This window comes from Tyto alba, unplaced genomic scaffold (genome assembly GCF_018691265.1).
Source record: "Tyto alba isolate M040663 unplaced genomic scaffold, T.alba_DEE_v4.0 Super-Scaffold_2, whole genome shotgun sequence".
Taxonomy (NCBI): domain Eukaryota; kingdom Metazoa; phylum Chordata; class Aves; order Strigiformes; family Tytonidae; genus Tyto; species Tyto alba.
In genome coordinates this window covers 20890876-21009989 of record NW_024881282.1, presented here as the reverse complement: position 1 = coordinate 21009989, position 119114 = coordinate 20890876, and the positions used below count along the sequence as shown (strand labels likewise).

Here is a 119114-nt window from a genome sequence, read left to right as displayed (position 1 = left end):
AGCTTTTTTTTTTCCCCCCTTTCTTGAGAAGCACATTTTTGAAAAGGTTTTGAAGCACTGTGGTCATAAGGATTGATATTAATTTATATTTCTTCAAGGTCCTCCAGCCTGAAGAATGATGCTACTGTTAAACAGCTAGCATCTCAAGACAAAGATGCACTAAATTATACTGTAATTTTAATACAATATGGAATTCTAAAAAAAATAAAAGAATTAATCCCTAACTTTGTATAGAATGCTATTAATTTGAGACAAACAAACCAAGACTGGTTCATGTAACATTTTATTCACAAGTAGAAAAGTATTACAAAATGATTTATACAAGATTTTAATTTACATTCCTTAAAGGAGTATTTAAAACGGCACTATGAGTCCCTGGACATGATATGTGGGCAGTCTGAATGCGGTGGTAGTGTATGTTTTCTGTTGGCATGTACAACATTGCTTGCCACAGGCAATATAAAAAAGACCAATTTGGTTAAATTAAGAAAAAAAGTATATACACAATATACACATATATTTAAAAAGTACTCTCCATTTTTTCCTCCCAGTTTGCTCCCAAGCTATCTGTCACTCATTTAGAGAAATGAGTATTTTTCTCTAGAGTTGCCGGACAAAAAGAATTATACAGAGTGTAAATTCCAATGGGAAAACATACTTACTGTGGCAGATGCAGGCAAAACTTTTGAACATAGCATTTTAAAGACCTGTTATTAGTGAAAAGTTAAATCTCCGTATGTTCTAAAAATACCTTGCCATATACTGAAATGCACATTGGATTTTTTCTATTTACAAAGTATATACAAAGAAGCACAAATCTCTTAATGCACATGTAGTGAAAAATAACATTTTGTCACTTCTTCAATGTATGAAAGTATCCCACGAAATTATTAAAAACTACTCTTGTTTGAATACATACTTTAAAGAATTTAGCTGAGTACTCCCTGTATACCTGCATATTATTCTGTCAGTGACCAAATGGTGGTATTTACTACTTTTAAAAAACCAAATCACTTATGTAATTTCTTCACTTGCTTTGGTTTGAATTTGGTAACTGTTCATGACTTTTGCACACATGAATAATCTCACTGGTTTTAGCTAAAGCATCTTATCGCCTTGGCTGTACCTACAGGCCTTAGCTATTCTTGTGCAGGTTCAACCTTCTACTGGGAGCTTCAAAGCAAAAGGCTTTTCCCATTATGGAATAGGAATACTGTCTCAACATTTCCATTGCCACACAAACCACGTGTGGAAAGATGAGTAATATTTATTGCAAATTTGCATCTGTTTTGCTGATTGCTTTGCTTTTGTCAAGGCACACTGGGTACTTTAAAGAATAATTGCTAGAGTTAATCACTGACGAGTTTGAGCCTGTTGCACGTAATGAATCTGTAGAGGTTACTGGGATTTCTCACAGAAGTGAAAACTATTTTAGGGATAAAAATGGCTGCAGAACAAATGGTATTATGGGATGTGGTGCAACAAACTGATGCTAAATAATTTTAAAGAACAGCAGTGAGAGCAGAGAGTTGGTAATTTGCTAGGCATGCACACAACTTTCAGGGTTCAATTCAGAGGTATTTTTTTTAAGAATGGTATGAAATAATGTTTATATTTTGTGTGGAGAAACTGAATTTACACAATACTACAGTGAGAAGGACAGTGACATGAATGAAAAGGCTTGCTAAATGAAAGAATTAGGTCACCATGAAGTTGGACCCTTGAAAATAATGCACTAAAAAATATTAGTAACAGTCTCATTGTATGAATACTTTCATGGCATGCCTGCTATAATGTGACATTTTGATGTGACAGTTGATTACATTTATTTCAACATTCAAAAATTACATGTTAGAACAACAAGTGCTGTATTCCAATACTGAGACTACCAATTAAACACAACATCCCTATCTATATGGCTGACTTTCATTAAACTAAATCTAATTTAAAGCTAATCTCCTGCTATATTTAAAACAATGCCCCCTCCCACAAATGTAATAACTGGATGGAGGGAACTTCAACCATACATATTGTAACATGCAAATTCTTTAACCCCCCCGTACTAGCTTATTGACTATAATGTAATATATAACAAAAGCTTCAGTTATCAATAGATGATCCTTGCATAAATAGAAATGTTTCTTTTTTAAGTCCTTCAACAGCAGGAAACTGATTTAAAATTAGAACCAGCCAAAAATATTCTAATACATGCATAAATCTGCAAGCAGAATAACTGGCAACGTCTCGTCCCACGCCTTCTGACATCTGTAGCCATATTTAAAATACCCACCTAAACACACTGAAGTATTTATATTTCTTGCTGTATTTACACATACTTTTAGCTCGCTCCATTAGACTTTTTGAGAATCTGAGAGAATAGGTTTTTTTTTAAAAAAGAGATGCAAAAGGTCATAAATCCACTTTCAGGGCTCTCCTAGGATGCTCCTTGAAGTTTCACTTTACAGTTGTTAGGGCTCAGATGCAACTGCTCAGAAAGTGTGAAATGATGCCATCTTCTTCCAGTTGATTTTGAACCCACGCAACATTGAGGTCCAGACTAAGTTTGATGAGAATCAGCAGAGGAGCATAAGGAAAGCATTCAGCTTTAGTGCTGAGAGAAATAGCTTGGTGTCCTAAAAGAAATTGATAAAACAGTGGTTACATAAACTCATAAAAAACCTGTATGTACTTCTATACTTAACACTAAAAATATACAGCTATACTTACTGCTTGCTGTAAAAATTCACCTGAACCTGTGTTAAAACACCCATTAAAAAACTTGTGTTTATGTGGACATAAAAATATGTTATCTTCTGATTTTATCACATTATTATTTATTTTGCAATATAATAATAAAGTATGGCCCTATGCAAGACTGTAATGCACCAACGTGTACTAAAAAGACCACCCTTCCCTTGAAATATTTCAAAAAGACAAGAAAGATGAAGAACAAATGGAAAAAAAGGGGTAGACTGAGATGAAATAATTTTATTGAGAGCTGTACAGCTAGTCAGAGTTCAGCCTGAAAATACATCTTAGGTAAGCCTAGTCCTGGTGCTGTCCCTCAAATATGACTTAAATTTCTCCACCAAAGATGCATATATAATGATGCACTGTAGAGTCTGAATATGGATAAATTGTAGAAAATTATTTAGTAAAGTCTATTAAAAAAAAATTAAGAAAAACTGAACCCTCCCAAACCATCTTGTTTATTCAGAATTATACACAAATCTCGGTAGTAATATATAATAGTACAAAACCATCAAAGAATACAGGATTCTGAAATGTCAGAAAAGATGTCTACATACACATAGGAATCAGTAAGAAAACATACAATTTATATACCATAACAAGCACTGGTGAAATGTAAGTTATTTTTTATAGTGATATTTTGAAATTCTGTGGTTCCTTTCATCTAGAAAAACTATACATAATAATCACATACTTCTGAAGCTGATACATGGTTTAGTGAGAAAAAACCCACAAACTTTTGATTTTTAAAATCTTCTTAGTATAGAAATATATTTCCTTAAAACATCAAGAGACCATTCAAGTTCCATTGAAAAACTGGGAACCAGCAGTGTCAAGATTTCTAGTCATAGCCATGCCATTGTCCCTTCTTATATATACTTAAGAGAATACCAAAAACTATCAACTAATGATATTTGGCATGTACCAAAATGAAACTATGACAATTGCTCTCTGACACATGGGCAGTCAGTGGCAGACAAAACTACATATTCTCATTAATATATTGAGAAAAATATGTGTGACCTAAATAAGGTTAATATTTTCAGTGACAGCAGTAGATTTTCAGGGTGTTACACAAGTACCATTGAAGTCAATGGCAAAAAAAATCTTGACTTAGTAGTCTGTTTACCTCCCTTTCCTCCTCTTGAAAATGTCACCTAAATAATTAAGGCTTGATTTACAAAGAATTAACTATCGTACTTACATGTTTTCAGAACATGTGTTTTTTTTGTTAAATACTAATTACTTTCTACTTCTTATTTAAGAACAATACGAAAGTGGCATGCAAATCAAATGGAAGAGGATCAAAGGAAGGCAGTTTTATTTCTGCAGATGATCCAAATTTTTCATAATTACAGATAGTGTAATTTTCTTAATTAAGTTTGGTAGATTATTAATATTAGTGGCAACTGCTTTTGTTCCTGACTCTGTGTACATGCACAGGAGACTATTTCAGCTTTCCAGCCACAGCCTATATAACCCTTGAGTAACAATACCAGTACACATGCCATAATTTGGGATCCTTCCACAGATTAGTTGCTTGTTGCTCCAAATTACTTCCAATAGTAGAAAATTCAATTTTAAAAATACAGAGCACAACTAATATTCAAAAAGATAATGATGAAGCAGTAGCAGAGTGACTTTTTGTCATGGTTACATTGTATATATGGTAGAGACAATCGTTTATCACCTCTTCTCATTTTGAGCTCGATTGCATTTCTCTGAGCTTTTACAGATTAAATTACAGTTTATGGACAAATTTATGGAACGTTTTACCAGATGACATGGGAATGTGAGTGACATTAAAAAGCATCTGAGATTCTCTCTTCTGTTTCTGCTACTGCTATAGTAACTTCACAGAGAAGGCTTTGTAAATATTTTTGGATGAACACCTGCATGCCTTTTATATTTTGTTTACAATGAGCAAAGACAAGTCCTCAGTTCTTCCCTCATAAACAAGGTCTAGCCTCATAGAATAGTTTGGTCATAAGCCTATTAAACTTATTTTTTTTCTCCTGAAAATTAATGAAAAAAAGCCCTGATAAAAGCTGACTGGTGCACAGACTTACCCCTGTATTTTGGTTCATATTATCTCAACATTACAGTTTGAGTAATTGCACCTTTAAGATTCTGCCAGTGATTTAAAAAGGTGAAACTGTTGGATCTCTTGTAGAGTTTTAATTTATTTCAGCAATAGTTAGGCGTAACCTATGGAGAAACATAACCCCACCACTTTTAACAGTTCTATTTATATCTAGCTCTATGTGCCTTGAGTACTCATTCTCACTTCTTTGTAGTTACGTTTTTTACCTCTTTATCAGTCTGTAGAGTCATTTGCTGTTCCATTATGCTTTGTCTTTGGCTGGGTTTCAGCAGCTGCTGAGTTCTGAAGTGATGAAACTTCTATGCATGTTCTATGTTTGGACATTTCAAAGGACTTTGCAATGTTTCCATCAAGAGACTTAGCTGAAATAAGTACTTCACTTAGATCCTGGTTATTATCCAACTCAACAGTGGCTGCATTTTCAGTCTCAGAACTGCAGGATTTTGCAGATCCTCCAGCCAGTTCTGAGTATGATTCACACAAAGAAATGCTGTCACAACAAGCTGAGTTTTGCATAAGAGGCCAAGCATCTGAAATGTCTTCACAGGTAGAGTGTGAAAGAGAACCAAGGAAGGTAGGAATCATTTCCCCAACAGAATCAGAAGCCCTGCAAAAGGATAAAAACCACTTTGTTTCAAAAGCATTTGAGAAAATATTATCGGTATTGTAATTATTGTCATTAATAACTGTAGATATTGCAAGCAGGTTTCACAGGGTTTTATTAAGTTAATACTCTAGAGACACCCTGTACAAACAAATTCTTTTGAAAAGGAATACAGTTTGTTCCTTATCTGGTAATGAAGAAAGCTCTGGAGAACACTACTGAAGGTAAAGAGGATGCCTGGAGCCCTTCACACTGTGAATTCAGGGTTTTAGAAAACTTGAACTATAGGTGGGGTTGTTTACAGTCTAAAGAACAGAAATATGAATAAAAATACTGTAATACTGTTCAGACACAAAGACTGTTTCAAAGAGGAAGGAATTTGTTCTCAATGCATGGCTGGGGCGGTGCTTAAAAAAGATTAAACAAGCTTAAATTGCAGCAAGAAAGATGTTTGGGAAGACTGTGGAATCTCCAACACTAGGGTTTTTTTTTCAAAAAAACCTCCAGGCTAGACAAATATCTAATGGAAGGAAAAGAAGTGGGTTCAGACTGGGAAAAAGAAATAGGCAATAAGACTGCTTGAAACCCTCTCTCTGTGTGATTTCCTACAGAACATACATTCACTTTATATTTTTCAGTTTGTTCTGTCTAGCCTTCAAAATATGAAAAGTGAAGTTTTTCTCGTTATTCTCTTTCATGAAAGTGCAGAATATTAATGAAGGGCAAGGATTTTTAATTCTCACAAGGATTATTTTTATTTTACAGAAAATGAAAAAAAATGGAAGTAGGAATTCAGTATTATCTATCTCAAATGTATTTAAGGCGCATGATGATACTGACACGTCTGAGTGCACTATACATGCCTCTGTTGAAAGCCCAGTAATGTTTTTTACTTTACTATACCAAAATAAGTATTAAAAAACCCAAAAAGGTAGACTAATACGTTTTACTTCCAGAAACTGTCTGCAGATTTGTAAGACTGTAAATGCTATATTAAGTCTGATATACAGTAATAATTTGTGTGACAAAACTCATCCCACATTAACATTGCCCATAACAGATTTTAAGTAGCCTTACTCATTTCCAAAACATGATGCTTTAATAGCTTTGATATATACACAAAGAAGTTTTATAGATGAGGCCAAAAGTCAGGACATTGCACCACAATTGAAGGAAATAGATTATTTTGGCAAAGGAAATTGAAGCAAACTCCATTTCTACTGGAAGGAACCACAGGATCTTTGATGTCCACATAGCATGGATATAACATTTATTTTTAAATCCTTAACCAAAAGATCCCTCACAAAGTACCCAACTCTCAATTTGTCAGCCTTGGTGGTATACAAGGATGACTCAAGATTGCTGGTATTTAAACAAGTTATTAGAGAAAATCTAGGTATTTTGTATCTTGTACTTAGGTCACTAAGTCACCTTGAATAAACAATACTTATTAAGAAGCTGCCTCTACATTTTTAGTTACATTTGGCCATAAGAACAAAACAGCTGGAGACCAATTTAAACCTTATATGGAAAACAATTCTAGCTAAAAGAAATAAATACATCCTGTGTTAAAATCTGTAACCATTAAACTCCGAATGACACCATAAATTTTATATATTTAGCTCATGACACTGCTGTAGAAATAACTACTCTACCACTATTTATATTCAGCTGATCAGGAGAAACTAATGGTTACAATCTGGTAGAAATTAATAAACACTAGATGTTTCAAATCTCATAGTCATTAAGAGCTTCTAAAAAAGAGAAAAGTCTTCATGACACTTCTAAACTGTACCTTAATCTGTCCAGATTCATAGGTTTATGCAGCACATTCCTAACCCATGGCAGAAAAGGGGGTCACCAAAGCCTCTAAGGCAACATAGAGTAAGAGAAAGACTATTTGCTTCTGAGAGAAGTAAGACACTTCTTCATCAGAGAAACTGTTGGATCGTGTCAGCACTTATTCCATAATACTTAAAATTGATTTTTCACCATAAACCTGAACAATACATGAGTATATGGCCACAGTTCATCAAAATCTCTCATTCCAATCCAAAACCCTATTGTATCTGTATAAACACTAATTTGACTACATAAGAATTATTTAATGTTTAATAGACAATTATAAAACTAAGTTACCTTTCATTAAGCGTAGTCTGTGAGTGGAAAGCACAACTGTGACTGCTGTGCTCCATGCTACAGGTTTCATCACAGCACAGCGATGGAATCAAGTGAACTGGTCCTAAGGAATAAAAATTAATTCAAATTATTTAAAGTGTTAAATAAAAGTGTTAAAGTTCTGTATAAACTTAGTCTCTGTATTCTTTCAAACTTGAGTATTAGTTTGCCAGTTACATTACAATCTATGGATTGAAGAAAGAGATACTTTATTGAAAAAAACGGGTTCTTTATTATTTTCAAATGGAATTACTTATAAAAGCCAAGACATTCCTCCTGGAGTAATACAGATGCCAGTCATTAATATCTACTTTAAAAATGAATTTACTTATCAATTAGATACATGTAAGAGAAAGTATCACATTCTGAGCTAACATATTAGGACAGTCTTTAAGCCTGTGCTTGTGTTAAATTATGCATATGTTAAAGTCATAAATGCATCTGTTCTGCTACTACTTCACAAAATCTCAATGATTCGAATTGTTCAGGTTTTTAATGTCCTTTAGAGTTCATATCATGTCTGGTAATCCTTCACACCAATTTAAATCTCAAAGCCAGATGCAGTCCTATTTTTATTGGAAAGAAATGTGATAGACATTTAAAGCTATTTTCTAAGTGAAGGGTCATTGGAATGAAAACAGAAAAAAAAATCATAACCAAACAGCTACTTAGAAATTCTGTGTGCTCACTGAGAAATTATCCTAGGAGACAGGGTAATTTGACAATGTTAGCTCTGTAGTTAAAGCTAAATGTCATGACTCCAGTGTTGGACTAATGTTCACCACGCCATAAAGTCATTTTTATGCAGACCCAACATACCGCATGTCTGTGACGTGCTTCTCTGGCACTGGCAACAAGTTCGGTGGTCATAATCACTCAGCCGTGGTCTATCAAAACATGACAGTTCAGAGCCATTGTAGTGAATGTCTTGTGATCTCAGAGACCCTTGGGACAAAATCAATAAAAATATATATTAGTAAATGATACTCTTTTTCCTGTTCAGAGCCTCCTATCTTCATCGAATACTTAAATGTCATACTATACAGTATTTCTATATGTTTTCCAACTGAAAGATCCACAGTGGTCATCTGGTTGCATATAACACAAACCACAGATTTTGCAGCAAACCCTAGATTAGCTGGTTCAACTACAGCCTCTTCTAGGAAGATATCTACTCTAATTTTCATAATGATTTGAGAGTGTATCATATTCACTGTTATATTTTCATTGTGTTTAATCATTCGCAGTGATTCCCATCTGAAATTTTCCACATCCAGCTTTCTGCCACTGGGATTTTGTTTATGTTATCTTTAAGAGCTTTATATCAACAGCAGACTTCCTTTAATCTGTATAATTGTGGGCCAAGGCAAACGAGTTACTAAATTTGACGAACTGAAGTTTGAATTCACTATACCCAAATTTCTTAAAACTTACATTATAAAGCATCTTCTAGGTTAGGAACAATTCTTACAATGCCTCTCTGAATCTTTTTATTTCTGCTTGTGCTGTAAACAGTGCTCAAACAGCAATTTCTCCTAGTTATTATTCTTGTTTGACATCCAGTGTTCAGTAGATGCTATAAACATATTTTAATAAAAGTTTTTAAAATGATAAATGGAACTAGAATGCTTTTGACTTTTCCTTAATTTAAATCAAGGGGCAGAAAATATTTATTATAAACAATCCGTGAATTACACTGCTGAACTCATATAGATTTTTCCTTAAAACTATGCCCATAAAACCAAAATTGTTAATGACAAACGTGCTTTCTACACTGGCCACATTCATTATCTCGACAAGCTAAGTTGTTTCACAATAGTGTGTGATGCACAGATCCTCCAAGGTGGTATTTACACATTGGCACTGCAACTCTATGATGACATCTGAGATTGGATCCCCCAGTGGTCCACATATATCTGCGCAGCATCTAACAGAGTATGGCACAGAATTAATGCAATTGGATTCTTTCTGGACATCTGCACAGCATTTTCTCAGTAGAAGCTGGAACATCCACACTGAGCTGGCAAACATGTATGGATACGTAGTGTTGGGCTTCTGCTAGCTTGTTCATCTCAATGCTAAACCTGCTTGAATGCTGTAGAAATGTCATTTAATTCCCTACAGAGAGATTTGCCAAATACCGGTATATGAATATTACAAAGAAACAGTAATAACTGGAAACTTACAGCTTGGTTTCTTCTCCATAAACTGCCTCTTACAATAGATAACACAAAGAATAAGAAGAGCTAAGAGCACTGTTGCAAGTGCACTGCAAATAACAGCTGCTAGAGCAGTGTCTCTAGGACTGGAAGCAGTTGAAGGGATCTTCACAAGGTTTACTTTGGTGGTACCTGAAATAAAATGTAGTAAGAATTAAGGCAAACTGTAAACATTTCAGGAGAAATATACAGTCATGTAAGTGAAAGTCTGGGAAATAGAAGAGGTTCATAGCACAGAAACAAAAGGATGTTCCATCTGCTAATGTATAAACATTAGTAGCACATATAAATAGCTACAATTATCAGCAAACCTATTACAAAAAAAAAAAAAAAAAACTTAAAAAAATATATATTGCAAAATGAGTGGTAATGAATGGAGATGCACACAAACACATTCTGATTGTCCATGAGAATGGACATCATGATGATGTCTCATGACCATGAGATATTATTCATCGTGAAAACAAGGACATCTCAATTTTTAATGGTCAGATAATTTTAATATGGAGAACATTTCCTAGTGTAGAGTTGAGAAAGCTATCCACTAGAGGGAGTCACAAATACATGAAGTTCCCTTAATAGGAAACTTTCTGAGAACTGAGACACCCACAGAAGTTCAAATGCTGTCAAAGGTACCATTTTGCTTGGTTGCATATGTCATGACACCATGGTCATTTCTAGGATCAAACCTAGAATTTCAACTGTGTTAACTTCCTTTTATTCAGTGATAGTTTTTTAATACAGACGATAGCTCTTGTAAAAATTCAGCAGACTGACCTAATATCCACATTAGCAAAGACTTAAGCAATGTTTCTAGTTTTGACAAAAATTGTTACATTTACATGGAAAGTGAAAAAATTTACAAAGTTTAACTACAACGACTGAAACCATCTTAAATCATGAAAGGTCTTTTAAAATTAAATTAATAAAATCATTTAGGTTTGAAAAGACCCTTAAGATCATCAAGTCCAACTGTTAACCTAACACCAAGTCCACCATTAAACCATGTCCCTAAGCACCACATCCACACATCTTTTAAACACCTCCAGGACAGTTGACTCAACCACTTCCTTCGGCAGCCTGCTCCAATGCTTGACAACCCTTTCAGTGAAGTAATTTTTTCTAAGATCCAATCTAAACCTCCCCTGGTGCAACTTGAGGCCATTTCCTCTCTTCCTATTGCTTGTCACTTGGGAAAAAAAACCGACACCCACCTCACTGCAATTTCCTTTCAAGTAGTTGTAGAGAGCAATAAGGTCTCCCCTGAGTCTCCTTTTCTCCAGGCTAAACAACCCCAGTTCCCTCAGCTGCTCCTCATAACCTCGTTAGACCTATTCTCTAGATCCTTCACCAGCTTTGTTGGTCTTCTTTGGATGGTCTTTTTGTTTTGTTTTGTTTTTTTTTTTTGAATTATTTTTTAACAACTTAAGAATTCTGATAGCTCTTCTGTTTCAATCTACTTTGAAGTTCACATCAATTCAACAATATTTTATGAGAAAATTAACAAAACATTGAGTATTACTCTGAAAGCAAATTTTTAAAAACCCACAAACCGTATTTTATTAACTTATAAAAATAAGTTAAATGTGCCTATTTCCCCCTGAAAATATTTGGTTAAAACCTAAAGACTGTAATTCCTAAGAAATGGTCCATGCAGTCATAAATTTAAATTGGAAGATAAATGTTTGCCAGAATATATTTAAATCACTAATCAAATTGTACATATATACAATTGTTTCACATCCTAACTGCAATATAATAATAGCAGAAGAGAACTGACTAGCTTAGTTAGCGCAACCGGTGGAACTGTATTACTTAGGAATACTTTTCTCAGTAATTATGGCATTTCCTCAACACACATCAAACGTGGGCTACCTAGCATTTATACCACCGTATTGCTTTGTTATAATGGGCAGCTTATCAAAAAGCTAGGTATTTTGAAAATCAATTTTATTACATCCAGTTCTAAGTCTTCAAACCACTCACACCAAAGAAAATATTAACTTATAGGAAATAAAGAATCCAAAATTAAAAAAAAAAATACAAAACTTATTAAATAGAGACAGTTTCTGTGAATTATAGTATCATGTAGTTGCTCATAAGTGGAGGAGTATAAAGAAGTGGAGATGTCAGATCACAGATATTATTCCAAAGAAAGAATGTTTAGTTGCTAATTTCCTGATTCAATGTGAAGAAAACCAAGTGTTATTGCATTTACATCTGCTTGAATATTTCTATTTACCTTTGATTTGTACTATTATGTTACACTGTCACATCAAAAGTGTGGAGAGCAAATCTGTAGCAGATCTTTTCTCTATCCTTTAACTTGCCAAACTGGACAGAGTAGAGCTACTGGAGAGAGTCCAGTGAAGGGCCACAAAAACAACCGAGGAACTGGAGCCTCTCTCCTGTGATGACAGGCTGAGGGGGCCGGGACTGCTCAGCCTGGAGAAGGCTCAAGGGGGTATCTCATCCATGCGTATAAACCCTTGAAGGGAGGGTGCAGAGAGGAAAAAGCCAGGCTCACTTCAGCGGACAGGAGGCAGTGGGCACAAACTGAAACACAGGAGGTTCCCTCTGAACATCAGCAAACATTTTTTTTAATTGTAAAGGTGACCGAGCACTGGCACGGATTGACCAGAGGTTGTGGAGTCTCCCTCCTTAGAGGTGCTTAAAAGCTGCCTGGACGTGGTCCTGGGCAACCAGCTCTAGGTGACTTTGCTTGACTGGGGGGGTTGAACCAGATGATTTCCATAGGTCCCTTCCTACCTCAACCGTTCTGATTCTGAGATATTGAAATATAGATCTCAAACCTCAAGGAAATAGAGAGGCTGACATCTCCTACATGAACTAGAAATAAAATTTGAAACTCTGTCCTTGGACTGAAATGTTACAATTTTCATTATCATAGCAGATAGTCTATCTATTATTTGTGTTCCAGGCAACAGAATAAAATTCCAATTCAGGGTCTCAGGCACTCTTCCTCTTAAATAATTATTACCTGTCCTTCTCTTTATGTTCTTCTATAATTCCTGTTACTCACAGAGCTAAATTCTATGAACTCTCTTATAGATCTTCATTGTTATTAAAAAGAAAAAGCAATCAGCATTGTAATCTTTTTGTTATAGATTCAATGCTCTTAGCAGAAGCTTTGCAATCTTCCACAGAGAAAACTTTTCATTCAGTTTCTAGGATTCTTGCAGCTGTAGTTTTAAGTTTACAGTTTTAACAGACTGCATAAGTTTCTGCATCGTATGCAAAGTTCCAGGATACAATTCTGTGAGAAGCAGTAAAATTACATATATAAAACAAGCTATCGATACAGCAACGTATGCTGGCTTTGGTGTGAAAACCAAGGACTGTGCTTTGATACCGGATTTTCAGTTTTAGTCAACTGCTTAATTTAGTTTTTAGAAGGTTAAATATAGACTGGACAAGTATTTAAAAACAAGACAATAAAAACCTTATCAGAATATCTTAAAATATTTTTCATATCAATACATTTTTATCAATACCTGTATCAATGTACCTACCTAAAACTACTAAAGAGTTCTTAGAAATTAGGCCTTCATAATTAGTAGAAAAAAGAATTATTAATTTTGAAAGTAAAAACAGATTAAGAGCACTTGAGATGGAGCTGCTATATTTTTGTCTTCATTTGCTCACAAAATGTATCTATTTGCAAGTATAATTACATATTACATAGTCTAAGAAATTATAAATTACATGTATTTCTTTAGTGCCCATCAGCAACATCCAAACTGGAAATTCAGCGATTTTATTTTACACTGGGATGGCAAAAAAAATAAATTTATTTTTGCCACCTAGTTATTTAAGATTTATTTTATTTGGATGACTTTTTTTTTTTTTTTTTAAACTTGAGAAAGCAATTTTCTATTCCTGAGAATGCCTACCACTCATCTTCACCTTCAAAGAACTTTTTGGAATAGGTACTCTGAGCAGTCCATTGTAGTGTAACTCTAATTATAATGATAGGGATCTTCCCTGCAGAGGCCAACATTTCAGGAGTGGATTGCTATTGTAGAAGCGGCCTGTTGGGCATTGCTGAACTCTACTTTCAGTGTTACTCAGATACGTATGCATTTTCATAAACTCTCTTTCTTTTCAGGCTCACAGACTTAATTGTCTCATTGCAGTAAAGCAAGGAGGTGCATTTTAAACTTTAAACATGCACTTACATCTATTAAATGATTACATGTTTAAATTTAAATATGTAATTAAACACTTTGTGAACTGGATGTAAATACATTAAGAGAGGGAGGAGGTGCACACTGTTTTACAATTTTGGAAAGCTTGTACATATTATGCATCACAAAAATAAAACAAAAATACATTTTATTTAAGAAATAGATTTCCCTTTATAAGTCTTAGTTCCAACATATTTTGGAAATGTGCTAGTGCTAAATATGAATTACCCAGAATACCAAGCTGTCTCCTGCATAATTTTGAGCAGTAAGCCTAAATACACATTCTTCCCTTAATTAGCCAATAGTACATCATAATGTTGGTACATGCAAAGGTGTGGTTCTTAAAAGCAACTAAAGTTTCTGTTAACCCAAGATGGTTAAATAGCAGTAACTCAGATAATACGGAACATATGAATCTCAGCTGCATCACTCTGACTTCTGCCAATAAACAGAATAGTTGAATTTTCAACCTATTATACCAAACAACCAGAGGCAGGACAAAATGGAAAAGACTTCCTTTATCACTTATTTCATGTTTATTTTCTCAGATTTTTCTTTTCAGAACCATGATTAGATAGTTACTACTGGAATCAAAATGCCTAAAAGAAAGCTTTCTGTGGCAGATTAACTATGCAGAAACAGAACTTGCAACATTTTACATTTCTTCCATGGATATAATAAGTAATAATATTATAATAATACAATAATTACCAAAGTTGAGGAGGATAAAATGTGGATTATGTTTGGGTTTTCTTTCTTACCGTGTCAGGTCAATGCTAACCCTAAGAGGGCTTACTCAATAAAACAAAGCTAATCAAAACTCCACTTAAATAGTGATAACATGGTAACATTGAGACAGAGTGCCATCTTTTACAATCAGAATTGAAAATAAGATACAAAAGTAAACGGAAAAGTTGTTAATTCCTGGACTACGGGTACCTCTGGTCAAGAGAGGGGAAAGGAGCATTTGCCTATTATAAAAAGTGTTTGCCCAATACCTTTATGCTGATTGGCCCAAGTCAGTGGTATCAACCTTAATTTGACAAGAATTAAGGGCTCAGACCTATCTTCAAGTTATGATAATTTAACAAGCTAGTGCCTGTCAGCTGGATTGCAGTGGCTATCTGTATGTGTGCTCTTGATTCATGGAAAATGCAAGGCAGTGTATCTTACCTTGAAACTCCTTCATTTTGAAAAAAAAGTTTAAAAGACATTTATGTTCATTTAAAAGTAAAAAGGCAATACCTCTAATTAGTATCTGTACCTCTAAAAAGGCATTACCACTACCAACAAGCAAAAGCACGTATCATGTATAAATGTGATGTGTGTATATATAATTCAGAAACTACATGTATTATATATGTAATCTGTGTATATGTATAAAATATATGTGTAATATATACTACTGAGTGTTAACGTCAATGAATAAGTTGTCCTGAGTATACTTCTGAGTCTTTACAAAGCAGCAGATTGCCTCCCTTCTCCTGATCTTTATTAAACATTACTGTTGGAGACTGTGGTAAACATGGAGAGAGAGAGTCTCCCAACATCTGTAAAAGGACAGCCATTTGCGTGCGTGGCCTGCACCCAAAAGTTCATCATGTCAAACCACATTGTTCAAATGTACTCCAAGTGCTGACTTTAAAGCCTTTAGTTTCCAAGTTAGTGCCCTACAACTTTTTTGTTTTATTTTGCTGGTTTTGTTATTTTTTTTAACAAATGTACCAAAAAGCCCTAGGGGAGAAAATGACTATTCAAGTATTTATCCATTGTTTGGAAATCCTGAGAAATGTGCTTATAAATTAAAATCTTCGGAATTTGATTTATTTGTTTCCAAGACCATTTCTCTTGCACTGTGTATTTTCACAAACTCCAACTGCTGACAGCCTTTTATGTTTAAAATGGTAGAACAATGACACTGTGTATGTGAATTTAAAATACATATGAACTCCACAGTACTGGATACACACCACTGTGTCTGTAAGGCATAGTCAACCTCTGCAACATGTTTTTCTTTTGGTAAGAGATGTTAATTCTTGGTACTACTATGGTCATCTAAATTGAACTGATTGATATAGTTACATATAGGCACAAAAGTAACATACACAAAATTCACCTTTGAGAACTCTCTAGTCATTTAAAAATATTACTACATGAGAATAAAGCCACAAATCACTGGTACCCTCACTAACCTGAAAAAAAACTGAGACTAAGCAAAACATCAGAGGAAGTGGAATAAAATCCATGTCACCGTTGAACTACATATTCTCCCCCCCGCAACAAAACATAACTGGTTATCAATGTGAAAAGACAGTATGTCTCTCCTCCCTAAATTCAAAATACTTAGCATGATCTGGTGGCACAGAGTATATATTGCTGTTAATATGACTGTGGTGATGTCAGCAACTACCTTTCTGACTTTTGCTGCTAGAAGTTCACTTTGCATCTTTAACAGCTGAGTGTGTCTAATATCTATTTTGCAGAAAATGCAATTTTTTTCTGAGGTGATTTCATGTGTTAAATCAGTATCACATCAAGCTTGTGTTAGAACATATGAGATTTCAAGGTACAGCAGAAAACCTATTTCCTTATTCCACTTCTAACTTGTACTTTTAACAAAATTATTTTCCAAACATGTTTTGTGAAAAAGAACACAATATTTTAGGATATTCTTTCGTTCAAATCCAACTATAGAATTCATCCATCCCACCCAGGCTATGAAAGTTGCTTTGTCTTTTCATCAGAAGATGAAAGTATAAAATATCTGTTTTGTATTCTGCATGTGCAGTCCCATTTCATCTTTAGGACTACCCAGGAACAGAATGAAAACAACCTGGCGCAGTATTTGAGTCAGCTAAGTCTGTTTATGACAGTTAGTATGATAGAGTATGCACACTCTGTCACTCAGATCCAAAACACTTATACAAGGCATTACCTACATAATCATAGAACGGTTTAGATTGGAAGGGACCTTAAAGATCATCTGGTTCCAACCCCCCCTGCCCCGGGCAGGGCCCCCTTCCCCCAGCCCAGGGTGCTCCCAGCCCCGTCCAGCCTGGCCTTGAACCCTTCCAGGGAGGGGGCAGCCAAAATTTCTCTGGGCACCCTGGGCCAGCGCCTCACCACCCTCATAATAAAGTATTTCTCCTTTATCTCTAATCTAAATCTACCCTCTTTCAGTTTAAAAGCATTACCTTTCTTCCTACCACTACACTCCTTGGCAAAGAGTCTCTCCTCACCTTTCCTGTAGGCATCCTTTAAGTCCCGCCACTATGAGGTCTGCTCAGAGCCTCCCCTTCTCCAGGCTGCACAACCCCAACTCTCTCAGCCTGGCCTCACAGGGGAAGGGCTCCAGTGCCCTGCTCATCTTCATGGCCCCCCTCTGGACCCGCTCAAGCAGGTCCAAAAGAACCTCGACGCAGCAGAAGAGTTTGTATTGCCTAAATGCACACCATTTTCAAGTGGGTAACTACTGCCATTACCTGTTTTCTAAAAGAGGAGAGGAAGCCCATATACCCTTTAGAATTTAATTCTATATTCACTAGTTAGATGACATTGGTATGTATGTAAATATTATAAGCATGTCTGAAGGTTGTTTCTTTAGCCAACAGAGAATAACCCACTTTCATTAATAAAAAGTGTAACTGAACGTTGTGAACCCCATGCATACTGGTTACAGATCTGTTCTAAAAGGTCCAAACAGGATCTTACAGTTGCAGCGTGATGAGCTTGTTGATTGGTGCATGGATTGGTTTTCGGTGTGGGTTGAAACATGACAGCATGGAAAGCTCCATCCCGTAACCACGGCCAGAGAGGCAGGGCTGAGGGCTGGCAGGGTAGCTTCGGCACTTCATGCCCTCACCTGGGCAGGGCACGTACGTGCTCCCTCAGCCACCACGGCTGGCACACTGTACGTATTTCAAGTGCAGCTGTCACATACGCCCACGATCACTGGAATTAATACAGTACTACCTTTGTATAAATCCCAGTAAGGCAAAAAGTGAATTGTAAATCAGTCATAAAAGAACTTTTGTCTCCCTCTGATTCAATAAGAAGTAAGTTCTAACACTTCACTTTCTACCCCAATTATTTCCCTCTTTGTCCTGGTTCAGCTGTGGTAAAATGCAGGGAGTAGAGCAAAAAGCTTGCATGATGGTTGCAAGCCTGTATCCTAAATTTGTTAATACAAACATTGATAAACATCACCAATAGTCTGTGCAGTACATTTTCAAGAGATTTTTTTTTTTTTCCTTGCTTTAAAAATGTTTTCTAAAGATATCAGCAAGTACTCAGCTACCTCACTTCTGCCTGCAGACTGGATACCTGTTTTGTCATCAGAATCACAGCGTATATTGTGATAATTTTCAGTCACAAAGTTTTTCTAGTTTTAGACAATAGGGATTGTGTATTCAAATAAAACTTATATAAATGATATATTACAAAAACGTACTATATTTGAATATCAAATTATGTGCAGCATCATTTGCTTATTTTGCTTAAAAAGGAAGTTTCTGAGTTGGCCAAACAACCTACCTAGTCCAGAGAGTTAGCTGTTCCAGAAGCGATAAAAAATTTCAGTAAAATTTTAGCACCCTTCCCTTCTTGCTTCCTGGCCTACAATTAAAATATGAAATAACTGGGTAAGGAAAAGGAAATTCTGATGGTTAGACCCAACTCCAATGTTCAAAATCTCTGTAATGTACTAACATTTTTTGTTACTGGATGTGAAAAAACTTAAATGCTAAGGAAATTCTTTCAGCTATTAGAAAATCCATGCAGAAAGAGCCTACTTCTAAGATGTGACTAATAAAAAATCAGTACTGAAAGAGATCTGGAAGTACATGTGTCTGTGCACATGCAATTGACACTGGAAGAATTTATTACATTAAATTTTAAAAAAGTTTTTTTCTGATATGAGAGAATATATGAGAAATATATTTGTGTGGGACAAGAGTCCCACAACTTTCAGATAAGCTTTTGAAGAAACTAAAAATCAAAGCACATATAAAATCGATGCCACTGTATTTTGATATCCATTTTGAAGAGTGACAAAGGACTTGATTTTTTGGCACAGGTCTTAAGTATGTATAAGTCAAGCACTAAAATCTGTTGTTTTTAAACCCAAGGTTTAAAATCCAGGAAACTAGAGGCCTGTATTAGATCACATAATTCCTATACAGTGCAAAGAAAAAGATAAACGTAGAATAGAATCTGAAATATCTGTCCCATTGAGTAACGGTGCCTAAAGTCACCATGCTCAGCCTACAGATGTAGAAACCCGGAGAAGGACACTGAACTTTGTTCTTCCCATAAATTACTAAGAGTAGCAGAGAGGGGTTTCCATCCTCTCTTAAAATCCTCCCAAGAACAAAAATCTATGATCTTACTTTAAAATTAAATTGAGGGGGGAGAAATCACGAGTATGGCCTATAACGCCTTTCAGATGCAACTCTTGAAAAAGGAGGTAATGACAGGGTTTCTGCCTGCTGTAAAAGCTTAAGAGCCCTTTGCCAAGAAGCACAAAGACAGCAGATTAATTGCCTCCTCTGCCACATCCATGGAGGTTGTTTTAGCCACTAGGTTGTAAGCTGAGCTTGGTAAAAGTTTATTTTTCTCTACAGTTGAATTTGCCCAGTTGTAAAGCTTCAGCAGAAATAGTAAGGACCCCTCTTTGCATAGCCAACAGTCACTTGAAAGGTAGAATGCAACAAAAATAAATAAACCATACCTGGGCTTGCCCCCCACTTACTTTTTTCCTGTTTACAATTATGTTAAAATATCACTAATTTAGGTTAAATTGTCTAGATAAGGCAATTACATCTGAATGTGGGATGGTTGTTGGGTTTTTTGGTTTTGGTTTTGTTTTGTTTTGTTTTTTGGGAAGGGGTTTGTTTGCTTGTTGTTTTTTTTTTTTTAAACATAACTGTTAGCCATTTCCACATACTCAGGGGGAAACTCTGTACTGTGGAAAACAGAGAAAGTTTATGTAATTAAGAGTGTTCCATAATACTTACACACAAGTGGGCTGAATTATGATTCTGAATTAAGGTGGAAGTTGAGTTGTATAACCAATCCTACTAGTATTTTCTAACTTTTTAATGTTCAACTTTGCAACCTCAGCATCTTTTAAAAAACCTTTTTGGGGTAAGTAATCTGAAATACATGAGATTAAATATAGATTTTAATAATTTTATAACATATAGCCTTAACACCTTTAGAAGCTGGATATTTATAACCAGTTTATTGTAATACTGCAAATATCAAAATTAAATGTCATGATTTACTGCAAAGGAAGTTACCTACTCTGGAACAGTAAGGATGTACATGCAAACTGTAGTATGAATGAAAAAGCTGTAGCTTTGAAGTCTGAAATAATAATAGCTTATAAAAAGCAGTTTTTAATTCACCAATTAAAGCTTAGGGGATAAAGTCAAGCCATACAGAACAAAAGGCAGCTGAATACAAGAACCTAGTTTGTTATATTACTTAATCTGAAACATAGCATCTTCCCTCTTAACAGAAGTCAACAGGAATTAGTCACAGAATACAGAAGACACTCTGAAAGGCTATATTTGGAAAGTCAAGCTCTATTGGTGAGATTCATCTGACCACAGCAAACATCTGCTTCTGAGGGAGTCACTTGGACTTTCTCTACACAGGGATGTGGGGGCAGAGAGGGGAATGCTCTTTTAGGGTGCAATTAATCTGATTTGTTTTAAACACCTCCCTTGTCCATTCCTCTCCACTGAATATAGAGTGAGCCTAAGGTCACCAGCTTATAGATGTAGCCATTATAGACATCCACAGTCAAGAAGGAGGCATCCTTCCCTAGGTTTGTCAAGTAAGGATGCAGGGGTTTGGATGTTTTTGATTATTTTGACTTTCATTTCTCTGTTTCAGTTCATTAACTGTATAACAGACACTATAGATTTTACATTATTTCTGTTGTAAAGATAAAAGTCAATAACAACTGCAAAATTTGTAACAAATGCTTTACAGTGGCAGAACCACAGAAAAGCTCAGTGGTAATTAGCAACTCATATTCTGTATGAAATATAAAATAGTGTGTAGCAAATAACACCAGACATAAAATTATAAGTTTTGCCTACCCTGTGCTTTAAATGAACAAAGGCCCAGTAGGAAATAACATATGCAACAATAAAATAAAACCTGTATCAGAGTAACTGTATATGAAGGAATCTAATTATGGTTGCAGGCCTCAATTCTGGTGCATTATAACTTTGGTAAGTTTTCTTAGAACGGTGGCTTCAGTTTCTAAGAAACATTTAATCAAAACGTAAGAAAAGCTTTTTTTTTTTTTTGATGTTTTTACTTGTTTAGCAGGAATGAAAAAAATAAAAATAAGCTACACTCTAAAAACTTAATTTTCCTCCTTAAAATTAATTAAGGTAGGAGGAAGATTAGGTTTTAGCAAAACAGATACAATCATTCAATGTTGAATTTGCAGTTTCCATCTAACCTGATACTGGCATCTATATGAAACTAACTTCAGAAATCTAAAGGTTTAAAGATGAAGTCAGAGCTACTCACCTTAGGCTCTCTTTCTAAAACAGAGCCAGAAATAGAAATCTCCAGAGAAGCAATTAATCTGAAATAGTTTGAGAGACTGCTTAGTGTTAGTCACTAAAGCTTACCTTATCTGGCTTGCCTGAACTCTTGAGGTACCTAATTCTCTCCACTGATAATCAGTGGGAGTTTGGGCTGATAGCTTCAGTGCTAAGCATTAACTTTTATATGCCTAAATTAGGGTGCATTAATTCCATCCTAAATTTCTATACATAGATATGGTAACTATAAATTACATTCATAGTATGCATATACAATTATGTGACTGGACTTAAATGAAACTGTATTAAAACTGGTGGATACAATCCTTTATTTAAGAAAGCTGTAACAGAGCTAATCTTCTTAAGAAAGTCACAGCCTATACCTCCAAGGCACATGTCACTGCCCAAAATAACACGTGAGATCACTCTACATTGGCAGCATGCTGCTTTAACATAAGTGAACCAGTAAAAGTGAGAACGTGTGAGGCTTATCACTCAAAAAATTTACAGCAAGCAAAGTAGAGGAGAACTGGAAGGATACAAGTGATCAGTAGGAACATTAGGTCTTTCTTCTATTAGGCTGTTTCCAGCTCATGAGGTGCTAGTTTATAATGAATCATTACTGCTAAGACCCTCAGTACACAACTCCTGTTTTAAGGCTGTTGCATCAATACATTCCAGCCCTCCAGGCGATTCCAGTCCCCTGGAGTGATATATCAGTATTCTTTTGCTTGACAATAATTTTCTTAAGAGAAAGCTGGCAAAATGGAAAGTTTCAGATTAGATGGATTCCCTGTTTTCTACTGGGTTTTTTTTTTTTTTTTTTAAACAAGAAAACCAAGAGAAACACAGCCTAAGTATTTTGTAGCCAAGCAACACAGCCAATAGTATCTACCAGAACAAAGCAGAATAAAAAAACCCAACACACTATTGTGCATGTGTTTAGCAGTATTTTATACTCGCATGTCAGTCACAACTTGGACTCTCTGTACCCAAAAGCCATAGCAGTTAACATGTATTTATACCAGAGGCAACAAAACTCAGTGCTGTTGAAGTGGTGCGAGTGCAGCCATTCCCAAAATTAGCTGGGTCATTGTATGAGATAAACTTACACTAGTATTTTCAGCCTGAACACAGAGTAAAAGCATGTTAATAAATTAATGTATTTTAAATAGTCATACATGTCTGTAATCAGAAAATGTCTAAAAAGATCAGAAAAAAAAATACTGCAAAGCTGTAACTACTACTTATTTTTTCAGATTATCCCCAAACACAATAGAGTGAAAGTTAATTGAAAAAATGTTTTGCAGCTTTACTGCAATGTATGCAATACTGGAATAATTTTGATTAACCTAATGGCTTCGTTAAATATGAACTTTGCAAACCCGCTCCATACAATGAACAGATAATTACTTATAGCCACTGCAAGACTGGGCTAAAGGGCTAGCCACATTAGTAAGTACACATAAGAAAAAAACCATAGGAAATAGTACTTCTTCAGTACAGGTCAATGATTAGCCCCTTCGCTGTAACTCAGGAATTTCAAGTTCACTTTAATCTAGTGTAATCGAGCTAACCAGCTCTTACATTAAAAAGTAATGATTAAGTTAAATTTCTTGCAGACATTCTGTACCTAAAACAAACATGCAGTATGCCTCTGGCAAAGAAGGATACTAATTATAGGATTGACTCATAAGATGAAAGGTTGCACAAGTTACTACTAGAAACAAAAGTATGGTAAACTGGTTTGAAAAAACATACTGAAATTCTCATACTCTGCAGCTGAGAATTTCATTTTCTAACTGTACTTAACAGTGTCAAGAAACAAAACTAAATATGCTTGCAAACTGCTTGTTCATGTTTTACATGAAGAAACTAGAAATTAATACAGCAGTTAAAAACTTCATCATGTGATACACTAAGGAATTTTTTAAACTAATAAAGAAGTGAGGTCTCTACCGTGAATTTTTACTGCACAAACCCATGCAAAACTAAGTATTTTGGTCACTCTTAGCTTTCTTTTGTTATATAAAGCATGCTCTTAAAATGGATATTTAAGGATTCATTGCGTTGTCAGGTAATGAATCCCTAACTTTACTCTTAATGCAACAATTCATTCAGTGATTTAAAAGGAATCATAAAAGAAACACATCACCAAGGCTCCAGACATCTGTGGGGAAGGATATACAAGTTCAAAAGTAGTTTTGTATTTCAACTGAAGCTTTCACTGGGATTAGCAGATAGTTGCCAGCTGTGAGTTAGAACAAAGATACGAAATCTGCCCTACACGTTACTGTATAACCTTCTGAATGTCGATTCTGTATAACCTTCTGAATGTTCGATATAACCTTCTGAATGTCACCACTTATGTAAACTCCTACTAACAGTTGCATGAGCTTGTGATGTGAATTCATGAAACAAATGAAATTTGATTAAATTTATTTTAAAATCACAAGTTGACATTTCCATTTTAATTTCAAGCTATACATTTTTCATCATATTGTTGTAAGCTACAAGAAATGTATTTTCAAAGAGATTTACACTGGACTATTGTGTTCTCTCTGAAATACATTAATACATACTTTAGCAGATAAAAAAGGATTACACATAATTAGTGCAATTCTCATGGTGAAACTAGAAAGCCAATGCCTTCCAGTGCAATTCAGCTTGGTCAAATATCACCTCAACTTCATACCATCTACTTAAAGTTGTACTGGATTATGATCATACATATTTTATATATTAAATTTTCAGAGATTATAAACAAATAGTGTCAAAACCCAGTATCTCCATTCCTAATCTATTATACGATTTCCCTTTGTATGATGGAAGACATTTACATTACCTCTACTCACTCAGAAAGCTGCTAGCAATATAAATATTAAATTATTTTCAAAGTAGGGACTGCTATTAGTAACCCTCTGGATTTTATATTAGGGAAGATGATTTTTTAAAGCTTTAAACTTCTAGTATTCAATTTTCCTGTTCCCCCTCCCACTCCCCAAACACAATAAATGAACACTTTTAAGATGTCCAGAAATTACCGTTTGTTTTACATTATCTTCCTTTCTCTAGATTTTCAGTTGTTGAAGAATGTGGTAGGTGCTTATGCTACAAGCTTCTCAGAAGGGCACTAACACAGCTCCCTGTTTACTGTGCGATCTCTTGTTTTTGTAAAATCCAGAAATTCCTTGTCCAAGGCCTCTGCTACTGTCAGCATGGACAGAAATCAGTCATCAGGGTCAAAAGGATTTAAAAGAGATAATAAATGGCAACATTATTCAATCTACTGTGTTCACTTCAGAAACCAAACTGAAGAAGACACAATTTTAATCTTATCATGTATCTTAGTAAGTTGATCTTTAAAACATTATGAGGTTTGCAATAACACTTTGATTTATAATTCTGAAATTACTTTTAGCATCCAGAACACATATGGGCCACATTCAGTATGTTACAAGTATGTAATAGATAAAGAGAAATTTTCTGTTCTCAGAAACCTGGCCTTCAGTGGCCAGGAAGGAGTGCTGGGGTTTTTGGTAGCAGGGGAAGGGGCTACAGCAGTGGCCCCTGTGAGAAGCTTCTTCAGGGCTCCCCTGGCTCCAAGTCGGACCCAGCTCTGCACCAGGGCCAAGCCAGTTAGTGACGGTGGCTGCGCCTCTGCGAGAACATATCTAAGAAGGGGAACCTGAGAGCGGGTTGGGAGTTGTGGGGAGGACACCGATGCAAACACCCAGGTCAGCGGAAGGAAGGAGGAGGAAGCGGGGAAGGTGTGCCGGAGGTTGAGCTTTTAAACATTCGCACTGTTAGGTAGCTGTCAAGCAGGACAGTTGGCGTTGCAATTTTGGAGTCAGGATCCTGGGCCTATTTGGTTATTTAATTTTTAAGTACTTCCAAATATTGGCAAGGCTAATGCTGTTTATACTGAAAGCCTTCACCACTAGCCCTGTTCTTTTAGTTTTTACCTTGAACTGGGTTACTTGAAACTCGCTCAGTGAAATAAAATTTCACTGTGCAAAGAAGAAATCTAAGTTAGATTTGAGGTAGCAGGCACAAAATAAGTGACCCTGCTTACTATCGTTATAAGAGCATCAACAAACATCAGGAAATTTCAAGCACTTATTAGAATTGCCAAAGTTTTTCAAGTTACTATTCTTTAACTATAGACTCAAATGATAAACCTCTCCTAACAGAGCAGACATGCTAATACTGGATAACTTCTACAGAAGTTACTAGTAAGTGAATCAATTCATTAGAATAGCCTCCACATCTACAGTTTTGCAGCACTAAGCTACATTACATGCAATTGGAAATCTTTCTGATAAAACCAATTTTCCTCTGTAAAAAGTAAACTGAATGGAACAAAACATTTAAGGACAGTGCAAGAAAAGTGGAGAATAGTCTAAAAGTTTAGACTGACTGGAAGCCCTGGGAGCTCTGGCTTCCAAATTTTGATTCCCTGGCAAAGTGTCTGTCTGGCTACACAGAAACTGTTGCATTAAGTAGCACCCTCTTGCAATGTAATTTCAACATATTTTAAGCTAAATTTTCTTCTATGGAAAATCTGTAGGGTTTTTTTGGTTTTTTTGTTTTTTTGTTTTTTTTTTTTGAGGAATAGACTGGATGGTAGATAGAAATGCGGGAAACACTTCTGATCAGTTCTGTTTACTAACTGTAATACACATTGAGTGATAACAAGCTACATAATGAAGTACTTCGGTAGATACAGGAACAGAAATAAGAGGTACAGACAACAGGAGTTAGCAAAAGTAGGTTGGGAATATTTCTATAAAAAAGGCTATTCTCTGAGCTAGGCAAGGAGGAAGTTTTGGAACATGAGTAAACTATGCAATGAATCTAAACTTCCATTAAGTAACATTTCAGAACTACTATAACTAATTTTAGCGGTAACATCTCTGTTATTAAAAGAAGGAGAAATTTGCCCGTCCTTTGTTTGCAACTTCTTGGTTTAGGAGGGGAGCCCAGCACATAAAGCAAATTCAAAACAGGAAGAAAAGGAGCTGTTTGACTCCAAGTCATACATGAATCTTCCCCCAGTGGGTCAGAAGGACCACAATTATCAAGGACAAGGAATTGAAAATATTTAGGTTGTCTAGGTTAACTCTTTGATCTACGATGAGCGAAAGAAATAAAATTGTAATAAAACTTTATAAGACATGAATAGCAATTCCCATCTCTGTGAAACACCTAGCCAAATTTGTTTCAGACTTTCTGAAGATAAGTTACTCTATCATCAGCTCACATATGGAAAATATCAGACTAACTTATTACATTTTTACAAAAGTGTACATTTCAGTTATGAGATAATGGAAAGCTAATGTCTCTGTAATAAAACAGTACTGATATTTATAAGCTAGTGATGCTATTAGCTGTAGTTAAATTAGCTGTCACTTATGACTTTTGTGAAAGGTTTATACACTATTCCAGCTGCTTTCTATCAGAGTGTTCAACATGGTAAAGAGGATTATAAGAGATACTGAGAGGTAACCCCAAATTGGAAAAAAATACTGAAATAAGATGGACATATATATATTGGAATAGAACCAAATAATTAAGAATGGTTTCACTTGTTACATACTTCCAGCTGCCAGTTGTCTCATATGCACATAAGCAGCCTACCTTCAAAGGCTGCTTTGCATTAGTAATACAAAGTTTACTGTATAAAGCAACCAAATAAAAATTTCAGAAAAGCTTAATAGCTGGAAAAACAGTTTCTGGAGCCTGAGAGCTTTCAAATCACAAAATTCCACTATGTAAACAGAGGAACTAATGTGGAATTGAATGTCATCCAAAAATTACTCTCAAGTTAAAATGCTATATTTATGTGTAATGAAATAATGTAAGAAACTCCGGCAAAGCTGAGACAGTGGGAATTTTTTTCTTTTACCACTAGTGAGAGTATTTTACAGAATACATATGTAGCCAGAATGCTTCCAGCCCTCCCCTTACTTTTAATCATGTATTTTGTTACCCCACAATATTCCCCTTTAGACTGTAATTTCTAGGTTTTTATCTTCTTTGTTCTGAAGTATAGTCCTTGCATACCCAAAATAGCCATTACATTCACATTAAAGTTTACAAACCCATAGATCCTAAACTTGTAAATGTAAATAAGTAGCTTTATACCAAATCTTACTTTTTCCTATACTAGCTACTTTTAACACCAGGCACAAGGAAATACCACCAGATTTTACTCCTTAAATAGCACCTTTCATTAGTGAAGCAACATACCTTGTAGATTTAAAGAGTGAGACTCAGCTGCAGTTTAGGACACTTACATTTAATTCTCAGAAAAACAATTCTGTAAACATACAGAAGCAAACCAATAAAAAAAAAAAAATCCACAGAAGGAAACTGTTAAGGGAGCTTTGCAATCAGTCTTAGTGGAGGTAGTCAAAGTGTTGTAGAAGTTCCTTAAAGAAACAAAATTTAAAGCAGATATGGACACCTCACGTGAAAATATAATGTTTTCACTGTGATTTTCTGTAAGTATTCTATCTCAACAAGCTATACTCTTTTATTCCTCATCTTTTAAGAAACTGTTTGTTTTCTGGTTTGAGATATTCTTTATATTTGAAACCACTATGTATTGGGTTAAGCCTAGGAAGAAGGGAGGGGGGGTGAAGGTGTTTTAAGATTCAGTTTTATTTCTCATCCTATTCTGATTTGATGGTAATAAATTAAACTAATTTCCCCAAGTTGAGTCTGTTTTGCCTGTGACTATAATTGCTGAGTGATCTCTCTGCCTTTATCTCAACTCACAAGCCTTTCGTTATATTTTCTCTCTCCTGTCCAGCTGAGGAAGGGGGTGATAGAGCAGCTTTGGTGGGTACCTGGCATCCAGCCAGGGTCAACCCACCACACACTATCACTGAAATCAATATCCCAAAACATGGTTCATGAAAAAAAAAAAAAAAAATAGCCATTTTAGACTCAAATGCATATTTATTTCATATGCATATGATGTTACAATCAAACTGTAGATATTTCCACTGCTGTAACTTATTAAACAAAACATTTCTGCTTCATTGAAGCAAAGAATGCATTTATTTCCTGGAACATGCAGAGGCTAGTTTCCCAAGCTTCACACAGAGTGGCATCCTGCCCCCATCCTGTTTCCCCCACCTCAGCTTCCCATGCTCCTTGCTTTATGTCATGAAGACAAGCAGAAGTAGTCCTGGAGAAGGAAGAATGAGTTTGGCTGGACATACTATTGTTATTATTATTAATTTTTTATAAATATAATAGTGCAGATAATGACAAAAAAAAAAAAAGTCAAGGCTGTTCCTTTGGAGATAGTTTGGCTGCAAAATGCTCTTGGCGCCTGGGTGTTTACTTCCTCTCCTGACTCTCACAGTTTATTCCAATTTAACTGTTTATACAGCCAAATTCTAGACTGAATTTGCACATAACAGGGGAACACCACTGACTGTAGATTGGTCCAGAAAGGAACAGTAATGTAGAAGTGCTGGGAACTTTTTTTAATACAGCTTGAAAAACTTTAATGTCACAGGTGGTTCTGTGTCGTAGAAAGCCTGTCCAGAGGCTGAAGGATTCTGGTGACTGATGCTGTTCTGCATTTTGAGCTGACCAATACAACAGCACTTGTAGAAACAGCTGACACAGCCAAGCTGATAAAATAATTCTATTGCTTTAATTGTAATTTGTCATCTTCTTATGACCAAAAGAAGATAAGGAGTATGGTTTCTGATGTTTTTTGTTTATTTGCTAAGACAGACTAGCTGAAAACATAATATTTGCTCAAAGAAAGCAATATCATCTTTGAAAAAAATCTTCTGTTCCTGACCCCAGCCTTTCCCACATCTCTCCTTCACTTGTGCCATCACAAGTGCTTTGGGGTTAACAAACTCATTAGATTTAAAAATAACCTTAAGAAGGGAGTTATTTTATTTCTTTTTATATCATGGATAGATTCACAATCTATTTTACTGAAGAGTTTCATTAACAGTTTAAGAATAACACTGGCCTGAGCAGACAGGAGAGTGAACTCAGCAAGTCTAAATTGGTACTGAGAAAAAAGAATCACTGAACTGTACCTACATCACTGTTTCTCTGTTGAACAGATACCAGTTTGGGCCAGTCTACGCTACCTTCCATTTCAGAAATTACATCTTTGATTGACTGGATTTTCACTTTAGTTCCCAGTTCAAAGGACCCCTTTTCTGACATTCAGCTGAGAAAAAAAGTGTCTTCAGGTAAGAAAAATGTCTTCAGTTTACAACGTGAACAGAAATAATAATTTTTAAAATATGCTTTCATTTCTAATGTTTAGATGCTGACCCTGTATATAGAATTGGTATTTACAGTTTATTTACCTGAACTAAGCAAATTAAAATATAACTATATCATTGTGTATTTAATTTTCTGACATCCTAAAAACACACATAAGTCATTGTGTCCCCTTTAAAGTTTACACAAAGGTGATAGCAATTCTCCTGGCCTCCAATGCTCTCTTTACTTGTTCATTATAGAATCCTTTCAACTTTGCCTCTAGCAATTCACAAACTCATTTTTCCATGAGTAAATATTTAAACTAGATCTGGTTTAAAATGTCTACAGAAAGAAAGAAGATAAAAGCAAGCATTTAGATTTATAGCTAACCAGGTAATAATCAACGGCTACTAGTGCTGAAAACTTCATCCATGTCTCAGCTTTAACATGAACCTTTAGTCCAGGTAGGGGGGCTGTGAGCTTTTGTGCCCTTATGGTAATGTTCTTAAGCAAACAGATATTGCCACACACATCACAGGACAATTAATTCATTGAAACAGGACATTTAAACTTTTCCTTTTCATCTGTAATATAAAAGAGTTAGCTGCACTAATATTTGACTTTCTGTTTCACGGTGGAAAGAAAGAAGGATAAGAAAGGCAGAGAATTGGAATTAGTCCTCTGATCATTGAGAACTTGCCCCATACACCTAATGGTTTGTCTCCATTTAACTTCAGGTAATGCAGCCTTAAACATCCTAGCTATCAAAAAATATTCATTATTGAAATAAACAACAAACATTTTCAGCATTAGGTGAAAAAGCTTCCTTTCACACACTGTTATTTATACATCTTTGTAGAATCATGGTTTTGATGTAATCTTAAAACTGAGATTATTTCCACCTATTTGATGTTAAGTAAAACTCAAATAAATTTCAGTTCATTTACCTACTACTATAGGAATAACTTCCTAGGCTGTTCTGAGACAGGCATGTACACTCCTAAACTGAGACAGCTTATGTTAGAGACCTGAAAAACCAAGATACAAATTCTGAACAGAAACCTTTTGAAAACCACAGTGACATATGATAATAGTACTTCATGGTAGTATTTGTGTTACTTAAGATTTTAATGTTTGGTTAGTATGTAAATAAAAAACGTTTTAATGATTTCAAACTTTTTAGTATTGCTTCTGTAAAAGCTGGAAATACTTGCCAATTCTCACAACTTGCCAACAGAAATAAGAAAAACAAGCAACTGTTAACATTTCTGTTATTTAGTCAAAGGCTTTGTCACAGCCATGAGATTAGGGAACAAAAAAGTCTTTAATCTGGATTTACCATTGCAGTTCATGCCAGAGAAAGTGCTCTTCTCCACAAGGTTGTCTGTTGCCCACTTAAACTTAGTAGTAGTTTCCTACTGGTTCTATTTAGGATCAAAGCTTGGGCTCATTTACAAAAGCCAAATCTCCGTAAACTAAACAATTCTGAGTTATTTCAGAAGACTTGGTAACCGTTCTTTCACCATCTTTTAAAAATCAAAATTTCTGATTTTGGAAAGGATGAAAATACACATATGAGTAACTACAGCCAAAGGAGAAAGATAAAGGAGGTAATTTCTTCTTCTTCCCTGTCTTTGAGTGCACTAGAGAGCAGAATTCATGTTTGAATAGCATGCTTTCTTAGAAGGGAACAAACAAGAAGAGAGGAAAAATTGCATAAAATACATTTATTCTGATCTAGGATCTCTGACTCATAATACTGTTTCACTTGGATTTCACTAACTTTTTTTTTTTTTTGTAGATAAAGAAAAAGTAGAAACAAATGAAGGGGATAATACTTAATTTGTCCAGTTGGGGGATTAAAATAAATGTACATATGAAATTGTTTGTTTGGATTCAAAGTCTGTCTAGAAATGCCTTCTGCAACTCATGGAATTTGAAGTGATTTGCTCCAGTAAGTCAAGATCAGCATTACATTCTTGGCACCAAACCCCACAGTGTTTGATATGAAAAACATACTTTCTCTAAACACTTTTAAGATATTGTGCTGTCTACACCACAAAAACAGTTGAAAATATTGGAATTTACTTTCTAGGCTTACTTTATACATGGGCAGGAGGAACTGCTGCAAACATTGTAACTTACTTGACTTATTCCTTTTATAGACATCTAATTTACTAGTTTTCAATGTTGCAATTTTTGACAATAATGAAATTATTCTGGTTCAGAGGTATATAATGAAATTCTCTCAAACCATAAGAGAAATACACAGGAAGACACATTTATAAAAACTTTTACTATTAAAGATACTGTCTGAGAATCTGGCTTTGTAAGTTTATTCCCTAAAAGGCACTAAAACTAGAATGAAAACAAAACAAGGATGTTTGGCTCATTTGAAAAACAGATATCTAAACAATATATGAAATGCTGAAGAATCCTTATTTCATTAATTTTAATACAATATAAAACTATATAAAAGTATTATTTTAACACACAATAGCATATAGTTGTGTATATTTTAATTTAGCACAATTAAAAAAGAAAGTTTATAAGAAACAGTGTGTCCTTATTAGAGTATCATGAAACATTTCAGAATCTTGAGAATTCATTCTTTCTATAAACAATTGTTTCTATTTGGAATAAGGGAAAAAACCTCCCAAAACACAATTTCACAGTTACAGAAACAAACAAGTAAACCCAAGGTTTTCCACAAGATTAGGTTGAATCAATTTTATTTTTCATATTATAAAGTAGACAGTAATAAATGCAACAAGAATAATTCACTCCTTTTATTGAATTAAAAATTTGATGGGATGTAGGCCATTATTAGTCTTCAAAGAAGTAGTAAAAAGGCTTCTGTTGCAGAATAAAGAGGTTTTCTCCTTTTAGAGAGATTCTAATCCTCTCATTGGCCAAAAATAGAGAAACTGATTACTCATTTCATTCTTAATGTATAAAGTACTATAAATATATTTATCTATATTGTTCTCTCTTATTGTAACCTTAATACAAAAGTTGTTTTTAAAGGTATCAACAAACTACCCCTTTTGGTTGTCAGGAAAGAATTGGTACTCACTGAGGCCTACTTGATAGTAGGTAGAGGGTCTAGGGAGGCTGCCTTTCTTTTGCATTAACACAAAAGATAAATTAAAAATTAATATGACAACATGACAAGTGGACTCAATACTCCCTAATCATGTGGTATGACAGGAATGTTTATCCTCAAGTGACTGGTCATATGGGGGAATTTTGTAATGATAGTGCTGGACCTGCTAAGGTGTATTAACAAAATCTTTTACTAACAATAAAATAAGTCTTTAAAAGAATCCTTCATAACTGTGACTATCATTTTTTGCCAAGCTTTCAAGTTAAAATATAAAACATTCTAAAGCAAAAAAGTTAATTCTACTCTAACGGAAGGAAAAGAGCACTTACAGTGAGGCTCATAGGGAGGAGGAGGATCACCACAAGGAACACACTCCATATCTTGAAAGCCTCCAAGCTTAGTCTTCCTATAAAATCTAGAAGATAAAGGAATGAAAAAACAGTTAATCAAAACCAGTTACTTGTCCTCACAAAATCAATCAGGTGCTTTAACAAAATTTTATATAACTGCAAACTTTTGTCAATCTGTGTCCCAATACAAACTATCAGGGAACAGACAAAAATAAAAGTAACCAGAAGTACATTAGATACTAATAGTACAGCAGTAGATTTAAAGTAAATTGAGGAAAAATTCTAAATCTGTTAGTCCAAATGCATAGTTGCTATAATCTTACATTCACATAAGAAATGAACAATTCTGGAGATTTCAGACAGAAATCAATAACCTGTTTTCCACGCAAATCACAACATATATGACAAGTATGATGAACTTACATTATGCAAGCTTATTTACACATTTAAAAAAATAAAAAAGTGAACTGATTAATCTACAAAGCTCTCCTAAAAGATACTAGATACTACAAGGCAATTATCACCACTAAGTATATGATGGACCAGACATCAATTCTTTCTAGTTAAAATCCCTAAGATACCCTCTAACTCTGAGAAGGAAAAATCACTCATAAATTGGTTCATTTATGTACTTGTACAGAAGGGCATCCTCCCTCTCCCCCAAAAAAGTTTTAGCGTGCCATGTGACAAATCTTCAGAAAAAAATATTTTGATTGTTTTGTTGAACAGCAAAACAGTAAAAATTACTTTTCAGAGCTATATTTTAACAACAATCAACCAATTGACTCTTCCTTCTCCTCCAGGAAGATCTTCACTATGAACCAAAATCACAACATGCGTGGACTGTAAATGCAAATTAACAAAGTGACCACATGAGTGCCAACCTACATTATCCAATTCTCCACTTTGGTTTCATATCCTCATTTAAATGCATACTTTAAAAATTCTAGACAGCAAGAATTTCAAGGTATGAAAAAAATGGATACTGCACATAGAAGTATCAGTCAGATGGTTTAGATAAGTAATAGCAATGGGAGGCTATAGCAGTCACAGGTGAATGATAAAATAAAACTCTAAAGCAAACTAACCAGTCAGCTACTCATTCCTAATTATTCCTAATGCAAAAACATTTTAAAAAGGCTGTCGTAACCAAGGAGACATTTTATTCTAAAGATCCTTCAAGAACGTTACAATTGAGTTTATGTTTGAGGAGCTTATTGACTACAGTGACAGGCAGATACCTATATTCCTAGACCAGGGAGCAAGAGTAATACCAAATGAAAAAACAGAAATTTATAGTGTTATATTTAAAATTTATATGAGAGTATGACATCCTCTAATGAACTTACCTACAACTGCTCCCTAACCAAGTAGGTCTGTCTGTCTTTCAACCAGTCATTAGTACTATGCTAGAATCAATAGCTGTGGTCTGTTCAAGATGAGTACGCGAATTAAGTTTTTTCTGTGGTTGTAGTGGCACATTAAATAAAAAATACTAACTCTACTGATGTTAAATTACTAACATTGCAAATACCATTAAAGTATGAAGACTCTATCAGCTAAAGCAAACAGCTTTCCAACTGCTCAAGAAACACATGCTTTAACAATGTGAACAGAAACAGATTCATAGGCTCTAAGACTGAAGGGGCCACTGTGATCATTTATTCTGAATGAAATGTGTTAATATTTGTTTTTAGCCAACATGCTCACTGTAGTGTTTTAAAGCTGAACAATAGGGAATGGTATGTTGGAAACCTGTGCAAAACAGCAATAAATATGATGGCTGAGAGGTAAAACATTAGCTAAACCACTTGGCTTGGCTAAGTATATCCTCCATTCACTTAGGCAGCATCTAAACTGATGGACAGATATGAATGATGGCATGTTCTGAAGTTCTGTTCCTCAAAACGTCCAGACCAGATGATCTGTGATTCCCCTACCCATGACTCCGTCCCTCCTCATGTTTCCAATTTCCCTGACAGTAAAAGCAGGTTGTGGCAACAACTCTTATTTTAACATATACTCAACACATATCTAGAATACATTCTAGACCATAATACTAAGAAGCATTCCCAGGTCCCCCAGTTTAGATTTACTGTTAATTCATGCTTTATTTTGGCTTCTTTTTTGTTACTTTCTCATCTTCTAAAATGTAACTTATATTGTTTACACCACAAGAAGAAATTTTTCTCCCTGCTGAAAGACAAATAAGCCCTACAACACATATATATTAATATGCAATAAGAGCATAAGTCAATTAACCATGTGGCTGCAGATCATATCAAAAGTAGTTGTGAGTAACATCTAATGCCTGGGGCTGCACCTTCTTATACTGTGACTTAAACTAATATTAGTTACCAGAGCTTTACTAAGTGTTTTTAAATTAAAAAACCTCACTTCTGGCTTGAGAGGAATAACTGTAGGAGATTCAACAGTGTTCAGGTATTTGGTAGCTGGTATTAAAAAAAAAAAAAAAAAAGTATATAAAAATAAATAAAATAAAGTGGCTGAGGAATATATAGGAAACAAATGTATGAACATTTAAGCATCTCTGAAATACATATCCTGAAAATACAAAGGTTGTTACAAAATGCAGATCAATTCTCATAACCTACTCCTATCAAACTACCAATCCATAATTCAAAAAAGTATCAGAAATGCCTTTTAACAAATTCATGGCAGGCATTTATAATAGTGGACCTTGGTCACAACGTAAATAACAGCCTCTTGAAGATCTTAACACTTAATACTACAAACAGAGATTAGCAACAGAGATCTGGCATGACTGGACAACAAACTACGCACAGGTCTTGATTTATAACAGCAGTTTCAGTGAGTCTCCACACTGTTACAATTTGTTCCAAAACAATTCTTTCAGATCCATTTATGATTCTCAGCTAGGATCATGCTCTATGACTTTGCCAACATGATGAAGGAAATTCAGGAGCATAAATCACAGTCATTACTTTTCACCTAAAAATATATGTGTATGAGAATTATCAGGCATTGACCTGAGGAGGGGAAAAAAAGCAAGTAACACGGTCAGTCTTCAAGAAGGTATCTGTCTATGTTTCCAAATGTTTAATTCTTTATAACAGTGAAGCCACCAGTAACACTCAATATTTTGAAGTATTTTGCTTAGGCACTGCATAGACAATACTCTCATAGATCAGGTAGGTAATTATCAAACCATTTTTATGGATGAGAGAATTAAGACTTCAATTCTGAAATTACGTGCTCAAATCATACAGTAAATTATTGGCAAGTCCAAGACCTAGGACCTTCACACATGCATAAAGGATACAAACTTTTATCTGAAAAACACGAACAAGTAAATGTTAATGCAAGTTAGTTTTGAATTTGTTCAAGTTTCATCTTCAGAAATGGACTTACCCTGGTAAACAGTCTCCACATAGTGCATTGCTGGTGGCAGAACAGTTGGCCTTCTGAAACCGGTTAACTAATGCACAATCCAGACAAGGCTTGCACTTCTGAAAGCCCCAGTCTTCCTTGAATCTGTTTGGTCTGCATGTCATGCACTGCGCATCCTCCCCATATCCAAAGCCGCATTCCTGTAGGGATTAACAAGCAATAGCAAGCTATTCAGTCACTGAAAGAGTGAACAAGAAGAGAATGCTGGGATAAAATGAAGACCTAGTGTAATTATTACTGAGAGTAGGTCTTTCTAGAGACAAAAGCCATCCTTTTAGCAAGTTCAAATGTGTCTTCCACTGCTAATAATCTCCCTTACTTCTATAAGTAATACTTAGTCATCCACTTTATTCATGAAACCACTGTGTATTTGAATGATAAAGGGCTTCAAGGACTCCCACAGTTTCATTATTACTAGCTTATGGTAGAATTATTGAGCTGTCTGTTTTTTAATTAGGTCAGTCATGTGAAAGTGCAGAAACTGGGACAAGTGAAGTATAAAGGCACTTACTCAGTTACAAAAACAGCAAAGAAGCACTTTGATATTAAGGTTCATAGCTAAGGTGAACAAAGTTAATTGCCGAAGAGAGTGCACTGATCTTCAAAGGCTTAGAATTTCTGTTACCAAATAAAACAGAGCTGGTTAATGACCATCAGCTAGGCATGAAACGTTGCTTAGCCACTAACAATTTCAGAAAAATCAACCCACTCCAGTTCTAACAGTTCTTAAACTGTTGGAAAAGTTTAATAGCTCTGCAGATCACACGGAGGTTCGATATTTTACTATACAAGGAATATTGTTATGATTGGATATTTACCTCAAATATAGCTGTTTAAAGAAATTATTTCCATTCATTTGCAAAAGGACACCTAATACAACTCACAGGTTGCAAAGAGAAACACTTCACCCAACAACATGTAATAGTTTAGGGACCAAATTCTATGAACTGACTATCAAGAACTATCAGTCTATTTCATTTTTATGTCACTATTTCTTAAAGTTATCAAGTTACTGAGAGTTGCTATTCCCTTTTCTCATCTGAATATCCCATTAATTTTTTGCAGTACTTTGGAGCTAGATTGGAGGTATTAGCAACACACAGCAAAACAGCAAGAGGAATACAACAAATTGCTGGAAAGGACTTATTGAGAAGGGAGTAGGTAAGGGTCTCCTCCTCCAGTATGTGGTCTCAGGGGAGGAATCACACATCTTCCCAATGGGAAAACTGCAGGAAATCTTTAACTGGGGCAACTTAACAGAAGGATTCCATCAGTTTCCACCACAACACATGCAGGTTCAATGCATATAAATAACTTTTTCCTAAGACACCTAAGCAAATCTGATGTAGTAAAAAGCTTTGAACCTTACAAAGGCACTCAGGATTCGCCAAGGTTTTGCACTGAGAAAACATCTATGGAACAAGCTATGGGAAGGAGTTGGCCAATGTGTATTTTATAATGCCTCTAATTTGCAACGATAAAGTAACAATAAACAATTTAGAATGTCCAGTAAAATACATCTGAAGAATCTTCAGTTTTCCTTTATGTTAAGAATATCTTTACTGTCCCTTGAAGAACAAGTACACAGAAAATTAACAATTCTAAGAAAGCAACTACAAGTGGACACTAAACATATCCTTCTTCCTCTGTCTCTAGACCCAGGAATTTAAAAAATAAGTTTTAATTTTTGCTTTGTTTTTTTAGTCGAAATGTAGTTTCTTACTGTATCCTATTAGATTAGATTATAGAGATTAAGGAGCAGACATACAAATCGTTGCAGTTAGAAACAAAAAAAAGCATACTATAGTTTCATATGTTGTACAGTGCACTCCTCCTGTGAGATACTGACCCTAATAAAGCTGGTAGGCCAAAGGGGATATTATTTATTTATTTATTTTTCAACATTTTCTGCCATTTAGTTTCAAACCTACCAGTTTCTGCTAGGAATCGATGGCAAAACAATGGAGGTTCTGGCAGCTGTATTTTATGTCACCTAAAATATCTTACTGTGTTCATTTTTACACTTAATTTAATTATGCAATTGTAAGACTGTATACAAAACTACATGTTTGTCACCAGGGACTGGAATCAGACTAACTTCTGTTAGGAGATTTTACTCTTCTGAAGTCTAAATAAACTTTTTTATTGAATCTTATGATTCCTTAACACATTCTGTCTAAATACCTACTCTTTATTCTTTCTATTTAGATCACCCAAACAGCAGTATTATAGGATATTACATAGCTCAGTCAAACCACGTATATTTGGATCTTTTGAAAAATCACTTGGAATCAGTCCCTCCCAAGTCCTAGTAAACTTTCAAATATAAGGCTTAAATTAACTTAATTATAAGTTTTCCTTTCCAGACTACCTTTGAAGTTTCTGATCAAAAACAAGCAAACATCAGGAAATAAAGCCAGAATTAAATGCCTTCAACTCACTGGCCCAAACTACCAAAGCCTGAGTAAGTTGTTTCTAGCTCTATCAGATCTGCTTTGCTATAGCTGGATGTATGGACACATCTTGGTGATCCTTTGTAACGTGGAATGGTTTACTCTAAAGCTATAAAAATGGTGGATACAATATAAAGAAATCTTCTTCTCAAGGAGTTTACAGTCTCCCATCTTTTCAAAGATGGCTTCTAAGTCCTTGCCAGGAATTCTGTAGATATAATCCATAACAACTACAACTTTATGTATGTGGTTTTTATGTTCACATAATATTTAAGGTAGTTAACTGCCTGGCAGGTGCAAATAAATATTTAAGCTTGTAAACCAGGCAGAACTTCAAACAGATCTGTACTCATAATTAACCACGTTCCCAAAACTGAAGGATGTGATTTAGACGATGGATTCAAACCCTTTGAAATCTTGGACTTTATAATTTAGCAGTTCAGAAAAGATACAAACAGTTGACTGTTCATCTTTTATCAGTACATGTGCAAAACTGATGTGCACCAATTTTTCTTAGCTCTCTGTTTATGAAGTTGTCAAGTTATGTGACTGATGAGATCTGAATAGTTCCCAGTTCCCCTCATCCCTTCTATCCTCCTACTCATATTTTTAAAAGAGAGCTCATCTACTGTGGCAGTTCACCTCAGGACTGCAGAAAAGAAAAATAAAACCTGTAACCTCAATTAGCTAGATTTAGAAAAAACATTTTTTATTTTTGTGCCAGAGGAAAAAAAAGGCAAGTAAATATATGCTATATTTCTCCTACTGTGCAATGGACTGTGAAGAACACTTAGCCCACTCTTCCCTTTCCACTTCCCCTTTTCAGTGCTACCACCATCAACAGTACCAGGTAACATTAATGAAAAATTTCTCTCTCAAATGATACACAATACAAGCCATGAAAACCCAAAGGCTAATTCAGAAAACTGTATTAAAATTAATTTTAAAAAAATCCTCAAGATTTAAATGCACTTCTATTTTCTAGATATGTATACAGCTTTCACTATCACAGTACTGTGACATGTCACTGTCTTTAATGTATGTATGCCCAAAACAACTTTGTTCAGAAGTGACTTTCACTAAGGTATCAAGTGAGATGACTGGTCAAGGCCACCTAGGAATCTGTAGCAAACTAGTTAAGTAAACTCCTAACTTAGTTTCAAGCTAAAAAAATTAAAAGCATACAAGAATACAGACACTTCTTAAAGTACTACCTTGACAGTGTTAACATTTGCTTTCAGTATATACTACCCAAACACTGATTCAGACAGAATGACTAAAAGTATAGCAGACTATAAAGGGTAATGGAGTTAAGTGGTATGGTTTTTCCCTAAAAGTTGAATGCAACACAGAAAGTAAATGAACAGTAAATCAGATTTTAAATATTCTTTCAATTAAAATAACCTCATTGTTCATTTAAAAATGCTTTCAGGCATTATTAAGATCATAATCTGCAAGTACATTTTAGAATTTGTTTCTGCTTCCACTGAGTATCCGCAACCTACATAAGTCCCTAGACAGCACAGCACAGAGAAGTTCCACTTAGGCCACGATGACTACAAGTATGTTTGGGTAGTCTCAAGAAAAAGCCTGCCAGTCATTAAGACACTTAATTGATGTGAGGTCATATAACTGGTTGCAGCACTACACTGATGCTGGGAAATGAAGTTTTCAGTAATACCTTTGAGTATATGGCCTTGTTAAGTAGTACAGAGTTTTAGCCTCCAAAAGTACCTTAGGCTGTGGATCAGCCTCCTCTAGAATCCAATAATAAGACACATCTATCAGCAGAAGTCTCTGAGCAAGACAGGCTGCAAAAGTGTGCAGCACATGTCAGATTTAGCTGCTGTGGCAAACTGCAAAGTTAATGTCAGAAAAGTTTCATGCTCAGTAAGATCTGACATGCCTACATGCAGCTGCTCCAGCTTCCAGGACATTGACCCAGAAACACATTAGCCTCTCCTGAGCTGAGATACGGCAGGCTGCCCCACAAGCAGCTCTCTTGCTCTGAAAAGTTACAGACGGACTCCTAAACATGGTAGCAGCTGGTCTCCATAACCTCACTGGGACAATGTCAGACACAGCAGACCACCTTTCATGTTCTGTATGAGGACTGTTACATTCAGGATTAGTTCCAAAGAGTCCCTTCCTGTTCAATTTGCAATTCCTTTTCTGAGTCAAGATGCAGCTCTCCTTCTCCTTTATTGTACACCTGGTGCAAGGAAGCAACCTATGCCACGTAGCCCTGCCTTAGCAGCCATGAAGCTGCACACCTCACAGGCTGCTCTGTACAGCAGCAGTCTGTTGGTGACAGTACCTATCATCATGTATTTGGTGGCAATGCTGGCTTAAAGCACTCTCTCCCTTTCATCTCTGCTTTTTCTTCTTTGTCACACATTATCCTCAATTGCATTGATACAACTGATTATGAGGCTGAGTTGTAAATCTGACCACGGGACTGATTCAGGTTAAGCAATCAGCTCAGTGATCTGTTCTGTAGTGCACCCTAAAAATCTGCCATGTCAGCATCACTGCACTGTGGAAAAAACTCACTGTTGCCAAAACTGTCATTTCAGTGTTTCTGAACTACAACCTCAGATGGATTCTGTTGACAAAACAATCTAGAATTGCAGTTAAAGTTCTGAGTTACAATATAATCTTGATGGGGCTGAGATATGGACTGCTTTTTCATATATAAATAAAAAAAAATACACAGAAGCTATAGAGAGTTATAGATTTTTTTTTTTTTTAAGAAGCAAATTATGGTGAAAGGACTACTGGAAGGACTCTCCTTTCTGTACTGGAACATTTTCAGGAAAAGGCCGAAACCCAAACTATTCCAATTTATTTTTTCTGCATTAATTGTGATTTATATAAATTTGAATCATATATAAGGTTTGATTTATATAGAAACACATTACTGGTAAGATAGGACAAAAAAGGCTCTTACTATCAAGCCACACCAGTGACTATTCAGACACTAGCAACTTGAAGCTCTTAAAGAATGAAAGATATTAAACCACTTAACTACATGATGCTTTGCTTCCTAGTACTGAGCCACATTAAGCAAACACTTCCTTCTGAATCAATACAATCATTTTAGTCTCCCACCCTAGAAGAAAACACTACCTAAAAAAAAAAAACAACAAAAAAAAAAACAGACAAAAAACAACCCCAAACAAAAACCTCAGACTCAAAAGCAAACTGCTTCAGTGGTTCAAAGGCTTCACAAACATATAACAAGGAAACATGTTTATGAGAAGAAAAGGCTATACAGTTTGTTTGTTTACTTTTTTTTTTTTTTAAACGAACAAATAGAAGCAAACAAACAGGAGAAGAAGCTTTCACTCCCTTCCCCATCAATGCTAAATTGTTGATGCAAAAACAAAGCTGGCTTTATGGTGGCAGTAAGTTAAAAGTACTTTATAAAAAAAATACAATCAACGTAAGTGATCAATGAATTTCAGTTCTAAGCTAATGCAACACCTGCAGTGCTGCTGTTAGAACAGCTAATAGGGAATCACACAGGAAAATTGGAGAGTGTGCTATTTTTTCTTATTTAAGGAGGAAAAAAATTACTTTAAAAACATTATTGAAAAAGAAAGCCCTGCTAAACTGCAACAGCAAAAGCTGAAAAGAATAGTCTAGATTCAAAACTGGTTATATTAAATAAGGTTGAGGTTTGTTTGGTTTTTTTTTTGTTGTTTCATACTCTAAAGGGTGTCTGAAGTTGCTTATCTATACAGATGGGAATGTCAATCCAATAGACTGAGCACTAGTTTGGAACTAAAATGAAACACTCATTATAGAATCCTAGAACAGCCCAGGTTGGAAGAAACCTTGAAAGAACATCTGGACCAAACTTCTGTGGGATAGAGGGCAGGGATGAGATGATCTAGTACCCTATCTAACTGCATCCTAAAAACCTCCACTGATGGGGATTCTGCCATGTTCCTGGTGAGGTGCATGATTGTTCTCACTGTAAGAAATGTCTTCCTTATACCAAGATAAAACCTCTCTCCTGGTACAACTTGTACCCTTTGCTCTTTGTTTTGTCTATGTGGTGCCTTGTGAAGAGAGCCTGTACCCTCTTGTTTCACACTGTGGCCCCTGTACTCTGTTCCACCAAAAACTTCCTGCATTACCATGGGCAAGTTGATTTCTGTGCTAGTGTCTCATGTATAAATTAAGGAAAGGCAATAGCATTTCCCTAATTTAGAAAGGTATTATGAAATGCTCACATAGTATAGCAACAAAGGTCATATAAATAAATGAAGTTAACAGTTATAAAAATAAGTATATATACACACACATACATACACTCTCTACAGGTGGTATTTTGCCCTGCACATTTATCCATACTGTTGATGCAAGTCTGTGGTATATCTGAGTGTATGTGGCAACATGGGAACAGTCTGGACTGTCACACAAGACCTGATTTGATTAGGCTTTAACCACACCTTAAGTCACCTGTACAGCCTGTGTTAAGATTCTGAAGTCTGATCTTCATGTGTCACTGTGTCTACCCTTAAGTGCAGGGACAACTAATGACTGTTGACTTAACTGAGTTTTATAAATCCACAATAAAAATCCCATTGAAGTTTAAGGAAAACAGATATAACAATTAGGTAACAACATTTCACTTTTTATTTCTGTAATATCGTGTACACAGTTTCACAAAGGCAAAAGGAAGAAAGTACATGCACAAGTGTAATTATGCTCTAAAGTTGTTGCTAATCAATTCAGGGGCAATGTATTTAAGTCATAGTGCCCATCTGTACCATGGTGTTTATCTTAATTTTTATCTTGAGAACCTCAATTTTCCTTTCATAGTGTTTAGCCTACTACCTCTACTTGGCTTTTGAAAGGAACATAGTGCCTATTTTTGTATAGTTGGTAATATCAAGAAAGAAATCTACAGATTTAAATTTTAACTAAGGTAAAGCAGTTTCTCATCAGTAAGAGTGAAGTGAGGGCTGTAGAATCCTTGACATTGGACATGTCTGCCTCAGCCTACTCAGCAGTGTAAGTTATACCTGAACCAAGTTTCAAGGGAAGGAAATAGGGACATATGTTTACATCAAGCATTCACATAGTCCATTGCTGCATGACCCAATAGCTGGCTTTTTGTATTCAACAATACAGGCTGAGGTTTTTTGCTACTAACACAAAAAAACCTGCCAGTCAATTGCTTGAAACACATTGGGAGGGAACTGAACCAAAAAACCCACTGGTAACATTGTATTTTACTATGTACTTAGACATCCAGTCATGCTCACACATCCAGCAGTATATTTAGTTTTATCCTTGAGCACTAAATATTTGATAGGAAAACAGACACTTTGTTTGTTATTAAGAAACTGTTATTAAACTACAGTATAATTATATCATTACTTTCTCACATGTAAAAAAACCCAAGCAAACAAAACTCCCCCTGTGCTGCAAATAACTTCAAATACAATATTAAATCCCTTTTCCCTTTGCTTTCTGGCCTTTGACTTAACGTATTTGTTGCTTCAAGATATAGTTCAGCAGAACTACTTTCAACTACATTTCAGTAACATCACATCCTTCGCTACACTTCAACACCATTGTTTGTATGACTAAACCTTAACTAACACTGCCTAACATAGAATGAAATCTTCACTAAAGTGTGAAATTAAATATATCTGTTAACACACTGAACACTAGCTACAGGGGGTGGAGAGAGAGGGAAAATGTGCCATTCAATTTCAGTAAATCTCTTCAAACCACCCACAAACCACAATACTTAACTTGTACTTTGTTTTCAAAGCTGAATATAGTAAGAAATACAAAGCCACAAACTGAAAGCTCCTTTTTCCCTGTTGTTTAAACACACGTACACACCAGACTTAGTAACGCTTCATGTTAAAAAAAATTCAAAAATAACATGTCAAATTCCCCCTTGGATCTACGTAACACATTTGCCTACAAAATCAATGCTGAAAATCAAATTAAATTTCACTCCTCCTAAGTAACACCTTATATTCTACCTTTATTATCCTTTTTACACTATGAGTACAAAACATTTTGCCCTTCTATATGCAAAGGCATTGGGCAGGGCACCTGCTTCTCTGTTGCTTTATCAGGTACCAACCAGACTGCCCAGTTATGTCTGGGCCAGTTTTACACTCTAACAATGGGAAAGATGTAGGTATAGTAGCTGAACACTGAAGAGTCTTATGCTTATGCAGGAGACTTGACAAGTCTGCTCACTCTTCATGATACCAGCTTGCCCTCTCTTTTTTGCCTGATCATCTTTACACCTCTAGTATGACACACCTGCTTCCTCAAAACATCCAGTCCTCCCATGACACATAACTCATTCTGTTATCTCTCCCACCCTCAGTGATTGAGTTGGTGGATCCCACCATATCCCTCCCTCCCTCCTTCCATCCCGTTTCAGCTATATCTTCCTTCATTGTTCTCTGTCCTTGCTCATATACAGCACCTACTTCATGCTGAAAGCAACTAAGATCACCCTCATGACTTGCATTCAGACTTGGAATTTTGCTGGAAATTTTGCCAAGTTAACTTTCTAGTTCTACTGAATCCCAGTCCATAACCTCAGTCACCATTCATCTCCATTGATTCATTTCTGCACTCCTAAAAATACCTGCTACCTCCAAAACATTTATGGGGATTTTCTTTTAGAAGAGATGCAGTTGTTCTATAAGAAAAAAAAACATTTACATAAGACTCATCTTTCCTTCTCCGTGATACTAACAAGGACTTCTTATGTGCTTTCTACATATTACCATGTGTTTTTCTGGTCTCAGCCTCCTCAATTACTTTACATGGCATGAAGATATGATTAGGTTTACAGCATTTTTAATAAGTTGCAAATCAAAGAAAGTAAGCATCACTTGAATTTAGCTTCCCAACACAAAGTACTCCAACCACTGAGGTAGTGAAAACAGAACAATCACCTATCTCACAGTTGTTCTAAGGAAATATCTCAGTTCTCATTTGAATTCTGTTCTGTATTCATGTGCTTATGCCCTTATTTTTATTATAAACCATTCTGTTAAGGCAAGTTGTTGTATAGAAACTATTTAAACACTGTCTACAGTGGCAGTTTCACCTAAAATCCAGAAGTGATTCTGAAAATCAGCACTGTAAAAATCAAGCCCCACTCCCATTTCAGTGTTCTGTACCAATCAATAGTTTGAAATTAATTTTTTGTACTCTCCTCTACACAGGAAGGTTATTCAGTCTCAAATCCCTGTCATCTTCCCCCCCCCTTTGCCGCACTAACATTATTATCTTTTTTAATTATCAAAAAAATCCCCAAATTTTGTGAGCCTATACCCAGATCTTCTAATGCTACTGCCTACTTTATTAATGGCATCATCATTTTCTGAATTGAGCATTTTATGTAAAGAGAACCAGAAAACATGGCATTTGAAAAACTGTAGAACGTTAAAACAAAATAATAAAAAAATATTTCTACATATGTACAGATATCTATTATTTTAACCACACACCTAAATGCACTTATTGGAAACAAAGTAAATTCAAGAAAGCATGCTTTTCTTACCTTTGAGAGTTCCATTCCAGGTCCGCACTGTTTGCAGAGGATACAATTTCCAGCATGGTCCCTAAATTCTTGCTCTCTGCAATCTCCAGTCTCACAAATTACCCTGCTTAGCTTTTTTGTAAAAAAAAAAAAAAAAAAAAAAAAAAAAAAAAAAGTAAACCTCATCAAAATATAATTAATCTGTGATTTGCATGTAACTTATATAAACTCTAAATCTGAGAAATTAATGTTTATCTTAAAAATAACTTTCTGCATTGTCAAAAACTTTAAATGTAGCAATAAAAATCAATCATCTAACTCCAAATATAGATAAGTGGCCTGAATTTTAAAGGTTCTCAGCACTCAGTGACCTGTAATACTTTTACAATTTTTAGAAGACCTGCTTGATATTTAGCATCTGTGGAATGTTAGAATACTTAATTGTTTGAGCATGAGTAAGTTCTTCACCTTAATCGACATTATAAAAAATGTACATGACCATTTAGTAAAGCTACAGTTTTCATGACAGTAAGCTACATTACATTGCATTATATTGCCATGTTTCATTTTTTTTATTTTAAATTTTTCTAATGATGCTATTACAATTGAATAAATAAGTTAAAATCTAGCCCTTTAAACATAAATATTTAGATATTTTAAAAGGCCACTCAAACCTTTTAGAAACTTAAAAAAACCCTCAAACATATATGAATACTATTTATTCTAAATTTCATTATCAATTTATATTTAATGGGCCAAATAAAAGAGAGAATCCAATTTCTGCCCTCAAAGGCATTTAAGTACCTTATCTGACCAAACTGGAAACTAAGGTTATGAGAAATACCATAAGCAGTAGTATCAGCCATGCAAAGTCTCAGTATAATCACTGGAATCCTACCCAGGAACATTAGCAAATCCTGTGAGCTCCCTCAATAGAATTTAAAATTAAATGTCTACATACAGGCTTCCATCACAGAAAGTGCTCTCCACAACTGCTACTGAATTCTTACTTCGTGTATTAAGTCTTTCCAGAAAGACCAAAGCCTTTCTGATAGCTATGAAGCATTAATTACCCTTAGTTCTACAGCTTGTCTCTGTAAGACAGAGTTGAAGGGCACTTAGCAGGCAATGTAATTGTGTGCTATGATATGTTCTGTCAATAAACTGAATACTCCAAACTCCTAAACTATGTATATAGCATACCCTACTAAGAGACGGTCACTGCAAATGGCCTAGAGTTCCTGCCATCTCTCTGAAGTGAACCAGTATCATAGAATGCTTTGGGTTGAAGGGACCTTAAAGTTCATCTGGTTCCAACCCCCCTGCCATTGGCAGGGACACTTTCCACTAGATCAGGTTGCTCAAAGCCCCGTCCAACCTGGCCTTGAAGCCTTCCAGGGAAGGGGGCAGCCACAACTCCTTTGGGCAACCTGTTCAGTGCCTCGCCACCCTCACACTGAAGAACTTCTTCCTTACATCTAATCTAAATCTATGCTCTTTCAATTTAAAGCCATTATCCTTTATCCTATCACTACATGCCCTTGTAAAAGTCCCTCTCCAGCTTTCTTGTAGGTCCCCGTTAAGTACTGGAAGGCTGCTCTAAGGTCTCCCCAGAGCCTTCTCTAGGCTGAACAACCCCAACTCTCCTAGCTTGTATTCATAGGAGAGGTGTTTCAGTCCTAAAATCATCTTTATGGACCTCCGCTGGACTTGGTCCAACAGGAACATGTCAATCCTATGTTGGGGGCCCAGATCTGAACACAGTACTCAAGGTGGGGTCTCACAGGAGCGGAGTAGAAGGGGAGAATTACCTCCCTCAGCTTGCTGGTCATGCTTATTTTGATGCAGCCCAGGATACAATTGGCCTTCTGGGCTGCAAAATGCACATTGCTGGGTCACGCTGAGCTTCTCAGTAACCAACACCCCCAAGTTCTTCTCCACAGGGCTGCTTTCAATCCATTCTCCACCCAGCCTTTATCTGTGTTTGCGATTGTCCCAACCCATGTGCAGGACCTTGCACTTGGCCTTGTTGAACTTCATGAGGTTCGCACAGGCTCTCAAGCCTGTTAAGGTCCCTCTGGATGGCATCCCTTCCCTCCAGCATGTCAACCGTACCACACAACTTGGTGTCATCAGCAAACCTGCTGAGGGTGGCACTCAATCACACTGTCCATGTCATTAATAGAGGCAACCCCCCAGGAACGCCACTCATCACTGCTCTCCACTCAGACATCAAGCCATTGACTGCAACTCTTCAAGTACAAACATCCATTCAATTCCTTATCCACCAAGTGGTCAATCTGTCAAATCTATGTCTCTATAATTTAGAGACAAGAATGTCATGTGGAACAGTATCAAATGCTTTGCACAGGTCCAAGTAGATGACCATCAGCTGCTCTTTCCTTATCCGTCAATACCACAACCCCATCGTAGAAGGCCACCAAATTGGTCATGCAATATTTGCCCTTAGTGAAGCCACGTTGGCTGTCACCCATCACCTCCTTGTCTTCCATGTGTCCCAGCACAGCTTCCAGGAGAAATTACAGGAGAAATCCATGATCTTGCTGGGAAGATATGTGAGACTGACTGACCTGTTGTTCCTTGGGTCTTCCTTTTTTCCCCTTTTCCAGTCAGTGGCAACTTCAGACTGCCACGACTTCTCAAATATGATGGGGAGTGGCTTACCCACTTCATCTACCAGTTCCTCCATGACCCATGGATGCATCTCATTAGGTCCTATGGATTTGTGTACCATCAGGTTCCTTATATGGTCTTGGACCTGATCTTCTCCTACAGTGGGTGGTTCTTCATTCTCCCAGTCCCTGCCTTTGCCTTCTGTGACTTGCGTGGTGCAGCTGAAGCATTTGCCAGTAAAGACTGAGGCAAAAAAGTCACTGAGTACCTCAGCCTTCTCCAAGTCCCAGATAACCAGGTCTCCCATTTCCTTCCAGAAATGGCACACATTTTCCCTAGTCTTCCTATTAACACCAACATTCCTATAGAAGCTTTTCTTGTTTTCCTTGATCTCCCTGACCAGATTTATTTCTATCAGGGCTTTAGCTTTCCTAACATGATCCTTGGCTGCTCAGGCAGTTTCTCTGTATTCCTCGCAGGCTATCAGTCCTTGCTTCCACCCTTAGCAGGCTTACTTTTTGTGTTTGAGTTTGTCCAGGAGCTCCTTGTACATCCATGCAGGCCTCTTGGTGTTTTAACCTGACTTCCTCTTTGCTGGGATCCATTACTCCTGAGCTTAGAGGAGGTGATCCTTGAATATTAACCAGCTTTCTTGGTCCCCTCTTCCCTCCAGGGTTTTATCCCACATTACTCTGCCAAGCAGATCCCTGAAGAGGCCAAAGTCTGCTCTCCTGAAGACCAGGATGATGAGTTTGCTGTGCACCCTCCTCACTGCCCTAAGGATTTTGACTATTTCATGGTCACTGCAGCCAAGGCTGCCCTCGAGCTTCACATTCCTCACCTGCCCCTCCTTGCTGGTTGGTGAGAACGAGGTCCAGCATAGCACCTCTCCTCTTTGGTTCCTCTATTGCTTGGAGTAGGAAGTTATCATCAATGCATTCCAGGAACCTCCAGGATTGCTTAGCCCTGTTGTGTTGTCCCTCCAACAGATATTGGGGTGGTCAAATCCCCCCATGAGGACTAGTGTTTGTGAATGAGGCTGTTCCTATCTGTCTACAGGGGGTCTCACCTGTTCAGCCTTCCTGGTCAGGTGGCCTATAGCAGACCCCCCACTATTAACATCTGTCCCTGCCTTCCCTTTAATCTTGACCCATGAGCTCTAAGTTGGCTCCTCATCCATCCCCATGCAGAGCTCCATGCACTCCAGCTAGTCACTGATACAGAGGGAAACACTCCCTCCTCATCTCCCCTGCCTGTCCTTCCTAAAGAGCTTGTATCCTTCCATTCCAACACTACAGTTATAGAAGCCATCCCACATGTGATGCCAATAAAATCACAGACCTGCAGGTATGCACACATCTTTAGCTCCTCTTGTTTATTCCCCATTGCTACATGTGTTTGCATAGAGGCATTTAAGTTGGGCCCCCATGAAGCTGACTTACTGGCTGAAATTCCTTTGTGCTGCCCTTCAAGTGCTCTCCTGCTGACCCATGATCCCCCTCCAGGCTCACCTTCACAGCACTATATTCACCTATATATTCTTTCCTAGTCCAGTCCTCCTTCCACGAAAAGGCTCACAAATTAAAATTTTTTAATTGCATGTGAGGAATAGCAAGAAATTCTACAAACCAGTTGACCAAGCGCACTTTTAAATTGTTAATTGTTGCGCATGTAATTGGATATATGTGTTTGAGACTTTTAATGTTAGCAGTAATGTGTAAAACAATAGACACCGTTCCTGTGTCCAATATAATTTTTTCTACATTCATTCTGGGGAAAAAAAAATATTAATTTTTAACTTACCAAATATGCTAGTAAAATTATGAGCATCTTCAGTTTATCTTCTCCTTGTAATCCTTTAGCATCCATTTCTTACAATTAAACCTTTCTCTCTATAAAAAAGAAAAAAGAATAAAAAGAAAAAAATCATTATATTTCACAATGTTTAAATTTCAGAAGTCATATGTCCATAGTACTTAATGTCATTCAGCATATCAAAATATTTATCTGTTAATGCCATTAAAATATTTCAGATGGATTCCTGGAAGCTAAACAAACTCAGGCTTTAAAAATCATGTTCTTTTTTCAGAAGATAATGCAATATATGCAAAGTTTCTACAGCCTTCATTCTCAAGAGAAGAGACTTATTATCTCTAATCTCTAGATTAGAGAATGTCAACATTTGTAAATCTAACATCTAACATCTCTAACTTCTTTCTCACTTGTTAGATGCACAACTAAGTACATGATCAACAGACAAAAATAATTTTTCAAATATGCTACATATCAGCCAAGACATAGTTGATCATGAGAATATTCTTTCTGTGTTGCAATGTGGGGCAGAATGGGTTTGCTTAGAGGCTAAGATAACCTCTTCTACTTCATTCTGCAATGAACTGGAGGCATACACAGGATCTGTCTCTACCACTTACTTAAGAGATCTTAACTTCTAAAGATGTGTTAACATGATTGTTTATGATCTGGTAGTCAAAGACTATTATAGAAGACATTTCAAACAGCATAACCAAACCACATCCTACATCAGACAATTTTTATCATAATCTCAGAAAAAGAAGAAAGAACAGTCCATAATGCCTTGCTTAGTTATTTTTTAAGAAGTGGTAACAAAGAAATGATAAAAGAAAAAAAAAAAGGGACCTATTTGAAGCCATCACGGAAAGGGAGTTCTAATTTGGGATGAGGTATTTTCTGACTATTAAATGAAGGAACTGTACCTCCATAATCACTAAGAATATTATGCTTGGCCAACAGAACATTTTTTTCTCCGCTTACTTTTATTTATTTGACTCTCTGTGTTAATTTCTGGTTTCTTACTTATTGGTTTTATCAGTTTCCTGGAAATGTGTGACTTTTAGTTCACAAATCCAACTATATAGCAATAACAAGAAAATAATAAATAAATCCATCTTACAAACATGCTATTTGAATTTGATCCTAATTTGCATACCTTATATGATATTAATATAATGTCATTGCTTTCAGCTAGATAGGAAAAATAATGTTTACAACATTTCTGGCCTATTTCAGAGCTTAAAGACTGATGTTTAATTACGCTGTTCTAAAAGACAAAATAAGTAATTTTTATCATTGAAGATAAAAAGAGACCGACAAATGAAAGGATAGAACCCAAAATATAAGTAGTATAGAAAAAGATTAAGAACAGTTGCAAAATGCTCTACAATATGGGACTATAACAAACATAATACACTTTATACAACCAGAATGAGCATAAACTATAACACAATTTCACATTTTACTGCATGAATACCCTAATTAACAAATCCTAATCAATAAGAAGGAAGTATACCTCAGTGGCACTATTGATATCTTTTAAGATAAATTACTGTTATATTTTAAGATAAATTGTATTTTGAAGTATAAAAGGAGCTGAAGTCTGCTAGGAAGACTGTAACAGACAAAGAGGTGTGTAAGGCAGCACTCTACAGGAAAGTCAAGATTTAATTTTTAAAGTTATTTCTCACTTAGTGATGGCAATGGTCTATGGGTCAATGACATTTATCAGATTATATGCATGTCAACATGGGTAAAAAAGAAGATATACTATCAAGTAATACAAATAAACACAGATATAGTGTTTGACATTGGTTGCTTTTTTAACTCTGAGGAAAAAAAATAAACTAAGAAACATGAAATGGGAAATCTCAGAGAGAATTCTGGATGATCCAAATACAAGTTTGATGTAGAAAGTACTGTAAAACAAATGGAAAAATGGAAAAGATGAGTCAACAAATTTTAAGTTATTAAGTGCACATGGTTGGTATGAAAAGCTGACAGCACTGATGCATAAAAAAAAAAAGGTATATAAGAACAGAAGTATATAAGACAAAAAAGATTTCTGGTAAAAGCAAAGAGCAAACGGTGGACAGAGACAGTAAAAGTGCTGTTAAGAGAACTCAGAAGTTTCAAGAAATGTTTCTCATCTATGTTTGGAAAGAAACTAGATGGATAAACACACATCATGTAATATATCTTCTGGCCAATAGTAACTGAATATCTGCTAAAAAAACAGATTAGACAAAAGAAATTGTAACACTTTGCAACACAGTAACCTTGGAAAAATTATGAAAAAAAAGACTTAAACTTGCTGTTGTTTAATTTTTATAGTTTGGAATGCTACAGAAATTAAAGAGTGGTAATGTTATGAAAAGATTAAAAAAGAACTAAGAATACTAATATAATAAACATCTCTACACATTACAGAAAAGCAGTCCTGCAAAACTTCACTTGACTCAGAGATGACAAGACAATAAAGCTAAAAGTCTAAAAGCTGAATAATATAAACCGATTAAATATGAATTCAAAGAATCATGCTGAAACAAAAGGGATTTCGGAGAAAAATCCCCATTGACTTCTTGATTTCATATAAAAGTATTCAGTGGGAAAAATTAAATACTTTATATGCATTCTTGATTGCTACAGGAAGAAAAACTTTACATAAGCTTGCAACTGAAATAAAGCTGTAAACATAACTGAGTTGCTTAGAACTGAACATCAAGTGTTTATTCCATGTCATATGAATTTAGTCATTATATTCCTTAATATCATTGTTAAAGAAATAAAATATGGCATAGTTCTAATGTAATTCTGACCATCTATATAATACCACCAAAATTTTTAAAATAGGATTCTTTATAAGGTTAAAAGTATGTTTTAGTTTAAATTTTAAGATTCACTTTTGCTTCTGAAAATAGATTTGTGCCATATCAAAACAGAAGTTGAATATGACAATAATTGTGTAATTTTATGTCAAGTCTCATGTAGAATTATTAATACAAACGACATTGGTAAGCTGTGCTAAGCCTAATGATCTAAAATATGGAGCTGTAGCATAATCTAATCAGTCTGTATTTTTTCTGAGTAGGTCACCTGAAGTATAGAAAAATAAAGAAAATTAAGAACAGCTTAACTGGCCAGCACATTCATTACTTGCCATATTATTGTAATAAAACTATATTAGCTTCATGTAATGAAGCCACATTAATCCCATACTTTTTTCCAACATGCAATAACCTGTCGATTTAATATTGTAAAAAAGTTAGCATATAAACAATTTATTAAAATCAATATTGAAACAAACCTAATGATGTATTTTTACGTTTGTAATATTCTGGAACCACGGTTGGATTAAAAAACAAATGCCAGTTTCTAACAGAAGATAGTACAGAATAACAAGCAGTATTAAAAATGTTGCTGGTCATGATGACAGCTTGTATTTCAGTTTTGGAGTTGCCATATCTGTTACAAGATGATCTTAGACTTTTAGAACTTAGAAAGCACGCGAAGAAGCACGCTGTACTAAAACACATTCTGTTGACTTAGGTGTGGAAATTTTATTGCACCTGTGAAATACTTTCTATTTTAAAGAAAATCCACTGCCTTTATAACACTCTTGCCAAATCCAACACTTTCAAACATCAGGAGTTCCCAAATTCGGAGTAAATTTCCAAAATCAAGTGTTTCAGAATTGGTATCAAACTATTACAGACTTCTTCAACTCATCTACACATTTTACTGAGCTTCAAATTTGTTGACTGATCATCATGTGTACGATGCAATCTCACAGCTTTAGGTCTATAATATAATATGAGGTATCTTCTAGATTATTTGACTTTTATAATCATCATATCTTCCAAAGTAAGCTTTCAGGTCTACAGGCCTTAAACTTCAGCGCACTTCAGTAGGTTTAGTAGCACCAAAACATGTTAAAATCATTTCATTAGACATGTATGAATGCCTGTCATATTGTATCATGTAATCATTGTGCTTGTTGTCCCAGTTCCTACCAAAGAAACCTCAAAGACTATATATATACTGGCTATAACATATGAGAAAGAAATTAACTGGTATACAATAAAAAAACATTGTTCGAGCACCAAAAAAAAAGCAGCCTCTTTTTATGACATTTTGATAAAAATAATGCAAATGGTTAAGGCACATTAGTAACTCATTGTATGGAAATTAAGTCCCAAAGGAGACTAACTGCCAGCTGCTTGTTTCCTGCTTCTGTCTCCAGTTTGGTTAAAAGCCCTGGTTAAAAAGCAGACACTGCAGCACTTAATAATAGGTTGCCATGGGGCAAATTTCTTCTTTCTTGATATCAAGTGGCATTACACTGATGTCTGTTGGACACATGCCATTCACCTCATATGCATTCAAATAAGAAGTAAGTGGAAAAAGTTTTTGCCTCTAAAATGTGTCCAAATAGAAGTTTAATACATTTAAGGGTTATTTGTTCTTGTTCAGATACTATATTTACAATGCTGAGTTCAGTTATCCTCAATTTTATTAAATGAAATAAAACTGTGAACACAGTTTTGAGGTCAGTAAACCATTTGAAATGCATCTCTTTAGGTTAACAGTAATACACTCGTCCAAAATACTCGGGTAAAAGCAATCATCGTTGGTAATGTACTGAACGGAAAACACAAAACTTCCATTAAGAAATGTGGTTGTATAGTTTTAAGGTTGTGTGGGGCCTACTATGCATACGTGTTAAGAGGGGAATATCAAACAATAAATTAGGAACATGTAATAAATGTATTGTGGAAGAAAGACCTTCAAACCTTTCAGGATCCTAGAATCCTCTGTCCTCCAAAATTTATTCCTATGTTTACTTGCTTGCCCAAGACAATAGATATCATTCTATTTCAAACTCAAGCTATCAGAAAAATAGATCTTGCTCTTCTCCAAAAAAATAAGGTTTTGCCATGAAAGACACATCACCTCAAGATGCAAGGCAGCGTGATTAAATTACGGCCTGCCAGCAGGTTTCTCATAAATGTAAGCATCAAAACTTTGAAGTCAACATCATCCATCTACTAAAGGAAACTTTAGGAAAGTTAAGTGAATTTGAACTTGGGATTCCTTCTAGATTTGATATTCACACTGGACAACCACTTTTCATGCTCTCTATAACACTGGCAAAGAGTACTCTCAGAAGTTCTGGACAGGAAAGAGGGATGAAAATATAATCATCTTATCTTGCCAACAGAGGCCTCTGGTATCCAATTAATAGGATCTCAGCTCCCTTCTAACCACTCTGTTTCCCACCTGCAGCTGTCAACTGCGTGCAATAAAATGACAAGGAGTGGCAGATGGCTTTAGCAGAGTCAGTGCCCCACGGGCAAGAAACAAGAGAAGGGAAAGTACTTACGCTGCTGCAATGATAAAGACAAAAGGAACAAGTTAGGGACAAGAACTTCCACTACAGAGCTACACATTGTTATTCTGTCTCATACTTCTAGAACACCTTCCCATTACACCCTGCCCACAATCCTTGTACTCTTACCCTTTGTGAAGTAAATGAGGTCTCGTCTAACCACATTTGCTTTAACTGCTCTGAGAAGAACCATGTGCAGGAAAAAAAAAAAAAAATATTGTCACCTAGGTAGCATTCATCACATTAAATATTGTGTTGAATAAATCCATATTTTTCAGGAGCTGTCATATATTAAATTGTACAAAATTAGGCAGCTATAAATTTATTTCTAGTTTTGTAAAGACAGAGATAGCAGATTAAAGTTGGAACATGGCTGGTGATAGAAAACATTTATATCTATCTATTCTAGGGGCTGAGGGAGGCGTGAAAGGAGCTTTACACATAAGCCAGGAAATACTTGTGCTCTTTCTGGGTACCATATGCTTTGAGTTTTATTAGCTGAAGTACCTGACTTTACAGGAATAATGGCGGTGATAATTTAACACCCCAAAGAAGCATCTCTGTGGTGTCTTCACTATCATACACAGCATTTAGAAAACGCATTATATCCCACAGACTCAAAAAGGGTATAATCAGCAAAACTTCAGAAAGAACTACATAATTCATCTCTAGTTTTGATACTTACAAACAATGTTCTAAACCCATGCTAGTAAAATGATGTAAAATAGTTTACCATCCATGTTCTTCAACATATCCAGACTACCATTATTTAGAAATGATAGTACAATACTGTAACAAAGGTGTAATGTGGTGACATTTTTCCTACACTTAAACAAAGCTTTTTAGAGGATCAGAACCTGTGATTCACACAAGAACCCCTAATCCCACTGAAGCTGATGAGACTACTTGTACAAATAATGAACAAACCTGTGCTTCAACATCAAAACTGTGGTAAAAAATGTTGCTCCTTTTGTTGAATACATCTCACTCAACTTCTAGGAGACACTAGTTTGCTAGATGAAACCTCAGCATAGAGCTACATTTGTACTTATTTGTACTTAAATACATGAGTAAGTAATATAATAAAATGAGACTGCCAATATTATATTCCTAGTTCATTTATACCAAAGTATACTAATAGCTATTTTTCAAAGTAATTTTTAAGAATCATAGATTATAAAGCACTGGGCTGGTTAATACAGTAACTGTTGCAACAATGCCATGCTAACGCGTTACATTTATCCAGCCACCCTTTAGCTGTTTTGGATAGCATACAATGTCTTTGAAAGCACAGACATCAGTTACTTTCATTCTCAGCATTCTCTTTTCTTAGGATTGCAACTGCAAGTTCTGGAAACCGAGAAAAAGTAATTTATTACCTTCTTAACTGACAATTTAAATGCCTTATTACTGGATTTATATAGAAATTTACTTCTATTTCTGAAAAAAAAAAAAAAAAAACAACAAACAAACAAAAAAAAAAACAAAAAACAAAACAAAACAACAACAAAAAAAAAACAACCACCAAAAAAACAACCCTTTGCTTATATGGTTAAAAACTTCCAGTTAACGTACCTAACTTGTTTTACATGTGATGGTGAAGGTGTACTTGAAAGAGATTATGCAGTAGTTAACAAACCTACCTACATATTGAATCCATTTATCACTTTTGCTTATATTAAATGCTACTAGACCCCTTTGTTAATTTGATAAAAGCATTCATTTAAAGTAGCTGTAAGTATAAAAGGTGGTAAACAGACATTAAGTACCAAGATTTTTCATTAATATCTGGTAAAGCTTTCAGTCCAAGGTCAAAGTATTGGAGACAGACATCGGGAAAGGAAGTCCAACGATCAAAGGCTTTTCAGCCTCTTACCAGCCAAGAGAAAAACTTACTAGCTCCTGCTCCTTCAACTCCAGCTCCAAAACTGTTTGAAGCAAACAGTAACTCATTTATGCAGTAGACACGAGAAGAGCTTGCGAACAAGAAAGCCCAGATTTCAAGGGCTTTTTGTTCGCGGCACTTGGGAGCGTGGAGGAGCTACTGTAAGGGCTGTCGAGATCTGCCCAACCCAGCCGCGACCCTCCTTCGCGGCGCGGTGCCCTGCATACCCGCTGTGGGACGCCTCGGGGCAAGAGGGGCCGGTTACGGAGCGGCGGAGCCGGAGCCATCTCGCAGAGGAAGGGACCCACCGGCCCCCTCCCCTCCTCCCCCGCAGCCTGCGCTTTCCGCGGAGGGTCATTCCCATCACCTCCCCCGCCGCACCCAGCGGGGCCCTACGCGCCACGGCAAAGCGGAGCGCCCAGCCCCGTGGGTGCCCCGTGGGGCGGCGGGGGCCGGGAGGGGGGAAAAGCTGCGCGGAGCCCCGGGGCATCGCCGACTTCCACCCACCCGCGGCCGCCCCGCCCCGCACACCCTTCCCGCCCGCGGAAAGGGGGCGAGCGGGCGTCCCTCGGAGGGAGGGCCGGGCACGCCCAAGAGGTCCCACGCACCCACCTGCCACGCCGCGGCGGGGTGACCGGCCGCCCGTGAGCGCCGGCCCCGCTCCCGCCTCCCCCCTCCGGCCGCGCCGCCTCTGCCCCGTCACCCTGGCAACGCCGCGCCGCCCCCCCGCCCTCCCGCGCCGGCGGCGGCCGGGCTCAGGTGACCGGCGGCAGCCAATCAGCAGCCCTCCGCCCCACGTGCCCCGCGGAGGCAGCCGTGGGAGGGAGGGGCCGCGCGGGCGAAGCGTTGGCGCCCGCCGCCGACGGGGGCTCGGCCTCTGGGGTGAGGGGGGGAGCTGCCCGCCTCCCGCACGGGTCTCCCGAGGGCGTGTGGTGGGGTGCTAAGCCAGGGAGAACCGCCACAAAGGAGGCACTCGGGGGCCCTGTTATCTGTTAGATCCGATGGCGGAGACTTGGTGTGCGCCCCGAAGGAGGGTCACCGCGGGCTGCAGCCGCCACCCTGTCCCCAGAGTCAGCCTGGGCTTTGGGGGCTGCGGCGTTGCTGATTGCCCTGAGTAGGAGTCCTGGCTTAGAAGTGCTTATGGATGCCTAGCCCCAGACTGTTGGGCTGTTGTAAAATGCACTGGGCAAAACTCCTTGCCGCCCTTCAGAATGTGAGGGCCGAAAAGAGTCCTTGTAACTCCACAAAGTCGTTGCTGCCTGTCCCACCCAAAGACCACGATGGAGGCCCTCTGCCAATGCACCGCAAATTTCTCTCCAAAGCACTTAAGTGGGTTTTCTTCCTGCTAGCTCAGAATTTGAAATATTTTTCCATTTTGCAGGTAACAAGTTACCAAGATAAGAGCGTAGGGTCAATACCAAATGTGAGTTCAGAAATCCAGTCCTTCACAGAGAGTAAACTGTTGAAAGGGTGTACTTTACTGCTACTTACTGTGACATAAATTAGGAGCATTCCTGAAGTTAGTGGTGCTCCAACATTGGTGAAACCAGTCTTGGAGAGCTTGGTGAAAGAACTGCTACTGCAGGGATTTCAAGTCACATTAGTTTTACTTCTAGAGAAGAGGTTAATGGTAACACGACAGTCTAGACAATTGTATGGATACACTGGGGACTGAGTTAGCTTCTGAAGAGAATGAACCAATTGATATACTTGGCAGTATATCATTTTCAAATAATTTTGGGGAGCTTCTCACAGAGATAACATTTTGGAATTCACCAGCCACAAAGACTTACATAAAAACAAGTAGCACTTACTGAAATACAGCATGATGTCTGTGAAGAGTTAAATGGTTGCTGCAAAATTAGTTGTTTTCAATTTAAAAAACGCCTCAGAATTTACAGGGGTTTTAATGTAATTATAAAGGGCCTTCAAAGAAGAGCTTTGCTTCAGGACCCTTGCCAGAAGGAGCTCTGAAAAAGGCTGGAATTTCAGTGAGGAATGGCATGCTACAGCTCAGCAACAGCGCATCTGTTGTGAGTGGCAGCTGCTGCACAGCACTGAGCATGCTACATCCTCTCGCTATTTGCAGACAACTGTTCAGTATGTTATCTGTTTTCTGTAGGCGCCAGTGAAAATGTATTGCGTGAGGTTTTCTTAGCAGATTCATCATATGTGTTTCATATACTTGTTTTAAAGTAGTATAGTTAGACAAGTGTATTGAAACATCCCAGAAGTCTTCAAGTGTTGACTAAACACTGAGGATTACTGTATAAAGAAACATTAAGACTTTCTCATCAGGCTGGGGATTACTATACAAATGAATTAAAAGCAACGTGTAGTCTGTAACACTGAAACTTAAATGCTTAAGTTCCTCTTGTAGCATGTAAAATATTTCCTCAAAATGTAAAATGGATGAGTTAATTCCATTCATCATTGAAAGATGTTGAAAATTTCAGGGTTTGTTTTAAATCGTGATGCTTCTTCTAAGGAAATGGAAGAAGTGAACTGTTAGAGGAACTAGTATGGATGCAAGTATAGAGATTCTCACTACAGTAGAGAAAAGAGGAAAGAAATATTTGGAAAGTAGTTTCAGCTGACCCCTTTGATAAGACTACGTTGTGTGACATATCTGATGTGGAAGCAGAAATTGTACAGCAATAGGAAGTTGTTATCTCCATATCTCAAATGCTAACACAGTTCCCCAGTCAACTGTGAGATAGATCTACTCTTGTTATGACAGCTGTTGGAAACTGATGTCAGTATAACTGTGCAATGTCTTTTGATAGTCTTAACCATTACAAACCTTAAAATATGTTTATGATGTTATCTAAGACACACTGTTTGGAAATGGCTCTATTTATAATCAGAAATTGCTCAAGCTATTTTAATAAATAAATTATATACTTCTGAGTTTCCTAGTCAGATTTGCTTGCAAAAGCATTGTGAATTTTTTCTTTCTGAAGACTTAAGCCTATGGATTAATTAATGTTTATACAGCACTTTGTAAAAGCAAAGTCACAAGTGCCAAGAATTATTATTATTTAATCTTTAAAAGTCAGATCAATGAAAGACTAAACTGTCAAAGAACTGCTATTTAAAATAACAAAAATGCTGAAAATCCTCTCCCTCCCTATACTTAAGTATGTTCAACTGTGCTTTCAGTCTCACACAGACAGGCAAAGATATTTTTCAGTTTAAATGGGTTAACGCCCATCTGTGTTTAAATATGTGGGAACATCACCTGGAATCCTGGGGGCTTTTCACAAAATGAAAAAAATCTGTGTTTGTGAAATGCATTTCTAGGGCCTAAATGTTGCGAATACTTTTATATGTAAGTCCTACTCATCAGTGTAATCTCATTAACCAGTGTTACTTCTGCGCTCAACTTTACCCATTTGCATGATGGATCAGATCCTTATGGTGATAGTTTCATTGCATTAGACTCACATAGCTATTTTGACTTCTGAGGAAAAAGAATCCTCACATTATTTTAAAAATTTGCTTCTCTTTCTACTTTACAGAAAACAGAGGTATGGTTTAGAAACAATTTTCCTCAGAAAATAAATGTACATGTTAGAAAACTAGTAACAAGCAAGAGAAGATTGGAAAGGTAGAGAAACTCATAAGTGAAGTATAGAGCTAATAAATAAAACCATCTTTTCAAGGTTACAGAAACATGTTTTAGAACATTGTCATTTAAGGAGAAATACTAACTTTTGCTTTGGCTATGCTTTAAATAATATTCTTCCTTGACAGCTATACGCACATTATTCATGCAGTGCTAATTACTTTCCTTATAATGTAATTGACTTGTAAAGTCAGAATATGAATTAATTGGTGGTATAGAAAACTAAATGATACAAAGTCAGGCCTAGTTAATCTGTGTCTGGGATATTATCTCTTGATATTCAATAAATTTAAAATTTATATATACAAATATCCGTTTCATTAGAAGAAAGAAAGTTTGCAGACTGACTACTGAAAGCTGACTACATTTATCTGGAAGTGTTGATAACTTAATCTTATTCAGATGTAAGCAGACTTAAAATTTGGGTTTGCGTGTTACTATGGTGCGTACTGAAATACGAACATCTTGAGGATCTTATGGACTGATAAGCTTCTTAAAGAATAGTTTTCAAACAATGCTTAACAGCCATCAGTTACACTTTTGGTTGCAATTTGTTAATAAACAGATGTACTTAAGATTTATATACACTTAAATTTAGATTTAAGAATATATATCTAAAGTCAGTATTTCAGAAGAACACACTATCCACCATTAAGACTAGATTTTCAAAGAGCTCAGTGTCTGGAATGTTGAACTTCTTTGCAAGTCTGGCCCCAATTATGGGTTCTAAGTTCTTCTGAAAATCTAAATTATATTTAAATACCTACAGAAGAATCTTGAGTCTTATTTTAACAGACTGGCTCCGGCTGCAGGCACAGAACAGTCATAGATTTGGCCCAAACTCACCCAAGAATCTGGCCCTTTACAGCTGCAAATGTACAGTGAATAATCCAAAATCTTCTCATGATTGTTCCCTTATAATGAATTTTTGGAGTAGATATCTTAAGTTTTCTTAAACACACTACGTGTTCATAAATACGACTTTGAGGAACAAGATACAAAATACTGGGAATGGAAATTGTTTCACTGATATAGGAGCAAAACTTCCATGAAGTTCAGGAAAACCAGGTGTTTGCTCTAGATAAGATTTCTTTAATATCTTTATTAAAATGCTTTAAAGGAAACTTCTGTCATCAGGTTAAAATGTTACTTTTATTATCAAGTTTTCTTATGGTATAGTTGAATGATCATCTCTTCAATCTTGAAATAAAACCATTTCCATTTTGTATATAAGGCTGTTATTGTTACAAATTTGGTTCTAGTAATTTATGGAAGAGGAGATTTTTTTCATCTCAAGTACGGAACTATAAGGATTAAAAATGTTGCTTGAAGAAGTCACAGTTTAATAAATGCACTGAGAGCAAATAAAGTATACACAGCATGTAGAAAATACAGTTGATCTTTTCTTGGAAAATAAATATTCCCCTAAGCCATGTAATACTTCTATTCGAATATAACTTTACAAAACTACAGACAGTAGGAATGAGCAGTGCACGCCAAAATCTTAGATACCCCCAAAATATTGAAAAAAACAAAGACTTCAGTTTTCAATTGTCTATCTATATTCTAGATAGTCTGTTCTAAATATATTTCTAGGAGTTGCAAATGCTGCATAAATTGCACATACATGTGAACTTTGTACACACAATGATGTGCAGTATTACTGTTTATGTGAATTTTGTAAATTCTTAAAATCTTGCAATACAAAACTGCAAAAAAATACAAAGTCCAGTACCTGTTATGTGATGAAGTTTTCCAGTGCCCAGGCTTTCTGCAGCTTAATTTCACACTGCCAGAGCTTCTGTATTAAATGCTTTTACCTCCTTAAAAAAAAAAAAAAAAAAAAAAAAAGTATGTCAGCACAAGCCCAGACGAAACTCCAAATCCGGGAAAATAAAATTAACCATGCAGATCAAAGGCAGACGAGCACTGAGACCAAATGCCTGTAATCTGATCAGTGATCAGTTGCCATACATCAAAGGCAGTGCTTTGGAGAGGAAAAAGAGCTCCTTTTCCAGCAGGTAGTTGCACTCTTAAATTCTGCCTTTCAGTACTCCACTTCTTTTGTTAAAAATCGATAACTCCTTTTCTCCCCCCCACCTCCCCCCTTTCCTTTCTTGTGCTGGGAGAATGCGCACGATTCTGAAATGCTTCGAGTTGAGTGGCTGGATCTGTAGCTTTTGAGTTCCCAAGCTGTGTTGTGGATTGTGTGTTGGAAGCTTTCCTCAGTGCCAGCGGGTTCCGCTTTATCCCTTTCATCTCGCTGAGCTGCAGATCCCATGACATCATTCAATGCTGTGGGACTGGTTAGAGAGCTAGAATACAGCCTGTGGGGGAATACAGCTAAAGAGCAACAAGAGTTTGCATGATTTCTAATCAGGTTAGTCCATTGTAACAAACCCAAGGCTCACTTCAAAGTTTTCATTACGTTAAAGTTTCCTCCCAAGATGGGAGAATAGTGTAGCTATAAGGTTTTCTTAAAAAGAGGCTTTATAATTTTGTCTGCAACAGGAAGTTGCAACTTTCCTTGAAGTTCTCTAAATCAGACATGCAGGTCAGTTTGTTAGGCAGCTGTAATACATGACAGAAACCCACTTTTGCTTGTCTCCCTATCGGCGGGGAGGAAATGGTGTATTTTGTGCACTGGAATTGGTTTTTGCACTGGCAAAACCGAGCACAATAGAGCATGCTCTTAGTCCCCAGTTCATGTCCTCCCTGCTACTTACTGTGTGGCCTTTTGCAAATCATTTTACTTGAGCCTGATTCATCTGTGGCTCATGATTCCTTTATGTAAATGAGCTGTAAAGCTGCCGTAAGTAACTCACAGAAGCTTTTTAGGGTAAAGGCATTTTTTAGCTGGAGTAGATTCGAAGTGGTCACCACTGCACTGTCAGCAGAGGGAGGCTTTTGGGGCAATAAAAGTATATTGACAGACATTCTCCGTGCTGCTGCAGTTCGTGGACCCAAGAATTGCTGGAGAGTCCTGTGCAGCCCTGGAAAGCAGGGGAATTCTCAAGGCTGCTGGGACTTGCACTGTTTCGGTGCAGAGGAAGTGCAGAAGAAACGTACAACTGAATTTCATTTTCTGTGATCTGAGACAAGGTTAGCTTTTGGCACAGAGATTAATTCAGCCCTCTGTACTTCAGCTGTTAATAAAACATACAAATATCAAGCAGGATGGCTTTTAGGATAATCAGCCATACTGAAGATGTCACTGAAGTTCTCATAAACATATATCCCATGCTTTGGATATACCACATGTGCAGATGAAAGTGATATGCGCCTGTCAACTGGTAGACTCCTGCAAATATTTGCACACTGAGTAACCGAGAATTCATTTAAAAGGCAAAAGTAAAAAGAGGAAATATGCCAGTCACGGTTGCCTTGAGCATAAAAACAAAAGCAAACAATCAGCAGATAATGGGGACTGACGGGAGTGATAAAGTCTCGGTGAGATTCCCCGTTCCGTGCCCCGTTTGCCGGCTGCAGCCCCCTCCCTCCCGCCGCTGTCCCCCTGCCACCGACCGGGCGCACTTGTCCGACTCTTGCTTTTGGCAGCCGGGGAGCTGCCTGCCCCTGCCCGTCCCTGCCCGTCCCTGCCCGCCCCTGCCCGTCCCTGCCTGCCCCTGCCCGCCCCTGCCTGCCCCTGCCCGTCCCTGCCTGCCCCTGCCCGTCCCTGCCTGCCCCTGCCCGCCCCTGCCCGTCCCTGCCCGTCCCTGCCTGCCCCTGCCCGTCCCTGCCTGCCCCTGCCTGCCCCTGCCTGCCCCTGCCTGCCCCTGCCCGTCCCTGCCCATCCCTGCCTGCCCCTGCCCGTCCCTGCCCGTCCCTGCCTGCCCCTGCCCGCCCCTGCCCGTCCCTGCCCGTCCCTGCCTGCCCCTGCCCGTCCCTGCCTGCCCCTGCCTGCCCCTGCCTGCCCCTGCCTGCCCCTGCCCGTCCCTGCCCATCCCTGCCTGCCCCTGCCCGTCCCTGCCCGTCCCTGCCTGCCCCTGCCCGTCCCTGCCTGCCCCTGCCTGCCCCTGCCTGCCCCTGCCTGCCCCTGCCCGTCCCTGCCCGTCCCTGCCAGCCCCTGCCCGTCCCTGCCTGCCCCTGCCTGCCCCTGCCTGCCCCTGCCCGTCCCTGCCCATCCCTGCCTGCCCCTGCCCGTCCCTGCCCGTCCCTGCCTGCACCTGCCCGTCCCTGCCCCTGCCCGTCCCTGCCCGTCCCTGCCCATCCCTGCCTGTCCCTGCCTGCCCCTGCCCGTCCCTGCCCGCTCCTGCCCGCCCCTGCCCGCCCCTGCCCGTCCCTGCCCGTCCCTGCCCGCTCCAGGCAGCTGCCCGCTGCCCCCCGCGCCCCCCGGCCGGGGATGCTCCTGCTGCACTCGGTAGCTGCGGGAGCCTTCTGCTGGTGGGATGATGTACTGTGGACAGCACCCGGCCTGTGATGAGCCCCTGTGCTTCACAGAGATGGTGATTAACATTTCCAGAAAGCTCTGAGATCCTCACAAGGGGTGCTATAGGACATAAGTTTGTTGCTACCTGGACATAGTTTAATGGACCCTTTGGGGGATGCCCTGGTAATTGAGTTGGAGGAGAGGTGTTGCAGGTACAAAGGAGTACCTTGCGGGTAATGAATCCAACTTTCAGGAACACGCTGCTGGAAAAATATGTAAACAAACTTAAAGTTTCCCTCTTTCTCTAATATCCACTTCCATCTATTATCAATAAAAGAAAATTATCCGGGCTGCTTACATCTATTTTAACATTAGTTTGGGCTCTTCTGACATACAGCTTCTTCCTCCTCACTGGAAGATTTTTTGATAACAGTCCATTTGTTGCTTTTGTGGTAAAACTGGAAATGCTTATGTTGAAATAAAATTTGTGGGTGAGCTGTACAGAACTGAAATAACCCTTTTCTGTTCATTTCAAAGCAGCTTTTCTTTAAGAACAGTACTGTTCAAAGAAAGCACCTTTTAGTTCTCTGGATTTTAAGCAAAAGCAAGTCCTGACGGTCTAGTAGAGGTCTTTGATCTTTCTTTTGTACATATGAAAAAGAGAAGGAAGGTTAATTATTACCAATTTACCCTTTTAAAGCTTAAGCATTGCATTTTGCATTTATGACACTATTTTTCACAGTGGTGCCTAACAGCCTGAACAATCTGCTATTTTCTATTCTATAGCTTGCTCAATATTTGATCAAATTTGTGTAATAATAACAGTTCTCTATATAATTCAATATTTTTCAAAAGGTTGTTAATAATTTTTTCTCCTTACATAAAATGAGAATAATACATATGTATTGTGTTTGCATAAGGCACAGAACAAAGTAGTACCAGGGCCAGAAATAGAACCTATGTAACATGACACTTCACTCAGACCTTCTGATCATCAGCTCATGCTTCCTCTTGTAGTCACTAATCCAGCAAAGCATTCAAGCACAAGTGATCTGATTAAAATCTATTAGACTACTCACTAGATGTTTGATTCTAATCACTGAAATTACTGGGGTAGGATCCGACCTGAAATTACTGAAATTGGGTATCCAGCTTGCATTCACATCTAAAAAGCTCTTCTAGAAGAAATACTTGTGTTTTCTGTGTGAACCAGAGAGAGAGAGGTGTCTCAGAAGTCCTGCAGAGGGAGATGCTGTCCTCTTAATTAATTGCTTAAACTTCTCTAAACTCTATCAGAATCTTCCTTGAGAAATATTTGGCAGGTTTACCATTCTCTTTTTACTATATCCAAGGACCTCAAACTCTTAAGGATGTTGCTTCATTTTCCTCCTAAAGGTTAGGCAAGAATTAGACAAGACTTAAATTAGGCGGGTGAGATCCTAATTTAGGAGTTTTTATGAAAACAGAGAAAGTCCAGGGCTGTTGTTCATAGCTAAAGTGCTTCATTGGGTCAAAGCCATAAAAGATAGTCAGCTGATAGAAATGAGAACTTCCTGTAGATGTTTCTTAAATATAACTAAATCTTAAGAAAAATTATTTGTGGAAGAAACAGTCAAATCTATCAATTGACAGTGGTTGTACAAACCCCTTCCCTATGCTTAACAAGGCTATTCTAATACTCATGCTGTGCCTAACATATTTGTATCGTATACATCAAATTATTTACCATGTTGCTTTACATGCATGCTATCCACACCACTTTGCTGTACCTCTTCTGTCACTGTTCCTCTCTTTCAGTCCGTAGGAGCTCCAACAGACATTCAGAGATGAAGTCAGGAATCATCATAGGAAACGCAGTGCCAGCATTATAGCCCACTCACTGGCCATGCAACCATCCTCTGTGCTAACCACAGACTTTCTAAGTGTGGCATAGATTCTGCATATCCTGTGAAAAATGTTGTAATAGCACTATCACTGCAGTTGCAAGCTTTCATCATGCACATCTACTGGGCAGCTGTGCCCTGATGATCAGTGATGGGCTGCTGATTTATAGAGATGGAATATAATTTTCAGAGCCTTTTGTGGCAGGTCAGCACTGGCTCTGAAGCAGTAGTTGACAATCTAGGCCTCTGTTGTAGTCAGAAGTGCTGATCATCACCCTCCTAAAACATTAGTGCAATATTGTTTTATGAGACTGGTCAGTCCTGTGGTCAGGAGAGATGCTTTAGAATACCCAAATCCATCCTCCTGCATGCTCTGCTTTGCCATCCTGATAAAAGCTAACACCCTGTTTCTGCCTTATCACATGTGTGTTGTTAGTCCAAGTATTGCTGATACCTGCTCCCACTCTACTATGGTGCTTACAATCTCCTTGATAGTCATAAGGTTCATAAGATCTTCAACTACAACACCTTTAGGCAGAAAAATCAAGACCCTTTGACATTTCAGGAAAGACTGGCTCACTGTTATCACAGAGTATGTCATCAGATTTACCATAATCTGCAACACTCTGCACAGTAATTGCAGAGCAACTTGTTCTAGTTAACACTAGCTTTGAATGTACCACCAGCAGTTTTTGACTTTCAGGGAAAAAGACTCGTCTGCTATTAATATGTGCTGCAATGTCAGGTCTTTGACCTCATGGCTTGCGAGCAGAAAACAGCTTTGGTTTGCCTCTCTTTGGTCCTGAATGTTTTTTTGCTGTTTGTCTGTGTTTTTTTTTCCCTGTGGCCCTTCGCAGGATGCAGCTTTGACTGGTTCCCCTATAGGTATCCTAAGATCTAAGCAAAATGGAGATTTTTGGTTCTCAGCTCACCAGGTGAATCACTCTAAGGGAAGCCTCAAGGGCATTCCCGCATCTAGATAATGTGGAAGGTTGGGAATTTGGCTTTGAGGTTGTCCTCAAGGATAATGTAGCACCCTGTAGGAAGTATTAGTTAATTCACCTCTGATTGGGAGTCAGAGTTGTGGTTTTATTCCTGGTTCTATCACATGGGTATGACTGGAGGCAAGTTACTCTTTCTCACTGGGTTAGATCCTCAGTTGTATAAGTTATAGCTAAAATGAAATCAAAGGAGCAATGGCGGTTTATACCATATGGCCATCCAGTCCCCCCCCAGTATGTTTTCATCTTTAAAAATAATGTAAAGATAATTATTTGTAATGCTGAACTTGAGATAATGCAAAACAATTCTGTATGAATTCCAAACCAAAATAACCTGGTTCTGAAACTTCAAAAGTTTCTGTATTTAAAGTGTTTTTGAAGAGTAGTAAGAATAATAAGCATCCCTAGGGCACTAGTGTGCTTCTCACTTTACCGTGCAGTGAAGTTTCACAGCCCTTAGCTGTCCTCGCACACAGCTGAGAAGTGAATCAACAGCATAAGGGTTGCATCTTTGTAATTGTTCCTTATTGTTTCATTAAATGAAAATATAAAGTTTTTTCCATCTTTTACATCAAGTTTTTCCCTTGCACTGAATTTTTCTGTGATTTTCTGTTTTCTATCTGTTAGGGTGACTGAAATTCTGCACCAGCATGCAAACTTCAATAATGTAGCATTCTTTCCAGAGGTGCTGGTGGAGTTGTGTCAATAAACTGACTTTCCCAAAGGCTGTTGGAGCTTGATAAATATTGTTCATGTAGCTAGAACAGGAGATTCAATAGACCCATGATTTTGTAATTTCTATTTCAGAAGGCAATGGATGTTTCTGAGGCACTATATTTTCAACCTATTTTTAAAAATTTTTTTCTACATAGTAGCATGCCCTTCTCTTCAGAACACTTTATTATCCAACCTTTACTCTTACAGCATGCTAAGGTCTCAACCAGGTTACGCCAGGTTTTGCTAGACGTTGCAAAAAACAGTATTAAAGAACCCAACACCCCAAATCCAATTTTAACTGTTCTATAGAAGAGGCAAAGAAGGCAGGCTAAGTGGGAAGAAAGGAAATTGAGAGACAAATATGATATATGATAAACTGATCAGGAGTAGAGATCATAGCTGGCCACTTGCCTAGTTGTTATCAAAACACATTTAGAAGTATTCCCTTCAGGCAATTTCAGCAACACAATTTCTAGAAGATCATGAAGTTAGTTTCAACTAAAACTAATGTTCTTATTTTAGACAAAAATATGTTTATAAATACTTATGTCTGATCATAGACAGACTGCAATCACGACCACACTTCTATCTTCAAACATTTACTCTTTTTTGCCCTTTATTTTCAATTTGTAGTTCAGAATTTTCCCCATTTAATTAAAACACCCTCAGTCTATCTCATAGATCTTATACCACTTCTCCCTTCCTCTTCCCTTTTTTCTGTCAAACTTAATCAGAATTGGCCCTCTTTTGCTTTTTTGCCCCCTTGTATTCAAGAACAAAATAAGTACAAATTTACTTACTTTTTTTTTTATCAGTGCTTCTTTTAAAATTGTTTTCTAAAATAATACTTTATGCCAGAGCTTTGTTTCAGTGGCCTATTTAGCTAAGGCATAAACCTGTAGAAATGTAGCAGCCAAGATCCTCAGCTAATACCTGCAGTTTCCTCTATCAGTCAGTACAGGCCTGCTAATGATACAGTTCTACTTTGTCATTACTTTGGCATCTGGGGGCTCACTTTAATAGTTCATGTAAAGTCCCATTCTGCCTGTATCAAATTCTGTACTTGAAAGGACACATACTGCAAACACAAATCCAAATTTCTGTGCCGAGCAATTTCAGTTCTTTATGGAATTACTGCAAACTGTGGGTACTTACTGTCTTTGCAGACAAGATCCTAAGAGTCACTCAGAAGTTGATAACTGTCTTGAAAAGTGCAAAAGGAGTAAAGAGTTGAGGTTTCTTTAGTTCCATCCCTATAGCAAAATGCTTGTATGTCCATATCTTTAAGCAGGAGACAGTCAGTAGGACTTAAGTATATGCATATTTCTGAACTGGGGCCTAGCCCATGTATTATTTTTGGAGATTCAGGCAGAAAGAGGAGAGTCTTTCCTCGGAAGATGATATAGTAACTGACTTGTAGAGCAGCATTAGTGCAATTTTTGGATGAGTTTCATCTCCTAGAGAAAAGTAGGTTTATTCAAAGAAATGGAAGACAAGAAGATGTACAGATTGTCACCACTCTTAAATAGACAGCTTTGATAAATAGCACTATCATTAAGAAGACATTTGAACGGAATCAGTGTCTCAGAAGAAATAGTAACTAGATCTAATCCCTAAGCAATTGTCTGCAGCCCCAGTTGCAATACATATTTTTTTTCACATATTCTACTTTGAAAGAGTTGACAGATTTGATTCTTTTTTTTTTTTTTTTTCCCCAGGTTATAAATGATAAACTATACTTTCCTTATATGATGTGATAGCAGCTGCATCCTACTGTCTGTAAGAAATCATCTGTATTAGCCACAGCCATAAAAATGCCAAAAGGGAAAAGATAAACAAAAGAGTATAAGTTATAAAAAGAATCAGGCTCAGCTGATACTTGCTGCCAGCTTTTTAAAAGCAGCTATTCTTCTGACATTTATCTCTTTTTAGTCTGGAGTTCTGTATCTAGTTTGACATATAATTCCTAGCTCATGATTTGTAAAGCTTTCATATATTTTCCCTAGATTCATTGTTGTACTTTTCCTCACCTTAAAACTCTTTATGCTTTTCTAAAACACAAAGGGCTATGAAAAAATAATTTAAACCAACCTAAACCCAAGAAATTATAAATGAAGATGACTCAGAAAAAGAAAACATGGGTTCTAATAATATCTTCAAAATAATACTATAAGTGATGAGAGGGCAGCTTTAAGATTTGGTTGGAAAGGTTTATGAAGGTACAACAGAGGTTTTTTTTTAATCAGGAAAATACTGTGACAGCAGTTTATCTTAGGAAAGGCAACAAAAAATTCATAATCAAGATTGGTGACTATCACCTAATTCATATTAATTCCTTACTGAAATTCCACAGAAAAATCACTTCTTAGAAGCCTGTTTATTCTGTGGAACATGACCTTGCATGACAAAGTGTTTTATTTCTTGATTTATTTTTTGTGTGATGTGCTTGCTCTCTCTCAAAATGTTGAGCTATAGAAATGTGGCTCCATTATTTATATGATATATTCCAGCTTCTGACATATTCTGTGTACTTTGGTGTTAAACATATACTTTTATCAAGAAATGAAATGAACTTTGTAGAATGACCAAAACCATCAAAAACATGATAATGCCCATATTGTTCTGCAATTTAACATCATGCTGTATGAAGCAATTCCTCCTTTTGTTTATTCAGGACCCAGTGACTTGTTTCATTCGATACCCACAAATTCTTGTAACAAAATAAACAGGGAATATTTGTTTGGTACCAACATTTGGGATTTTATTTTAAGTTTTTGATAATATTTGTTTTGCACCCTAGAAAATACTGTTATGAAACTACTGCCTCATTTGGCACTTAGTATTAATACCTAGCAATTGAAGGGCTCCATGATCTACAAGACACTGGATCCCTAGTATGTTCCACAAGATCACAGCGAATGCAGGGACTAAACCTCATGCCCTGTTGGACTCCTCCCAGTTTCATGTTCGTGCAGCAATGTTGATCTGAAAGAAAATTATCTGGAAGCAATTGACATAGGTAGGTGTAAAAAAATGGAGGTATCAAAGGGGTCAGATTCAGAGGGATCAGTGTCCTGTGTGGGAAGTGTCAGGAGGTCAAAGATAACAGCCTGGCAGCCTGCTGCATAGGGAAAATCAGTTATTGGCGGGGCTGGAGATTTTGTAAGCAGGAACTGTGCAGAGATGCAGTATACAAGAGGCTGCATAATGGGAATGGATCTATAGGGTAATGATAGGTTATGTACTGACATAACCATAATATCTCAATAGCAAGTGTTTTCAGGAATTTTAGGTGCTGCTGCTCTGACGGTGTAACAGTTTACGACAATCACAGAATTTGTGTTCAGCTCTTCCTGAACCTGCAGCATCTGGCCCTACACTGCCCCTGCCTTTCTCCAGCAACCCAGAACAGATGTTACCTGCGCAGGCTCCCTTCTCCAGCAGAAGAAGGGGCAGAGACTAGAAGCATTCTGTGTTCTCACATCCTTTTCTCTGTCCTTTGAAACATCTGCTTCTTCTCAAAGTAGACTGGAGTATTCAGTAGGGAATCTGTATGTCCTAGAAGGGGAGAGGATGACAAAATGTGATGCTGTGGGACAGGAGAGCCCAAGGAGGTGAATGTAGAAGAGATCTCAGTGCTCTGAGAACCAGTCTGCTTTGCAGCATCCACTGTTGGAAGTTATTTTCAACCATAGAATCAATCATAGAATACAGGTTGGAAGGGACCTCAAGGATCATCTGGTCCAACCTGCCTTTGCAAAAGCACGGTCTAGATAAGATGGCCCAGCACCCTGTCCAGCAAAATCTTAGAAGTGTCCAGTGTTGGGGAATCCACCACTTCCCTGGGGGAGATTATCTCAATGGCTGATTGTTCTCATTGTGAAAATTTTTCCTCTTGTGTCCAACTGGAATCTCCCCAGGAGTAACTTGTACCCATTACACCTCCTCTTTTCCATGTGACTCCTTGTAAAGGGGAATCTCCATTTTCTTTGTAGCCACCTTTTAAATACTGGAACATGGTGATAAGGTCTCCCCTAAGCCTTCTTTTCTTAAGGCTGAACCCTGTTCTCTCAGCCTTTCCTCACATGGCAGGCTTCCCAGTCCCTTGAACATCTTTGTGGCCCTTCTCCGGACCCTCTCCAGCTTGTCCACATCTTTTTTGTATAGTGGGGACCAAAGCTAAACACAGTATTTCAGAAGAAGCGGTCTTGGTTCCTCCATGAGACAAAAGTGACTTCTCTGGGATGGCACTATTTGTGTGAAAGGTTTAGTAAGACTGAAACACTTACAGCTTTGTGATACTTATTTGGTACTGGTATCACTGAAAGGTTCAAAAAGTATCACTCGTCACTACTACAGGAAAAATATGTATGAAGGTATCTGTGATAATGGTTTGCTCTTATTTCCTACTGATCTTTGCCATATTTATTTACTTAAAGTGAAGAAAGCCTGTTATTTAATCAGCTTCTATATGTCTGTCCCCAATATAGCATTTGTTCAGATAAGGAAAACTAAATCAGTCAAACCAGCTGTAAGTACGTGCTCTGCGTAGCTACACCGTACTCACATTCTGGTAAACTGCAGCTATACTGACTTCTGCAACCCAGATTAGGCACTAGGCTTCCTGCAGCCATACCTTTTGGTCTGAAGTGCCAAACAAGGTCGTGCCACTATTCAAATTCTTCACAGTCTTATGGAAGAACCTGTTTGACCTTCCCTTTCACATGCTGGAAAGTGTTTGTAACAAGCCAACATCTTAAGTTTAATAAAGCCTGTAAGGCTATGCCCAGTCTTACTTCACTCCACGACCCGAGTTACAGTCATTGCCCAAGAGCAGCACTTGCAGCATCTCTTTCAGCAGGAGACAGAAGGGCCAGAAATGATGGCAAGAGCTCTGGCTTCCCCTCTGGAGGATGCAGTGAGTGGCTGATGGGAGAATATGCAGATTGTGTACGAACTTGGCATATATTGACACCAGGTGCTGATTTTAATAGCTATGTAATCTCCTGTGCCGAACAGCAATCGGAAGCAGGTTTGCTGATACCGAGCTGTCAGACTACATGCAGGCTGCCATCAGTTCTGTCATGCTGAACAGGGTTGTCAAGCACCACCTGGAGATATTCTGGTTGGAGAAGGAAAATATGTGTTGCTGGGCATTTGTGAGGCAATTATTTCTGTGATTTATCCAACCTGCATGAGCACTGCTGATGAACAAGTACTTGACTGGGATAAGGGAACAGCTAGAACAATCAATTTTATATATGTGCTCTTTGTTTCCCTTCCTAGCTCTACTTGGTAAATATACATAAATAATTAAAAAAGAAAGTGGTTATTTTTTCATTTTATACCTCTTCATCAGCCACAGAAAAGAATGAACAAACACTGTTAAGGATGCAATGATAGGACATCTGATATCTCTGAGACTCATATATCTGAGGGACAAGGGGGGAACTTACTACCTCCAGATAAATGTACAGGACAACTGTTCATTGTTAATTCAGAGAGCCCAACCTATTTTCTAGTGCCCTGCCTCACAAAGCTGTATGCTGTACCTGGCGGAAGATCTAATTACTCAAAGACTAGTTGCTTGATGGCGTTAGAATTTTGGCTGACTGAAAACAAAAAGGTTTTGTTCTGTAAACCCATCTGAATGGTGATGTGTCCAGTACTGTTCATGCTATTTATGCTGCCAGGAAAGAGCTTTAGCCAGCAGTGGGTTCAAGATATTACTTGATGACAGGTGTGGATTCAAGAACCCTCAGAACTCCACTACTATCCCGAGGAGTGGAAGGTGCTTTCTGTGAAGAAATAGAGGGGGAATTGGGATGGATGTATCAAATACTGGTAATTTGAGACATTGTTATACGGTTTCAAATAAACTCTTATTTCCTACACTCTTTATATTGACGGGAGTGTGCAGACACAGGCCAAAAGCCATTACATAGTTTAGTTTCATGAAAGCGATCTTTTCCTGATGATAGCCCGCATATTATTTTAAGAATGAATGCCAGTGGAAGATGTTAAATTGCTGGAGAAGACCTCTAGCACAGAGGAAATCAGTGAGCACAATGGCAGGTGAACACAAATGAACACATGTTGAATTGTGCATGAAGATGATGATAACCTGCAGTTAAGGGGTATACTGCAGTATTTATGAAAATGCACAGAGGTTTACAGATTAGTGCTGAGTTTTCAGGCAAGATTTGCAGAAGTGCAACCTTGAAAAGTATCTGTAAGACCTTGCACAGTGTTACAATTATTCAAAGAGATAATTACAAATAGTAAGTGCTACAATAAAGACCTCATCTTTTGCAATATAAAATGAAATATTATGATGTTTTAAGAATCCCACAGGATCCTTAGTGCCGTAAATAGCAACGTATCTTACTGGTACTGTGATTTACTGCAACTTTTTCACACAATGTTAAAAGCTTATCTTTTAGGCAAGTATGAAAAAGTGATTCATTTTTCAGCAGTTCTGGGCTGTACCAACATGCCACATAAATTAGCTCAGCACACCTGCTGTTCCTTCACCCCTGCTAGTTCAGCCCCAGTTGAAGTTCACTGTTGCCTGGACAAGACCACAGCAAGGTTTTGTGGGGATGCTGGCTGCTTTGCTGGGGAACGGCTTGCCTGCATGTCATGCTCAGCAGGAAAGTCTTCCTTCGTCTTTCCACCCCAAGCCACAACCTGTGCAGGCTCCCTGAGGTCCTGCCCGGATGGATTGGTGTTGCCCCTGAGCCACTGGGTCAGTGAGCGTTGGCTGTCTTTGATTTGGGCCGTCTGGTGGGGCAGTGGTCCCCCCGGAGTCAAGGAGCAGATGCTGCCTTTCATCCTGTAAAAAGTCAGTGTGCAACGTAATATGTGCTGGTTGGTTCTTTCTGCCTAACACACAGGGAACAACGTGTTACACCGCTTTGAATTGGACCGAATCAGTGAATAATTGTACTGTTTACCGAGTCTTTAATTATTTGAAAATCACATTAACACTATGTGTCTTGCTACTTTGATATTCACAGCTTTGACATGCCTCTTTCTCAGCATACATGTTTTGAAAATAGAAATGAGCATTGGAATAAGACTATATAGAAGGAGAGTATAAGCTTAACATTTTGGGAACTGGTAATCTCTCTGGTTTAAAAGGCTTTGATAGCTACCTTTTAATTAAGGATGTGCAAACAGCAATTTTCATCTCTCTTTCACAAGAAATATAGTCCTGTTCAAAGCTGTCCTGTTAATGGCATGGTATGATTACCCCAACTGCTCTTTACAGCTAGGCTCTTTCTCTTCTTGCTGAAATGATGCAGATACTTATTTTGAAAGACAAGGTGTTGTGGATATGATTCACATTTGTCTGTTGTTATGTCTATATCATCTTCATCTTTTGTGAATAGTATTTTTACTTCCAATAAGTGATTCAACTTAACCACTGCCTTCTACAGAAGCTGAGTTAAACTCTAAATGTTATTTACTTCCCTTTAATTATAAAAATACATCAGGTTAGTTTGTAATTAAAGATAATGATAATGTTGTTTGATACAGTGTGGGAAGAAGTTTAAATATTCCATGACCGAGGAACTGTAGAAAGGAGGATACCAAAGATAGCAGAAGTTTCTTTTTTTTCTCTCTCTTCTGGATTGAAGAACAAAGATAATAAACCCCTGGCAAATTTGGTATGTAAACCAAATGCAGGAAGACAGCAGCAGTTGTAGATCCACTGCATGGAAGAGAAGAGAGAGAACACTGAAAAGCACAGAGATGAGCTCATGCAGACTTTGGGGCCCGGATTCAGGAGGCCATGACTCCTACCTAACTGCTTGTGTCCTCCCAATGGAGACGGCAGGAAAGGGGCATCGGGGAGTTCTGGCCAGATCTACCTCTTGATTTAAGCTGCATGTAAAAATGGGTTATGAAGATGCTGGACTTGGCAGGAGAGTGGCTGAGACTTTGTTGTACGTCCCCTTCAAAGGACTCGTCATTCAAAGAGATGTTACAGACAGTTGGAGCTCCTGATTTTAAGCCACCACAGCAATACACACAAGATGTGCTTTGTCAGCACTCTTAAGTAGAAAGGGGCACTGCTGAATGACATTTTTGCATCCTCATGAGCAAAGTCAGTATCTGCTATAGACAAATGTGTATATGTGAGGAGGATTGTTAATCAATTGGAGTTTTGTCAAAGTTCAGTATCTCTTGAAGTGTTTTTTTATGGCTGATATTCAAGTATAATGAAATTTTCCCATATCTTTGCTAATTATGTCTTTACAGAAGGGAAGACATAATGAGAATGAGGGCCAATATAGTGCTACTCATTCACAACTAATTATCACTGTATTGAAAAATCAGTATATCCCTCTATTGTATAAGTGAAAAATGTACCTCGGACATTCCTGTTGTTTCAAACCATGAATGCTCAGCAATGTAGCTAGCTCATATGTACCTCAGGAGGCTTTAGATTGCAGCCCATAAAACACTGTGCATAGGGGTGACTTTCCTTCCCTACCCAGTTAAAGGAGAATAAACCTGAACTGGCATTTTGAAGTTTGCTGCTATTTCATCTCCTTTCTGCTTCATATGTGTATGTATTAGTAATAATCTCATGCAGGAGTTAGTCCATCTTGATGGAGTGTTTTTACATTTGAAGTATGCTGACGTCCGTGGGAGACAACACAAGAATGAGAGAAAAGGTCTTTTACGCAGCTGTAAAAAATGAATGAAAATCAGACTGTTCTGGCTGTGTGGGTTAAGTATGTCGTTTGCTGGACTGTGGGATATACTGAAAACTGGATAACTTCTGTTGAGTTTGAAAGACTCATTTATTTATTTTGTAAAAATATTGCTTTATGAGGCATTACAAATCCGTAAAAAATCTGTTACAGCATTGTTTTATCTACAGATGTTATCTATTTTAGGAGGCAATGAAGTTTACAGCTGAGATCACATTTACACTTGTAATATTCTCTGCCTTGCTTTTTAAAATTTTTTGACAGAGATGTGGCTGGTCCTTTGTGAATGCTTTCAGGTAGGGGAAGTGGCACCATTAGCCATAATTACCTACATTGTTTAAGTTCTCTGAATACAAGGAACAAGAAAAGTACAGTTGCATACCGACTCTGGCAAATGAACTCAAATAACACCTTATCTGAAAAGGTCAGAGCCTTTCCCTTGATGTGGGTTTGGCCCAGCAGAATCAGCTGGAAATGCTTTTGGGGATTCCTGTGGGGTTACGCCATAACTCTGCCATCCTCAGCACAGGAAAACTGCACCATAGGCAATAGCAGCCCGTGGAGAGTCCCTTTACAAAATAAAAGGGTCTTTAATTATATAACAAGTGAGGTTATGCATATGTTGCCATTGGGAGTTGTGACTGCAGTATGTGTAGGCATCCTGAGATAACTTTCATCTAGCAAACAGCAAGCTCAGGTAGCCATATCAGTGAGTCTTTAGCGGTACTGGCATTACACCAGGCTGTATGAAGTTACAGAAGTACTCGGTTTTCTAGATTTTGCTCAAGTCAGTGCTGCCACACCTTTACTGGTGTTGCTTCTCAATCTGGTGAAATTAAAGCTAGCCAGGCTCTGCTTATGTAGGCTATAATTGCACCTTGCTGCAGTGGAAGTGTACCTAACACTGCAAAAGGTAGTGAATTGAAGTTTTAAAAAGGGGGGAAGTAAATAGTCTTCATCCTGTGTGCAGCATAGCCACAAACCCACTTTTTAATGTCTGTGCTGGCCTTAGAGAATGCTATCTGGTGTATCAGTGTTATCTGGCAGAGGACTTAAGCACAGACCCACATTTTCTCTTTCTGGCAGTTGCAAAGAACCTTATGTGTTTCTCAATGAATTGCTGTGATGGATACCCTGAGAAATTTAGAGGACACAGCCCACAAAGGCTTTCCATGTATTTTCAACTGAATCATTTCTGCTGATAGAGAGGAGACTGCTGCAAGAGTTGCAGAGACCCATTTCCTCTTTATTCCATGTCGAGGGTAGGATCAGCAATAATTGACACAAGGTCTCCTGTATAAAGTGCCAGTATTTGTGTTTAATGCTTGTGGCGTGTCCTCCAAGTAATTACAAATCCCTTTGTAACTGTTAATCACATTTAATGAGTCAAATTGCTGTTGTTGCTGCAGTTTTAAACAGTGACAGCTATAGTAACTGTAATAGGTTAAGTCTGTTTGAAGCCAATGTCTTGGACATTTTGATTTATTCTATTAACAGCTGAAACAGAATAATTTTCTCTGTGCATGCTGCTAGATTATAGCATTATGACATACTTTGACTTACGTTATTTTGTTTTGTTGAAGTTTGCATTTACAATGGGTATGAGCAGCTACCACAATTTAGCTGAGACACAGCAACTTCTCTCACCTCTCAGCCCCTAGTGTAATGAGAAGCATAAGGGTCATCTTATCATAAACTTGTTTGGGACAGCTGTCTGAAAGAATAGGAAGCATCTTACAGACATTCCTCAGTATGAAGAGCACTGGGGATGTACGGGAGGGTGTAGGTTTTGATGACTGGTACAATAGGAAGACCAAAGCAACTCTAAATAAGTAGCAGAAAGCCAGACCAGAATAAAGAATACTGTGGTACAACACTGCAGAAAAAGATGTGCTAAAAATCTTTCGAGCTAAGGGCTAGGTGGTACAGAATTTGCAACGGTACTACACATTGCTTGAATGATGTCGTGTCGGGGAACCAAGACCTTGCCCATTCTTTGCATCAATGAAATACCCAGATCTACTTAATAAATTCTTTACCTGAAAAAAGTGGTCAAGCGCCAAAACCAACTAGCAGGTATAACAATATATAAACATTGTATGTTGATAATAATATGGAGTATATTCCTGTTTTGATATCTGGAAACCAATTTCAGTACAATAGGGAGAAAGGGAAAAGAGTTTCCTTGTATGACAATGATTTTGTTCTTTTTACAAATAACATAGAAGGTGGAGACATAGTGATTTTTCTAAAGGATAATTAACTTCAAAAACTACTTCTTAAAGTTGCCTTACTATCCTTTTTGACCCTTTTTCTTGAAAAAAGAAAAAATTCTGATATTTGAAAACTCCATCTACTTGCAAAAATGAATACAAATTCTACAAAGTCTGGTCTTGTTTGATTTTCCACAGTTCCCAGCAACTTATACTGTGAACTCTCCCACTGTACTCACAGTGATAGGACTACTGAGTTTTCTTCAAACAATATCTTTCTCTGACTTCTAACTATTCACTGAGTGTAAGCAAGTGATAACTAGAACAATGTCTCACACCAAATTTTTAGTAGTCTGACACTTCCTTTCTCATTGAATTGGTCTTCATATTCCCTGATGTATACAAGGTCCTACTGAGGTGGCATAGCCCACTGCCTCCTACATGACATTAGCTGGTGTCAGAAAAGAAAACATGAAACCCTGTAATAGCTCACAGTAGAAAAAAAAAAAAAACAGCACATAAAAATCCTCACAAAAATTCCTGAAAGCCACAAGTTGACTTCTGCTTGACATCCTAACAGTTTTATAATTCATAGATAGAAGAGTGAATTCTGTCTAATGTAGAATCTCTTGATATTTTCATTAAATGCAGGGATTATGTCTGGGAGCTTCTTTTGTAAAAATGTACTTGCTCAAACAAAAGATAGAGTATACTGCAAATTCTGACTTAATTTTGATCTCTCAGTTTAATTTTGTCTTTCTTTTTTTCTCTACAATATGTGATAAAACTAGAAATTCTTCTCTTAAATACTTCTCTTCATGAGTCAGTGAAGGACATAGACTGAAAAAACAAAATGAAGTTGCTTATGTAATTACTAAGGTGACAAAATGTTAACACTGAACAGGAAGAAAAGCTGTTGGAAAATGAAATACATAAATGTTTTAAATTTAATGACTTAAGACATTTTAAAGTATTTAAGTTACAATAAGTAGAAAACATAGAGAATTTTTAATTTTCTTTTTTTTGTTGTTGCCACATATGATGGTTGAATAGAACTATTCACTTTACTGAAAAGAAACCTTTTATTTACCTGCTTTAAATTGTAGATTTTGTAATGTAAATTTTAACTTCAAAGTATTATGTGTGCAGTGTTCTGAAGCACGTTTTCACTTGTTTCCCAGTATGTAACTGCTCCCCTCAGTAGGAGGGCAAGATAGAAGATACCGTGAGTGGAATTAGAGGGCTCTTCAATTAATATGAACAGTCAGGTCCGTTCCCATATTTTAAGTCTTGTACTTCCTGATGGATTTCAAAGTCTATTTTGTTCTGCCCACCCATAGTGTAACCTGAGCTCTTGCTAGTTAGAATTTCTGAATATTACAATTGGTTTGTATGATTTATGTTCTCTAAGTGCTGCTGTCTGTTAGCTGTCATTTGTCTGGCAGGAATCTGTAGCCACCTGTCATGGCGTAAATACAGTTTTCTACAGTATCTTGTGCTATGCAGCCTTATCTAAGCTGAAGATGTGTCATGGTTCCATGTTTTATCTTTATATTTTAATTTACTATTCCAAGTCTCGTGCCAAAATAATTTCCTGAAACTTGTGTCTATCTTGATGCAGACAATTGTAGTTCTCTCTTTTACATGTAGCCTCCCTCTTTTGCATGCATATATAATTTTGTAGAAGGTGGAAATACGTATAATCTGATGGAGTGCATACACCTACCTTTTAAGAATATCTTATATGCACACGTAGATGCCTGAAGATCAGAAGTCTTAAGCAGGTTTTTCCAGGTTATCAAAATGCCCTAGGTTTCTGCTTCCCATGGTAAAACTTATGTGAGATATTGGTTAGGAAATGTGTGTAAAAATCTCCTCAGAAAGTCTGTGAAGGTGAATAATACATTGTTTGCCCTTCTGTTAACTCAGAGACTCCCTCCGAAGATGGGCAGATGTCCCATATCCTTCCTGGTTCATCAGGAATCACTTTAGTCCCTACCATTTGTGCTTATTCCAGGGTCCAACTGAGCACCGTAAGTGCAGAAATTGCAGAAACGTGCCATCTAGCTCAGGTACTCGAAACAGTTTGAATGTGCATCCTGGAACAGGGAGCAGGACAAAATAGCCTGGGATGAGCCCCGTGCTGTCATCCTATCTTGCTATTGAGGTCCAAAGAAGTTATCTGCAAGCAAGATGGGTTATCTTTATTTTACACAGGAGTCTGCAGTGCTTGTGTACCACTGTCCACTGAGATGTAAGGGATTCCCTGATCTGTGCAAAGGAGAATGACCTGCACCTGTACTTCATCTTTTTGGGGGATGCTTCTTGGCCTGTGCTGGAAGCCCAGGGTGCTCCCTTAGTCCTGACTTGCTGTGTCAGCCCTGCCTTCTGCCACCTGCGACACCTTCTCCTGGGGGTGCCTGAGAGAGGGCTTAGTGGCAGAGATGCCCTCAAATACCTGTTTTCCAGGGGAGGCAGCGAATGCTTTGGGTGTGGAGTGATGAGGGCCACATGTGAGGAGTTCCCTGAAGGCATTGAGGTGGGCCAATAGTTTAAGCATTGTAGGAGATCATATTCATTTAATGAGATCTTGGCTAGTCTGATATTCATAGTAGTTTCATTTCTCTTGCCCTTTCCCACCCTACCAAGGAGTAGTGATTAAGAACTATTTTTTGGTTGATTGCTTTTTAATTTCACTGCTTTAAGTGGTGAAACCGGATAAGATATATGAAATGCATTATACTGCTTGCACTTTATGGCTACTCAGCTTTCTAGAGTTGCATTAAAGCCAAAAGGATCAGGACCAAAAACGACATCTGCCCTTTGAAACCAGATTTGCTTAAACACTTCCATATATCTCATAGCCTGGGGTGAAAAAGCTTGTAGCCTTTCAGCTGTGACTTGCAAGCAGTTCGGATGCCGTTCTCGTGCTAAGACGATCGCACACGGCTGTCAGCAGCGCTGTCCTGGCATGCGACAGCTAGACATACGGCCTCTGGCTGCAGGAGGAGGTGAGCAAGCAGGAGATGGGGAGACCCAGCGTCAGCAGGAAATGTGACACCGAGCTCTGTGGTCTGCGCTCCCCCAAACTACGGCAAGATAGATGAATTCTCGTTGCACTGTTATCACCTTCGTCCTCTGAACTATCTCTGGAGCTTCCCCTGCTCTGCAGATCTCAGGGTGCGTAGTATGTATTACGTGGCCTTTGATCCTGTGAAGATTTTAAATGCTTGCAGGAAAAGGATAGCCACCCTGATTGCAAGTCCTTAAAACAGTTTTACATAAAGGCATAAAAGGCTATTTTGTTGTGTCTTCTTTAAATACAGTACCAATACTTTTTCCTTTTGATCGTATTTTAATAAAACCATGTTTCCCTTGTTTCGCTGCTCTAAGCCATCCCCTGTGTAAATGATTTTCATTTGGTCCCGTGGTTGACTGAAATACTGAGTCTGTTGAAAGAAAATATTCTTGAGACATTCTGTGCCTGCAGAGCTTCCTTGAAACTAGCATTTGAGACTTTGGGATGGTAAAATGTCAAAATTGCAAATGTATACACTGGCAAATGTACACCTGCACATACAGACATGTATGCTTGCAGACAAAAATACCATGTGGCAGAATATTACTACTATTTATTTTGCTGCATACTTGTCACATTGCTCTGTTTTTATATGTTTATGCCAATTTCAGAAAGAAAAAAATTGTGTCTGTGTTTTTTATTTTTTTTTAATTAATCTGCTGAAGAGGCTTTAAAAAACATGAGGAATGAGAGCGGAAATTAATGTTATGATAGGTGAGCACACTGGGTGTGGGATGCAACCAGTTAACAGAAAACAGCTGAACTATTTCCAATGTAATAGAAGTGTTGAAAAGTAAAATAGTTATCATAGAATGAGAGCACACATCTCTATTGATATAAAAATAGCAAAGAGAGCCAATTTGTTCTTACTGGCATGCAAATAACAAATAGAACTTCCCAATTGAATACAAGAGTAATTATGATAATAATGCTTCAAATTGTACATTTTTAGGTGAGGATTCTCAGATAGTTTTACAAAGGAATAGGTCAGAATTATTACTGTAAGAACAACAAAGGAGGACAAACCCCCATCATATCAAAAATATCCATTCAAAATCTGTTGGCAGATGCTAAAAACAAGACCAGATGTGTAGATATAGAGGAATTGCTATATCCTTGCTGGGGTGGTAATTTATGGAGAGGATTTGTTGTGGAATTCACCCCTTGCTGCAGAATTGTTGTCTCCATTCTGAGGGTGTGTCCACACTTGTGAAGCTACTGGAATTTATTGAAATAATTATTCCAGAATAATTTGGTAAGTTTCCAGAGAAGCTCCCAGCCCTAGTTTGAAAATGTTTCTGGCCCTGAAGTTTGAGAAAATATGTGGTTTTATTTGTATGGTTGTATGGAAATTGAGTTGTCTTCCTGAGGTCACAGAGAATGCCAGAAATAATAACGTTGAGAGATGGGATCTGCCCTGTACCAGGCTTGTTTAAACTCAAAAAGGCAAGTCCACAGAGTAGTAAAGATAAAATGTAGACTGAATGATGAAATAAAAACAATTCACTATCAGATAGCACAGAAGTAGCATTACTGAATATGTACTTCATATTAAAACAGTAACCTGAATTTTAAGGAGCTGTGAGGTTGTAGATTCCTGACAATTTACACTCGTGTACTATAAAATTTGGGGTCCTTCCTGAAAACAGTAATACCCAGCTTTCTGCAGAGCACATGAAATCTCCAACAGAAGCTGCACATTATGAGTTGCACTTCCTGAGGCCTCAGTAGGAAGACTATCTTACGGGATAAAACTACAGATGCTCTCAAACGCAAACTACTATAGCTCTGTATAAGAACCTTATACCCTACAGAGACTCACACATGAATAACTCCTGATAGAGGTGACATACTCATGTGGGGTCAGTTAGGTATGAGGAGAAACATTGGTCAATTCAACTGAGTGCCTCAGGATCTAGAATCTATATTATATTGTCATCACATAGTCTACAGAAATATTAATAATTTATCTTCCACTTCAGTGAAATAAATTGTTTCATTTAAAACATGTGCACATATGGGAGAAGTTATTAAAAAAATCTTAGTGTATTGAGATGGGCAATAGTGATTTACTAGTAGAATCAGTTCTGATCTGTGGGATGGAGAATCTGCATTCTGTAAGAAAAGTATCCATCTTCTCTTTCTCACACCATATTTCCTTTTATAAACTATCTCATGTTCACTCTACTTGCTTCTTTTTAAAAAAGAATAGTCCCAACTTTTATAACACATTTTATTTAGAATTTTTAACGTTGTCTCTAGGCTCATTCTTTTCTCCTTGATCTATATATTTTTTTTTTTAGGTAGATAAGTAAAATATAATCCATCCTTCAAATACTACGTGTACTATTGTTTTATCTAGGGGTATTTTATTTTATCCTTTAAAAATCAGTGCTAGAATCTCTCATCTGCGTTTGATTTCTTCTATATGTTGTGTACATAATGATCTCAAATATGTCCAACACCGTAATGAAAACCTTTTTGTGGAAAGTTGAAATTAAATTCACATGAAAATATATGAATATTCAAAAAATGCTTTTTTTTTTTTCCAAAGGACATTAACTTGTACATACCTTCAGGAATGCCATTTGCTCTCCTATTGCCAGTTGTCTTCCTTCAGATCACTCCTTTTGAATATTGTGGCAATCAGTTCTTTTTGGCAGGATTCATCTCACCTAACTTAAGCTACCCAAAGCTGGAGGCTAAAACAGTTATTTACATTTTCTTATTAGCTCGAGGAGACAAAGAAGGGCTTTCAGGGAGGTTTCATCCTGCCTTTAACAAGATGCCCAAGACAGGTGGGGTGGCTCAGCCTCCAGTGGTGCTCATCTTTGTCCACTGCCTGCACGTGGGGTGTAGGGGTGACCAGTGTAGACACCTAAGGCACCAAACTCCCAGATAGCTTTGATTAGGTGAAATGAATATGTCCTGACAGTCTAAACCAGTCTAACAAGCTGTGTTTCTGCAACACCCTCAACAGCATAGGTGTCAGTGCAAAACAGTGGGATCCTGCCTGCTGAAAATGATCCTTTTCACTTTTTTTTTTTTTTCTTTTTTTCCCCCTTATGATTTGTTTTCTGGAAATGTATATTGTATGGTTCATGTGTATTTTTTTTTAATTTTAGTTTAATGAGAACACTACCTATCTCAGACACCTTTCATGCCTTTGAAAGTATTGGTACTTGAAAATAAGTGCTAGATAACCCAAACCCAATTCACTATAAATCAGAAACAGGGAGAAGGAAATCACATGTCTGAAGGGTATCACCAGGAAAAATACTCGCTCTGGAGTAAATTTTCCAAATACTGCTATTTTGCTTACAGAGAATGTAGCCATAAGCATACAGTACTTAATTAACTGTTTAGCCCCTTTCATAGTCACTTATGACAAATTTTAATGTTTCTGTTCTACTTGTTCTGTTCTAAAAAGTTCAATGAGATCATGGACCACTATTTGGTTATTTACTTACTCATTTTCAGAGGAGCATTTCTGAATTTCTTATCCCAATTTCATGAGAATTTTTAAATTCTTGTGCAAAAAATACTGTTTTTTAAATGACAGTTGCTAAGTAACCTTTTTGGCCTTTATTGACCAAGCTCATCTCTTCTTTTTTGTTTTGTTTTGTTTTGTTTTAAACTAACAACTTTTGATCATCAGGAAAAACAGCTAGTTTCTACAACAGTGAATTATTTTGTTCACTCATTTTAAATTTCTTAAAAACCTGTGAATGAAGCAATCCAGCTCTGATTTTAAGGGACTGACTCAGAGACACTGAAGTCAGAGGTAGTCCTTTTGCTGATTTCAGTAGACTTTGAGGATCTAAGTGATTAGTTTGTCCTAACTTGTTCCTGTCTAAAGTGTTTCAAATTCACGGGAGTAACAGAAAGCTACTGCTGGGGATATTTATGTTCTTGTTTCTAAATGTAAAATTGCTTTGATGTACAGATATAACAGAATATAATCTAAAATACTCTACAGAGTATGTTATGAACCAGTGATATTTTTCAGTTCAAAAACACATGATTCACTACTTAAAGACAGTTTTAATGTATTTCAAATGTCAGTGTTTTTAAAAGTTCCAAGGAGTAGTAGACAAATGTGATTTTTTTGTGCCCATGATTATCTTAACAGGTGAAGATAAAAGGAGATTAAACACCTGTAATAGAAGTATGTAAAGCTCACTTCAACTTCTTTGGGGGGAAGGAAGAACATTTAAAATAACAAATTATCTTTAAATACTGAAACAATAGTATATTTTTCTATACTGTTGTTAGCCATACTTGAATACTTAGCATCAAGATGGTTTGTGCAAAAGACAATGTAGAAATGATCCTCAATGCTCTTATGTGAAACTTTGTTCTGATATTGAGATGCTTGGGGAAGAAGTAAATTATGATAAGGACAGATTGTGAATGCAAGATCATCTGAACAAATTGGGAAATTTACTGTAAAGAAATGTTTGGGTACGCGTCCATATGCTGAAAGGAGTATTCAGGCCATAATTACAGGTGAGGGGCCCGTGAAGGAAAGACTGGAGAAGGCCTGAGCATCGTGATGGGATGCCATGAACACCTCTCCTGGGTGAGTTTGTGCGGATGGGCTCTGTGGGGCCTCTGTGTGTGCATGCAGAAATAGTGACCTGAAAACATCAGGCTGAAGAAAGAAAAATGGCGTGCTGAGAAGCAGTGGGTGAAAGTCTGTCAGGAGCTGACAGGGTCTGGCTGGAGTGTGGCTCCAGATGGTCGTGGAACTCGGAGGGAAAAAAAAAAGTGCAAGGGTCTCATGTCTACATGTCAAGAAGGTGAAGGGCTTTAGGAATGACCAGAGTCCTCAAAAACTTGCCTTGGGGTGAGAGTCAACAAACGTGTAAGTACCTATATCAAAACCAGAAACTCACTATGAAAAGGCTTTTTGAACTCTAAAGCAAACTAGGCTTTAATAACATCCAGTTGGTGCAAGATGAAGCAGATAAATGTAAACTACAAATAAAGCACACATTTTTAATAGAGTTGTTAATTAAACTCTGGAACAATTTATCATGGGTTGTGGTAGTTTTACCATCACTGGAATAATTTAAATCAAGTTCATATGTGTTTCTAGAGGACTCTGCCAGTTGAAAGGGGAGTTAATTCAAGGCAGTCCTGTGGCCATTATTATTCAGAAAGTTAGGTTAGATGATCTCAGTAGTTTCTGGCCTGGTTAAATATTAATCTAACAAAAAACGCTTTGTCTATGTAGAATGAGAAAAATTAGCTATAATCAGAAGCAAATAATACATCACAATCTCTTTCAAACCAAAGGTAGCCTCAGGAGAGAGCAGGGGCTGGACAGGTGGCTGGGGATCTTTCAAGACAGTTAAAGATATAAAAGGAACTGGGGATGTAAAATAGCCAATTAAATAACATAAAAATGGAAAGCAGTAAAAACATTTATCTTCTGGGAAAAAAATAATTTTTTTACATGCTTTTAAGGAACGATTGGAGGGAAGTGGGGAAACGTACATACAAGACACGAAGATAGCATGGTCAGAGATTAATTATGATAATTATCTTGTGTGTCATCCTAGGCTTTATTCTAATCTGTCAGGTTTCTTCCCATTACCATTAATGTAGCAGTCGCAGGGATATGCAGAGCTGGCATAGCAATGAAATAAGGCAGCCTAATCTGTTTTTAAAATGTCTGTAATGAAAGGGACTGCAAAAATACTCCCAAACAATACTCCAAAGTAGCGTAAAGGATCAAGTTTTCTATACAGTTGGTTAATTGCAATGTTCTGTAAAAGAGCTGCTCAGGACCCTAGGCTATATCTGACACTGATGGAGGGGTGGAATTAGCCCATCTCACTGGCACCAGGCTTGTGTGCAGGATCTCCTGGTTGCAGCCTGGTCGTGGCTCTGTGTGGTCCACCTGATCCCACTTCTTCTCGGGGAGGAGATTCATGTAGGGAAATAATTTTTAGTCTGTATCCTGGGACATATCTGAGGTGTCCCCAGGTAAAATGTGGGTGAGGATATCCTATATTTGGAGCAAGGGGATATTCCTCCATCCCAAGCTTCTGTGAAAGGAGGTCACAGCAATACAGTTGCAGAGCTTGGAAATTCTCTCTCTAAGATAATTGTTGGGTCTTTAAATTAATTTATAGGAAAGCTTTAAGTGTAGCACCACCTACCAAATCTTCAAAGCTGGATTTTAATCCAGGCTCTGGATCAAAGGCACTTCTGCTTTGCAAAGGAGAGCAAATTATGTCTCTGCATGACAGGCAGACCTGTAGGTTGCACCCCACTGTGGCGGGAAATGTAGCACCAGGAAAGGACCCACCTGCACATTAACTGAAGATGGGTCACTTTTTTTTTTTTTTTTTTTGTCATAAAACTCCCATTCAGCAGCAGGGACTCGAGCTCTGAGAGTGGTCTGCGGCCTCTGTGGGGAGGTGGCAGCTGGGGAGGGTTGTGGCTGGTTGTCACTGCCACTTCTTCATGCCCCAGCCGCGCTCTGCCTCGAGGCACGTGCAGTTTGTTTCTCCTAAACAAACCAGATGGGAGCGTAAGCCCAAATCAGGGTTAATTCCTTTCATCTTTACTTCAGCCTTTTTGTGTTAGCATGTGGTGCTCAAAAAAGAACTACCTGGTGACCTCTGTAGCATGCAGTGTGTGTCCCTTGGGGCTGGAGTCCCAAGGACATGGAACAGCCCAAGTGGTATCTGTCCTTGTGGTTTTGCTCTAACTCTGTTATACTTGCTCACATGTGATACTGAGCATTAATCTGACCACCAAGAAGCCTGAGATAAAGGGACTGGAGAAGTGGCTGATACTCATTTTCTACACTCACGTCTCCTCTGTACCAAATGGGACCATTGTACAGCTTAGTTTTATACACTTACACACACTTGCCATCTCAATATTGTACTTCAGCGAATGTTATGGACACAACCCACAAAAACCTGTTTGTTGTTTTTTTTTTTTTTTTGGTAGGGTTTGTTTTTTTTTTTTTTTGTAGCGCCCAGTTGTGCCTGCAGGTGATATCTCAATAATTTATTTTCTCCCACAGATTGCATTTTTGGACACAGGAGTGCCAGTGACTCAGTGGTCATAACTTCTCTTAGTTATTCTTCTCAGACAGCAGCATAACTAGCGGCAAAACATATGCAAAATGAGAGCACAAAGCTTTCACTTTGTGGCCAGCTGAGGAGAGGAGAATCTACTTAACCCAAAAGCATAACCTGGGAGGCAAGTAGGGCAAGTGCACAAAAAATGTTTCAAAAATGTAAAGTTGACATCCAAAGGGTTAACTATCATACAGCTGATTAACTATTTCAGTGTTGCAGCTGCTTTTGTAGAAGCTTGTCAGAGAGAAAAAAAAAATGTAATAAATGTTCATTTAAAAACCTGTTTTCTTTATCCTTTGCCTTTGTGCTAGTTTTCAGGGCATAATGAAGATATCCTTTAAAGTCTGAGGTTTTAAAATTAAGTAATTTAAAAAATTATAAACACAAAAAGTCAGGCACTTTAAAACATGTGAAACCAGATGACATTTTCATTTGCATCTCATTCAGTTTGATGGTTTTGCATCAGATGGGGCTGGGGAAAAAATCCTTAAAGACCTTTTCTGCATTCTGGCAACAAACAAGGGAAAAAGAGACTGCGTGGTGGTGGCTGCATGGGAAAGCAAGGCTGAAAGGAAAAAAGGACTGAAAAGCTGAAAGAGGGAAACCTCATTTCAGTGTGAACTTTGATTCTGCAAATGTTGATGCAGATGCCAAATTTCTTCTAATTCAAGGCTTCAGGATTCAGTCTTTTATAGATGCATTGCTAAGCTCCTAACGAGGATTAGTTTTTCCTACCTGGACTGCAGAGATGAAGTTAACATTCATTGTATTTTTCATTACACCTTATATTTTTTCTCATTACATTTCACAGAATTTTTATTAATTCCATCTTTCCTTTCTTTACAAGTTTTTATACATGGTGACAGGACTTGCATTTGCAGTAATTCACTAAGACATATCAAATCTACCTTCTTCAGTCACTGACATTATATTAATCTGATCACTGAATAGCATAATTTGGATCACTTTACCAAAAGGAAGATGAAATAGTATTAGACCTTGAGTTAAGAAGAGATAACACTAAGTTATGTACAAAAATATAAACAAAAGTTATGAGGGGATCTGGGAAATAGAAACTTCAAGTCTTTGTCCCAGTGTAGTCCAGATGTGGGACTCATCTGGTGCATGGAGGAGCCACCTCAGTGGTGGTGTCCCTATGGCTGAAGCTGGTTTCTTCTGCTCCCTGCAGAAAGGTCCTTGTGTACCAAGGGAGAAGAAGGGAGCATGTGGAAATGGTTTGTTAAGCCTGGAGAACAGGCTTTGTCAAGAAAGGTGAAAACTGAGTGCTTTATGCACCACAGTCTGCAACAGATGACCCACTTTCTGCAAAAAGAAATCTGTGAAGGTTATAAAAATCATAAACTAAGCAATGCACATTCCCTAGGAGAAATCTGTGTCAAGACCACAGGAGTTTATTCTTTTTTGGCCTGAGTTTTCTCTAGCTCTCACTGAGTGTTCTACAATATTATCTCTATCATAATAATGGTGGCTATTAAATTATCAAGAAATCTGTGGCATACTTCTTGGTGCTGTCAGTTGTCAGCCTAATTTTGGTTAAAATAATTTATGCATGAATTTTGCACCACCTTCTAGCAAATGAACTTCTTTTCAGATGTCAAAGAAGGCTATTTTGCCCTATGATTTGCTGTGTCCTTAAAATGAAGAAGATATTAATCTTTATTAAAACACGTAACTACCATTCTGGGAAAATATTCAGCTCCCTTTCACCACCTTGTTAACAAGTTATAAATGGTTTTGAGTGATAGCAGTACATGACAGGTTGTAGAGTGTCATATAACATAGAGAAATAGCCAAGTATCTGAGGGAGATTGAATACAGCTCTCAGGAATTTTTGCTGGTCTCTGTTCCAGTTCAAAACAGTGAAATAAGAGGCTAAGGGCTAAAATCAGTCTTCACAGTGTTTGTGCTTAGTAATGTTTATTTTCTGTGTCCTAAAGCCAGTGAGAAGCTTTGTAGTTAGAAATATAACATCTTGTGTTAGAGTGGCACCTGAGCCCTCAAATGCATAAACTGCAGCTTTATTTTTGTATCCTTTCATCCCACTCTTGACTGGCACCTGGTGGTGCAACCATAAAATGAGTAATATAGAAAAAAAGAAAAATGTGGAGAAAACAAACAAACAAAAAATTGTTTCAGCATATCGTCTAGGTTTGGCTCTCATTGCTTCTTATAAGGCATGCATTGTCTTCATTTTTGATTAGTTTTAAGGCACAGTTTTAAGGTCTGTAACACAGAAATCATGTGAAGATAACTGAGCTAGCTTTTTGCAGACATTACATTCTGTTCATAACGTACGTTTTTTTCCTGCTCTAAAAGCAGAGGAGACATCCTCTCCCCACTTCACCTCTGCCTACCCATGAGATCGAAATTACACCTACTTGTGCCAGCATGGGCCAAGTGAGCCCTGGGGGGATTCACCTGAGTGCTCCTACTACCTTCCCACCTTCGAAATTTCTGGATGAGTGGAGCAACAGTACTTGGTGAAAGCTCCTTAACATCCCTCTACCAAATAAAGACTGGGGAAAGGGCTAAGCCGCTTGCTTTCCAGGCACCCCACTTGCGCCTTTATCACAGCTGGCCCTGCCATTGTAGAGGATCTCACAAGAGATGATTGCTCTCTGGCAAGGGTGAGCCAGTCTCCAGGCCTCTCTAAGCAGGCTTAATTTAGGCAGAGAATCAGAGAGCTGCAGTGAGTTTCTCAAGTCTCCTGCTCTACTTCAGTGATGGTAGGAGAGAGTGAGTCTGGCCCATTATGCTCATTCCAGATTTTGATCCTTTTGCTCAAAAGATGGGATAATCTAATCCAACATTCTCATGAAATTCAAATAACTATTTTTTAATAATAGGACATCCATATACATTTTTCGCAGGGATCATGGGAACACTTAATTCTCGAGATGTATAGTCTGGGGGTGGGGCTTTTCCTGTGAAATGAGTGTGTTCAAATGCCCTTGGACTGGTGGGGACTTGGAAGATGGGTCTCACACCTCCTAAGGAGTGCATCAATAATTTTATTACATGATACAAAACTGTATAAAATGGACATAATAGCAGCATTTACATAAAGCATAAACACATAAATATATAACAGCTTTATTTTGCAAAAGTCATGTATCATCACCTATGGGGTTTTACTGCTAAAGTCATTATTCTATTGAAGACTTGGGTATGTTCTTCAGCAGAGGTATATGCTTTACTCCAAAATTGTGAGACAGGGCCATGGGGACATACCTCAATAATACCAGACAGAAAAAATGAATCAAAAAGCTCTTGTATGTCTTGGAGGAGTGCTCTGGTGCGCTGTTATTGTGGAGAAGGCTTCATTTGGTGGATTTTTTGGAGGTTTCACAGTGGGTTTGGGACGGCAGATCAAGGAGAAGTTTAAAGATGTGCTGGCCGGGTCTGAGTTGGAGTGGGCTGTGAGCAGACCCTGCAGTGGGGTGCTGCACCCTCAGGCCCCCAGGGAAGATGCTGGGACCTTCCCTTCTCTCCGTATTTCCTGCTGCCATGTCAAGATTCCATTTGTAGATGCTTCATACTCCACCAGATCGCGTTGGTTATGAATTTGAATTGTACCCCAGCACCTAAACATTCATGTAGCATCACTCCACAGCAGTGCTCCAAGCATTTAACTCTTCTGCAGAGTTTGACATTGATGGGTATTAAAATGACATAGTCATGACAGAAGTGCTGAAGATCCTAATGAAGTGTAACATAAACAGTCCTGTGTAGCTGAGTTAGTGCCCTTGCCAATATGAGTTTTCAGCTGAGTCAATAATATTGCTTCGTGTTATGTTGGAAAAATGTTCTTCTCGTGTTTGTGGGCTCCTTTTACCTCAAACACAGGGACTGTATATTAGTCACAGTAATAAAACCATAAACTGAGAAGCCTGATACTGTCATTAGAGATATCATATTTGATATTTTATTTTTCAAAGTAATTGTATTTACAATTTTTAAAGCCTGAAGGCTGAATCACAATATAGAGTATCTAGTTTCATATACCAGATAAGTGCTTAGGAAAGATTGAAATCAGTTGTGCTATTGTAAAGTTTTAAAGTTCAAAGGGTTTGTGATCTGTAAAAAATGTTTAGATGTAATCTTAAGGCAAGTAATTAGGCACTTAGGGCTTCATTTGGAAATGTGCTTCACAATCACAATTCATTTTATTCCATCAGTCTTAGCTTGGGACCCAGTACTGTAGTGTATTAACAGGGGATTTGATAAACCTCCTTAGTGCTAAATTACAGGAACATCATGGCTGAAGTGGCATTGCAGCACACACCCCTTTTACTTCCACTTAGTCAGCTTAATCCATGAAGTTATTGAAATATTATATTATAAAAGCCCCTGATAACTGTTGTTTTTGTTTTGTTTTGTTTTGTTTTTTTTTTTAATCTTGTAAACTTCTGCTCACATCAGTGTGCTGGGTTTCTGTGGCAGGGTTTTTGGTAGCAGGGGAAGGGGCTACAGCAGTGACCCCTGTGAGAAGCTTCTTCAGGGCTCCCCTGGCTCCAAGTCGGACCCAGCTCTGCACCAGGGCCAAGCCAGTTAGTGACGGTGGCTGCACCTCTGCGAGAACATATCTAAGAAGGGGAACCTGAGAGCAGGTTGGGGACTTGTGAGGAGGAATTATGAGAAAGATGAACACCCAGGTCAGCGGAAGGAAGGAGAAAGAGGTGGGGGAGATGTGCCGGAGCAGAGACCCCTGTATCCCGTGGAGGTCACCAGTGGAGCAGAGATCCACCTGCAGCCTGTGGAGGAGCCCACGCCAGGACAGGCAGATGCACCAAAAGGAGGCCGGGACTCTGAGGGGAGAAGCGGCCCCCGCTGTGGTGGTTCAGCACTGGGAGGACTGGAACACGCAGGGGGGACCCACACCGGGGCAGCTCGGGAACGGCTGCGGCCCATGGGGAGGACTCACTGCAGAGAAGGTTCGTGTAGGACTGTCTGCAGGGAGAGGGGGGGCATGTGGAGCCGGGGAGGGATGTGCGGTGCTCACCCCACCTCCCCAGAAGGAAGGAGCAGGAGCTGACTGTAACCCCCATCCCTGCCCCTGCGCTGCTGGGGGAGGAGGGGGAGAGATGGGGAGCAGAGCTGAGCCCGGGGAGAAGGGAGGGGTGGAGGGAGATGTTTTTTGGATGTGGTGGCACTTCTTACTGTCCCACCTTGTCTGTTAAGTGTTGTCTTCGTTAGCATTTGAATTAAAGTGATGCTCTTATTTTCTTCCCCTAACAAGCCTGTCTTTTGCTGTAACTTTAATGGGTGAGCTGCCCCTCCCTGTCCGTATCTGGATTCCTGATCCATTTAGCTTATTTTTTCTCTTTCCTATTCCTAAGAGGGGAAGGGGTGAGTAAACAGCTGCATGGTGCTCAGTTGCCCCCTGGGCTCAAACCACGACAGTGAACGGTGTTACTGAAGTCCAGGGAACAACGTGGCAGGGAACACACAGATCACAAATAGTCCTGCAGCAATATTAGAGGTACCACACAGAGAGTTCAGTGGAGAGCAACCTGCAGTTTAGCATTTGCAGACTTAGATCTTCACATCTGCTGCTTCAGTCTGCCAGGCAAGCTGCGTAGCTGTGGGGATCCCTGGCTTCACAGAAACACATGCCCCAGAGGTCGCTGCTTGAGGCTGTAGCTCCATGCAGTGAGCTGAGCAGTGGAGCTGAGACCTTTCTAGTAAGTCTGTGAGCTGCTTTGAACACAAGATCCTGCAGCCCCTTTTCCCACAATCTTTTCATCTAGTACAGGATGATATATACAGCCATCTGTGCCAGAACTGAATTTCATCCATAAAGACTAGAGAAAGAAATAATGGTTTGCAGGTTTATATCCATATTCATCATGAGAGAATTTGTTTTAATGAAAAAGAAAAAGGCTAAGGCTTTATCTTAGAGCTAGCTATGTTAAATTCATTGGAAAAATAGTTCTGAGAGGCTGAAAAGGAATGTATCTACATATATATGGAGAATGGAAAAATACAGACCTTTATGCTGTGTCTATACGGGTAAGCGTGGGCACTTGCATCTCTGAACTTGCAAGACAAGGGCTTGGACTAACATCCATGCAAACATACTACTGTAGTATGAGCTACTTAATACTGCTTCCCAGCAAAATTTATTACCTTAAACTCAGGGCTCTGTTAATACAGACAGCTTCATGTTTTGCCAGGCTTGAGAGATGGGTATGGCAGATGTGCAACTGTTGGTACCAAAGTAAGTAGACATGCCCACAAGTCTCTGCACAGCTGTAGGACTCAGCTTGCTTTTGACCTTTTCATAGCTACTTAAAAAAAAAAAAAAAAAAAAAAAAATTCACCCCTTTTATTATTCTATCTGTATTCGTGGGCCAGTGTGCACCTCAGAGGATGCTCCCAGCCCTGTGGGTGCCAGGGAACATGATGTCAAGAGGCAGAGTGAGCCTTGAGCAGCCAGACAGCCAGGACACGTGCATGGTTTGAGAGGGCTTAGGGGAGAGGTGCCTATGGCTGAGCACAGCGTGTGCTGCAAAGCCCAGCACCCTTTTATCTTTCTTTCCCCAGAACCAGCTGGAGTGAAGCTATCAGGTAAACAGTTTATCCTGGGAATGAAGGCAAAACTACAAAAGAAGTACAAAAGAAACAGTAAACTTTGATTTTTTTCTTTTATAATAATTCTTAAAACACATTTTTTACAGCTGCCTTCCTCCCAGTATTTTTAATCTCCTCTCTTTCCTACAGCAGTTGCCTGGATTCTTGTCTTGCTTGTATTCTCTGATTTGGGGCATAAGAAGAGATCATGTTCTTCTCTTTCTGAGGTTCCCAATATTAGATGGTAAACTTGTCGGGGCATACTCATACGTTGCTCATTTCATGTGAGTATGCTTTACTTCTGTGTTTGCAAAGTAACACTTAAGAGAGTTTATTATTAATAACAGTAAATTATTCTACATTTTCTTATCAGATAAAATGAGATCAAGTAGCTGTCAAGACATGTTGGGCAGATATCTACAAAACCAATGATATCTAAAGATCCACAACAAAAAGGAAAAATTGGAAGGTCTTCAGTCAGCTCCTAGCAGCTGCAAATTTTGCTTTGGATGAAATAATGAACCCATCTAAGGGTCTCTCTCTGAAAACAGTCTCACCGAGTTATACTTGTTAGAAGTTGTATTTGGCTTCTCACTTTGATATATTCCCAAAAAAGGAATTGGAACAAACAGCTAGAACTAGGTAAGTCAGGAAGACATCTAAGTAAGATTAGGGTGTATAAATAAATAATAATAATAAAAAAAAGTGGCCTTATATGCAGCTGATTTGCAAAAATAAGACACTTGAGATGCTGCTCAAGTTGCTTTGGTATTACTTACCTAAATCTCTTGCTCATTATTTATATTCAAATGTTACACTATATAATATGATGTGCAAGATAAACCTCCAATCTAAAATCAGCCAGTGCCCTTAGGGCCATGATACAAGTGCTTCTATTTGTATAGTATTTGATTAACTATTATATTCCTCTTGTTTCATAGTTTAGATTTCTGCAATTAAAGTGAGTGGCTGTACTGGCAATTAACAATACAGAAACTAGTGAGGAAGTAAAGGATTAGCGTAGTCGCAAACCCAGTGAAACAGAGGCAAATTATTAGTGCAGAATGGTTTATATTTGCCATTGGGATTCCTGTTCCTTTTTGTGCATGAACAGAAACAATGTTTTCTGCACAAATGCAACTATTTAAGGAAATACATATATAACTACATAAAGATGGATTTACCCTAATTATTATTTTAATTTTTATTTTTGGAGACAATTGTGTCATCTTGTATGACAATGATTTTTTACTTGAAAGTTGTAGCCCTTTGTTGAAAAAATCATTACACAGTGATGTAGCAATCATGATATTCTACTTCTCCACTGTTGTTTTAAGAATTTAATTTATCATACTTTTGGGCAAAACTGATATTAATTTGGAAGTATTTATCTATGTATTTACTTATTTTTGCCAGACTTCCTGGTTGAAGGCACATTCATCAGCCATAAATTAGGGACATCAGAATAATATAGATGCTGTATATTAGGTGAAGGAAATAACTATTTGCCGTTCATATAGTGAAAGATAAAAAATATGCATGTACATGTGTGTGTGTATGCACATACATGTGTGGTAACCCGTTACCCACTCTTTACATCTTCTTTTTATACATGCCTCATTACTTCAGTTGTAATAAAGCCTTTCTGAATGCAGAGCCAAATACGCTTTATTAGGGTAGCAGATAAGGTGTTTCACAAAGTTGAAGACTATAATGCTGTATTTTGTATATATTCCAAACCTTCATTCATCATCATGAAACCAGCTCATGCCCTGCATGCCCCTTACATGCAGCAAGTGATCAAGAAGGTCTCGTCTGACCCTGGTCAGCACACAGTTCAGTTCTCATTTGCTTGCTGAGAAAACAGATGACATATTGAGTATATGCTTCAAGAGCTGCCAAGTCAGAGAATTCACGGATAGGAAGGACTTTGTGCTTTAGATAGCCACAGAGTCCTCCTGTTTACAGTATTAAAACCCACCATATTTTGTCCCTTTTCTTTCTGGCCCAGTAAGTATTAAGCTTTGAAAACAATATTCACATATTAACTGGGAGGCTACTACCAATTCAAACAGTCAGGGCTCCTGTATTCAAAGGGGTGCTGAGATGTGTTGTCTAAATGAATAAACATCAGTTCACATTGTAGAATGGGTGGCAGGCCAAGTTAATCAATAATTTAATTACCAGTGACCCATTTTGCTTACTTCTAGTTGAAGGGGAATTTCTGCATTCTTGCATAAGTTATCATTTATTGAAGTTCTCACAGATGGATTCAGATGATGCTTTTCCTGCCTTAAGGATGAGATGAACTTAATCTAATATTATAAATGAAAACCAGGTGTCCAGATACACATTGTTTTCCTCATAGTTTACATTGCATTTATTTACCTAAAATAATTCCTAACTCAAAATTTGCTGTCAAAAGTTTAACATACTTTCACTTTAGGTGAGTGTGGTTGTGGATGTGATCACTGCAGCAACAGAAAATGACTGTTAGCAATGTTTTTTTAAAGTTGCAAGCCCTTGTGAGAAGGCCAATGTTCACATGTTGTAGTGATTATTATTATTCATTTTTATTGGGAAGGCAGCTGGCTGGAGTTCCAGAAATAGAACAGGTTTAAAGTAAAGCAGAAATTTTCATTTGTCTCTAAAATTAGGTCAACTTCCAGTATGGAATTTGAAACTGCCAGTTTTTATGCTTTTGAATTCCCTAAGTTACTCCTCTTGGATTTATCTTCATACAATTTTAATATGGACACTTTGAAATTTGATGCCGCCTGAAGTGTTTCTTTGGCTTGAAAGTCTGCATTTCACTTGCAGTTGTTTTAGTTAAAAAAAGAAAAGAAGCTGGATGAGAACAGGTGGTGCAACATACATTTTTTTATAAGCATCCTGGATTTATGTGGTATGTGGCATCATAGCCATCACCACAGTCAGGTGTGTAGCAGAGAAGCATGCATTACATATCCTTGAGAGATTAAACTTCTATTTTATCTGCTCTTTTGTTTTCTGATACTATGATATGCTCTATACAGATGCCCCAACACTTTGCAATAAATTATTGTGCATGCATTAATTATAATACTGGCTAGAGATCTAAACAGAAATTAGGATGTTCATGTCTTAACTCTCAACAAGGAAGTCAGGAGACTGTTCTTACTCCAAACTGATAGCAAGTAACATGGACAGCACAATGGTAGCATTAATACCTTCACAATGCAGATGAGAAACCTATGTGCAGGAAAACATAAATTATTGTCCCAGAAGCACTAAGCCTATGTCTAGACACCATAACCTGGGAAACATCTGAATTTCTTACTCAGGTTGTGCACAAAGGCCACGTCTGGATCACATTTTGGGGTGAAACCCATGCGCATGCCAGCCATCCCTCCCCAGGTCCCTGGTTTCCATAGGAAGGACACCTGGGGATGTGATCCAGGCTGGAGCTGCAGTGAACCCCAAGAGGTGCCCAGCCTGGCCAGTCAGGGAGCTGGATGCAGGTGATGGAGCACCTTGGCAGTTAGGTGAACTTCAGGCAGAACCACAAAAAATAAAAATAAAAAACCCTCCAACATTTATAATGCTAACTCCAGTGCTTAGGTGCAAATCTGTCCTCGATGGGCCCAAAGATTTAGCAGGATTAAAATGTTCAAATGGTTCTCAGTGTGCGGGAACAGTTTTTAAATAGGGTAACGGGGAAATGGTTGGAATAGTTCCACTATTGTTTAGAGCCATTTGCTGGATCCTGGGAACAGCACTTCTGTGCAGCCCCCCTTCTCAATATGCAGAGGCACAGAGTAGATTCATTAGACATTTTGGAATGTGCAATGTTTATTCTAAAAAACAAAATGCTTACTACATCATGGGTGGGTTACTGATGAACTGCTAGATGTTTTAAAACTTCTTGAGTGTATTAAAGAGGAAAATGAAGGGACATTTCAAACTGAAAATCTTGCCTGTGAGCAGTGTCTTCCTTTAGTACTACAGTAGCAGTGACTATTCAAGGTAAAGTTTATGAACAGAGGTAATATGGTCTATATTATTCAAATATGGTCTTCATTACCTCTTCCAACAAATACTGTCTTTATGTATTTATTTCTGATCTGTACTACTTTTAGCATAGTGGTCTGTAGCTTTTCCTAAACATTTTTGTAATAAAGCTACTGCCTGATATAGAATATTTTATGAAAAGTCTCAGCATTTGAAGCCAAAGCTTTACTGTTATTTGTACCTCAGACTTCAATATAGCTGTAGGATTTATGCTTACTCAACTAATCACATCTTTAGAGAGCACATTAATTTAAAAACGCGCCTTGAAATGTGTAAATTCACAGATGTTAATGATTATGCATATGTTTTCCCTTATTTCTTCAAAGCCAGCAAAGGCCAAATTCTGCTGTAATTTGTAGTGCAGTGATGAGATTTGGATTAATATCAATGAAATGAAAAATCGTATTCAGGGACTTGTTGCCTTTTGCAGATAACAGGGCATTTCTGGACGCATCTGTTTTGGAGAAGGAAGTCCTACACTTTAGGTGATAAGGCAGGAGGAGGGTCACTCTCTCAGGGGTGTGTAGAAGGTGAAGAGAGAGGACAGAAGGCACCTTCTGTACCCTAGGCCAGCAGTGGGGTGTTGGAATCACTGCTGATGTGTTATGGAAGAGAATTTAAAAAAAAGCAAATGAAGTGGCGCATGAAAAACACATTGATACCCAACACAACAGCAGTGGTAATGTTTGCATACTGCACACATTCTGATAGTGAGACTTCAGCCATGCCCTGTGTATCTCTTTACATTGTTTCACGTGTTTCCATTCGTGAATTTTTGCTGTTATATAAATTTTAAACAATACAGTTTCTCCATTTCTGTAGTAATTCTGGTACCAACCATCATAAGGTAAGACAATGAAATATGAAAAAAAATATGAAAAAGACCCTTTATACAAATATGTGTGATCATAAATAGTTTAACAACAAGTAGAAATGTATGCCCTATGAAGAAAGTTTTTATATTCTTTTCTGTCTTCGAAGCTGATATAAACATATTGGTTTGTTCAAGTTCTTTCTACACGATTGCTAAGATTTTTAGAAAAGGCTAGTCTTCAAAACCCCGATTTCTGGTTGTATATAAGCCCTCTGTTGCACTTTCCATTCACATTAGAAAGACCCCCTAGACACTAACAATTTTCAAACTTTAAGTGTTTAAGTAAAAAGCAGCCAGACTCAGGGCATCTGCTTCTGACATTTTTGCTCTACTCTCTGCAGTAGCCCTTTTTAAGGGTCAGTTTCTGTTTTCTGTAAGTGGAACTTAATGTGTGTAGGAATGCACATACACAAATATTTTTCCTGTCTCTCTGATATCAAAACAAAAAGCCGGTGTGGTTGTTAAAGGCACTAATGTAAGGTATCAAGCTGGCACTTCATACAGCTTATAACTTACTGCGTGATTGAGCTCCAACATGAATCCATGCAACCGGTGTGCTAGTGCCTTTCGGGAAGGGCACTCCTCACCCACCCCTCCGTGGCGACAGTTACGCGACGAACATGACTCCTGGCTCACTGCACAGTAGTTTTGCAGTGATGGCCACTGTCCAAATGCCTGATATACTTAGCATCAGAAAGTAATTCAAATTCTTTTAGTTCATGTCTTTGGTCTGGAAATTTATTCCCCTCTTCCATCACTCTTTAATGACAGGATAACATTTTCCCCTTCTAATCACCCACTTACGAGGTTACTTCATCTCCCCCCTAGGTCATCTAGTGCTAAAGCATAAGCGTTTATAACTACCTGCATGCAAATACATGCACTCTGCTTTGTGTACTGCAGTACATCACTGAGGTATGTTACTGAGGCATAGTACATTCATATTCGGGCTAATTCAGCAGTTTCACTTGGTAACAATGCTATATATTTACAGAACATTTTCTAACTGGGAATTAAGCAAGATTTTTAGGAAGCTTAGGAGAACAAACATTTAAGTGTACTGGACTGTATTCTCACAGTGTCTTAATCTGAAGTTACTTACAGAATTTTGGAGGCTTGTAAGTAAACTGGGCATTTTTGTCACGAGAAGGCGCTGCCTAAGTTTTATGTATGCTAAAACTCTTCCCCTGATGCAGCTATGATCTTGAATTACCAGGCTGAAGTTGTTTTGCCATAGTTTGAGACTCAGTTTGATGGGGGAAGAATGCAACAGGCACCTGGATCCGTCACTGCAGTTGGTGCTACCAGGCTTTAAGAAGCTTAGGCTATAGAGACACTTTATGGCTTTGACATCTGTCTAAGTGGAGCTCACAGTAGGACTGGGCCCAAAATGACCTGCTTCTCATATTATGCAGTATCACTGCAAGCAAAGGAAGCTGAGGAACCAGATTTTCAGACACTACAAAGAACAATATTGTGTGAACACTCTGAAGGTATTGAAGGGAGAGGTCCAATCCTGTACGGAATTTTTACAGGTGCTCAATTTCAAACATAAGAATAACCATAGTGATGTCAATGAATAACTTATGAACTTAAAATTAAATGCATACTTTGTTGGATTAAGGTTAGGGCACAGTCTTACCAAATTTAGCCCCTGGTTCTTTGTAACTGTACAACTAGGCCAACAAGTTCCTCGCCATTCCCTTCTGCAATGATGATTAATTTGCAATGAGTTGGTCTCTCACAGGACTTTTAAATTAAAAAAAAAAAAAAGATGCGTGACAACTGTTGAGATGTAGCATTGACCAAAACTAACAGGGTGGCTAATATGCTGCTACCTTCACCAGCCTTTCATGTTGATGACTACTGCACGGATACGTGTTGCTTTCACTACCAAGAATCATTATTCATATTAACAGTTTGGCTGGAGCACACCCATGCTTGAAGTCATCTGGACACCTACCAAAACACAGCTCAGAATATGCTTCAGTGAAAGCATATGGCAAGTGCTGCATGAAAAGAAGATATAATGCGTGTCCATTTACTTGGGGCCCATTCTGGCACCAAGACATTTGTGCTTCCATTATAATTTTAAAAGTAATTTTGGAGAGAAGTGACAGTAATAGGGTTTATTTGGGGTCTCATCAGAGACAGAATATTTTTCTGAATTATTCTGAATATTCCATCAATGACTTTTTTTCTAATTCTAGTTTTGTTAGTTTTTTTAACTTACTACTAAAAGTACAATATATATATAACTTCAGTCTTTGAAACACAGGCACATATAACTTCAAAGATGAGACTACAAGGCAGGAATTTACAAATACCATAATTTTAAATCCCTTCTCATGTAAAAGAACTCCAAACACAGTGACAACACTTTGGCGACAAGCTACGAGCAAGGTTCCGCTCGCTGCTGGCTGTTATCCTGAAGCCTGTTCTTATTCCCAATGGGAATGCGTCAATTGAGGAGGAAAAGAAAAAAATGGGGCAGGGGGGACCTCTCGTGGTGGAAATCAAGGGAGCAACCGTTGGTCCTGTTCTCCCTGAGCCGTGCAGCAAAGCTCTGCCCACGGGTGAAGCCGAATGGAAATGAAAAAGTGAACACAAGTGCGATTTAACAAGAAGAAATTGAACGGTACTCTGAACTCGATGCCAGTGCTGGTATAAACATGAGGACCTGGCTATATTTTAAAAATATATTGCATGAAAATTCGTACTTTTCTGAGTTATTGGTGCCTATGCTCACTGTGTGTATATAATTTTCAGTCATTTTGGTGGCACACAGTCCCAACAGACAAGATTTTCCATCCCTGTTTGAGGGACATGCTTTCATCCTTCTTCAGGCAGTAATGCTGCGATTCTTTATCTCTTCCTGTGATACCTGTTTTGTGGTTAAAAAAAAAAAAAAAAATTATGCTTATATAATTTAATACTTCTTGTTTTCTTCATTGCATTCTGGATTATTTTTTTTTTTCCCTCAAAAATACCTAAACCCTGAGTCTGAAGAACAACACTTGAAGTATTTAGAATAGAATAATTCAGTTGAAAGGGACCTACAATGATCATCTGGTCCAACTAGCAACTACGTGATTGTAGTTTTTTAAAAAAATTATGAACAGTGTGTTTGGTCTGGGAATAAAACTCTTTAGCCATGACCAGAACCATCTTTGAGGCAATCTGAGAACAATAGTACATACAAATGTACACTCATATATTACTCATAGAGTTTTTCATTGTCTTCTAGAGTATCCTATGGAAATGCACCTACATGTGGGTCTTCAAGGCAGATAGCTCAGATTCCCATTTAAGCTTCTCATCGTTCTTTTTTTTCCTGTTTGCTTGTGTGAAAGTAAGATAAAGGTGCGGGTTTGTTCCTTTTTAATGAAGAACCACTCATAAGGAGGGATGAAGATGCTTCTCCTACTCAGCTTCCAAAGCAAGCTGTTTCAGCCACCTTGCTGAAGCGCAGCGGCAGCGCTGAGGTTGGACTGCGGGTAGGTACGAGGTACAGCAAGAGGTGGCTCCACATGCATCATGGGTGGGAAGTGGAGCCATTGCTGTGATATCTGCACAGAATTTTAATGGATTGGAGGGACATATTTTCAAGAGGAAGGGCATAGAGGACCATGGGTTCATAGGACTGCAGGGTAATTTAAGCATCGGGGACCGCAGGAGGCCTCTGGTCCAACCTTCTCTCACAGCAAGGTCAGCTCCAAGGTCAGACCAGGCTGATCAGGGTTTCATCCAGTTGGGGCTTAAAAAGTTCCAAAGATGCAAAGTGCATCACCTCTTCAGGCAATCTGTGTCCCTGCTTGGGTGTCCTCACAGGGAAAGAACTTCTACCCAGTTGTTGTGGTTTAACTCTGGCTGGCAACTAAGCACCACATGGTTGATCACTCATTCCCACCCAGAGGGATGGGGGGAGGAATCTGAAGGGTAAAAGTGAGTGAGAAACTTGTGGATTGAGATAAAAGTAGTTTAATAATTTTTTTTTTTTTTAAAAAGGTAAGAAAAAAAACCCACCAGAAGAACAAAGAGAGAGGAAAATAAAACCCAAGGAAACAAACAAGTGATGTAAATGAGAACAATTGCTCACCACCAACCGACTGGTGCCCAGCCAGTCACTAACTGGTGGCCTCTCTGCCAACCTCCATCCCCAGTTTTATTGCTGAGCATGATGTCATGTGGCCTGGGACATCCCTTTGGTCAGTTGGGGTCAGCTGTCCCAGCTGTGTCCCCCCTCCTGATGTCTTGTGCACCTCCAATCTACTCACTGGCCGGGCAGTCTGAGGAGCAGAAACGGCCCTGATGCTGTATAAGCACTGCTCAGCAGTAACTAAACCATCCCTGTGTTATCAACACTATTTTCAGCACAAATCCAAAACATAGCCCCATACAATCTTCTATAAAGAAATTTTACTCTATTCCAGCCAAAACCAGTACACCAGTTTTAACCTCTCTTCTTCCACAGGTACCTGCTGTTTCTCACATTCCTGTCCTGCACTGCTGTGAAGAGCCCAACTCCTCCCCACTGTCCTCCCTGACGGCACTGGGAGCTGCTGTTAGGTCCCCTGAAGCTATCTCAGACCAGGCTGAACAAGCCCACTTCTCCAGCCTCTCTTCATAGGGCCAGTGCTCCAGCCCCTACCACCTTGGTGGCCTCTGCTGAACTCAATCCAGTTAGTCAATATTTCTCCTGTGTTTGGGGCCCCAAATTTGGATGCAGTAATCTAGATGTGGTCTCATGAGTGTTGAGCAGAAGGAGATAATGACTTCCCTTGGTCTCTGGCTCTACCCTTGTCATGCAGCCCAATATGCTGTTGGTCTTTGTAGCTGCCAGGGTCGCTGCTGGCTCATGCTCAACTTGCTGCCCACCAACCCCCAGGGTCTTCTCCACAGAGCAGCCCCCAGACAAACAGAATCAGCCTGTGCTGGTGTCAGGGGCTCTTCTTTTCCAGGATCAGGACTTTGCATTTGTCCTTGAATTTCATAAGGTTGGACCATACCTCCAGCCTGTCTAGGTCCCTCTGGATGGCCTGCTCTCAAGAGTATTCACTAATCCCCCCAAATTGCTGTCGTCTGCAAAATTTAATTAGGAATAGATCCATGCATGGAGGCAATGGATATGGCTACATGATTTTTTGCAGACCAACATGAGCTCACTCTTTCCCTGCTCCAAGTGTTTATGTGGCATCCAGCCTAAGCTAATATACTCTGCATCTCAGCAGAGCTTAATAGCTTGGGACCAGGATTGTGCTAATCACAGCTAAATAGGTTTTGGTTCAGAGCACAGAAAAATTGAGCTGTGTCTGCTCCAATGTCCCATGTGAGTGTAATGCATAAGTCCACCAAATCGCATGTTCCATTAGCTCCGGTGGAACTCCTGAATGAGGAGCTGGCAAGCCTGAAAGATGCAGTGTCATGATAAAGTGGATCTGAAGCCAGAGATGGTGAAAAAAACGAAAGTGAGAGCATTAATTAATCTGAAGTCACTTACAAGAATGCTGAAAAGAAGCCATCTGTCACCAAAACTGAGGACACGTTATCCTAGCTGTCTGATAGAACAGCATCACTGTTTGTGATTTCCAGCATGATTTCTGTCATATTGAATAATATGCCTCCCAGTAACTCAGCAACACCTCCCTAGCTTTTGGCAGGCTTTGTGTGAGGTCTTATGAGCATTGACAGCTGTGCACAAAAGACCTTCCAAATGCATTGGCGTTGCAGCTGATGGCAGCCTTGCTTCAGGAAGGAATATGCCAAGGAAAAGTATGCCAAGCTCCTGACACCAGCCTGTGATAACCTAAATGGATGTTGGAAATGCAGTGTTGGGAGTCAGATGTTACTCAGGTTGGAGAGAAGCTGAGGCTTAGGTGAATTGAGACTCTCTGAAGAGATGCCTGTTCGCTTCCAGAGGACTCCAGTTAGACCCAGAAAAGTAGGGTGGCTAACAAAATGCACAGACATGAAAGGAATCTGTATATTTATAGGAATGACCAGGCTAACGATATAACTTCTGCTCATCCTTACCTTGCAACCACAGTAGTTTATAATAAAGAGTGGACATTACCAAAAAGTCAGTAGCTGATGTTGTAAAGAGTCAAAAATCTAAACAAATAAAGCAAGCAACAGCCTTAAAGTTTTGTATTCTTATGGAGTAGCTAGAAGAGCAGTGCAGTGCTGCTAGAGGAGACCTAGAAACACCTCTGGTACAAACCCATCAGGCAATCAGCACCTGTGAGACACAGGAGTGAGAAATACCTTTGACAGAGAGAAAATATTGGAATACCTATTACAGATGACACCTCAAGAAATCAGTTTTTTCATGTAGGTAACTAACAGAAAGGAAGCTTTTATGTCTAACATTTTTGATGGGATCGGTCTCACTTTGGGTCAAATCACAGGCTCTTAAGAAACATCATGAAGCAGCTGTAGAGTGCATCTGAGTACAGTTCTCCCATTGAGCCTGAAGGCTATGACAGCATCAGAGGCAGGGGTGCTGCTACGGTCATTATGTTATTTTTTTTGTTTTATTAATTAATCAATCAATTAATTAATTAATTTGAGAACTCCATCTAACATCTAATCCCTTAAGAGAGTCTACACTTCCTGATAAATAAAAATATTCCTTGACAAAGGAAAGGAGACAGATAGCATCACTATAAGATTAGCGTGGAAAATTTTCACTAATCAGAATCCTCCCATTATGTCTGTGCATGTTTTGACACCTGTGGCAGCCAGTTCCTGCCCAGTTGTGGATATGTGTCTGGGTGGCTGACTGAACACGGTGTAAGGGCAGAGGCACCCATGGAAGCTCTATTTTGACAGCAGCGATATCATGGCCAGGCTGTGCAGGCTCTGTGTACCCTGGCAAAGGTCAGCTTGACTTTAGGGCTCTCTGTGGCCCGTGGCTGTTGTGGCCATTGACCATTTCTTTCCGTTTTCTCTCCTATGTGTTTATGCAGACAGATGATAGGTAAAAGAAGAGAAAAAGCAAGGCCAGTTAGCAGCAAAATCCTAAGAGAAATCCTGCTTAGGGCTGAGACAATTCTGCAGATCATTGAGAAATCTGGTCTTCACCCACTTGGGAACAGCCTCCTGAAATTATTGGTTTGGACCCTGTAATGATTTCAGGGGAAGGGAAAAGGAGAGACGGAGGAGGAAAGGTGGGAGAGGAGCTCCATTTATGCTTAACTAGTATGAAATACCAGAGGTTATAAATAAAAGACCACTGACTTGTAGGCAAAGGCTAAACACAATAAAACGTGAGAGAAACTAAAAAATGACAGGCAGTATCTCTTGAGCCAGACAAAAAGCAGATAAAAGAAGATGAAAAAGATTTTCCCCAAGACTGAGTTGTCTGATAGTGAGACCAATACACTGGTGCACAACAGAGAAGAAACAGGAGGCAAAAGGCAAAGCTAGGTTTCAAGAAGGTTGTGAAAACTGATTTAGAAAGGTTGTTTGAGAAGGAAATACTTCTTAACTTCATGCTCAAGGATCAATTTCTGCTAAAAAATGTGAAAATGAGATGTGGAATAGTCACACAAAAAAGGGAAAAAAGCATGGAAAAAATGAATAGGGCATTTCTGAGAAAGAGATTAATACTGTCCAGTAGTTTAAAAATAACTTCTGCTTCCTGGCTATCCATTGATATTGCTGATGATCAGCCATATTTTTTCTTCACCTTCCTTTGATAAACAAATTAAGCATGTTTAATTTCTTCTTTCAAGGTGAATGTTGTTTTTCTAACTGTAATGCTAGGGCTTCTCTGATTCTGTTCTCTGCATGTTCTCAGCATCCTGCTTAACCAGGATTAAATCACAATCATGTAGAATCTTGTAAATAGCTCTCACTCACTAATGACTTCCCATTTTCTGTCTCCTGTAGATCACACTTTCCTTCTTCATGGCAGCAGATAAGGGTTATCAACAACCTTTATGATAATGATTATGATTGTAAAATGATTGTATATATTCTTGAAAGAAATATATTTATAAATAAAATACATAAAAGCACATTCTATATATTTATAAATAGAAAATTAAAATAATATAACATATGCATATGTAAGATTTTTTTTTTTTTTTTAGTAGTATTTTCTCTGACTGCAGGATGAAGGCAGGGTGCAGGCTTGTTAACACTGCATTCTGACTCATGCTACCAGTCTGTCTTCAAAACTCAGTTTAACACCCCCCATTTCACACAGACGGCTCTTCTGTTCTGTCGTGATCCCTGGTGAGCAGGTACGAGAGAGAAAGTTGAGAGATCCTTGAAATGTTTTCCATAGCTTTATTTATATTTGTTGAGGTGTCTGGAAATTGTTATATATGGGTCTTTTCATTTTCTCTCCCGAGCTTATTTCTTTGGTATTTAAATCGTGGCAAATAATGTTAAACATGACTCTGCTCTGACTGTTGAACATAATGATTAATGCTAGCTCATGCCTGTCTTACACTCCGTGTGACATCATGTTTAAGAAGGTGTTAGTTACCACTGCTTAGGTGAAACATCTTCTCATGTAGGAAAATATCCTTTCATAAATAAACCAAGACCAGAAGTGACATAGCTCTGAGCTGATTACTGAGGAACAACCTGCAAAAGCACAAAGCTACATATTTTTTTTCAAACACTTCCCATAAAGCTTGATAAACATGGTAAACAAAGAATATAAGCCCATAGCAGGAAAAGCTGAATCAGTTATTTGCATCTATGTTCACCACAACAGATCATAGGGAAATCTCCATGCTGACATCCTTCCAGATGGAAACCACAGAGTAGTTGCCTTGAAGTGAAGTATGTGTACAAGAGGAGATAAAATTAAGAATAACAAATTACCAGGGCCAGTTGTTTCACCTAGATATTTTCAAAAATAAGTTCATTTAAGAACTCAGGAATGAAATACCTGAATTACTGTCAAAGCTTGTAATTTTGGCTTCAAATCCCTTTGGTTCCCACAGGGCTAGAAAGTGACCGATGAGACCATTTTTCAGAAAGGGTTCCAAGACAGAGCTGAGAAACTACAGACTGGTATGTTCAGTATCTGTAGAGGACACTCACAAGATTTCTAATAAAGAATAAAATTAGAGGACACATGAATAACTGTGACATTGAACAAAAGTCGACATGAATTCTGTAAGTGCAAATCATACTTCACACACCTATTGGAACTGAGAGAATCAGCATATAAAGGATATTGGAAATCTGTCTACTTAGATTTCCAAAGGCATGTGAGCTCACTGCCAAAGGTTTTTAAGGAATTTTAAGCGATCACAGGATAAGACTGCATGGCTATCCGGATAGTTGGTTAAAAGAGAGGAAATAAAAAGTAGTAGGAAATCATCAATATGCATATATGAAAATATATTTAGTACATAGTATATATGTATGTGTATATAAATGAACCCTAGACTGTGCCTAACAAGCAGTGTAGATGCAATTCTGAGTTTTACACTGACGGTCTGAGCGCTACAGCCCAACTACCTGCTATGACATGGCTTCAGTCTCCTGTGAGTATCTGCTTCTATGACACTGGTTCTTCATGGTCCCATCTTACCGGGGAGCCTGAGCTGAGGTCTCTGCCAGTGCACCTTCCATGGTCTTTTTGTCCTTAGTGTAAAGTTTTGCCCCTCCATCAGTGCTGCCAGCATTAATCATGGAAAAAGCCCATCTGCTGAATTTGCACACTTGGTGTCAACGCCTGCTCTTCACATCAGCTGTTCCCCACCTGCCTTGGGGAAGCAGAGAGGGCTGCACTGCACTGCAGTAGTTAATACATCTACTGCCCTGGGAAAATGGGGTCAGTCAGGCTGCACAGCCCTGGCCAGGCTGCATGCCGTGGACTGACAGAGCTGGCACTTACATTTTAGTTAGAGGGTGAATAGATCCCATCATTGCTTTAATTTTCCTGCTTGGAATTCCTACTTGATAATCCAAGATTTTCATGACACCTCCTAATGTTAAATTTTCCATTATCACAGTGGTACGAATGCACCAAAACATATTTTTCTTATGATTCCATGTATATTTGAAATGTGCATATATATATTTCAGTGATGAAAAGTATGGTTAATGAAAAAGCAGCATGTCAAACTAATTTGAATCTAAATGAAATTCTCAAAGGACTACAAAAATCCAGACAATTGGTGGTGCTAACACTAATAGCCTGGGCTGGCAACATACTAATCACACTGGCTCTAGACGACCAGGCTGGTATTTTAATCACCCACACACTAATAGCCTGGATTTGCTGGCATTATAATTGTTATGGCACTAATAACCTGGGCAAGTTGGTATTTTAATCATCCTGGATCACAGCCCAGAAATGTTAATTTTTAACATTTCTGTATTTTTATCAAGGTTAAGAAGAGGTCTGCTACAGATATGATCAATTACAAAATGCAGAAATCCCTATTTTAACTTAAAAAATAATAAAACTTGGAATTTTTTGGCATTCACAGTACTGGTTACGTTTGAGTTACATCACCTCATTCCCACCTTTCTTGTTTTTTTGTTTTTTTTTTTTTTTAAAAAACTTCTTTTTTCCTGCAGCGCCTTTAAACCACATGTGAGTCATTTGGGACAGCAGTAGCCTGCCCTCCTGAAGTGTTTGCTGTTCTCGGTATGACAATGATATTACTACAATATCCAGCTATTGTGGTTTGAGCCCAGGGGACAACTGAGCACCATGCAGCCATTAACTCACCCTGTTCCCTCTTAGGAATGGGAAGGAGAAGAATTAAGCTAAATGGATCAGGAATCCAGATACGGACAGGGAGGGGTGGCTCACCCATTATGGTCATGGGCAAAAGGCAGACTTGTAAGGGGATGATGAAAAGAACATCACTTTAATTCAAATGCTAACGAAGACAACACTTAACAGACAAGGTGGGACAGTAAGAAGTGCCACCACATCCAAAAAACACCTCCCTCCACCCCTCCCTTCTCCCCAGGCTCAGCTCTGCTCCCCATCTCTCCCCCTCCTCCCCCAGCCAGTGCAGGGGCAGGGATGGGGGTTACAGTCAGCTCCTGCTCCTTCCTTCTCGGGAGGTGGGGTGAGCACCGCACATCCCTCCCCTGCTCCCCGTGCCCCCCCTCTCCCTGCAGACAGTCCTACACAAACCTTCTCTGCAGTGAGTCCTCCCCATGGGCCGCAGCCGTTCCCGAGCTGCCCCGGTGTGGGTCCCCCCGGCGTGTTCCAGTCCTCCCAGTGCTGAACCACCACAGCGGGGGCTGCTTCTCCCCTCAGTGGCTTCCTTTCAGTGCATCCGCCTGTCTTGGAGTGGCTTTCTCCACAGGCTGCTGGTGGATCTCTGCCATCTCACCATGGGATACAGGGATGCTGTGCTCCAGCGAATTTCCCCCACTTCCTCCTCCTTTCTTCCACTGACCTCGATGTTCTCATAGGTGTCCTTCTCAAAACTCCTCCTCACAAGTCCCAACCCCCCTCTCAAGTTCCCCTTCTTAAATATGTTATCAGAGAGGCACAGCCACCGTCAGTAATTGGCTCTGCCCTGGCCAGAGGTGGGTCCAGCTTGGAGCCAGGGGAGCTTTCAAGAAGCTTCTTGCAGGGACCTCTGCTGTAGCCCCCTCTCCCAAAACACCCTGCCACAGAAACCCAGCACACCAACAGATGCGGGCCCAGATATTTAACCACAGGAAATAAAAACTCTCTGACCATTCCTGATATTTTAAGAAATAAATTCAGATTGTCAACAATTTGGCTTTTCTTTAAATACCACTAATTATCTGTTGAACATTCGTTGACATCAAAGAGCCCACTTAATCTTTGCTGTTACACAGTGCAGGTCACTAACATTTTGCAGGAAGATTTCATGGCCAGCCTTCATTTTTATCCCCTTTAATTTGAGGTTGGGAATGCCAGGGGCTGGAGAGATGAATTAAACAGGAAATTGCTGGTTTTCCTCCAACAGCTGAGGAGTGCAATCTTAGAATCATGGAATCATTTAGGTTGGAAAAGAACTTTAAGATCATCAAGTCCAACTGTTAACCTAGCACTGCCAAGTCCACCACTGAACCATGTTCCTAAGCAATACATCTACACGTCATCTTCCAGGGATGGTGACTCAACCAGTTCCCTGGGCAGACTGTTCCAATTCCTGACAACCCTTTTAGTGAACAAATTTTTCCTAATATCCAATCTAAACCTCTCCTGGCACAACTTGAGGACATTTCCTCTTGTCTTATCACCTGTTACTTGGGAGAAGAGATTGACACCCATCTCACTACAACCTCCTTTCAGGCAGCTGTAGAGAGCAATAACATCTTCCATGAGTCTTCTTTTCTTCAGAGTAAACAACCCCAGTTCCCTAAGCCACTCCTCATAAGCCTTGTGCTCTAAACTCTTCACCAGCTTTGCTGCCCTTCTTTGGACATGCCCCAGCACCTCAATGTCTTTCTTGTAGTGAGGGGCCCAAAACTGAACACAGGATTCGAGGTGCAGCTTTGCCAGTGCCACGTACAGGGGGACGATGTCTTCCCTAGTCCTACTGGCCACACTATTCCTGATACAGGCCAGGATGCTACTGGCCTTCTTGGCCACCTGGGCACACTGCCAGCCAGCTGTTGACCAACACCCCCCGGTCCTTTTCCACTGGGCAGCTTTCCAGCCACTCTTCTGCAAGCCTGTAGTGTTGCACAGGGTTGTTGTAACTCAAGTGCATGACCTGGCACTGAGCCTTGTTGAACCTTATACAAGTGGTCTCAAGTCCATCGATCCAGCCTGTCCAGATCTTCCTGGAGAGCCTTCCTACCCTCAGGCAGATCAACACTCCCACCCAACTTGGTGTTGTCTGCAAAATTTCTGAGGTCGTACTCAGTCCCCTCATCCAGATCATTGATAAAGATATTAAAAAGAACTGAGCCCTGATGAACACCACTTGTGAGCAGCCACCAAACAGATTTAACTCCATTCATCACAAGTCTTTGGGCTCAGCCACCTGTCCAAGCCATGAGCAGCCACTTTCTCCAGAAGAATGCTGCGGGAAGCAGTGTCAAAGGCTCTACTAAAGTCTAGGTAGACAACATCCACAGTCTTTCCCTCATCCATTAAGCAGGTCACCTTGTTGTAGAAGGAGATCAGATTATCCAAACAGGACCTGCCTTTCATAAACCCATGCTGACTGGGCCTGATTGCCTGGTTGGCCTGTATGTGCTGCATGATGGCAGTCAGGATGATTTGCTCCATAACCTTCCCCAGGACCAAGTTCAGACTGATAGACCTGTAGTTCTCCGGATCCTCCTTTCAGCCCTTCTTGTAGATGGGCATCACATTTGCTAACTTCTAGTCAACTGGGACCTCCCCAGTTAGCCAGGGCTGCTGATAAATGATTGAACGGGGCTTGGTGAGCACTTCCACCAGCTCCCTCAGTACTCTTGGGTGGATGCCATCCAACCCCATAGACTTGTGTGTGTCTAAGCGGTGTAGCAGGTCATTAACAATTTCTCCTTGGATTATGTGGGCTTCATTCTACTCTCCATCCCTGTCTTCCAGCTCAGTGGGCTGGGCACCCCAAAACCAACTGGTCTTACTGTTAAAGACTGAGGCAAAGAAGGCATTAAATACCTCAGCGTTTTCCTCATACTTTATCAGTATGTTTCCCCCCATATACAATAAAGGATGGAGATTCTCCTTAGCCCTCGTCTTGTTGTTTTTTATGGTTGGTATATATGGTATTTATGGTTGGTATATATGGTATTTATATATAACATATTCATGGAAACAATTTTTATTGTCTTTTAAAGCAGTAGCCAGATTAAGTTCTAGCTGGGCTTTGGCCCTTCTAATTTTCTCTTGCAATGCATGGAAAAAATGAATCAAATTGTGGAGGAATTAGAGCTCTCTCTATGAAAATTAAGTGTAGTTAAGATTTTAAATTTTGTTTCATATTTCTCGTAATGGCTGGGTTACCTCTTCTGAGATTTTCCACAGAGTTAAAGCAGTCAAAGCTCCCTTATAAGTTCTGACCTGGGTCCATTACCTAATTGCAATACATTGCCATTTGAGGAAGATTTCAGCTCCCCTCATTATGGTGATGGCTATGGACTGAATGTGGATGATGAAACCATTTGCTTGGCCTGGAGCGCTGCAGTGGCACGGGGCGTTGCAGGGGTGAGTGACTGTGTGTTTTGGCTGCCTCCGGCCCGGAGCTGCCCAGTGGGAGCCCAGCTCTCCCCACCCTGCCAAGGCCACTGCACTGCATGGCAGCGAGAGCCTGAGGGGTGGCAGGGGATGTGATTTTGTGCCTCTCCCTCCATGGACATCATACAGAGGATGCCGACATTGGGAGTGTTGTGTGAGAGGAGGTGTCCCATTAGGGGAGGAGGGAGGTGAAATCAAAGAGGCAGAGAAGTAAGAAGAATGGTTTTGTCTGAGGGAGGAGCTGGGTGAACTTTATAAGGCATCAACCTCGTGAGTGACCCATTTGAGTAGCCGGCTGCACTTCACTCCTGTCAGCGCCAATAGAAGTCATACCAAACTCAGCAGAAGCAATAAGCCTTCTAATTTTACTTGATTGTCACAGCTGGGATGGTGAATTCATCAATCAAATACTTATTTTTGCCTTTGTTTTAAGATGTCCCTGGAGGGGAAACTTTCCCTTCACCTGCTTCGCATGTGGGAAGCCCAGCTGCTCTTTCAGGCTCAGTTTCTAGACACAGGACTGCCCTCAGCTGACATTCTTCCATAAGAAGATTGATAATAACACTAGCAGTTCCCAATCTATTTTTTCACTCTAGGAAGGGAATTTCAGAGGAGGACTCTTTGTGCCTGCTGCTTAAAAAGGAATTGAGCACTTTGTGGGAGAATACTTTTAAAGCATTCTCTTTTCAATGTCCTGTCCCCCACTGCCTTTTAGCCTCATGATGCTTCCTGTGTCATCCATGGCTTCATTCCCACTCCCCTACGGATCTTTTTCTGCTTTCAGGGTCTGACATTGGTAAGCAGGGCTGATGCCATCCTACTGACCTAGTGGCCAGCATGGCCCCAGGCAGTTGCAGCCGGCATGTGTGCCCTGCTTGGGAAGCGAGGTGTCGTTCTCAGCATGCCACTGTGTTGGAGCCAATGCTTTCAGCAGCTAAACTTAGGAGGGACACGACAGCTGTGTGAGAACATTGTGCTGCAGGAGCTTATCCAGCGGGGCAATGTTTTGGAGACTGGCACTGCATGTTTTGCAGGCAAAACAGTCTGCTCTGCCTGGTTACAATGTCCTTTTGTTTACTTGAACTCAGGGAGGACTTCTTACTCTGACCACACTGAACTTTGGTAAAGCTGAGATGTGATGACCAGCAAAATGTGTTTTCCCTGATCTCTGTGCTACAAAAAGTAATATTGTAGGGCCAGTTTTGAGGCTTACTTAAGCTCAGTACCCCTTGAATTTTCATGATCAGCACTTTAAATATGAGGATGTTGGCCTCTTCTGGTAAAGTGTGATAACACAAATTCACTTACTGTCAGATGTACTTTAACATGAAACAAGCTTCTTTTCCTTGGAAGATTAATATATCCTTTTTTTACAATGCTGCAAATGCCTCTTAGTGTTTGCAGTATTACTTTAACCTTCAACATGAGAGAAGTCAGCCTCAGCTCCTTGGCAGGAAAACAGGGTTTTTTAACCAAAAGCAGCAGAGTCATAGTAAAGTCCAGGAGTTCTCTAAGGAGGAGTCCTCTGTTTGTACTAAACTCCAATAGCAGTATGTTTTCTTCCTGTCCGTGTATGTTTTCTCTCCCTCTGCAGGCATTATCCTGTAGACAAGCTATTTCCAGTGCACCTTCTGTGCAGCCAAGGACTGCAGAGAGAAAGGAGAGCTCCAGACTCCCTAGAAATCCCTAATCTCACACTTTCAGCCAGTCCTGAAGCTTTTGTGAAGTGCCATGTTTCTATAGCATTTAAAATGAAGATTGACAGGGGTTGGAAGGACATGTTTCTGGCTGTGGGTTGCTGGACCATGAGGAGGGACAGCACTTTGCACTGTCACATGGAATTCTAAGCAGCAGGACTGGCATGATTAGACAAGCTCTTAAAGGAAAGGTTTCTTTGTTTTCCTTGGAGTACAACCTGACAGGTTAACATGAGCAACTAAGATGACAGAATGAAAAATCTTAGAAATGTCTTGAATGGTCCAATCTTTGTTTCTGTTAAAGGTTGTATCTGAGATCCCCGATTCTTCTGAGGTCTGCTTTATGCAGAGTTGGTCGCATGAACAGGAATATGAATGTGAAGTACATAAGGAGCTAAATTTTAAAATGTGTAAATGCTAACAGCTACCTGTGTCAACTTGGAAAAGATAAACAAAAGTCAGGATGTTACTGGTAGCACATGGACTTCTGAGTCTTGATTAAGGCAGTCCTAAAGCGTGCGAGCACA

At 38.5% G+C, this 119114-nt stretch overlaps 1 protein-coding gene across 6 annotated transcripts; it reads right to left on the bottom strand.

Moving 5' to 3' along the window:
- Positions 1–265: 265 nt before the first annotated feature.
- TNFRSF19 (TNF receptor superfamily member 19) lies at positions 266–64333 on the bottom strand. 6 transcript variants are annotated; one of them, XM_042793216.1, is made up of 11 exons: positions 64253–64333; positions 63850–63937; positions 51204–51292; positions 46788–46898; positions 36735–36913; positions 33321–33406; positions 9824–9988; positions 8457–8582; positions 7599–7701; positions 5062–5462; positions 266–2633 (listed from the first exon to the last, which is right to left on the bottom strand). In XM_042793216.1, exons 3-10 carry the CDS (start codon positions 51267–51269, stop codon positions 5069–5071), a joined length of 1230 nt encoding a protein of 409 aa, XP_042649150.1. In that variant the 5' UTR covers positions 51270–51292; positions 63850–63937; positions 64253–64333; the 3' UTR covers positions 266–2633; positions 5062–5068. The 6 variants fall into 6 exon arrangements, with proteins under 6 accessions (XP_042649150.1, XP_042649152.1, XP_042649149.1 ...); XM_042793218.1 differs by adding an exon at positions 56731–56780 and having other exon boundaries at positions 63850–64321; XM_042793215.1 differs by having other exon boundaries at positions 64089–64321.
- Between the last annotated feature and the right edge of the window lie 54781 nt (positions 64334–119114).

Coding starts and splice junctions, on each gene's coding strand:
- TNFRSF19 (XM_042793216.1), bottom strand. CDS start 51,269: ATGGATGCTAAAGGATTACAAGGAGAAGATAAACTGAAGATGCTCATA. Junction 9,989..33,320: donor TCCTCCCTATGAGCCTCACT/GTAAGTGCTCTT, acceptor ATTTTATTTCAG/GTACCACCAAAGTAAACCTT. Junction 5,463..7,598: donor CAGACTACGCTTAATGAAAG/GTAACTTAGTTT, acceptor ATCCTTTTGCAG/GGCTTCTGATTCTGTTGGGG.